This window comes from Camellia sinensis, chromosome 5 (assembly GCF_055761805.1).
Source record: "Camellia sinensis isolate YWXY chromosome 5, ASM5576180v1, whole genome shotgun sequence".
NCBI classification, from domain to species: domain Eukaryota; kingdom Viridiplantae; phylum Streptophyta; class Magnoliopsida; order Ericales; family Theaceae; genus Camellia; species Camellia sinensis.
Window position 1 is genome coordinate 178,442,400 of NC_138965.1, and position 144,179 is coordinate 178,586,578.

At 35.6% G+C, this 144,179-nt stretch overlaps 1 protein-coding gene, 3 long non-coding RNA genes, 1 other non-coding gene and 3 pseudogenes across 10 annotated transcripts; 7 read left to right on the top strand and 1 right to left on the bottom strand.

Annotated features, from left to right (window-relative positions):
* The first annotated feature begins 9,323 nt into the window (after positions 1-9,323).
* LOC145791012 (uncharacterized) lies at positions 9,324-9,888 on the top strand. Its single transcript, XR_014330591.1, has 2 exons — positions 9,324-9,476; positions 9,568-9,888. It is a non-coding gene; the product is annotated as an uncharacterized LOC145791012 (long non-coding RNA).
* Positions 9,889-12,027: 2,139 nt separating this feature from the next.
* Positions 12,028-15,031, top strand: LOC114322061 (uncharacterized). Its single transcript, XR_003650545.2, has 2 exons — positions 12,028-12,239; positions 14,592-15,031. It is a non-coding gene; the product is annotated as an uncharacterized LOC114322061 (transcript).
* Positions 15,032-27,972: 12,941 nt separating this feature from the next.
* Positions 27,973-28,669, top strand: LOC145791890 (7-acetyl-epi-neemfruitin B aldo-keto reductase pseudogene; annotated as a pseudogene).
* A 2,089-nt stretch (positions 28,670-30,758) lies between these two features.
* Positions 30,759-31,455, top strand: LOC114322032 (7-acetyl-epi-neemfruitin B aldo-keto reductase pseudogene; annotated as a pseudogene).
* A 2,167-nt stretch (positions 31,456-33,622) lies between these two features.
* LOC114322031 (7-acetyl-epi-neemfruitin B aldo-keto reductase-like) lies at positions 33,623-50,651 on the top strand (annotated as a pseudogene).
* Positions 50,652-77,995: 27,344 nt separating this feature from the next.
* LOC145791891 (uncharacterized) lies at positions 77,996-79,974 on the bottom strand. The gene is made up of 5 exons (XM_082872350.1): positions 79,627-79,974; positions 79,357-79,536; positions 79,052-79,113; positions 78,821-78,962; positions 77,996-78,151 (listed from the first exon to the last, which is right to left on the bottom strand). The coding sequence occupies exons 1-5, from the start codon at positions 79,972-79,974 to the stop codon at positions 77,996-77,998; spliced, it is 888 nt and encodes a 295-aa protein (XP_082728476.1).
* Positions 79,975-115,455: 35,481 nt separating this feature from the next.
* On the top strand, positions 115,456-117,035 carry LOC145791011 (uncharacterized). The gene is made up of 2 exons (XR_014330590.1): positions 115,456-115,589; positions 116,826-117,035. It is a non-coding gene; the product is annotated as an uncharacterized LOC145791011 (long non-coding RNA).
* Positions 117,036-122,055: 5,020 nt separating this feature from the next.
* LOC114296949 (uncharacterized) lies at positions 122,056-126,285 on the top strand. Of its 6 annotated transcripts, none has more exons than XR_014330585.1 (6): positions 122,177-122,689; positions 123,262-124,018; positions 124,890-125,038; positions 125,441-125,498; positions 125,719-125,974; positions 126,064-126,285. It is a non-coding gene; the product is annotated as an uncharacterized LOC114296949 (long non-coding RNA). The 6 variants fall into 6 exon arrangements; XR_014330586.1 differs by having other exon boundaries at positions 125,719-125,893; XR_014330584.1 differs by lacking the exon at positions 126,064-126,285 and having other exon boundaries at positions 122,056-122,689; positions 125,719-125,986.
* The last annotated feature ends 17,894 nt before the right edge of the window (positions 126,286-144,179 follow it).

Below are 144,179 nucleotides of genomic sequence, written 5' to 3' on the forward strand. Positions count from 1 at the left end.
TTTTATCTATTTGTATATCTGATTTTTATTTTTAGTTTTGGGGTTATGTAATAATATAATATATAAGATATAGATAGATTTCTACAATTCTCATGAAAAATATTATCTGATTTTTTGAATGAGAGAAAAGAAAGTCAAGTTTTAATATTTTCTTTTGGAAATCGATTAGAGAAATTTCAATGCAGAGATTATGGAATATTTTTGTTATCTTTCCATTTAAAATCCATAAATTAAGGGATAATTATTATTTTCAAAATAATTAAATAGGTGTGGGAGAAGTTGAAAATGGGTGATAATTATTATTTTCAAAATAGTTAAATAGGTACGGGAGAAGTTGAAAATGGTGTGTATGAGAGAAGTCAAAAAGACTTGGGAAAAGTCAATAAATGCTAAGTTTTTTTAAAAAAAAATCAAAAAATTAGGAAATTAAGATTGAGGTATTGGAGCTCTCACAAGGCTTATGAGTTAAAAATCTCATTTTCCTTATATAATACTAGTCTATCACCCGTGCCATACACAAGATAATTATAGATATTTATATTTGTTTTAATTTTTTTTAATATACGAATTCTTTTTTTTAGATTTTTTATAAAAATAATTTAACAATCTTATCACTAACCATAGTGTATGGGAGAAGTTGAAAAGGGTGCTACAATAACTATGCACGAGTTGTATCTATAATTATTTGTGTGAGGGAATTTTGACCAAAGCTCTTAAAAGACATGTGGATTGGAAAAAGTTAATAAATTCTGATCAGAAAATTTTAACCAAATCAATAATGCAGGTATGTGGAAAGGTATATGAATTGGAAAAAATTAATAAATGCTAATTAGGAGATTTTGACTAAATCAATAAATGTTGAGGTTTTTTTTTTTAAAATTAAAAATTTAGATAATTAAGATTGGGATATTAATGCTCCCACAAGACTTAGGGTTTAGAAACCCCCTTTTCCTTATATATAGATATAGATAGATCTAGATTATGTTATAACATAATATATAAGATATAGATAGATTTCTACAATTCTCGTGAAAAATATTATCTGATTTTTTGAGGGAGAGAAAAGAAAGTCAAGTTATAACATTTTATTTTGGAAATCGATGAGAGAAATTTCAAAACAGAGATTATGAAGTATTTTTGTTATCTTTCTATTTAAAATCCGTAAATTAAGGGATAGTTATTATTTCCAAAATAATTAAATAAGTATGGAAGAAGTTGAAAATGGTGTGTATGAGAGAAGTCAAAAAGACTTGGAAAAAATCAATAAATGCTAAGTTTTTTTATTTAAAATCAAAAAATTAGGAAATTAAGATTGAGGTATTAGAGTTCTCACAAAGCTTATGAGTTAAAAATTCCATTTTCCTTATATAATACTAGCCTATCACCCGTGCTATGCACGAGATAATTATAAATATTTATATTTGTCTTAGATTTTTTTTAAATATATAAATTATGTTTTTTTAAGATTTTTTATAGAAATAATTTAACAATCTTATCAGTAACCATAGTGTATGAGAGAAATTAAAAAGGGTACTGCAGTAACTTACACAGATTGTATCTATAATTATTTGTATGAGGGGATTTTAAATGCTAATTAGGAGATTTTGACCAAATCAATAAATGCAGGCATGTAGATTGAAAAAAGTTAATAAATGCTAATTAGAGGATTTTGACCAAATCAATAAATGCTGAGGTTTTTTTTTAATAAAAAATTTAGAAAATTCAGATTGATATATTGAAACTCCCACAGGCCTTGGGGTTAAAAACCCCCTTTTGCTTAAAAACCCCCTTGAGTGTTTATATTTATTTAACTTCAATTATATTAAAAAATCAAATTATAAACAAAAGGAGATAACTTTAATCATACAAATCACATTTTTTTTAATGCTATCTAACTACAATCACATTTTTCTGATAATAAAAAAAATAATTGAAAAACAATAACCATTAAAATAGTAAATAAAAAAGATTATTTAGAACCATTGAACAAACTACAATCACATTTTTCTTTTTATAAGTGTTTATGTTTATCTAACTTCAATCATATTAAAAAATAAAATTATAAACAAAAGGAAATAATTTCAATCATACAAATCACAATTTTTTTAATGCTATCTAATCATCATCAATAATTAAAAAAATCAATCACAAATTAAGTCAATTGATAATTAAAAAACACAATAATTTATTTTTCAAAAAACATAGTGAGTTAAAAAGATCAATTACAATTTTTTTTGGGTCAAAATACAATCTAATCATCATCAATAATTGGTACATTATGTGACCCTAATGAGTACAATCCATTTTGTTTTTCAAAAAACACAGTGAGTTAAAAAAATCAATTACAATTTTTTTTTTCAAAATACAATCTAATCATTATCAATAATTGGTAGTTTAAAAATCAAATCAGAAAAAAATCAAATCAAATCACAAATATTTTTATGCTATCTAACTATAATAATATTTTTTCATAAATAATTGTAAAGAAAAACCATTAAAACAGTAAATAAAAGATTTTACATTAAAAAAAAAGAACCATTGAACAAATTATAATCGCATCACATTTTTCTCATAATAAAAAAAAATAAATAAATGAAAAAAAGAACCATTAACTAACTCCAATCACATTAAAAAAAAAAAACCATTGAACTAATTACAATCACATTTTTTTCTTTGTGAGTGTTTATGTTTATCTAACTTCAATCATATAAAAATAAAATTAAAATAGTAAATAAAAAGATTAAATAACATTAAAAAAAAAAACCATTGAACTAACTACAACAATCATATTAAAAAAAAAAAGCCATTGAACAAACTACAAATCAAATCACATTTTTCCCATAATAAAATAAATAAATGAAAAAAAAGAACTATTAAACTAAGTACAATCACATTAAAAAAAAAGAATCATTCGACTAATTATAATCACATTTTTCTCTTTGTGAGAGTTTATATTTATCTAAATTCAATCATATTAAAAAATCAAATTATAATTTTTTATTCGCTAGACAAATCACAAATATTTGTATGCGCTATCTAATTACAATATTAAAACAGTAAACAAAAGGAATAGTTAAGAAGGAGAAAACAAAAAGAAGACTTACTGTTTGTATACGTGGTCACTGAAGTTGAAAGTGTAGAAGTGAGAAGTCAAGAAGGAGAAAATAAAAAAGAGACTCACTGTTTGCAATAGGAATGTAAAAAGTTAAATAGAGTGTGTGTATTGGAGAAGTTAAAAAGACTTAGAAGAATTTAATAAGTGCTAAGTCTTTTTTTTCAAAAAAAAAAAAGAAATTAAGGTTCAGATATTGGAACTCTCACAAAACTTGTGGGTTAGAGATAGATATAAATAAATAGATAGATATAGATATAAATATTTATATTTATATTTGTTTTAAATTTTTTTAATATACAAATTATTTGTTTTAAAAAAGGTACTACAATAATTATGAGAGAAGTCAAAAAGTCTTATGAGTTGAGAAAAGTTAATAAATGCTGAGGTGAATTTTTTTTTAAAAAAAAATAAAAAATTAGAAAATTAGGATTGACATATTGGAGCTCCCACATGCTTTGGGGGTTAGAAACCCCATTTTGCTTAATATATAGTATAGACTAGACTATCACCCGTGCTATGCACGAGATAATTATAGGTATTTATATTTGTTTTAGATTTTTTTTTAATATATAAATTATGTTTTTTTAAATTTTTTATAAAAATAATTTAACAATCTTATCACTAACCATAGTGTATGGGAGAAGTTGAAAAGGGTACTGCAGCAATTATGCACGGGTTATATCTATAATTATTTGTATGAGGGGATTTTAAATCTTGATCAGTAAATTTTAACCAAATCAATAAATGCAGCCATATGGAAAGACATGTGGATTGAAAAAAGTTAGTAAATGATGATCAGGGGATATTGACTAAATCAATAAATGTTGAGTTTTTTTTTTTTGAATAAAAAATTTAGAAAATTCAAATTGAGAGATTGGAGCTCCCATGCACAGATTGTGTTTACAATTATCTATATATGTGAATTGTGATTTAAATTTTTTTTAAATGTCTTCTTTTTGATAATATTTTGATAATAATCATATGTGTTGGACTTTTCAAAAAATTAAATGTCTTTTTTTTTTATTGTATTATATTAAAGTTTAATATTTTGATAATAATGATATGTCTTAGACTTTTCAAGAATTTTTTTTTATACTTGTTCTTAATACATTAAAATGTTATTATACGGGATAATAATCATATGTGTTGGGACTTTTCAATGAATTCGTATGTGTTGGATTTCAATTTTTTTTTTTTTTTTTTTTTTATGATTGTTCTTAATGCATTAAAGTATTATTATGAGGATAAGACTTGGGAGTTGAGAGAATTTAATAAATGCTAAGATTTTTTATATTTTGATAATAATCATATGTGTTAGACTTTTCAAAAAAAAAATTATGCTTGTTCTTAATACATTAAAGTGTTATTATAAGGGATAATAATCATATGTGTCAGGACTTTTCAATGAATTCATATGTGTTGGATTTCAAAGAATTTTTTTTTAATGATTGTTCTTAATGCATTGAAGTGCTATTATGAAGATAAGACTTAGAAGTTGAGAGAAGTTAATAAATGTTAAGATCTTTTTTTTTTAAATAAAAAAATCAGAAAATTTAGATTGGGAGATTGGAGCTTCCATAAGGCTTGGGGTTAAAAATCTCCTTTTACTTAATATATAGTACTAGCCTATCACCCGTGCTATGCACGGGATAATTTTAGATATTTGTATTTGTTTTAGATTTTTTTTAATATATAAATTATGTTTTTTAAGACTTTTTATAAAAATAATTTGACAATATTATCACTAACCATAGTGTATGGGAGAAATTGAAAAGGGTACTGCAGTAATTCTACACAGATTATATCTATAATTATTTGTATGAGGTAATTTTAAATGTTGATCAGGAATTTTTGACCAAATCAATAAATACAGACATGTGAAAAGACATGTGGATTGAAAAAAGTTAATAAATGCTGATCAGGGAATTTTGACCAAATTAATAAATGCTGAGTTTTTTTTAAAAATAAAAAAATTCAGATTGGGATATTGAAGCTCCCACGGGCCTTGAGGTTTAAAAACCCCATTTTGCTTAATATATAATACTAACATATCACCCGTGCTATGCACGGATTGTGTTTACAATTATCTATATATGTGAATTGCGATTTTTAAATATCTTTTTTTTTTATAAAAAAATGCCTCCTTTTTTTCGTTTTTTTTATTATATTAAAGTTTAATATTTTGATAATAATCATATGTGTTAGACTTTTTAAGAAATTAAATGTCCTTTCTTTTATTATATTATATTAAAGTTTAATATTTTGATAACAATCATATGTGTTGGATTTTTCAAAATTTTTTTTAATGCTTGTTCTTAATGCATTAAAGTGTTATTATGAGTGATAATAATCATATGTGTTGAGACCTTTCAAAAATTCATGTGTTGGATTTCAAAGAATTTTTTTTATGTTTGTTTTCAATACATTAAAGTGTTATTATGAGGGTGTTATTATGAGGGTAGGACTTGGGAGTTGGGATAAGTTAATAAATGCTAAGGTTTTTTTTTTTTTTTTAAATCAAAAAATCAGAAAAATTAGATTGGGAGATTGAAGCTCCCACAAGGCTTGGGGTTAAAAACCTCCTTTTGCTTAATATATAGTACTACCTTATCACCTGTGCTATGCACGGAATAATTATAGATATTTATATTTATTTTAATTTTTTTTAATATATAAATTATGTTTTATAAGATTTTTTATAAAAATAATTTAACAATTTTATTACTAACCATAGTGTACAGGAGAAATTAAAAAAAGTTACTGCAGTAACTATGCACAGGCTGTATCTATAATTATTTGTATGATGGGATTTTAAATGCTAATTAGGGATTTTGACCAAACCAGTAAATGCAGGCATATGGATTGAAAAAAGTTAATAAATACTGATAAGGAATTTTGACTAAATCAATAAATGCTGAGGGTTTTTTTTTTAAATAAAAAATTTTAAAAATTAAGATTGAGAGATTGGAGCTTCCACAAGGCTTGGGGTTTAGAAACTCCATTTTCCTTAATATATTTACAATTATCTATATATGTGAATTACGATTGTTAAATGTCTTTTTTTTTTTTAAATGTCTTCTTTTTTTCCTTTTTTATATTATGTTAAAGTTTAATATTTTGATAATAATCATATGTGTTGGACTTTTCAAGGAATTAAATGTCTTCTTTTTTTATTATATTATATTAAGTTTAATATTTTGATAATAATCATATGTGTTGGACTTTTCAAGGAATTAAATGTCTTCTTTTTTTTATTATATTATATTAAAGTTTAATATTTTGATAATAATCATATGTGTTGGACTTTCCAAGGAATTAAATATCTTCTTTTTTTATTATATTATATTAAAGTTTAATATTTTGATAATAATTATATATTATATTAAAATTTAATATTTTGACAATAATCATATGTGTTGGACTTTTCAAAGGAATTAAATGTCTTCTTTTTTTTATTATATTATATTAAAGTTTAATATTTTGATAATAATCATATGTGTTGGACTTTTCAAGAAATTTTTTTTATGCTTGTTCTCAATGCATGAAAGTGTTATTATGAAGGATAATAATCATATGTGTTAAGACTTTTCAAGGAATTCATGTGTTGGATTTTAAAGAATTTTTTTTATGCTTGTTCTTAATATATTAAAATGTTATTATGAGGATAAGACTTGGGGGTTGGGAGAAGTTAATAAATGGTAAGGTTTTTTTTTTTTAAATCAAAAAATTTAGAAATTTAAATTGAGAGATTGGAGCTCCCACAAGGCTTGGGGTTAAAAATCCCATTTTGCTTAAGGGCATGGCTTTTGTCCAGTCCTTAATCGGACTAGACTGTGTTGTTGGGCTCGTTGGGGCATACCACGGGTCCCGTTTTGATAATCTGAACCGTGCAATGTGTAGAACTCGTCGAGTACTATATATTTATAAAAAATCACGTTAATCGAATATCGATAGCTATGTGATCAAATCAGTTTTGTATAAAAAAAATGGACGGTGAATAAATTAATGGTTGACAAAAATCTGTTTTGATCACATAGCTATCGATATCAAATCAACGTGATTTTTTACAGGCATATAGTCCTCGATGAGTTCTACATATTGAACGGTTCAGATTATCAAAACGGGACCCGTGGTGGGCCTCCATGGGCCCAACAGCACGCTCCAGTCCGATTAAGGACTAGACAGAAGCCCTTCCCTTGCTTAATATATAGTATAGATGTCTTCTTTTTTTTTTATTATATTATATTAAAGTTTAATATTTTTATAATAATCATATATGTTGGACTTTTCAAGAAATTTTTTTTTATGTTTGTTCTCAATGTATTAAAGTGTTATTATGAGGGATAATAATCATATGTGTTAAGACTTTTCAAAGAATTCATGTGTTGGATTTTAAAGAATTCTTTTTTATGCTTGTTCTTAATACATTAAAGTGTTATTATGATGATAAGACTTGGGGATTGGGAGAAGTTAATAAATGCTAAGGTTTTTTTTTTTTAAATCAGAAAATTTGGAAATTTAGATTGAGATATGGGAGCTCCAACAAGGCTTGGGGTTAAAAACCTCATTTTGCTTAATATATAGTATAGATATAGATAGATAGATAGATAGATAGATAGATAGATAGATATATCTTTTTATTTTTATTTTTACTTTTGTGTGGTTTCTATTCGGGTATTTTTTTTTAATTTATTTAAGATGGAGTCGTGGGTATCTTTTTTTTTTTAATTTAATTTATCTGTGGTTTCCATTTGTTTTTAATTATAATTATTTAGGTAAGTTATGATGTGAGTTAGATATGTAATAGACATGTGAGTTTTATTAATTTAAAGTTTATTCTGATAAACTTTAAAGATTTTTTTTTTAATTTTATAGGGTTTTTTTTTTTTTGTTATGTTATAATATAATATATAAAATATAGGTAGATATCTACAACTTTAATAAAAAATATTATCTGATTTTTTGGGGAAGAGAAAATGAATGCAAGTTTTAATATTTTTTTTTAAAAATTTGTGAGAGAGATTAAGAGGGAGAGATTATGAAATATTTTTGTTATTAAATAAATAAATTAGTCAATAGTTTTTTAATCTATTTTGTAAATTAAAAATCAATAATTTTGAAAAATTGATTAATTTGTCTCATTAAGTGATTTAAAATTTTAATAGATATACATAAAAAAAATACATAATTATATTATTAAATCATAATTCAAATTTAGATGTTATATCTTTTTGAGATCTATAGCTAAATTCTTATATATATACTTTTTTTTTTTTGTAACCATAGTGTATGTGAGAAATTGAAAAGGGTGTTGCAATAATTATGAGAGAAGTCAAAAGAGATTGTGGGTTGGGAGAAGTCAATAAATGCTGAGATTTATTTTTTTTAAATCAAAAAATTAGAAAATTAGGATTAGGAGATTGGAATTCTCACATGTCTTGGGGTTAAAAACCCTATTTTGCTTAATATATACTATAGATAGATATATTTGTTTAAATAAACTCGAATTAAAGATGCTGATCTTAGTAAAATGGGTACCTACTATCTAATGGTTTACCATTAGCACAATGATTATGAATTAACCTTTAGATCGGCTATTATGGGTAATACTTGTAAAATTCAATATTACTTGTGCCACGTGGAGTCATAATTGGAATGCGATTTAGGTTAGTAGTCAACGCCCAATGACCTCTAGATATTGGTTATATGGTTGTTAAATCCTATCAGCCTCACACATAGGAAGATTGGGTGTGGTACCATGCCATCTCATTTTGTTTGCAAATATTTGTCAATGGTCATAAACACGAGTATGCATTTATTTATAAATTATTATGTTGTTTCAATAATTTATTTTTATTGAGTAGATACGATTCCTACATTATTATGTAAATTTCCTACTTGTGGAATCAGAACCTAAGGTTAAATTTTCTTACTGAGAGTGATCATTCTCATTATTGATTATGAGTATCATAAAATTTTTAGTTGTTTGTTGAGATTATGATGTAGGTTTTAATTGGCATGACCTTTACCTATTCGGATATACAATATTAAGGTTTGTGATACGTAGTAGAATTGTGATTATTATGATATGGTAATAGGAACAGAATTGTGATTATGGCCATATATGTTTTCTGTTGGCCACTGTAACTTTGCTCTAGACTGTGAATTATGCAATTTTTAAGTGCTTATTTTTTTGATGTATAAATAGGCAGCATAGGATGGAAATTCAAGCAAAACTTGACCTCCAAGCTCAAGCCCAGCCCAGTGTACCGGGTCAGGTGAATCCCTTTGTTGGGTTGCGAAAAGGTAGGGAAGGTCACTTGGTCGAAGTAGGCATAGTCGATCAGCTAAGCAATACCAGGTAAGGGTACATTGCGGGATTTACAGTGAATCTCATACCTATAATCATTTAACATTATTTAAGGAACGTGTGTCATGCCATTTGACTCTAGAGAACATGCATAGACGGAAGAAGCCACATAGCACTCTTCGATCGAGCAAAGTGTAAGAGGATTGCTCCACCAACCATATGGAGGGATTTTCAATACGACATGAATCACACGTGTATATATATATATATATATATATATATAAAAGAGGTACACCATGCAAGGTAACACATTTTGAAAATCCTAAGTTGCGTTTGGTAGAGTTTTGTAAATATAATTTGAGAGTATGAGTTGTATTTTGAGTTTGTGAGTTGTGGAATTACGATTTGAGTGTAAAAAAATTGTTTGGTTATGATTTTTGAATAAGTGTTGAATTGAGTTTTGAATTAAGTGTGGAATTGAGTTTTGAAAGTTTGATTTGACATGTGAAGTAAGAATATTTGTTTGGTTATGAGTTTTGGAAAGAATTTTCAAAACTTAATTTAAATTGTTATAACTTATAACAAAACACATTACTTTCACACTATTGAAAATTCTGATCAACACTCATAACAAAACTCTTTTTGAAATTCAATTAAAAAAATTTATTATTAACAAAAAATAACATTAATCAATTTTTTAATTGAAAATACTACAAAGGAAATAAATTTTTTTCAAAATAAATATTGAAAAAATTTAAATCATAAATATTTAAATAATTTAAATAATCTAAAAAATTTAATAAGTAAAAAATTAAAATAAATATTCAAAAAATTTAAATCGTAAAAATTTAAATAATTTAAATATTCAAAAAAATTAAATAATTTAAAATGTTAATATTTTAAATTTAAAAACAACTCTACACTCAAACCGTAACCAAACACATAAAACAAAACTCAATTAAGAAATTATTTTTAAAACTCATAACCAAACATATAACTCGAAACTACATACTACTTTCACAACTCTATACTCATATCGTAACTAAATACGTAACAAAAAAATTAAAATATTTAAAAATATTTTTATAAAATAGAGTTTGAATTTATTTTTATAAAATATTTTAAAATTTAAAAAATTAAAATCGTAATATTTTGAAATTAAAATATTTAAAAATATTCAAAAATTAAAAAATTAAATAAATCGTAACATACTTAAATATTAAAATATTTAAAATTTTAACAAAATTAAAATATTAAAATATTTAAAATATTTGAAAAAATTAAAATATTGATTTGAATTGAATTTTAAAAAGAGTTTTGAATTATGTGTTTGGTTATGAGTTTTGAAAAGTAATGATTATGTTTTGAATTAAATTTTGAGAAACGGGTATAGAACTATGATTTGAAAGCTCAAAACAAACAACACACTCAAATTAATGGATAGAACTATAATTTGAGTGGCTTATCAAACGAAAAACCCTAATCTCTCAATTTCTATTAACATCATCTAGCCCAAACCATAGGCTTTACCATTTACTGATATCATTAATTGGCATCTTCTGTGGGGGTACTTGACAAGCCACTGTTTGATCCAGTTGAGATTGCACTTTATGATCCAAATAAGATTAAAAAAATCAGGGTTGTAAACGAATGCCTTCTGCTCAAGTGGCTCAAGTGGTGGTGGAGATTTGGCACTGAAAATCTGCATTTTGGAGGAATATCATTTGCAGCAAAGTCCGGCACTGAGCCCAGATCTTGGCTTCCATTTGACACTGTTTCTCGGCACTCATCAAGAATTTGGAAGGATAAATGTTAAAGATAGATGCCCTGACTTGTTCTGCTTTTTTGTGTCCAACATTGAGCTTTCCATTGGTGATGGAAGATCAGCATCCTTCTAGAACGACTCGTGGCTTAAGTCATGTCCACTAAAGAAGGAATTTCCAAGACTTTTTTGCAACCTAATTGGGATTCCATCCTCGATCTTACAAAGATAAGAGTGGCATTTTGCATCAAGGCAAAAACAAATCTCATGAAGTATTTATTAATGACTTTGTCTACCATCTGCAGCAAATTAGATTGGGCTCTTCGTGATTCAGTTTTTGGCTTATTTGGATTTTGGTGTGGAATATGCTCTGTTTTTGGTGTCAGGTAGTGAAGTCTTCTGTTGCCTTTTGCCTTTTGCCTGCTGCTGCAAGTATGGACAATTAGGGATTAAGTTTGTTTACGGTTTGGTATCGGACTGTTAGAAATTGGTATTGGCTAACTTTTCTGAAGTCAAGTCAGAGAAGTTTCTAAAGGATTTATTGCTCATGTCAAAGGTATTGGCTTTCCTTTGTTAAATGGCAGTGGAAATTCTTAGGTTGCTTAGTTGTTGTTTTGGTGCTTTGGTGTTCTCTTTCTATCAGTTTTTGTTGATTTCTTAGCAACCTTAATCTGATTTTTTGGAGGTGCTTGCACATGATTCCCCGTCTCATCTTGTACCAACCTAGTTGGGATGATTCGGGATTGCTATGATGCAGTCTTCATGCACTTCCTTTTCTTCCTTTCCTTTTATTGATGTACTCATCATTGTTTACTCAATAAAATCTCCCATTTTTTGCAGATAAAAAAAAAAAAAAAAAGGCTTCATAAGCATATCAAAATAGGGAGCAACAGGAGACATCCATCTAGGCTCCCTAACCTCATGTCATTTTTTGGTCATTTCGTCAATTTTTGACGTTATAATATTCTTTCTACATTTACTATTATTGAATATGTCATTCAACCGAGGTGTTGAAAGCAAGGACTGGCTCAGCCAAACCCTTTGGGTTAAAGGTATGGACTTTGATCCTATCATATTAAATTCCGCAATCATGAACTAAAGCATTTTGGCAAAATAATCTTTTTTTATTCCTATTTGGCTTATTATCAATTAAAGACAACCTAAATTGCCCTTTGAAATTCAACTAAGGGAGTACGGAAAAGCTCAACGGCTTTTTTTTTTTTTAATTTATTTTATTTTAAAAGTGAGTGGTCAGTTAGTGAAAGAAAACTTTTATTTGAATAAAATCTTATAATTTGAATAAAATGTTACCTGAGCAACAGTCTTCCCTTTAGCCTCAGCAATCTCTTGAGTATCTCACAATCCATGACTGGGTTGGTTCCCCACCGTGTTCCTTTCGCACCTAAGGGTGAGTATGCTGTAACATTTTTCTCACAGAATTCCCTTAACTTCTTTTGCTGCCAAACTGGGTTCATCTCCACCTTCATTATTCAACCCACACATGCAATGCAATACAATACATAACATACTAAGTTTTTTGAGAAATGCCTTTACCCCAAAATATACCATTAATTTTAAATGAAAGTACAAATAAATAAATAAAATCAACCTACACAACCCCCCCCCCCCCCCAAAAAAAAAAAAGAAAGAAGAAGATAGTAACAAGTCAAAGAATCATTTCTGATGATTGCAAATAATTTGGAGAAAACATGAGAGTTTTGCACAACACTTGAGATATTAAAACTCTCATGTTTTGTCCAAATGATTCGCAATCATTCGGAATGATTCTTTGACTTGTTAGTATCTATTTTTTTGGGGCCTAAAATTCTTAGGTTGATTTTATTTATTTATTTGTACTTTCATTTCAAATTAATGGTATATTTTGGGGTAAATTAATATCATTTCTTGTAATTAAAAAAAGAGATAGAAAAAGAAGTCATTTCTCAAAAAACTTACTTAGTATAATAATGTAGTGCATTGGATTGTGGGTCGAATAATGAAGGTGGAGATGAGCCCACTTTGGCAGCAGAAGAAGTTAAGGGAATTCTGCGAGAAAAAGGGTATTTATTTTACAGCATACTCACCCTTAGGGGCTAGAGGAACACTGTGGGGAACCAACCAAGTCATGGATTGTGAGATACTAAAAGAGATTACTGAGGCTAAAGGGAAGACTGTTGCTCAGGTAACATTTTATTCAAATCAAAGTTATATATATATACGTGTGTAATTCATATCATATTGAAGATCCCTCCATATGATTGGTGGAGCAATCCTGTAACACTTTGCTTGATCAGAGAGTGCTATGTGGCTCCTTCCATCTATGCAGGTTCTCTAGAGCCATTTTCCTAAAATAAAGGTAAATGATTATAGTTATGAGATTCACTGTAAATCCCTCCATGTACACCCTTATCCTGTATTGCTTAGCTGATCGACTATGCCTACCTCGACCAAGTTTTGCTTGAATTGCCATACTGTGCTGCCTATTTATACATCAAAAAAATAAGCACTTAAAAATTGCATAATCCAAAAGTCTAGAACAAAGTTACAATGACCAACAGAAAACATATATGGCCACAATCACAATCCTGTTCCTATTGCCATATTCTTATCCTTCTAATTGCCTAATATCTTTATTTGAATTGTAAGTATAATTTAATAATTGTTTGTTCAAAATAATCACAATTCTACTACATAATATAAACCTCAATATTGTATATCCGAATACATATAGGTCATGCCAATTAAAATTTACATCATAATCTCAACAAACAACTAAAAATCTTATGATACTCGTAATCAATAATGAAAATAATCACTGTTACTAAGAACATTTATCCTTGGGCTTTGTTTCCACATGTAGGAAATAATATACGAATCATATCTACTCAATAACAATAAATTATTTTATTTATCCAAAAAAAATAAAATAACAATAACTTATTGAAACAACATAATAATTTAATTAATAGTGGCATACTCATGTTTATGACCATTGACAAATATTTGCAAACAAAATGAGATGGCTTGGTACCACACCCAATCTTCGAGACTGATAGGATTTAACAACCATATAACCAATATCTATAGGTGATTGGGTAGCGATTGGTAATGTGAATTCCATTCCAATTATGACTCCACATGGCACAAGTCACACATCAGAATCTTACAACTATTACCCGTAATAGCCGATCTAAAGGTTAAACCATAATCATTGTGCTAATAGTAAACCAGTAGATAGTAAGTACCAATTTTACTAAGGTCACCATCATTAATTCGAGTTCATTTAAACAAAACAAAATATGAGTCATAAAATCCAAAATTAAAACAATATATACCTAATTCTTTTGTCGAGTGTAATCTATAACTATAATCTTTACATTATCTTAATGTTGTTACATGAAAAGGTTTGCTTGAGGTGGGTTTATGAGCAAGGAGTGAGCGTACTTGTGAAGAGCTTTAACAAAGAGCGGATGGAAGAAAATCTTGACATATTTGATTGGACACTAAGCCCTGAAGAGTCTAAGAAGATTGATCAAATTCCCCAACAAAAAGGGTGTCCTGGACTCGAGTTCACATCCGACCAAGGCCCCTATAAATCTGTTGAGGAGCTTTGGGATGAAAAGATCTAATGTTATGTTAAGCAGTTCCATCTGGTAATGAATAAGTTGGAGAGACTGTTATGACTTTTTAAGGTTATAATTTGAAGGAAAAAATTGTTGCTTTTGGTTTATTGTGAAAGGACATTCTCAATACAAGAGATTTCTGTCACTGCAGATATAGTGATTATTAGATGTATGTTGACTTACTTCTACGTAAAAAGACTTTTATATTTTGTTTGTCTGTATTTTGATTTTTCAACTTAATTTTGTTCATTTTGCATTCATCAATTCTGCTTCCAGTGTATTGTGCCTTTTATTTATTTACTTTTTCCCCTAATGAAATGAAGTGTTTATGAACCTATGGCATTGTACCAGAGTGTTATGCTTTCTTACTCCCATAGTGGAGGTTGCGAGTTCAAACCTATGTGGGGCACTTGGGTGATCATCTTCCCATTCCCTGTAGATCTAGGCTAGAGTACGTCTTAACAAGTGACGAAGAAAATGATAATTTTATGAGAAAAAAAAAAAAAAAAAACTAGGGAGATATCAAAATGGATAATGCTTAAATCAATAAAAAGTTGACATGTTTGTCCACCTCATTAAGAGAAAATTTAGAAGTGATGTCTTAAGCGTTTCCCATATCAATACAATTTAAATTGTATGTAACCAAAGAATTATTTGAAAGTTTGCAAGGTTAGACAAATCAACATATGCGTTAGTAAAACTGAACATGAAGGACTTATGCATTGTTAACGAGGGATAAGCAAGACAAAGCAACTCAACATGGGAATTTTTGTCACGCCTTGAATTCAAAGACCTAGAACGGTAAATTGCAACTAAATTATGTTTTATGATAAAGAATATTAATTTGTGGAGTTAATTGAACATATAAGGGTAACAAAATCACTCAAAAGTCAAAATTATTGACCGAAGCATATGGAGCTCACTAGCCAGCCACGTGCAATCGCACATGCCCACACTATTACAAAAAAGAAAATGTTATGGTGTTAAATTTTTTACCAAATAAATGATCAAATGTCTTGGAAAATTATAGAATATTTTCGATATATCACATGTCCGTACTTTTTAACCAATCATCATTTAATATATCCCTTCATGTTCCCCAATCATTCAATATAATACCTTACATACTCACATTTTTCACCAATCATAATACTACGGAATACCACGTGTCTATACTCCGAAATTACTAAATAATTATTCAAGTTTTGTGAATTCCAGACTCAAGTGAAACATTTAGTAATTTATTTAGTAAAAAATTTGGTATCGCTAAAATTATCCTTACAAAAATTTGAGAACTATGATCTTTCATAAACAATCTCAGTTTTTTCCATCTTATGAAGCGTGATTTTTTTGGATGTGATTGTTTATTTATGGTCATAATCAATCACATTTTTTAACCGTAATTATTTTTACAAACCTGAGATCAATAATATAGTAAGGAGCTCACTTTTTGGAAAAAATCATGATCTTTTATGGTATTATTAATATCAGTTTTATATAATTAAAAAAAAAACTATGATCTTTATGGACTGATAATCACAGTAAAAAACTATGATATTTTATGCTCCTTTTAAAATAAAAAAATAAAATAAAATAAAAATGGTTTCTTTAACCAAACAGAATAAAAATAAACCCACAATACATATTATCCTTTCTCCTATACTAAATATATTATATCTCATACACTAAATGTATTCATAAAAATTATGAAATTTACAAAATCATATAAGTTTTTATGAACTTACATAAATTATTTCATAAAATATATAACTCAAACCACAAAATTATGTGCATGGCAGACACGGGGTGGCAGGCGGGGGCCACCGCCTCGCAAACTTTTAAAAAATTAAATTTTTATTATGCAATTTAAAATATTTATAAAGGAAGTTTACATTTTGATCCCTTCAAAATATATATAATTTTACTTCAATCCTTCCAAAATCTAAATAATTTTATTTTTGCTATATTAAATTTTGAAAATTTTCATTATTTTCATGCAATTTTTAGTAATTATAAAATAAATTAATATTTTAGTCATCTTAAACCTTTGAAAAATCTCATTACTTTCATGTCATTTTGAGTTTTTATAAAATAAATTAATATTTTAATTTCCAAAATCTAAACCAAACCAAACCAAACCAAGTCTTAAGTCCCATTAAATAGGGTCGGCTACATAAATCCTTCTTCTCCATGCGGCCCTATCAAAGGTCATTTCATTAGTCAAATTAAGTAGATCCATATCTCTATTTACAACGCTAGTCAACGTTAATCTAAGCTTACCACGTTCCCTAACACTTCCATCTACCGTTACAGTATCTCATCTCTTCACTACTGCCTCTATTAGTCTCCGTTGAATATGACCAAACTATCTCAATCGATTCTCTCTCAACTTATCTTCTATTGGTGCTACTCCTACCTATTCCCGAATACATTCATTCCTAATTCTGTCTTATCTAATCTTACCACACATCCACCCTAGCATCCTCATCTCAGCCACACTCATCTTATTTACATGTTGTTTCTTGGTTGCCTTACACTCCGTCCCATACAACATAACTGGTCTAATAGTCATTCTATAGAACTTACCTTTTAGTCTAGTGGGTATTCGTTTATCGCACAGTACCTCAGACGCACTTCTCCAGTTGCACCATCCCGCCTTAATCTTATGGACTACATCCGCATCAATCTCCCCTGCTGTTGTGATAATCCCTAAATAACAAAAATTTTCACTCTTAGTCAGTTCTTGATTCTCAATCTCACTTCTCCTCTACTTTTATTGTTATTGTTACTAAATTTACATTCTATGTACTCCGTCTTAGTTCTGCTTATTCGAAATCTTTTAGATTCAAGAGCTTTTCTCCAAATCTATAACTTTGTGTTAACTCATTTTCTAGTCTCATCCACTAGCATAATATCATCTGCACCATGACACGCCATCTTGAATATTTCTTGTCAATTCATCCATAATTAAAGCAAAAAGATAAGGACTTAAGCATACAACTTTGTACAATTTCTATGTCCGCCACTACACGTAAGAGTTTTCCTAATACTTATTATTTATTAGAGTTGGAGTCATTATCGTGCGGCTTGCACAATAATGACTGTTGTACAGCTCATGGAAATTATTTCAAATTTTATTTTCATCATCGAAACCGTTAAATTTTAAAAAAAAATCTAGTAGAACAAACTTGTAAAAAATCAAGTTGATCGGATATTGATAAACCCTTCATCAACTCATATTTGTATTCAATTTAATACTTATATATTTATTTTTTATATACACAGATTCGAGTTGATGAAGGGTTTATAAATATCTGATCAACTTGATTTTTTACAGGCATGTTCTATTCGACGTTCTTTAAAAATTGAACGGTTCGGATGATGAAAATAAAGTCCAAAATAATTCTCAAAAACTGCACAACTTCTTATATATTCTCCTCAGACAATATCAAATTCAAACAATCAGCCTAAGATCTCATGCCAAGGAACAACACCACCATCAAATTCAATAAAACCTCCTAGTGCCAGCCATAGCTATCCATTGAACCAAAAAGATTGACCTCTATCTATCAAAAGGTTTCAAATGGGGCACGTGGTCCCAAAAAAAACAAAAAGAAAAACGGTGGAAATAGAAACCCAAAATAGGGGCACCATATATGGTCCTTGGCCATTTTGCTTTGGTTTGAATTGTGAAAGAAAACCAACACCCATACCTCTAGTCTCTATGAATCCTTTTTATTGTTTAGTTTCTTTGGTTTTATCATTTTCTTTTTTTGGTGAAAATTAGTTTTAACATTTTCAAAAATGGGACTTGCAGTGTTGTTGTGTAGTGTGTGATATCTAATAAATTAATTAAAAACTTAGTACCAGAAAATTAAATATGTAAATAAATGGAAATGAAACTGTGACACCTGACCTGACTGCTCTGATAAAAGTGTGTGTGTGTGTGTGTGTGTGTGTGTGAGAGAGAGAGAGAGAGAGAGAGAAAGAGAGAGAGAGCAAATGTGGTATGTTCAAAAGTGGATTTCAGTCACTTTGAAATCTGGGCACTTTCGGAAAAAATTCGATTTTTCACCCCCCGGGCTCTGATACCAATTGTTGGGGATCGAGGGCACACCAGGAAACACAACCAAGCAATAACACAAGAGTTTTAACGTGGTTCGGCAAGTCGCCTACGTCCACGAGCAGCGGATTTACTATATGGAGAGAAATGAAAGAATTACAATGGAAACACACTCTGATAGTTGTTCACTCACTCTATCAACTCTCCCCTTAGCCTCTCTATTTATACACATTACAGATGGAGGTGGAGAGGCTGGCCTTGCACATGGCTAGCTATTCTATCACATGGCCAGATCATTTCTTCGCCTTTCGGTGGCCGTCCATGTTGGTTGGCAACATGCTGCAGTTCATGGAGAATCACCTTGTAGGTTGGCAAGCTAGCTCATGGAGAATCACCTTTGTAAGTTGGCAAGCTTGTGCACATCACTTGTAAAGGGAATCACCCCTCACATGGGGTGATATCCAACAAATCACCCCCTCAACCCATGCGAGTAGTTCGCGGTTGAATCTTTAGTCCAATCTTCAACAAATCTCCACCTTGGCGAGGATTCTCTTATCCAACATAGTGATCGATCAACACTGCCTTGCACCTAAAGGTGATCAGTTCTGAGAGATGTTGACCAAGTCCAAACAATGTTGGAACTTGATCCCATAAACCACTTTTGTGACCATATCGGCCGGATTATCTGCAGTACTAATCTTTTGAAGCAGAATATCCCCTTCATTCACAATTTCTCGGATGAAATCGAAACGGACATCAATGTGCTTGGTGCGGGAATGATGAACCTGGTTCTTTGCCAAACAAATGGCACTCTTACTGTCACAGTATACCTCAACGTGCTTCTGAACAATACCTAAGTCCTCAATCAACCCATGTAGCCAAATAGCTTCCTTAAAGGCTTCCGTCACTGCCATGTACTTTGCTTCTGTAGTAGACAAAGCCACCGTTGACTGAAGCGTTGACCTCCAACTCACCGGCCCTTTAGTAAGCGTAAATAAATACCTTGTTGTTGATTGGCGTTTGTCCAAGTCACCAGCATAATCTGAGTCCACATATCCAACCAAATTCTACCCAAGTCGGTTATCTCTCTCGAACTTTAATCCTAGATTAACCGTGCCATGTATGTACCTTAGGATCCATTTCACTGCCTGCCAGTGATCTTTTCCTGGATCATGCATATACCTGCTTACCATACTCACAACATGTGAGATGTCAGGCATTGTACAAACCATAACATACATTAATGCACCAACTGCATTTGCATATGGAACTTGTGCCATATGCTTCCGTTCTTCTTCTGTACGTGGAGACATCGAAGCACTGAGCTTGAAATAAAAGGCCAATGGTGTACTCACAGCTTTTGTTTTCCCATTTATGCCAAATCTATCTAACACCTTTTTCAAATATTGAGTTTGTGTCAGATGAACTGTGTCCTTCTTCTTGTCTCTCTTGATCTCCATGCCAATAATTTTCTTTGCTTCTCCCAAATCCTTCATTTCAAACTCTCTTGCTAATTGTGCCTTGAGTTTGTCAATCTCCTCATTTCTCTTTGATGCAATTAACATATCATCTACATATAAGAGCAAATAGATAAAGGACCCATCTAGAAGCTTACGGAAATATACACAATGATCAAATTGACTTCTTATGTATTCTTTCTCTGTCATGAACCGATCAAATCTTTTGTACCATTGTCTCGGGGATTGCTTCAATCCGTACAACGATTTGTTCAGCTTACAGGCCCAATTCTCTTTTCCAGCAACTTTGAAACTATCTGGCTGGGACATGTATATCTCCTCTTCAAGATCTCCATGTAAAAAGGTAGTTTTGACATCGAGTTGGGCGAGCTCGAGATCAAACTGTGCAACCAAAGCTAACAAGATACGAATAGACGTGTGCTTCACAATAGGTGAGAATACCTCATTGTAGTCTATTCCTTCCTTTTAGGCATAGCCTTTAGCTACCAATCTGGCTTTGTGTAATAACCCCGATCCGTAATTAGCTACTAAACCATAATTAATGATGCTAATGAGAGGATTAAAATAAATTATGTGTTTATTCTGTATTTTGCATGATATTTGGCTTTCTATCTGTTGCCTGTAGAAATATCTGTTTGGATTTTCCGCTTTAATATGTAAATTGAAAGTCTTATCGGCATCCGAAACCGAAATTGATTACATCAATATGTTATTTGGAATTTTTAGAACCTTGTGGCAAATTTTATTAAAAATTGATTCAGAACGATTAATTAGGCCATGTTTGGTTAGCCTAATGTCTCAATTAATGCATTATATCATCATAACTATATATGCATCACATTTTGCTCTTTTGAGCTCATTTCCTTTCATTTCCCTTGAGTGGAAAAATTTGAGATTTTTTCTTAGAGAGAGAGAGTGCAATTCTAGAGAGAGAGAATGAGACATTAAAAGAAGAAGTTGAAGATTTTACTTGAGTTCATCAATTTTATGCAAGAGCTAGACTATTCAAGACTATAGGTATGAATTTAACCCCTAATTTATGAATCTAAGTCATCAACAAGAAGATTATGAGTTTGAATGTGTATATTGAGCCTAGAATAGAGTTTGAGTTGCAATTCATGCATGCATGTCCATTTTCTTACAAATTGAGCATGATTTCCAAGAATTCTCTCTTGCATGTTTGAAATTCATCTTCATTTAGGGAAATCATCAAGTTTCAAGTTGTTTTATGGGGTTTGATCATGTTTTGAGGAGTTGGATACAGGAAAAATGCATGCATGTTGTGTTCATGAATATTCATCATGTTTTAAGTTGAAAATGTGAGCTTTTGACAAAACCTTGGGCCATGATTTTATGAAATGATCCTAAATTCTTCATGTTTTACAAGTTTACTATGTTATCTCAAGTTTTGGGGCCCAAGAGATGTGTTTTGAAGGTTGGAATTCGAGTTTTGAGCTTGAAGGTGCAATCTAGAAATTCCAGAATTTGCATCTACGCTCGAGCGTGGGAGTTTACGCTCAAGCGACCACTCTGAGTGCGTGCACTCCGTTCGAGCGACCAAAAGTCCGCTCGAGCGTGAATTGCAAGCTCCCAAAAGTTTCATGTCGTTTACAGATTGCTCAAGCGAAAGAATGTGCGCTCGAGCGACTATTCACATTTTGCATGTCCGCTAGAGCGTGGAAGTTGTAGCTCGAGCGTAGATTGAGACCAACCAGTACTTTCTCCGAGTTTGCAGATCACTCGAGCGAAGGAAGTCTCGCTCGAGCGACCCCTCTCATTTTGCATGTCCGCTCGAGCGAGGAAGTCTACGCTCGAGCGAGGACCTTATTTTGAGAAAATTTGCCTAAGTGTTCCAACTCATGTTTTGGCGTCCTCATTGCATCTTAGGCATTCCTAAGACCTAATTAAGCTTTGATAATGAGGTTATGGATTAGAAACACACTAAGAAAAGAATGTACCAAGTTCCGAGACTGCAAGTGTGTGTGTGTTTTAATCAATGTGCTAAGAATGAACAAGAACTAACGTAATGAAAGTTAAGCTGTGTTGGCCACGTGAATGTGTAATAATGAGATATGTTGTGTTATGTACTTTTGTGATTGTAGGTCAACGTCTGAAGATTGATAAACCGTTTGCGAGAACCACTGTGAGTAACGTTATCGTAAAGATACGTTTATATGAAATTATGTTCCAAATGAAATGTGATAAGCTATAATTTCTGAAATGATATCTGTTTATGTGAACGAACATCCCAAGTTTGAAATCTATTATGGCATCCATAGATAGTCCCAAGTCATGGGGGACGGCATGGAAATGCGGGTCCATGACATACAAGTAATTACGAGATCTTGTTAGCCACTTTATTGTGGTGATATGTGTTTAATCGGTATCCGGAACCGATTACTCTAGTCGGAAGACGTTCTGTGATGTGTTCTATGGGATGTACCATTATTATGTTCTGATATGGGGATGATTATGCTATGATATGTTTTCTGCTTATGATATATTCAGATTTCGTTCACTAACCCCTTTACCTTAATGTTATTCACTGGGCTTTAGCTCACTGTTTGTATATATATATATGTACAGGTGAGCATTCTGGAGTTCAATTCTGGAGACTTTTTGTCTGGATCTGTGTTCTGTTGTCAGCCAGCCATTGTGCCTCACGTGGAGGTTCCTGAAGTGTCTTGTGTTCAAGTTCTGTTGGTTCTGTGTATATATATGACTTGATGTAATTCTGTTGGCTGTACTTCAGACACTCTAATGTGTGTGGGTATAATGTATGATTGACTTTTGATTATGTATATAAAGTTTTAAATATTCTGTTTCACATAAGTCAGCACAACTCATTGGACAACTATATTTATGTATTTGCTTCCGCTAGCCCCTTATTATATGCTTATCTATTCTGAGGCCTTCGGTAATCCAAGGATTACTGGCCGGTTACGATGCTAAACTTATTGGGGCGGGTTTGGGTCGTGACACTTTGAATCTGATGTTGTCTTTGCCTGGGATGCCTTCCTTCTTGGTGTAAACCCACTTACACCCAATTGCTTTCTTTCCCTTTGGAAGTTGCACTAACTCCCAAGTATGGTTCTTGTGAAGTGACCCGATCTCTTCATCCATAGCCTCCTTCCAATTAACACTTTTTGCATTCTGCACGGCTTCTTTGCAAGTGCAAGGAACATTGTCTTCAATGATTGGAAGTGCATAGGCTACCGTATCGGTCATCCAACTAGGTTGCTTAGTAACCATTTTTCCTTTCCTGACTGAAATGGGTTCTGATTGTTGTGGGGCCTGTGGATCTTCATTTTCATTTGAACTCTCTTCAGAGCTATCCACTGAGACTTCTTCAAGATGGTTGATTGGCTTAATAGTCTTTGCTGGAGTCTCAAACTCCACCTACACTGACTTCTTCAATGCTTCATCATTTTCTTGAGGATTTGGTTGCTTCAGCATTGTAGACTCATCAAAGGTAACGTCTCTTCTAGTGACAACTTTCTTTGATTCAGGGCACCAGAGTCTGTATCCTTTGACACCGTCACCAAAGCCTAAGAAAGCAGCTTTCTTGGCTCTACGATCCAACTTAGATTCTGTAACATGAAAACAGGTTGGACATCCAAAGATACATAGCTGATCATAATCAATAGCTGGCACTCCTGACCATACCTCCATGGGAGTCTTGCTATCTAGTGCTGCAGTAGGTAGTCTGTTGACAAGATGACGAGCATAGTTCAATGCCTCGCCCAAAATGCCTTACCCAATCCAGAATGTGACAGCATACACCGGACTTTATCCACTAAAGTGCGGTTCATGCGTTCTGCAACTCCATTTTGCTGCGGTGTTCCAAGAACTGTGAAATGTCTCACTATCTCTTCATTCTGGCAAACCTCAAAGAAGGGATCTGATGTGTATTTCCGCCATTGTCAGATCTGAGCTTCGTAATCTTTCTGCTTGTCTGGGTCTCAATCATTTTCTTCCACATAAGAAATATTTCTAATACTTCATCTTTATGCTTCATTGTGTAAACCCAAACTCTTCTTGAGAAATCATTAATGAACGACACAAAATAGTGTTTACCTCCCAATGAAGCATTCTTGGAAGGACCCCATACATCGGTGTGAACGTAGTCTAGAATCCTTTTGGTACGATGAATAGCAGTACCAAACTTGATTCTTCTTTGCTTACCCAGTACACAATGCTCGCAGAACTCAAGCTTCCCTGTTTTGACGCCTTTCAACAGGCCTTGCTTTACCAACCCTTGTAAAGCCTTCTCACCGACATGCCCTAGTCGCATGTGCCAAAGTCTGGAAGTGTCTGATACATCATCTTCTGAGCTAGTGGAGACAGCCCTGTGACTGTAGAGCCGTCTAGGAAATATAAATTTCCCTGTCGAGTACCCTTCATTGCAACAAATACTCCTCGAACAACATTGACGACTCCACCTTCCATAGTTACTCTGTAACTTTTGGAGTCTAAAACTCCCACTGAGATGAGATTCTTTGTCAAATCTGGTACATACCGAACATCTTCAAGAATTCTGACTGTTCCATCATGTATCTTCAGTCGAATTGTTCCAATCCCCTTTGTTTGGCAAGCTTGGTTGTTGCCATCAATACAACTCCTCCATCGAACTCTCATAAGCTCGAAAACCACTGCTTGTTAAGACCGATGTGGTAGGAACATCCGGAATCTAGAATCCATTCATCAGACTGGCCATATGATGAAATTGTGAAGGCTAATCCTTCACCATTATCTCCATCTCGTGCAGCGTTCACATTTTCTTCTTTCTTGTCTTTATTAGGACAATCTTTTGCCCAATGACCCTTCTGGCGACAAGCAGCACACTCGTCTTTTGCAAGACGTCTTCTATTTGATGATTTCCCTCTTGATTTTGAGCGAGACTTTCCTTGCCTTGTGTATCTTCTGTTATTCGTCCTACCTCTGACTGTCAATGCCTCGGATGCTGAGTCCCTATTTGTAGATTTAGCATTTCTTTTGAACTCATTATTTACCAAGGCGTTTGAAACATCAATATACTTGATCTTTTCTTTATCGTACAGTAAAGTGGTGGTGAGATGATCATATGTGTCAGGCAAGGAATTCAACAGTAACAGTGATTTATCTTCATCATCAATGTGGTCATCCAAGTTTTTCAAATCGATAAGAATTTTGTTGAAATTGTTTAGGTGTTCGTTCATCGAAATACCTTTTTTATAGTCGAAACGAAACAACTTCTTCTTCAAGTAGAGCCGATTCTCAATGCTCTTTGTCATGAACTTGCTTTCCAGCGCCTTCCAAAGCTCCTTCGCAATATCATATTCTGCGAAGGCATACTTCTCATTTTTTGCAACGCAAAGTCGGATGGAACTGCAGGCCAGGAGATTCACTTTCTTCGATTCTATCCCGTCCAGGTCATCTGGTTTGTCTCCCAGAGTGAAGTGCAGGTTCATCTGGATAAGCATATCTTTAACTTCGCATCTCCACATGCTAAAGTTGCTGCTTCCATCAAACTTTTCTATCTCGAACTTAGCATGGGACACCGGGGTCCAATACCTAGAGTTGTTTGTAGCCGCGAGATTGCTTGTAGATTCGGCTAATCTCCTCTCTGTAGATTCTACCATTTAGACTATTTTTTTTTAGAAACTCCAATTCAAAAAACTGACCGTACAGATGTGTCTGGAATACTCCAAATAGTCAGAAAGTACTATTGGATCGTCAGAAACGGACTCCGAATGACTCAGATCAAGCCAAAACAGATTGGACGGTTCAGATACGCTACAACTTAGCTGCGAAGCAATGGATCCTTTCTCCTGAGGCTGCACCTTACCCGTGCAACACGGGATCAAACATTCACGTGCTGACGTGGCGGATGACGTGTTAGCTGACGTAGCAATCCGGTTGACGTGGCGGTGACCTAGCAGTGACCTGGCAGTGGCATGTTGATGATGTCACTATCACGCGCAGAATGACTCTCCTTCCTCCTTCAGCCGCGCGTCAGGCATGTGTGGGCGACTATACTGACGCGCCAACTATGTTAACGGCGCGTGACAAGAGTGGGCTTCACTCTCCGTCTTCAGAGGGCGCATGAGAGCGCGTGCGTGCTCTTCTAGGGCTGGGCTTTGCTGTTCTGAACTCCTCCTCTCAAGGGCTTCCTCTCGGTATGCTCAAAAGTGGATTTTAGTCACTTTGAAATCTGGGCACTTTCGGAAAAAATTCAATTTTTCACTACCCGGGCTCTGATACCAATTGTTGGGGATCGAGGGCACACCAGGAAACACAACCAAGCAATAACACAAGAGTTTTAACGTGGTTCGGCAAGTCGCCTACGTCCAGAGGCAGCGGATTTACTATATGGAGAGAAATAAAAGAATTACAATAGAAACACACTCTGATAATTGTTCGCTCTATCAACTCTCCCCTTAGCCTCTCTATTTATAAACATTATAGATGGAGGTAGAGAGGCTAGCCTTGCACATGGCCAGCTATTCCATCATATGGCCAGATCATTTCTTCTTCTTTTGGTGGTCGTCCATGTTGGTTGGCAACATGCTGCAGCTCATGGAGAATCACCTTTGTAGGTTGGCAAGCTAGCTCATGGAGAATCACCTTTGTAAGTTGGCAAGCTTGTGCACATCACTTGTAAAGGGAATCACCCCTCGCATGGGGTGATATCCAACAGTTATTGCTCCCAACTTCATACTGCATCAATATATGCAGTTATTGCTCCCATTTGCATCAAAATATGAAAAAGTTTATTCACCCAAAAAAGAATATGAAAACGAGATTGTGTATCAATTAAGTAATAATAATAATAAAATTTAATAAACCCAAGGTCCCATGCAATTCTCATTCCTCTAATCTATTTAAAAAAAAAATTAAAAATGAGACTTGACTTGAACACCAAATCTAATGCCTTCACTTAATAATAGTACTAGCGGGTGACACAGACGATATGTGTGTAATTCAAATAAGTAAGAATAAAAATAAATAATAAAATGGTAATATCACGTCATCATTAGCATGCGATATCACCAACTAATAGTAAATAAATACATAGAAAATGAACCTCACATGTCAAATGTAACTAACAATCCAATAAATTTCATATCTTTATAGTGAAATTACTTATATTTGCATGTTAATAAAAATGACCTCACCGTTACATTTAAATTTTTCATAGATAATATGGTTTATAGTAGTCTCTTCATTTTCAATCAAAACAACCATTTTTATTTTCATAATTTTTAAAATGTCATTGACATTTTACTCTAATAATATTTTTGTAATTCTTTTTATTTAAAATATTTTGTTAATATTTGTTAAAAAAAAAATCACAAAATCCAGGGGCACGTGACCCCGTGGTCCTTACGTGGCTCCGCCACTGGTCCCAAGTAAGTCCCAAGTAATTTACACCTGAAAATAGATTGCATCGAAAAGTTTCATAAAGTCAATAAAAAATTTAAATAACAAAAAAAAAAAAAAACTCTTATTGACATTTTCCTTGAGGCCTGATTGAGGTTTTCCCTCCCTGACAACTCCCATGCTGATAATGATTCTATATATTGGTCTATGAACAAGATTTCATTGTGTGATATTATTAATCAACCAAGAACAATAGAAAATGGGAAGCATTCCAGCGGTTCGACTTGGTTCAACTAATGCGACAATTCCAGTAGTAGGCTTCGGAACGGCTGCTTGGCCTTTTGGTGCATCAAAAACCATGAAATAATCTATTCTGAATGCACCAAAACTTGGGTATAGGCACTTTGATGCTGCTGCAGTTTACTAGTCAGAGCAGACCCTTGGTGAAGCCATAGCACAAGCTCTATTGCTCGGCCTCATTCAATCTCGCACTGAGCTTTTCATCACATCAAAGGTTTGGTGCTCCGATGCACACCCTGACCGTGTCCTCCCAGCACTGCAAAATACTTTGCAGCAAGATAGATAATTTTCATTCATATACTAATAATTAACAAAGTTATACATACTACTTGATTTTGATTCTGTTTTATTACATGTATTTTAGGAGACTTGGACTGGAGTATTTAGATCTATATCTCATTCACTTTCTAATCAGCTTGAAGTTCGGGGGCTACGAGGCGACTTTCAGTAATAAGGACCTTCTTCCCACAGAATTCAAGGTTGTTTGGGATGCTATGGAGGAGTGTCATAAACTCAGCCTCGCCAAGCATATAAGAGTTAGCAACTTCTCTTGCAAGAAGATTCAACAGTTACTTCTCACATCAAAGATCCTTCCAGTTGTCAATCAAGTGAGTGTTCTATTTTTGATAGATGAAGTCCATCAGATTATGATATAGATCCAACTTCTTATTTCATCTCTTTAAATATGCTACCAAAATTTTTGCTATGTTTTAGAAGTTTTATCTTTGCAGTCGTATTATTTATTTTTTGGATCGTCAAAAAGAAAGTAAAATTTTATTAAAAATAATTAAACATTACAAAGGAAGAGAGAGAGAGAGAGAGAGAGAGAGAGAGAGAGAGAGTAACAAAGATAACAAGAAATCCCAACAGAAAAGATAACGTTGCCAAGTTGGCAACACAACATTCACAGCCACACTTCTAACATCAATTATCTTTCAGATCAAGCCAAAACAATTTGGACGGTTTAGATACGCTGCTACACCTTAGCCGCGAAGCACTGGATCCTTTCTCCTGAGGTTGCACCTTAGCCGCGCAACACGGGATCAAACCTTCACGTGCTGACGTGGCGGTGACCTAGCAGTGACCTGGCAGTGGCATGTTGATGATGTCACTATCACGCGTAGAATGACTCTCCTTCATTCTTCAGCCGCGCGTCAGGCATGTGTGGGCGACTATACTGACGCGCCAACTATGTTAACGGCGCGTGACAAGAGTGGGCTTCACTCTCCGTCTTCAGAGGGCGCATGAAAGCGCGTGCGTGCTCTTCTAGGGCTGGGCTTTGCTGTTCTGGACTCCTCTTCTCAAGGGCTTCCTCTCGGTATGCTCAAAAGTGGATTTTAGTCACTTTGAAATCTTGGCACTTTCGGAAAAAATTCAATTTTTCACTACCCGGGCTCTGATACCAATTGTTGGGGATCGAGGGCACACCAGGAAACACAACCAAGCAATAACACAAGAGTTTTAACGTGGTTCCGCAAGTCGCCTACGTCTACAGGCAGCGGATTTACTATATGAAGAGAAATGGAAGAATTACAATAGAAACACACTCTGATAATTGTTCGCTCTATCAACTCTCCCCTTAGCCTCTCTATTTGTAAATATTATAGATGGAGGTGGAGAGGCTAGCCTTGCATATGGCCAGCTATTCCATCATATGGCCAGATCATTTCTTCTCCTTTTGGTGGTCGTCCATGTTGGTTGGCAACATGCTGCAGCTCATGGAGAATCACCTTTGTAAGTTGGCAAGCTTGTGCACATCACTTGTAAAGGGAATCACCCCTCGCATGGGGTGATATCCAACAGTTATTGCTCCCAACTTCATACAGCATCAATATATGTAGTTATTGCTCCCATTTGCATCAAAATATGAAAAAGTTTATTCACCCAAAAAAGAATACGAAAACGAGATTGTGTACCAGTTAAGTAATAATAATAATAAAATTTAATAAACCCAAGGTCCCATGCAATTCTCATTCCTCTCATCTATTTAAAAAAAAAAAATTAAAAATGAGACTTGACTTGAACACCAAATCTAATGCCTTCACTTAATAATAGTACTAGCGGGTGACACAGACGATATGTGTGTAATTCAAATAAGTAAGAATAAAAATAAATAATAAAATGGTAATATCACGTCATCATTAGCATGCGATATCTCCAACTAATAGTAAATAAATACATAGAAAGTGAACCTCACATGTCAAATGTAACTAACAATCCAATAAATTTCATATCTTTATAGTGAAATTACTTATACTTGCATGTTAATAAAAATGACCTCACCGTTACATTTAAATTTTTCATAGATAATATGGTTTATAGTAGTCTCTTCATTTTCAATCAAAACAACCATTTTTATTTTCATAATTTTTAAAATGTCATTGACATTTTACTCTAATAATATTTTTGTAATTCTTTTTATTTAAAATATTTTGTTTATATTTGTTAAAAAAAAATCACAAAATCCAGGGGCACGTGACCCCGTGGTCCTTACGTGGCTCCGCCACTGGTCCCAAGTAAGTCCCAAGTAATTTACACCTGAAAATAGATTGCATCGAAAAGTTTTATAAAGTCAATAAAAAATTTAAATAACAAAAAAAAAAAAAACTCTTATTGACATTTTCCTTGAGGCCTGATTGAGGTTTTCCCTCCCTGACAACTCCCATGCTGATAATGATTCTATATATTAGTCTATGAACAAGATTTCATTGTGTGATATTATTAATCAATCAAGAACAATAGAAAATGGGAAGCATTCCAGCGGTTCGACTTGGTTCAACTAATGCGACAATTCCAGTAGTAGGCTTCGGAACGGCTGCTTGGCCTTTTGGTGCATCAGAAACCATGAAATAATCTATTCTGAATGCACCAAAACTTGGGTATAGGCACTTTGATGCTGCTGCAGTTTACCAGTCAGAGCAGACCCTTGGTGAAGCCATAGCACAAGCTCTATTGCTCGGCCTCATTCAATCTCGCACTGAGCTTTTCATCACATCAAAGCATTGGTGCTCCGATGCACACCATGACCGTGTCCTCCCAGAACTGCAAAATACTTTGCAGCAAGATAGATAATTTTCATTCATATACTAATAATTAACAAAGTTATACATACTACTTGATTTTGATTCTGTTTTATTACATGTATTTTAGGAGACTTGGACTGGAGTATTTAGATCTATATCTCATTCACTTTCTAATCAGCTAGAAGTTCGGGGGCTACGAGGCGACTTTCAGTAATAAGGACCTTCTTCCCATAGAATTCAAGGTTGTTTGGGATGCTATGGAGGAGTGTCATAAAATCAGCCTCGCCAAGCATATAAGAGTTAGCAACTTCTCTTGCAAGAAGATTTAACAGTTACTTCTCACATCAAAGATCCTTCCAGTTGTCAATCAAGTGAGTGTTCTATTTTTGACAGATGAAGTCCATCAGATTATGATATAGATCCAACTTCTTAATTCATCTCTTTAAATATGCTACCAAAATTTTTGCTATGTTTTAGAAGTTTTATCTTTGCAGCCGTATTATTTATTTTTTGGATCGTCAAAAAGAAAGTAAAATTTTATTAAAAATAATTAAACATTACAAAGGAAGAGAGAGAGAGAGAGAGAGAGAGAGAGAGAGAGTAACAAAGATAACAAGAAATCCCAACAGAAAAGATAACGTTGCCAAGTTGGCAACACAACATTCACAGCCACACTTCTAACATCAATTATTTTTCAGATCAAGCCAAAACAGTTTGGACGGTTCAGATACGCTGCTACACCTTAGCCGCGAAGCACTGGATCCTTTCTCCTGAGGCTGCACCTTAGCCGCGCAACACGGGATCAAACCTTCATGTGCTGACGTGGCGGATGACGTGTTAGTTGACGTAGCAATCCGGTTGACGTGGCCGTGACCTAGCAGTGACCTGGCAGTGGCATGTTGATGATGTCACTATCACGCGCAGAATGACTCTCTTTCCTCCTTCAGCCGCGCGTCAGGCATGTGTGGGCGACTATACTGACGCGCCAACTATGTTAACGGCGCGTGACAAGAGTGGACTTCACTCTCCGTCTTCAGAGGGCGCATGAGAGCGCGTGCGTGCTCTTCTAGGGTTGGGCTTTGCTGTTCTGAACTCCTCTTCTCAAGGGCTTCCTCTCGGTATGCTCAAAAGTGGATTTTAGTCACTTTGAAATCTGGGCACTTTCGGAAAAAATTCAATTTTTCACTACCCGGGCTCTGATACCAATTGTTGGGGATCGAGGGCACACCAGGAAACACAACCAAGCAATAACACAAGAGTTTTAACGTGGTTCGGCAAGTCGCCTACGTCCACAGGTAGCGGATTTACTATATGGAGAGAAATGGAAGAATTACAATAGAAACACACTCTGATAATTGTTCGCTCTATCAACTCTCCCCTTAGCCTCTCTATTTATAAACATTATAGATGGAGGTGGAGAGGCTAGCCTTGCACATGGCCAGCTATTCCATCATATGGCCAGATCATTTCTTCTCCTTTTGGTGGTCGTCCATGTTGGTTGGCAACATGCTGCAGCTCATGGAGAATCACCCTTGTAGGTTGGCAAGCTAGCTCATGGAGAATCACCTTTGTAAGTTGGGAAGCTTGTGCACATCACTTGTAAAGGGAATCACCCCTCGCATGGGGTGATATCCAACAGTTATTGCTCCCAACTTCATACTGCATCAATATATGCAGTTATTGCTCCCATTTGCATCAAAATATGAAAAAGTTTATTCACCCAAAAAAGAATATGAAAACGAGATTGTGTATCAATTAAGTAATAATAATAATAAAATTTAATAAACCCAAGGTCCCATGCAATTCTCATTCCTCTCATCTATTTTTAAAAAAAAAAAATTAAAAATGGGACTTGACTTGAACACCAAATCTAATGCCTTCACTTAATAACAGTACTAGCAGGTGACACAGACGATATGTGTGTAATTCAAATAAGTAAGAATAAAAATAAATAATAAAATGGTAATATCACGTCATCATTAGCATGCAATATCACCAACTAATAGTAAATAAATACATAGAAAGTGAACCTCACATGTCAAATGTAACTAACAATCCAATAAATTTCATATCTTTATAGTGAAATTACTTATACTTGCATGTTAATAAAAATGACCTCACCGTTACATTTAAAATTTTCATAGATAATATGGTTTATAGTAGTCTCTTCATTTTCAATCAAAACAACCATTTTTATTTTCATAATTTTTAAAATGTCATTGACATTTTACTCTAATAATATTTTTGTAATTCTTTTTATTTAAAATATTTTGTTTATATTTGTTAAAAAAAAATCACAAAATCCAGGGGCACGTGACCCCGTGGTCCTTACGTGGCTCCCCTACTGGTCCCAAGTAAGTCCCAAGTAATTTACACCTGAAAATAGATTGCATCGAAAAGTTTCATAAAGTCAATAAAAAATTTAAATAACAAAAAAAAAAAAAAAAACTCTTATTGACATTTTCCTTGAGGCCTGATTGAGGTTTTCCCTCCCTGACAACTCCCATGCTGATAATGATTCTATATATTGGTCTATGAACAAGATTTCATTGTGTGATATTATTAATCAACCAAGAACAATAGAAAATGGGAAGCATTCCAGCGGTTCGACTTGGTTCAACTAATGCGACAATTCCAGTAGTAGGCTTCGGAACGGCTGCTTGGCCTTTTGGTGCATCAAAAACCATGAAATAATCTATTCTGAATGCACCAAAACTTGGGTATAGGCACTTTGATGCTGCTGCAGTTTACCAGTCAGAGCAGACCCTTGGTGAAGCCATAGCACAAGCTCTATTGCTCGGCCTCATTCAATCTCGCACTGAGCTTTTCATCACATCAAAGGTTTGGTGCTCCGATGCACACCCTGACTGTGTCCTCCCAGCACTGCAAAATACTTTGCAGCAAGATAGATAATTTTCATTCATATACTAATAATTAACAAAGTTATACATACTACTTGATTTTGATTCTGTTTTATTACATGTATTTTAGGAGACTTGGACTGGAGTATTTAGATCTATATCTCATTCACTTTCTAATCAGCTTGAAGTTCGGGGGCTACGAGGCGACTTTCAGTAATAAGGACCTTCTTCCCATAGAATTCAAGGTTGTTTGGGATGCTATGGAGGAGTGTCATAAACTCAGCCTCGCCAAGCATATAAGAGTTAGCAACTTCTCTTGCAAGAAGATTTAACAGTTACTTCTCACATCAAAGATCCTTCCAGTTGTCAATCAAGTGAGTGTTCTATTTTTGACAGATGAAGTCCATCAGATTATGATATAGATCCAACTTCTTAATTCATCTCTTTAAATATGCTACCAAAATTTTTGCTATGTTTTAGAAGTTTTATCTTTGCAGCCGTATTATTTATTTTTTGGATCGTCAAAAAGAAAGTAAAATTTTATCAAAAATAATTAAACATTACAAAGGAAGAGAGAGAGAGAGAGAGAGAGAGAGAGAGTAACAAAGATAACAAGAAATCCGAACAGAAAAGATAACGTTGCCAAGTTGGCAACACAACATTCACAGCCACACTTCTAACATCAATTATCTTTGCAGCTGCTGAATACAACATTAATAAAAAAGTTATTCTCTGGTTGTGAAGCAACATCTTTGATGTTTAATCACCTCTACTTTGGCTCTAAGAAACTAGCTTCTTTTTCTTTTCTTTTTTATCAGCAAAAAGAAATTTTATTGATGAAAATGTTAGAGTACAAAGAGAACAATGATGCACAACAATAAAGAGATGCGAGTGTAAAGAGCATCACAGCAAAACTTAAATAATCCCAACTAGGATGACACCAAGAAACAAGCCGAATCATCGGCAAGCACCACGCCAACAAGTTGGAGAGAGACCAACTGAAACTGGAAAAAAAAAAAAACAAACAAAAAGAAAAAACAGAGGAAACAAAAGTAACAAAGAACACAAGCATTAATTCACCCCCTTTATCCCCCACTACAAGTTCCCAACATCTACATAAGCTCCACTCGAGTTCCTGCGACATATACTTGTGCACTCCCAAGTCATCCAAGCCCTTATCATTTCTTTTCCCCAACAACAGCAGCCATAGGATTCCAAGCTTAGGAAACCAACCTGCTACAGACAACACCAGCTCAGTAAACTCCTTATCCGCACCAGATTTAGCAACTCCTTTATGTGCATAGCCTTATTTGATTCAGATTTGAAATGAAATCGTTAACTGAATAAAACACCCCTTCAGTGTTGAATTTTACCCAGAAAGCAATCCTTGTTTTCACAAGTTCACACAATTCCTCCATATCAGGATGGCAACCATTGAAAACACATTTATTCCTTACTTTCCTTATTGACCAAAAAAATACAAGTGGGATTGCTCTTCCATATCTTCCTTTCAAAATTTTGTTTTCCCATCTATGTCCAGACCACCAATGCAATATTCCTTTCACTGAGCTAGGCATAGCCCATTGGATGCCCTACCAATTTAAAATTGCTGACCATACTCGCCAAATAGGTTAGCACATCAGCATCATGTGGTTCAAATCTTCAGACTCAGTCTTACAGAAAACACACAAAGTGTTTGCATTTCCACCTAATACACCAATGTGATGCAGAAAAACATAAGTTTTCAATCTCCCTTTCCAAGCTAACCAATCCATAACTTAACTTTTGGAGGAGTTACATTTTTCCACAACAAATCAGTAATAATTTTAATTGGGCCATGAAGGGGCTAAATGTGAAACGGGTTGGATCAAAGCCTTGGACCGGGCCAATCCATTAGACTCAAGACCTGAGAAGCAAGATAAGCAAGTGGGCCAGTCAGTTCAGCCCAATTACATCATCAACAAGTCCTCAAGCACTTGGGTCCAACCTGTGGTGGAAAGGTCAGTCCAGCCACGATACTGGTCTGGGTCGAACCGCAGGACCTAACCTTTAGATAGAATCCAAAGATGGGCCGAGCCCACACAAAGATATCATACTGGGCAGGCCCATCGCTACAAGTAATCCCATAGAGGGCCAAGCTGAGACACAACAATGCCGAGCCAGAGGAACACACCAAAGAAACGTGGAAGCTGTGAGTATATGCATGTGCAAATGACCACCTCAGCTGGTCCCCTACATCTAGAATCACAGAAACAGTTAATCAAAAGAATGTGGTTTGTTATCAGCATGACTACTATGAATATAGGCACCCCATGACAACTATCAGATGGTTCCCGACCTAGGGCAATGCTAAAGGGAAACTTGGCAGCACCAAATCTCCATGAAACCATCTTGGGCAACAACCAAGGAGTTCAATATAAACTACACTGACTTCACATTAAAGGTAACTGATCTAAGCTAAACCCTACCCACTAAAACTTAACTGTCTACACTTAAGCCCCGTTTGTTTTCAGAGATAGAATGGAGGGGATTGCTAGTGAAGGGATTGTTAGTGAGGGGATTGATAGTGAGAGGATTAAGTAAAATTATGTTTGTTTTGATGATAGATGTTAGTGTAGGGATTGTTAAATTATTTTTATATAAAATAATAAAACACATAAAAAAAATACAAAAACATTAAACATTAATGTTTTTAAAAAAATGGCCAACATGTAAAAAATTTTAAAAAAATAAAAATAAAATAAAAATTTCAGAAAAAATAAATAAATAAAATAATGATTTTTACTTAACAAAAAATACAAAAAAAATTAAACATTAATGTTCAAAAAAAAATGTCCGACATGTAAAAAAAAATTAAAAATTAAAAAAAAAAAAATTTCTAGTCCGCCGAACTATTTTTCTAATACCAAGTCATAGAGGCCCATCTGAATCCCATCTGCAAAGCCTATCTTAAGCCCTTCGGTTTATTAGTTCCTTCCTCAACTCTGTAAACAAACAGCACATTAAATGGGGCCCATAGCTATTCTAATCCCAATCCTCCTCTCTTACCCCAAAACAAACGGGGCCTTAGAGAGCACTTTGCTTCTTCTCCGATTACTCATTCCCACGCCGAAGGGGTTATCCGACCAACCCGGGTTGGGCAGCTCTGACGGTGCTCCTTACTGCAGGGCCTCAATTCCTAGATAGTCTAATCAAGTGTGGAGCTCCGATCCAGTTTCATCTAGTACGGTATTTGGTACGCACAGGCCATGAGTAGAATCACACCAACTATATGCAGAGGAGACGTTGTATTCACACCTGATGGTGAAGCCTTCCAGCTTAAACTGTCAACTTGACCCAATCTAATCTGTGGTATAACAGTTAAAAAGTTATAGTGCCTGGTCACCTCCTTTTCTTCCCAAGCAAATAAACTCCTTCTGGAAGACAAACCCCAATCATAAGAATTCCCCCTTTTATCATGGAACCATTTAAGCTGTGTTTTGTTGAGGGATTTGGGAAATAATTTGAAAAGGAATTTGGAAAGGGAAAGGGCAAGGGAAAAGGTAAGTAAAATATGAATAAAATATACCTACATTTCACCTATTTTCACGCATATTTTCCCTTTCCCTTTCCAAATCCCTCAAACGAACACAACATTAAGAGATCCCTCATTCTCTGTTAACTAGCTATAGAGTCTTGGAAATTCATCTTTAAAAATTCGACTTCCACACCAATTGTCCAACCAAAAATAACTTCTTCTCTTCTAAGAAACTAGCTTGAATTCAATCACCCTACAGTTGGTCATGTCACTTTAGAAAAAGAATTATCATTTTGAGAATATTTCAAATTGCCTCCAGTATAAAAAAATTTCTCAAGTGTTTTGCAGAACTCTCATGTTTTCTCCAATTTATCTACTTTCATTTGAGATGATTCTTTGATTTGTTAGTGTCTATTTTTCATTTATTTATTTGTAATTCCATTTCAAATATCGATCCTATATTTTGGGGTTAATTAATGTCATTTCTTGTAATAAAAATAAATAAATAAAAACATGTGATTTTTTAAAATCATACTAGTATGTTAATATGTATTATTGCATTGCGAATTGAATAATGAAGGTGGAGGTGAACCCAGTTTGGCAGCAAAAGAAGTTAAGGGAATTCTGCGAGAAAAAGGGTATCCATGTTACAACATACTCACCTTTAGGTGCTAGAGGAACAAGGTGGGGAACCAACCAAGTCATAGATTGTGAGACACTCAAAGTGATTGCTGATGCTAAAGGCAAGACTGTTGCTCAGGTAACATTTTATGTTTAGGAGACTTACGTGTAGGTCTTAGTATGTAGATTTTTTGTCCAATAGGTTCTATGATAATTAATGACATTTTTCATCAAACACTATTAAAAAATGTCACTAATTATTAATTTTCATGTAACAGTTTAAAAATTTTGTCACAAGAAATGTCACTAATTATAAGTTTTAGCAACAGTTTAAAAAATCATCATAAAAAAGTCACTAATTTTTAACTTTCAAGGACAGTTTAATAAATTTGTCATAGAAAAAGTCACTAATTATAAGTTTTAATGACAATTTATAAAAATCGTGAGAAAAAAACTTACTAATTGTCAATATTTAGCGACATGTGCAAAAAATCGTCACAAAAAATTATTTTTAGCAATGATTTTATTAGGACTTATTTTCAATAGGACTTTATAAGAATTAAGTTCAACACTATTAAGAACTATTTGTAATTTATTTTTATTTTTAGTCAAATACCTTGGGCGCTAATACCACATGTAAGAAATTATTGCAATGACAATAGCAAACAAAACGAGAGGATATGTTTACCACTCTTTCCATGTGTGAAAGGTTACACAAGCTTATAACCAATATCTATAGGTGACCAGGTAATAACAATTGACTCGAATTTCAATCCAATTAGAACTCCACCTATCACAAGTCCTATTGGGCACACTCACTAAAATTCTAGGGGAAGTTACGGGAAGATCCTTTGGACCGGACTTAATTCCTATGAGGTACTGACTCAAAAAGATTTAGCACATCTTCCCATTTTACCCTTGACATTTAGTCTAAACAAAGAAATCAGTTAACCGTTCTACTCTCTCTCTCTCTCTGTCACAACTGTTCGAATCTCTCTCTCTTAACCGACCACCGAAGACCATTTCTGATTGTCGGCGACCATCATCGACCTTCGATGACTCCTGGCCTTCATCTTTGACTGCCGGCAGTCATTACTGACCTCCAAACTTTGACAATATTTTTTTGTGTGGCCATTTTCCATCTCCACCATGTCAGTACCGCCAGTACCTCCTCAAACAAGGTGGCAACAAGAGAAAAAAAGAAGAATAAGGATGAAGAAAATGAAGGAGAGAGATGAGGAATCCTTACCAGAAAATAATTCTTCACATTCGCAGATTAACATAAAGAATCAAAGACAAATCTAGTAAAAAAATTTATGATTGATACATTCAGTGATAAATTTAACCACTGTCTGCTTGTTAAAAATTACAAAATCTCATCATCATCGTCACAAATCAACACAAGATTCAAAGGCATATTTAGTGATAAATTTATCATTGACTGTTTGTTAAAAAATTACAAAAAAAAATCTCGTCATCATTGTCACAAATCAACACAACATTCAAATACATATTAATGTCAAATTTATCACTAATAAACATATTCACTGATAAATTTCTCACTGATTGTTTGTTAAAAAATTATAAAAAGAAAATCTCATCATCATCGTCACAAATCAACACAAAGATTCAAAGACATATTCAGTGATAAATTTATCACCGATAGACACATTTACATAAATTTCTCACTGACTGTTTATTAAAAAATTATAAAAAAAAATTCTCGTCATCATCGTCACAAATCAACACAAAGATTCGAAGACATATTCAATGATAAATTTATCATTGATAGACACATTCATTGATAAATTTCTCATTGACTGATTGTTAAAAAATTACAAAAAGAAAATCTCATCTTCATCGTAACAAATCAACACAAGATTGAAAGACATATATCAGTGATAAATTTATCACTGATATATTAAAACCTTGTTTGCAACAGATTTTGAGAGAAATAAAGAGAGAGAGAGGGAGGGAGGGAGAGAGAGGCGCGATTTGGAAAATCAATGTTACTTGTAGTCGTTTGAAGTTGATTTCACAGTATAAACAACTAGATCAATGTAGATATAGGATGGAGTATTTGGCGATGGCATAGTGTAAATCGACGATGGCGAAGGTGGTTAGTAAACAGTGAAGGTGAATCAGAGCTAGTGAAGTATAGATCGGCGACGGTGGATATGGTTGGTGAATGATGGTGGTGGTAGTGGCTAGCGAAGGTGGTGGTGGTTAGTGACGACGGTGGTGGTGGTGGTGGTGGGTGGATGGCCATGGTCATGGCAACAGTGGTGGTATTTTCTAGAAAGAGAGAGAGAAAGAGATATGGACTGAAAATCCAAACCCAAACTAACATCACTGTATTTTGATGGCAAAAAACAAACAGAAAATGTGGCAAAAATAGGGGAAACAAAACAGGGGTAAAACGGTACAAAGAATAGAGCTCCAGGACTTATTGGTGCATAATACTAAACCATGAGATCATAGGTGACAATTTTAGTGAGATCACCTTCATTGATTTGAGTTTTATTAAACAAAACAAAATATGAGTTATGAAGTCCAAATTAGAATAATCTACAACAAATTCTTCTGTCAAGTCTATTCTATTTAGAGTATGAGTCTTCATATTATCTAAATGTTGCTACATTGATAGGTTTGCTTGAGATGGGTTTATGAGCAAGGAGAGAGCGTATGTAACGCCCTCAAAATAATAACATTAAACCATCAATTAAGACATTCATTGACATACAAAATATCCACATTCTTCTATTAATCAGAGTTTCATTACAAAAGTATTACATGTTAACAACAAAAGCAAAGTGCCCTACGGGCTTACAGCTTTCCAAGTTAACACTTGGTTACAACAAAAGAATGCTAACTCATCTATACATTAAGCCCTTGGCTTGAATATACATGTAATACATCAAAAGAAACTAAACAGCAAAAATCTGCTCGCATCTAGCCTCCCAAGCTATGACCTTAGAGGTGGCATGCTACCTGCACCTGAAAATGATATTCCCATATCGGGTGAGCCACAGCCCAGTAGAAATACACTAAACCAACCATGAACAATGACTAAAAGATTAGCAATTGATAGATGGCCAATACTGATACATCCACATAAACCACACTTCAGTTAAACGACTTATGAGTCCAAGTTACTTTTCATTTTCTCTTTTTCAATAGATACGCATATTAGCTCTATCACCATCACAACAGATATGTATAAGAACTATATCCCACATTCACAGATAAGCATATAAGCTACATCCACATTTCACAAAGATAAGCATATTAGCCCTATCTTCACTTCTCTAAACAAGCATATGAGCTGTATCTACACTTCTCAAAGATAAGCATATGAGCTCTATCTTCATTTCTCTAGACAAGCATATGAGCTGTATCTACGGAGTTCATCCCCCATCTTCTCCCGACACTATCTGGTTTAGAGGTACATCCCCCATCTTCCCCTAAACCGCGGAGTACATCCCCCATCTCCTCCTCTACACATAACGTATACAAACACATTGGTTCTATATACCATCATTCAATACATACAGTTAATGTATTTTGTCAACCGTCAAATTCCATGACACATTCCATTGATTAGTTTTCGTTTACCTAATCATCATGCATTGTCTACAACCATCACGACTATCCTCCACCGATAGCCCAAAGCAGTTATTTCTAAACAGAAAATAAATGCACCAATGGATATTCAATCAACATTTCATTTCGGTGAGTGATAAATAATTCAACTACACCCTTTAACCCCATACATTCCCAATCTCAACATTCCTATTTCATAACCTCATTTCTCACGATTAATTAACCCAATTAATCAAACAATGTAATTAGGGCATTTTCCATAATTAACATTACAACCCTTAAGGTCCCATTTTCATCAATGATACAACATTTATTCCATTTCTCTATGCCAAACATGCATCTAGGTTTATTATAAATAAAACCCCAACTTTTATAAAATTACACAAAAGCCCCAAACTTTCACAAAATTACCAAACCAACCCCAACATCTCAAAATACTAAAATTTAAAGACAAAATCCATAGAGAGGAGTAGGATATCTCTACCTCAAATCCGGATCCCCAAGGGAGAAGATGACAAAACTCAACGTGCTCCAAAACTCGAAAAGTTCGGATCAAAATATAGCCCTCGACGATCAACAACTTTTTTGTAAAGGCCAAAGATGAGCAAATCACTCCTACTAGATCAAAACCTAGAGAGAAGGTAGAGTCCTAGAGTGAGAGGCTCAACAATGGTGTTTTTAGAAAAGTAGGAGAGAGAAGAGAAAGTGAAAAAGTGATTTGAAAAGTCAAAACTTAGAACTTAAACCCAGTCGCCCCGCTCGAGCGTCCAAACCCCCGCTCGAGCGGCACTCACAGACTCCCGCTCGAGCGGCCAAACTCCCGCTCGAGCGCCGGATGCACTCTCCCAGCATCTCGACACAATAGGTCCCCGCTCGAGCGCTCGAAGCCCCGCTTGAGCGTCACTCACAACCTCCCGCTCGAGCGGTCAATCCCCCGCTCGAGCGTCCAACTCTGCACAGGAAATACTGGATGGGTGTATTCCCCGCTCGAGCGTCAAAACCCCCGCTCGAGCGGACAGTCAAAATCTGAGCAACTAGTTTTGGTTTCTAAACTCAACCAACCTGTAACAAACCTGCCCAACACATCCTATAACTCAAATACAAAGTAAGAAAGGATGTAAACAAGATAATGATCAACTACCAACATCCACGGACACATGTCCGGATCACTATACAACAAGGGTAAAATCCTGGATTGCTATAACCTCCCCCCCTTAAAGAATTTCGTCCCCGAAATTAAGCACAAGTTTTCAAAAACAGGTTTTTCTCCATTTTTAACAATGCTACATTTTAACATTCAAAAACTCGACCCAATACCGGTCATCCCATCTCTTATCAAGAGGCATTTCACAATATGTAAACAACATATGTACTTTCAACATGCATCAACATTACGCATTTCCTTTCTAATTTCAACAATATATTTCAACATATATAATGTTACTTTCAACTTCCATATGAGGTAAGTTCCAAAACATACTTTCAATAAATCAAAACATTTTCAATGTTTCACAACTTAAGACATATACAAAAGCTCTTAAGTTTAACAATAGTCCAAAATGTAAATACAAGATTATACAACAACAAACAAGTCCGGATATTTCTCGCGGACCTCCAACTCACGTTCCCAAGTGGCCTCCTCCACTCCGTGATGTTTCCACAAAACCTTCACTAAAGGGATGGTCTTGCCACGCAGGACTTGATCCCGTCTATCCAAGACCCGAACTGGTCTCTCCTCATACGAGGCATCCTCATCTACCTCTAAGTCGGTCCAATCTAATACATGCGATGGATCCGGCTCATACTTCCGAAGCATACTAACATGAAAGACGTCATGCACCCCAGACAACTGCGGCGGTAAAGCCAAACGGTAAGCGACTTCCCCAATCCTCTCAAGGATCTCAAAAGGGCCAATAAACCGAGGGGATAACTTCCCACTCTTCCCGAACCTCATCAAACCTCGCCTAGGTAATATTTTCAAGAAAACATGATCACCTACCTCAAACGCCAAAGGCCTCCTCCTACGGTCAGCATAAGATTTCTGACGATTCTGGGCTGTAACAAGCCTCCTACGGATAAGTTCAACTTTCTCCGTCGTCTCCCTAACCAACTCTGGACCCAATAAAGGTGTATCAGCCACTTCGGCCCAACAAACTGGAGACCTACACGGTCGGCCATACAAGGCCTCAAACGGTGCCATACCGATACTAGACTGAAAGCTATTGTTGTAGGCAAACTCCACCAATGGTAAGTGCCTCTCTCACGTCCCACTAAAGTCAAGAACACAACCCCGAAGCATATCCTCAAGGATCTGAATAGTACGCTCGGACTGCCCGTCAGTCTGCGGATGATAAGCTGTACTAAAGGTCAACTTAGTGCCCAAGGCACTTTGCAAACTCTGCCACAACCTAGCAGTAAAACGAGGATCTCTATCTGAGACGATCGTCACTGGGACCCCGTGCAATCTCACTATGTCCCGAATATACAAGTCGGCAAGATGGTCTACCGAATCTCTCACGCGCATAGGAATGAAGTGCGCCGACTTAGTCAACCGGTCTACAACCACCCAAATGGCGTCACTACCCTCTGAGTCCTCGGAAGGCCTACAACGAAGTCCATAGTGACATGCTCCCACTTCCACTCGGCAATAGGCAAGGGTTGCAACAAACCTGTTGGCCTCTGATGCTCGGCCTTCACTTGCTAGCAAGTAAGGCACTTCGATACGAAAACGGCCACATCTCTCTTCATACCCCGCCACCAAAACTGGCGACCCAAATCCCGATACATCTTAGTGCCTCCCGGATGCACCGCAAGACGTGAATGGTGAAACTCTCGGAGTACTTCCTCTCGGCAAGACTCCGGCACAAACAAACGGTCTCGGTATCTCACACTCAGGTCGGGATACACCGTCAAACCCTTCTCAACCTTCCCACCTGAGATTTTCTCTCGGAGGGATTCTACCTCAAGGTCACCTCTCTGTGCCTCTAACACTCTAGTCACAAGTGTAGGCTACGCGACAACGGAAAACAAGGCCGCAGCCTCAACAGATTCGCCCAGTAGCAAATCAAACTCGCCAAGAGCTCCCAACATCTCCCATTCTCGGATGGCAATACAAGCTACATCACTAATGGATTTCCTACTAAGGGCATCGGCCACAACATTGGCCTTTCCCGGGTGATAATGCAACTCAAAGTCGTAGTCCTCAATGAACTCCATCCATCTCCTCTGCCTCAAATTCAAGTCTCTCTGTGTAAACAGATACTTCAAACTCTTGTGGTCCGAGAACACCTCGAACTTCTCACCATAAAGGTAGTGCCTCCAAATCTTCAAGGCAAAGATCACTGCTGCTAACTCTAGGTCGTGTGTGGGGTAATTCTTCTCGTGAATTTTTAACTGATGTGAGCCATAAGCTACCACTTTCCCTTCTTGCATTAACACACAACCCAAACCCTCTCGCGAGGCATCACAATAAACCGCATAACCCAACCCTCTCTCCAGAATAATCAAAACCGGAGCGGTGGTCAATCTACCCTTCAGCTCTTGGAACGACTTTTCACAAGTCTCACTCCACACAAACTTGATCCCTTTCTGCGTCAATCTAGTCAATGGTGAAACTAGCCTGGAGAAATCCTTCACAAACCGACGGTAATACCCAGCTAATCCCAGAAAACTGCGGATCTCAAACACACTCTTAGGCTGTGCCCAATCCTGCACTGCCTCTACCTTGGATGTATCAACAGACACTCCTTCCCCGGATACCACGTGGCCTAAGAATTTCACCTCTCCTAGCCAGAACTCACACTTCCCAAACTTGGCATACAGCCTATGGGCTCTAAGCAACTCAAGCACCACTCTCAAGTGTTCCTCGTGCTCCTCCTCTGAAGGCGAATAGATAAGAATGTCGTCCATGAAAACGACCACAAATCGATCTAAGAATTCCCGGAAGATCCGGTTCATCAAGTCCATAAAGACTGCCGGTGCATTGGTAAGCCCAAATGGCATCACCAGAAACTCATAATGGCCATACCGCGTTCGGAATGCCGTCTTAGGAATATCCTCCTCCCTGACCCTCAACTGGTGGTAACCCGATCTCAAGTCTATCTTAGAGAAACAACGGGAACCCTTCAACTGGTCAAACAAATCATCTATATGGGGCATAGGGTACTTATTCTTGACCGTAGCCCGATTCAACTTCTGGTAGTCTATACACAATCTCAAGGCACCATCTTTCTTTTTAGCAAAGAGAGCCGGTGCTCCCCACGGTGAAACACTAGGGCGAACAAAACCTTTATCTAGTAATTCCTGGAGCTGAACTTTCAACTCGACCAACTCTGCTGGAGCAAAACGGTAAGGTGCCATAGAAATCGGCGCTGTGCCGGGCACTAGATCAATGGAGAACTCTATCTCTTGGTGAGGTGGCAAACTAACAAGGTCTTCGGGAAAGACATCCGAATACTCACAAACCACCCTCGGCAATACAAGCTGGGTCTCACCACTCTCACCACTCTCAAAGCTAGCAAGTAGACCACTAAGCTCACTTCGCCCTCGCGAATCATACCCCGGTGGCAAAACGCTACCAACCCGGTCTCCCAAGAAATAGAACCACTCCCCGCTCAAGGTACATAATGTGACCCTCTGGCGGTAGCAATCGATAACAGCCCGGTATGACGATAGCCAGTCCATACCCAAAATAACATCAAAGCCCTTCATGGGCATGACAACAAATGGAAAAGGAAGCCTATGGTCGGCGACCTCTATATCACAACCTCTAACACCTTGTTTCAAGATCAGTTCACCCCCAAGAGGTGACACTACACAAATAGGAGATGCTAACTGTGCTAACTCCAATTCCAAAACAGATGCAAATGCAGCAGATACAAAAGAATGAGATGCACCCGTGTCAATCAACACACTAACAACCGAGTTGCAAAACAGAAAAGTACCTCTCACTACCAATGGAGCCGGTACTAAATCCTGCGCGGTAACAGCATACACGCGCCCTGTGGGCCCCTGATCCCCCTGCTCACCTCTAGGAGCATACGACTGCTGTACTGACTGGGACGACGAAGCCCCCGGGTTGGCCCTCGAGGCCTGCACAGACTGAGCTGGCTGAAAACTCTACGTCTGCCTGGAACCAGACGCTCCCGAAGTGGCACTCAACTGCGGGCAAAACCTCTTCAGGTGCCCAGGCTGACCACACTGATAACAAGACAAGGACTGGCCCCTGCCCTGACTCTGGCCCTGAGGTCTAGCTGAAGAAGAAGTAGCCCACTGACCCCCTCCCTTCTACGGGCAAACCGAAACCTTGTGACCCAGCTGGCCACACTTGTAACAGGTGAAATCCCCCTGACCACCTCTCCCGGAGCCTGCACTCGGCACTGGAAAGATCGATCTAGAAACTGCACCCTGAGGCTGCTGAGGGTTATAACCCCTCTGTCTCTTGCCATCACCCTGGCCATCCTGGCCCCTCTTGGAGCCCCTCTGCTCTTCCTCCTCTTCCTGCATCATAATTTCCATATGAGCAGCATCATCTACCAGGTGTCTATACTCTCGGATGTAAGACCCACCAACTCTCAACTTGAGGCCCCGCCTCAACTTCCGCTCAAACTCATAGCAACAGCGTTCCTCGGACGCCACCAGTTCAGGTGCAAACTTAGACAGACTGGTAAAAGTAGCCTCAAACTCGGCCACTGACAAGCCCTGCTGTTTAAGCCGGCTAAACTGATCCCTTAGCTTCTCCCTAGCTGCTGCAGACAAAAACCTCTCCTGAAAAGCATTTACAAACGCCTCCCATGTACCCCCAACACGAGCCTTCTCGTACTTCCACCATTGACCCGCATCTCCCTTCAGCTGGAAGGATGCCAAGGTCACTTTCAGTGCTCCGTCCTCGATGCCAAGCATCTCGAACGTCTTACTCATTTGCTCTAGCCACTCATCAGCCTTCAGCGGCTCCTTCGGATCACCAATAAACTCATCCGGGTTAGACCGGAAAAACTCCCTCTTCAAGAACGAAGGCCCTGCCTCAGCTGCCTGATTCCCAGCTCTAAGAATACCCAAAGCTCCTGCTATCTCTCTGGCTAAGGCACCCATGGCCTGCTGACCCGCTGGCTCGGCCACATTGGCCTGGCCAACTCCCTCCTGCACAGCCGGAATCTCATTCGATAAAGGTACTTCCTGCCTCGCAGGTCTACCACGCCTAGCACCTCTTCCTCGTCCTGACGTCCTAATAAAAGTAGCACTGAACGTTAGCACATTCATAAATGTGCCGAAACTAAACAGTCACGTCCTAATGCATGGACAACTGTAATTCACTCCACGTAAGCACATAAACACATAAGCATTTACGAATTTCGTTTCCGGATAATGATAGTCCCGAGGCGTTACTAGAGTTCCGGTCAGAAACGGCATTGATCAAGTGCCTTTCCAACGAGACTCCCAGAAACCCAAGGATCCAATTAACATCCTAGAAATTAAATCCCATACCCAAATAAACACATAAGCATGTTATCAATTAAACACATAGCATATGACACTACATCTAAGTCTCTACCAAGCGAGACAAACCCATTGTGATACTAATCACTTCCCACGTACCCAAAGTATTCGAACCCGGTACGCTCTGATACCAAGTTGTAACGCCCTCAAAATAATAACATTTAACCATCAATTAAGACATTCATTGACATACAAAATATCCACATTCTTCTATTAATCAGAGTTTCATTACAAAAGTATTACATGTTAACAACAAAAGCAAAGTGCCCTACGGGCTTACAGCTTTCCAAGTTAACACTTGGTTACAACAAAAGAGAGCTAACTCATCTATACATTAAGCCCTTGGCTTGAATATACATGTAATACATCAAAAGAAACTAAACAGCAAAAATCTGCTCGCATCTAGCCTCCCAAGCTATGACCATGGAGGTGGCATGCTACCTGCACCTGAAAATGATATTCCCATATAGGGTGAGCCACAGCCCAGTAGAAATACACTAAACCAACCATGAACAATGACTAAAAGATTAGCAATTGATAGATGGCCAATACTGATACATCCACATAAACCACACTTCAGTTAAACGACTTATGAGTCCAAGTTACTTTTCATTTTCTCTTTTTCAATAGATACGCATATTAGCTCTATCACCATCACAACAGATATGTATAAGAACTATATCCCACATTCACAGATAAGCATATAAGCTACATCCACATTTCACAAAGATAAGCATATTAGCCCTATCTTCACTTCTCTAAACAAGCATATGAGCTGTATCTACACTTCTCAAAGATAAGCATATGAGCTCTATCTTCATTTCTCTAGACAAGCATATGAGCTGTATCTACGGAGTTCATCCCCCATCTTCTCCCGACACTATCTGGTTTAGAGGTACATCCCCCATCTTCCCCTAAACCGCGGAGTACATCCCCCATCTCCTCCTCTACACATAACGTATACAAACACATTGGTTCTATATACCATCATTCAATACATACAGTTAATGTATTTTGTCAACCGTCAAATTCCATGACACATTCCATTGATTAGTTTTCGTTTACCTAATCATCATGCATTGTCTACAACCATCACGACTATCCTCCACCGATAGCCCAAAGCAGTTATTTCTAAACAGAAAATAAATGCACCAATGGATATTCAATCAACATTTGATTTCGGTGAGTGATAAATAATTCAACTACACCCTTTAACTCCATACATTCCCAATCTCAACATTCTTATTTCATAACCTCATTTCTCACGATTAATTAACCCAATTAATCAAACAATGTAATTAGGGCATTTTCCATAATTAACATTATAACCCTTAAGGTCCCATTTTCATCAATGATAACATTTATTCCATTTCTCTATGCCAAACATGCATCTAGGTTTATTATAAATAAAACCCTAACTTTTGTAAAATTACACAAAAGCCCCAAACTTTCACAAAATTACCAAACCAACCCCAACATCTCAAAATACTAAAATTTAAAGACAAAATCCATAGAGAGGAGTAGGATATCCCTACCTCAAATCCGGAGCCCCAAGGGAGAAGATGGCAAAACTCAACGTGCTCCAAAAATCGAAAAGTTCGGATCAAAATATAGTCCTCGACGATCAACAACTTTTTTGTAAAGGCCAAAGATGAGCAAATCACTCCTACTAGATCAAAACCTAGAGAGAAGGTAGAGTCCTAGAGTGAGAGGCTCAACAATGGTGTTTTTAGAAAAGTAGGAGAGAGAAGAGAAAGTGAAAAAGTGATTTGAAAAGTCAAAACTCGGAACTTAAACCCAGTCGCCCCGCTCGAGCGTCCAAACCCCCGTTCGAGCGGCACTCACAGACTCCCGCTCGAGCGGCCAAACTTCAGCTCGAGCGCCGGATGCACTCTCCCAGCATCTCGACACAATAGGTCCCCGCTCGAGCGCTCGAAGCCCCGCTCGAGCGTCACTCACAACCTCCCGCTCGAGCGGCCAATCCCCCGCTCGAGCGTCAAAACCCCCGCTCGAGCGGACAGTCAAAATCTGGGCAACTAGTTTTGGTTTCTAAACTCAACCAACCTGTAACAAACCTGCCCAACACATCCTATAACTCAAATACAAAGTAAGAAAGGATGTAAACAAGATAATGATCAACTACCAACATCCACGGACACATGTCCGGATCACTATACAACAAGGGTAAAATCCGGGATTGCAATAGCGTACTTGTGAAGAGCTTGAACAAAGAGCGGATCAAAGAAAATCTTGACATATTTGATTGGATGCTAAGTCCCGAAGAGTCTCAGAAGATCGACCAAATTCCACAACGAAGAAGGTATCTTGGACTCTAGTTCATATTCGACCAAGGCCCTTATAAGTCTGTTGAGGAGTTTTGGGATGAAGAGATTTAATGTTTTATTAAAAGCTTCCTTCTAGTAATGAACAAGTTGGAGAGCATGTTATAACTTGTTAAGGTTATAATTTGAATAACAAATTTGTTGTTTTTGGTTTATTGTAACAGGACATTCTCAGTGTTCATCGATTATGAGGGGGTTAGATATATGTCCTCTTATTCCTACGCAAAAGACTATTATATTATAAGTTCCTGTTTATGTTTCGAATGTAGTGTGCCTTTTATTTATTCATTTTCCCCCAAACAAAATGATACTTTTACGAGAAAAATTAATAAAGTAACAGAGATATCAAAAAGAATTATACCAAAACTATCATCGTCATGGGATTAAATTTTAATTGTTAAATTCTTAAAGAAGTAAAAAATTGACATGTGGGTGGGCAACATATTAACGCAACAGAGATATCAAAAAGAGTAATATAAAAAACATCATCATGATGGGATTAAATTTTAGTTGTTTTGTTCCATTGCTAAAGAAGTCAAAAATTGGCATGTGGGTGGCAACATATTAACGCAACAGAGATATCAAAAAGAGTAATATAAAAAACATCATCATCATGGGATTAAATTTTAGTTGTTCCATTGCTAAAGAAGTCAAAAATTGACATGTGGGTGGCAACATATTAACGCAACAGATATATCAAAAAAAAGTAATACAAAAAGCATCATCATCATGGGATTAATTTTAGTTGTTCAATTCCTAAAGAAATCAAAAATTGACCTGTGGGTGGCAACATATTATTAACTTCCTACTCGTTAAAATCACTGAAAATGATACAAATTTAGTTTGAAAACTATGCATCTTCCTAAACCATAAATTTTTGGTAGATGAAGAAATAGATATTCTTCCAGAATTTTTATATATGATATTCCATCATCATAGTGGTATGGATATTCTTTGAAATTGAAAAGGATCTTGTGAGATTTTTTTAATGACCAGTCCATCCAACCATATAATTGTGTATGAATGTTAAGCTATATATATATATATGATATTCCATCATAATAATAGTATGGATATTCTTTGAAATTGAAAAGTATCTTGTTAGATTTTTTTTTAATGACCAGTCCATCCAACCATATAATTGTACATGAATGTTAATCTATATATATATATATATGAAAAATGATTCATCTCCCAAATTTAACAACTCGAATATGATCTATATATATCTTTAAATAGGTCATAAATCCAATTTTAGAGTCGTATAAACTTAACTTTATGTTGAGTATGGCAAACACTTCTTTATTACTTATTTGTTACTTTTTTAATGTTCGAACTTTAAAATATGAAAACTTTAATTTTACTTGTCCGTTTTTTGAAATATTTATATATTTGCAATCTTTTTCTGAGATTTTTCGAATAAAATCAATATTAAATATGACATTGTAAAATTTAAAATCGAAATTTTACTCACACAATGAGATCTCACTGTACGTGTTGAACAACGAAATTTCACCTTTTTTTTTCTTTTTTATAACTTTAAACCAAACCAAATCAAATTAGACTTTAAATCTTATCAAATAGGGCCGGCTACATGAATTACATGAAATAAATATATCAATTTTAACCATGGCATCAATTATTTGATTCATTTTTCAAATAAACAAATTTTTAATCTAAAATTTTTAAGCAACACTAGTTTATGGAAAAGGTTTAAAATTTAAATGAATGCATTCGCTTCAAGGAGCGGTAAGTAGGCTTTTGATCAACTGCTTGTTTTAAATGAATAAACAAATATTTTTTAAGCAACGCTAATTTTCTATTTGATTCATTAGAATGAGAGAGAATGTAATGAAATAAAGATTCCTTTGACTTTCTTATAAAATGAATATTCTCTTTAAATGGTAGAAAATGATTCTATTTATAATACATTTATCATTATTAATTTAATCTAACCAAATATGAGTTTAATAAAATGATCATTTCATGCCATCTTATTCATGTGAATTAAACGCTACTTAAGAGGCTTTTTCTAATTTATTTTTATTGTTAAATGTTATCTTTAAATTAATAGTTAATAAATCTTATTAAAAGGAACTAGCATGTGAGTGGTGTGGTGTTAGAATGCTTTTTATTTGCATTCCCACAATCCCACATTGGTTGGACAAGTGAGTTTTGAGTCAACTTTAAATATATTATCCGACTTTTGTCAAAAAAAATATATATATCATCCGACTCATTTTCCTTTGTTTGGGGATAAATTACACCAACCTTTCGATTTTTTTCTATTACAGAATCCCCCTTGGTGGTGTTTGAGAAATTATACTCCACTCCCAAAGATTTCAAATCATATGCTTGGTTGCTCTTTTTTAAAAACACTTTTCAAAAAATTTTACTTTCTTGTTTTTCGTATTTTTTTTTATTTTTACTAAATTTTTTTAATATTTTAAGCAATTTTATTTTACTTTTTAGACATACATAATATAAATATACCTAAAAAGTAAAAAAAAAATTGTGAAAAAAAACTTTCTAAAAATTCATTAAACACCAAAAATACAAAAAAAAAAAAAAAAGAGAGAGAGAGAATTCAATACATTTTTTGTATTTTTATGTATTTATTAATTTTTTAAAATATTTTTCACAAATTTTTACTTTTTAGATACATCTAAGTAAGGTGCATCTAAAAAAGTAAAAAAAAAAATGTTTAAATTTAAAAATATTCACTAAAAACAAAAAAAAAATACGAAAACCAAAAAACTCAATTTTTAAAAAACTTAATCCAAAAAACTCAAATCAAACACACAACTCCGTTAAGTCTACGAATTTTATGATATCAATAATAAAAAAAGAGTTGTTATTAGCACCTACAAAATTTTTTTAGACCCTCCAATCCTTACTTTTTTCTTATTACAATTATATCTTGAAGTAAAATTGCATTAAAAAATAACCTTTAATGGAACACACATCCACCAAATGAAGACAATTAGAATAACACTCTACAATATTGTACACACATCTCCACCACTTAAACATATTTCTCACCAACCTAAACCCTAAACGTATTCGTCTTTATCACCATCCTAAACCCTAAACTTATTCCTCTTTATCACCATTTTTTTAACAAAGCAGTAATCACCATTTTTATGTCCAAATCGGTTAATATATCAAACAATCCTATTACATACTCCGAGTTTCTCTCCAATCAATTTTCATCTACATTTGTGGTTGTTTTCACCATTCGTTGATACTTATAGAGCAATTAAGGACGAGGACAACAACTCTGATGAGGTTGGTATTGCATTGGTAAGTTTGTCTATCATGCATTAGTGATTCTTGGTCATTTTCGATGGTAGTTGTTTTATTTGAGCTTGTTTGGTACTAATTTGTCAACTGTTAAGGCTTTGTTTAGTAATATAGTTCCGAATATAAACATTTAATTCAATAGATGGGTTCCAAACAGTAATATTTTGTTCAATATCGGTATGCCGAAAGGTTCAATTTTATAAAAAATTTCCCTTAGTTGTGTGTTTTTTTGTTGTTGAGGATTTTTCCTTCTAAAACCCCATGTATTGAGGGTTTTACCCCGAAATAAATCAAAAAAATAAAATGTAATAGGGAGTTAGAGGTTACTTAAGAGAAGGAGAAAGAGATCATCAAGAATATTTCCGACGAGATTTCCGACTGACAGAAGAAGGAAAAAAAGAGGGACCGTCGTTCACTGAGAGCAGGAGAACGAGATGGACCCTTATTCGCTGAGGGAAAGAGAAAGAGACAATTGATTCGTTGTTCTTCAACATGAGAGGGTGTGCAAAATTATGTGGGTGTACATTTGGGTGTAATAGTATTATGAATAGGGTAAAATTAATATGAAGTGAGGTTTCCAAAGAAATCTTATTAAAATTTAGAATTTAGGGTGGGAGATCAAACTAAAGGGGGGTCCAAAGAAATCAAGTGGGTACTAATAGCAGCCATACATTAAAATTTAAGATCTAAAGTGGAGGTTCAAAAAAATAGAGATATAAAAAAATTAGGTAAGTGCTAATAGCAACAAGGGGTGGACAAAGGATATTTCAATCCGCTCAAACCGACTGAACCGATCCGTCGCATTTTGAACGAATGCGTGATGATGAGTGGAGGGTTGAAGATTGATTTTTTTCAATTTAGCAGATTTGAGATTCCTTTGGCCGCAACTGAACCGCCAAACCACAACCACCCCTAGTAACTTTTAAGACTTTGTGTTTTCAATTTGTTCAGATATTCTATTTGTGTTTTCAATTGAAAAAAAAAATTTGATATTCTGTTGTGTTTTTAATTTGTTTTCAATTTAGAAATCTTTTTATCAAACGATAAGTGTTGATATTTTGTATTTTTGAGTGGAAAATATAAAGCTTAATTTTGTCATTTTTAAAAAAAAAAAATCATATTAAATAGTTTTTGAATAAAAAATAGTAATGAAATAGTTTTGATAATGCATACTTTTTCTTTTTTATATGTATTTATTATTGGTATTTAACAATTTACTTGATAATCTTTTAGTTATGTTAAGTTGAATTGTTATCCAAAAAAAAATATTAGCAAGTTGTATTATGTTCAAAATTTGTAAAAGTTTAAACCGCCAAACCGATTCGCATCAATCCGCTAATCTGGTGGATAGATGCGGATTGATTTTTTCCAATCTGCCAATCCGGTGGACGAATGGCAGATTGGAGGTTTTCCAGCCACAACGAAACCGCGAACACCCCTAATAGCAACTCTATAATAAAAATTGTCATAATATCTATTTGAAGGAAAATTATTTCCACACACCTACTTACCTCTGTCTATACACTTAATGAAATATTATTTTAATGACAATTATATCCTAAATCAAAATGACAATTTAACACTTACTAGTAAAGCTCTTTGGAGAGTTAAACTTGACGATTTCTTCTAAGAACTCTTGAATATTACCGAGAACCTTTGTCAACACAAGTTTATTCAAAAATTTATCCTGGGACTTCTTTTTAAGAACTGACTAGCTTTTGTATAAACTGTTAATCTCAGAAAACTACTTAAAAACATCATTTTCAGTATAGATAGATGCTAAAGAAGGAACTATATTACAAAGTGTACTTCCTTTTAACTTTCCTACTAAGAGTGCTTCATGCTTAGGATCCTCCAATGCTTCGTCTCTTGGTCTTGGCACATATATGGACTTGAAGCCCTCCACTGGGCTTTCTGCATTCATGTCTGTGACAGATTATGAATACAAACTGTTCAATCTGTACGTCACGGTTCATTATGTTCATACTAAACAATAAATAATCATTTCATTGTACACACACTATTTCTGGATTTTATTTTTAGTTTTTAGGTTTTGTTTTTCTCGAGCATAAGTTTGAATATCAGGTGTGTGGAAAGAGAGTTTGAATTGAAAATAGGTATAGGTGTATGGATGGAGGATTTATGTGGTGTGTGTATAAGGATACAAGCTAGTGTATAATTAGAATATAAAGTGTGTGTAATGAGAACAAGAATTTATAATTAAATTAATAAATATATATTGAAAAATAATGTGGATAAGTGTGGGGAGCCTCTATTTACACACCATAATTTATCTCAAGGCAAACCACTTCTAAAGGCACACCTTTAATAATTTGGTAAATAAATATTTTGCTCGTCACACACCACAAATTTGCATATTTACCCTTACTCACACACCCACCCACAACAATATACACACAAACTTCCATCTTTACCCTCACTCACTCACACACCCCACACCCACGATATTCATCTCCCCCTCCATTCTCTGTTCAAACCGGTGAACATCATAGCTCAAAACACAGTTTTTCTCATCAAAGATGTCATCGGTGATGGTGCTCAACACAGGTGGAACTTCACATTGGAGATTCAGTAGGTGAGTTATCATTTGGCTTTGATTTTAGGGTTTTATGTACTTATTTCCATTGCCATGAAATTTGTATTTGAATGAATCAGTTTCCTATTCGACACTGGATTTTCGAACCCTAAACATTTAACATTCGTTCGACACTTGATTTTCGGACAATATCATTTTGTATGCTTGGTGACTGTTAAACATGTTCAGATGTAGATTGCCGAACAATAATAATATGTTAGGACAGATACTATCAAACAGTTTTTTTTTTTTTTTTTTTTGAACATTAATGTAGGGAGACAATAATGTGAATGAACCTTATATTCTTCCTAGTCAATTTTATTCATCCAAATTGTGAATGACCTTTTATTCTTCCTGAACTTGGCTCTTTCTAGTTATCATAATGTCTGAAACAATAATCAAACCTATGGAAACAAAAACTAGAATTGCAGAGCCAATGTACACTCCATCTTTGACTATGTAGCACTCCCTATCTAACCAACCTTCCCCATAACGCTACCTTGTGTTCATACTTGTGGATGCACTGATTAATACAATTGCAATTCCAAAGCTAAACCTGCAATAATATTGTTTCCAAAACATGTTTGTATTATTGTTTGTCTCAGACCATGTTTCCCTTTGCAATTAATTGCTTTCCTAGTCCTAGGTGTTGCCAATCTAAGGGGTGATTAATTGCTTTCCTAGTCTTACATATATAATTTATTCTTAAGAAATTGCACATGGGATGCAATATCCCCATTCTTTTATGTTATTGTCCCATACGACATCTCTATAAAACTTATGTTACCCTCATCTCAATTACTGTTAGACAAATAATTAAACATATATGTGTATGGATTACTGTTAGACAAATAATTAAACATATAATTAAACATCTCTATAAAACTTATATTACCCTCATCTCAATTACTGTTTGGGCAATCAACTAACCCTTCAATCAAGCATATATTTGTATGATTACACCAATCTCAAAACATCAAGTACTGTTTATAATAGTGTTACTTCTGTTAACTTTATTGTTTTTTGTTTCATTTTCAGAAATGGATGACCCTTCACGTATTCCACTCATTTCCTCAGAGAGACGATGTTATGCATTAACTAATACTACTGTTTATAATAGTGTTACTTCTAGTAATGAACAAGTTGGAGAGCATGTTATAACTTGTTAAGGTTATAATTTGAAGAACAAATTTGTTATTTTTGGTTTATTGTAACAGGACATTCTCAGTGTTCATCGATTATGAGGGGGTTAGATATATGTCCTCTTATTCCTACGCAAAAGACTATTATATTATAAGTTCCTGTTTATGTTTCGAATGTAGTGTGCCTTTTATTTATTCATTTTCCCCCAAACAAAATGATACTTTTACGAGAAAAATTAATAAAGTAACAGAGATATCAAAAAGAATTATACCAAAACTATCATCGTCATGGGATTAAATTTTAATTGTTAAATTCTTAAAGAAGTAAAAAATTGACATGTGGGTGGGCAACATATTAACGCAACAGAGATATCAAAAAGAGTAATATAAAAAACATCATCATCATGGGATTAAATTTTAGTTGTTTTGTTCCATTGCTAAAGAAGTTAAAAATTGGCATGTGGGTGGCAACATATTAACGCAACAGAGATATCAAAAAGAGTAATATAAAAAACATCATCATCATGGGATTAAGTTTTAGTTGTCCCATTGCTAAAGAAGTCAAAAACTGACATGTGGGTGGCAACATATTAACGCAACAGAGATATCAAAAGAGTAATATAAAAAAACATCATCATCATGGGATTAAATTTTAGTTGTTCCATTGCTAAAGAAGTCAAAAATTGACATGTGGGTGGCAACATATTAACGCAACAGATATATCAAAAAAAAGTAATACAAAAAGCATCATCATCATGGGATTAATTTTAGTTGTTCAATTCCTAAAGAAATCAAAAATTGACCTGTGGGTGGCAACATATTATTAACTTCCCACTCGTTAAAATCACTGAAAATGATACAAATTTAGTTTGAAAACTATGCATCTTCCTAAACCATAAATTTTTGGTAGATGAAGAAATAGATATTCTTCCAGAATTTTTATATATGATATTCCATCATCATAGTGGTATGGATATTCTTTGAAATTGAAAAGAATCTTGTGAGATTTTTTTAATGACCAGTCCATCCAACCATATAATTGTGTATGAATGTTAAGCTATATATATATGATATTCCATCATAATAATAGTATGGATATTCTTTGAAATTGAAAAGTATCTTGTTAGATTTTTTTTTAATGACCAGTCCATCCAACCATATAATTGTACATGAATGTTAATCTATATATATATATATATATATAAATATATGAAAAATGATTCATCTCCCAAATTTAACAACTCGATATGATCTATATATATCTTTAAATAGGTCATAAATTCAATTTTAGAGTCGTATAAACTTAACTTCATGTTGAGTATGGCAAACACTTCTTTATTACTTATTTGTTACTTTTTTAATGTTCGAACTTTAAAATATGAAAACTTTAATTTTACTTGTCCGTTTTTTGAAATATTTATATATTTGCAATCTTTTTCTGAGATTTTTCGAATAAAATCAATTAAATATGACATTGTAAAATTTAAAATCGAAATTTTACTCACACAATGAGATCTCATTGTACGTGTTGAACAACGAAATTTCACCATTTTTTTCTTTTTTATAACTTTAAACCAAACCCAATCAAATCAAGCTTTAAATCCTATCAAATAGGGCCGGCTACATGAATTACATGAAATAAATATATCAATTTTAACCATGGCATCAATTATTTGATTCATTTTTCAAATAAACAAATTTTTAATCTAAAATTTTTAAGCAACACTAGTTTATGGAAAAGGTTTAAAATTTAAATGAATACATTCGCTTCAAGGAAAAGGTTTAAAATTTAAATGAATACATTCGCTTCATGGAAAAGTCGGCTTTTGATCAACTGCTTGTTTTAAATGAATAAACAAATATTTTTTAAGCAACACTAATTTTCTATTTGATTCATTAAAATGAGAGAGAATGTAAGAAAATAAAGATTCCTTTGACTTTTTTATAAAATGAACATTCTCTTTAAATGGTGGAAAATGATTCTATTTATAATATATTTATTATTATTATTTTAATCTAACCAAATATGAGTTTAATAAAATGATCATTTCATGCCATCTTATTCATGTGAATCAAACGCTACTTAAGAGGCTTTTTCTAATTTATTTTTATTGGTAAATGTTATCTTTAAATTAATAGTTAATAAATCTTATTAAAAGGAACTAGCATGTGAGTGGTGTGGTGTTAGAATGCTTTTTATTAAAAAATAGATAGTTTATTATTTGCATTCCCACAATCCCACATTGGCTGCTTAGACAAGTGAGTTTTGAGTCAACTTTAAATATATTATCCGACTTTTGTCCAAAAAAATATATTATCCGACTCATTTTCCTTTGTTTGGGGATAAATTACACCAACCTTCAGATTTTTTTCTATTACAGATTCCCCCTTGGTGGTGTTTGAGAAATTATACTTCACTCCCAGTGATTTCAAATCATATACTTGGTTGCTCTTTTTTAAAAACACTTTTCAGAAAATTTTACTTTCTTATTTTTCATATTTTTTTTTTGTTTTTACTAAATTTTTTTAATATTTTAAGCAATTTTATTTTACTTTTTAGACATACTTAATATAAATATACCTAAAAGGTAAAAAAAAATTGTGAAAAAAAACTTTCTAAAAATTTATTAAACACCAAAAATACAAACAAAAAAAATGAGAATTCAATACATTTTTTGTATTTTTTTATATTTATTAATTTTTTAAAACATTTTTTCACAAATTTTTACTTTTTAGATATATCTAAGTAAGGTGCATCTAAAAAAATAAAAAAAAAATGTTTAAATTTAAAAATATTCACTAAAAACAAAAAAAAAATACGAAAACCAAAAAACTCAAGTTTTAAAAAAACTTAATCCAAAAAACTCAAATCAAACACACAACTCCGTTAAGTCTACGAATTTTGATGATATCAATAATAAAAAGAGAGTTGTTACTAGCACCTACATAATTTTTTTGGACCCTCCAATCCTTACTTTTTTCTTGTTACAATTATATCTTGAAGTAAAATTGCATTAAAAAATAACTTTTAATGGAGCACACATCCACCAAATGAAGACAATTAGAATAACACTCTACAATATTGTACACACATCTCCACCACTTAAACATATTTCTCACCAACCTAAACCCTAAACGTATTCGTCTTTATCACCATCCTAAACCCTAAACTTATTCCTCTTTATCACCATTTTTTTAACAAAGCAGTAATCACCATTTTTATGTCCAAATCGGTTAATATTTCAAACAATCCTATTACATACTCCGAGTTTCTCTCGAATCAAATTTTCATCTACATTTGTGGTTATTTCCACCATTTGTTGATACTTATAGAGCAATTAAGGACGAGGACAACAACTCTGATGAAGTTGGTATTGCATTGGTAAGTTTGTCTATCATGCATTAGTGATTCTTAGTCATTTTCGATGGTAGTCGTTTTATTTGAGCTTGTTTGGTACTAATTTGTGTTGGAAATGGTAATAAAATTCTGGGTAAAATCAGAATTTTTTCTTAAGTTTGGTCCATTTTTTAGGTAGGCCCCGTGCGTCGATTTTCACGGGTCAAAGTGGTAACGCGTTCTATGCCGCGTTGTGATTCACGTGGTATATTTGGTTGCTCAAAACCATTACCGAGTGAATGGGAAATGAAGCCAAAGTGTGCTCCATGGAAATGGAGTTTTGGTGGAAATTCCTTAAGGTTGTAAAATGGCTTGTCCCACATTGATTTGGTAGAAGGTTTTGAATGGGTTTATAGGGCTTGGGTTTGGTACTTGGGGTGTGCCCCAAGGGGTACCCAAGTGTTTTAGAGGGAGAGGTTATGGGCAAAATGGGCTAGACCCATTGGACCCAAAAATCACCACGCGTGCCGCCGCCGGCCGGCTGGGCGGGCTGGGCCTGGGCGCGGGTGTGGGGTGTGAAGTTGGGCTTGTTCGGCCCAATACTAATTTTTTTGGGCCAAAAACATTTGAATTTAATTTTATTTTGTATAAAATTAAATCGGAAATAAACTAGTTTGGTTTTACTGTATATCCAAACAAGACCCTTCCCGAAATAAACTAGTCTGGTTTTTAACGTACATCCAAACAGGGCCCTTTCCGTTTTTGTATCTGTTTAAATTATGAACCCAACAGATTCAAATCTGTTTGAATTCAAAACCAACAGGTTTCATGCCTATTCAATTCAAAACCAATAGCCACCTTTACATCTATAAATAGACTAGCCTCCCATTTGGATTTGACTCCAATTTTTCGTACTCCATCCTCTGCTATAAATCTCTGCATTTTGCTGCATTTAATTTTTGAAAAAAAGAGTGTAAACGCTTAGTGTGTTCGTAAGGCAAACAATTTGTAGTGCTACTATTGTTTGTAGTAGATCATTTCATCCTGGGAGATAGACGTCCAATTTCTGAAAGCACCATGGAGAGGGCGAATCTGTCTTAAGGACACAGTGTCAAACACTGGACTTGATCAGATTATAATTCGAAGAAATTAAATCAAGTAAGTTATTTAATTTATTTTCAGTGTTATTATTATTTATTTAAATCAGATTTTAATTTTGTTTTTGTAACAAATAAAACCTGTTTTTTTATTTATTTATTTTTATTTCGAGTTTGATTTTTGTAATCAAACAAATTCTCTCCTTTCCTTTATTTCTTTTTATTTTGGTTGTTGTTTAGTACACAACAGAATTTAATTTATTTAAATACAGTGAAGATTGTCCAACAATTTGTCAACTATTAAGGTTTTGTTTAGTAATATAGTTCCAAACATAAACATTTAATTCAATAGATGGGTTCCAAACAGTAATATTTTGTTCAATACCGGTATGCCGAAAGGTTCAATTTTATAAAAAAATTTCCTTAGTTGTGTTTTTTTTTTTTTTTTTGAGGATTTTTCCTTCTAAAACCCCATGTATTGAGGGTTTTACCCCGAAATAAATCAAAAAAATAAAATGTAATAGGGAGTTAGAGGTTACTTAAGAGAAGGAGAAAGAGATCATCAAGAATATTTCCGACGAGATTTCCGACTGACAGGAGAAGGAGAAAAAGAGGGACCATCGTTCACTGAGAGTAGGAGAACGAGATGGACCCTTATTCACTGAGGGAAAGAGAAAGAGACAATTGATTCGTTATTCTTCAACATGAGAGGGTGTGCAAAATTATGTGGGTGTACATTTGGGTGTAATAGTATTATGAATAGGGTAAAATTAATATGAAGTGAGGTTTCCAAAGAAATCTTATTAGAATTTAGAATTTAGGGTGGGAGTTCAAACTAAAAGGGGGTCCAAAGAAATCAGGTGGGTACTAATAGCAGCCATACATTAAAATTTAAGATCTAAAATGGAGGTTCAAAAAAATAGAGATATAAAAAAATTAGGTAATTGCTAATAGCAACAAGGGGTGGACAATGGATATTTCAATCCGCTCAAACCGATCGAACCAATCCATCGCATTTTGAACGAATGCGTGATGATGAATGGATGGTTGCAGACTGATTTTTTTCAATTCGCCTAATTTTGGACGAATAGCAGATTTGAGATTCCTTTGGCCGCAACTGAACCACCAAACCACAACCACCCCTAGTAACTTTTAAGACTTTGTGTTTTCAATTTGTTCAGATATTCTATTTGTGTTTTCAATTGGAAAAAAAAATGATATTCTGTTGTGTTTTTAATTTGTTTTCAATTTAGAAATCCTTTTATCAAACGATAAGTGTTGATATTTTGTATTTTTGAGTGGAAAATATAAAGCTTAATTTTGTCATTTTTTAAAAAAAAAATCATATTAAATAGTTTTCGAATAAAAAATAGTAATGATGAAATAGTTTTGATAATGCATACTTGTTTTTTGTATGCATTTATTATTGGTATTTAACAATTTACTTGATAATCTTTTAGTTATGTCAAGTTGAATTGTTATCCAAAAAAAAAAATATTAGCAAGTTGTATTATGTTCAAAATTTGTAAAAGTTTAAACCGCCAAACCGATTCGCATCAATCCGCCAATCTGGTAGACAGATGCGGATTGATTTTTTCCAATCCACCAATCCAGTGGACGAATGGCAGATTGGAGGTTTTCCAGCCACAACGAAACCGTGAACACCCCTAATAGCAACTCTATAATAAAAATTGTCATAATACCTATTTGAAGGAAAATTATTTTCACACACCTACTTACCTCTGTCTACACACTTAATGAAATATTATTTTAATGAAAATTATATCCTAAATCAAAATGACCATTTAACACTTACTAGTAAAGCTCTTTGGAGAGTTAAACTTGACGATTTCTTCTAAGAACTCTTGAATATTACCGAGAACCTTTGTCAACACAAGTTTATTCAAAAATTTATCCTGGGACTTCTTTTTAAGAACTGGCTGGCTTTTGAATAAACTGTTAATCTCAGAAAACTCCTTAAAAACATCATTTTCAGTATAGATGGATGCTAAAGAAGGAACTATATTACAAAGTGTACTTCCTTTTAACTTTCCTACTAAGAGTGCTTCATGCTTAGGATCCTCCAATGCTTCATCTCTTGGTCTTGGCACATATATGGACTTGAAGCCCTCCACTGGGCTTTCTGCATTCATGTCTGTGACAGATTATGAATACAAACTGTTCAATCTGTACGTCACGGTTCATTATGATCATACTAAACAATAAATAATCATTTCATTGTACACACACTATTTCTGGATTTTATTTTTAGTTTTAGGGTTTGTTTTTCTTGAGCATAAGTTTGAATATCAGGTGTGTGGAAAGAGAGTTTGAATTGAAAATAGGTACAGGTGTATGGAAGGAGGATTTATGTGGTGTGTGTATAAGGATACAAGCTAGTGTATAATTAGAATATAAAGTGTGTGTAATGAGAACAATAATTTATAATTAAATTAATAAATATATATTGAAAAATAATGTGGATAAGTGTGGGGAGCCTCTATTTACACACCATAATTTATCTCAAGGCAAATCACTTCTAAAGGCACACCTTTAATAATTTGGTAAATAAATATTTTGCTCGTCACACACCACAAATTTGCATATTTACCCTTACTCACACACCCACCCACAACAATATACACACAAACTTCCATCTTTACCCTCACTCACTCACACACCCGACACCCACGATATTCATCTCCCCTTCCATTCTCTGTTCAAACCGGTGAACATCATAGTTCAAAACACTGTTTTTCTCATCAAAGACGTCATCGGTGGTGGTGCTCAACACAGGTGGAACTTCACACTGGAGATTCAGTAGGTGAGTTATCATTTGGCTTAGATTTTAGGGTTTTATGTACTTATTTCCATTGCCATGAAATTTGTATTTGAATGAATCAGTTTCCTGTTCGACACTGGATTTTCGAACCCTAAACATTTAACATTCGTTCGACACTTGATTTTCAGACAATAACATTTTGTATGCTTGGTGACTGTCAAACATGTTCAGATGTAGATTGCCGAACAGTAATAATATGTTTGGACAGATACTATCGAACAGTTTTTTTTTTTTTTTTTTTTGTGAACATTAATGTAAGGAGACAATAATGTGAATGAACCTTATATTCTTCCTAGTCAATTTTATTCATCCAAATTGTGAATGACCTTTTATTCTTCCTGAACTTGGCTCTTTCTAGTTATCATAATGTCTGAAACAAGAATCAAACCTATGGAAACAAAAACTAGAATTGCAGAGCCAATGTACACTCCATCTTTGACTATGTAGCACTCACTATCTAACCAACCTTCCCCATAACGCTGCCTTGTGTTCATACTTGTGGATGCACTGATTAATACAATTGCAATTCCAAAGCTAAACCTGTAATAATATTGTTTCCAAAACATGTTTGTATTATTGTTTGTCTCAAACCATGTTTCCCTTTGCAATTAATTGCTTTTCTAGTCCTAGCTGTTGCCAATCTAAGGGGTGATTAATTGCTTTCCTAGTCTTACATATATAATTTATTCTTAAGAAATTGCACATGGGATGCGATATCCCCATTTTTTTATGTTATTGTCCCATACGACATCTCTATAAAACTTATGTTACCCTCATCTCAATTACTGTTAGACAAATAATTAAACATATATGTGTATGGATTACTGTTAGACAAATAATTAAACATATAATTAAACATCTCTATAAAACTTATATTAGCCTCATCTCAATTACTGTTTGGGCAATCAACTAACCCTTTAATCAAGCATATATGTGTATGGATTTCAAAACATCAAGTACTGTTTATAATAGTGTTACTTCTGTTAACTTTATTGTTTTCTGTTTCATTTTCAGAAATGGATAACCCTTCACGTATTCCACCCATTGCCTCAGAGAGATGATGCCATGCATTAACTAATACTAGTCGTGGCCGAGGTCGAGATTGAGGTCGAGGTCGGGGTTGGGGTGATGATATTGTGTTGGAGGAAGCACCTCAAATCTTGGAAGAGGATGTGATCGATAATGGTTCAGGGGATGATGATGATGCTGCTGATGTAGATCAAGGTAAGGAGGTACTCACTGGTCCGTTTCCTGGGAGGCTATCAGATCCATCAGTACTGAAGAGCTTCAAGGCACATATTGCAACAACTATATGGGAGCAAAAGGTAGTATATTTTTTTTTCCATGTTTGTTTCATTTAATTATTTATTGAACAAAATTATTTATGTAAATTATTACTTACCTTGCAGGAGAGGAATCCCTTAAGGTGTTATAATCATGCGTCCAAGATTCTTGAGTGGCAGTGGTGGTTAAGAACTAACAATATAAGGTTTAGAGACATTGTGGAACAGTCAAGCCTAACTTCTTTGTTCCATTGCACATATCGGTTCGTGAATAGGATTGTCATATCTGCATTTGTTGAGCGATGGCAACCAGAGACAAATACTTTTCATTTGATAGTTGTTGAGATGACAATGACATTGGATGATGTGGGTACCATCTTGGGGATCCCTATCACAGGTAGATCAATTAGTGTTGTAACTTTGACAGATCAACATGCACATGCGCTTGTGGTAAATGTCTTGGGAGTTAATGATGCTGAAGTAACTGAGGAGCTATCATCTGCTAGGGGACAATCAGTGAAGCTAGAGTGGTTACGAAGCAAATTCAGTGGTTGCAAAGATTCAAACAACGAGGAATCCATAGCTTGTGCCGTCAGAGCGTATTTGCTATTTCTATTGGGATGTACACTGTTCAGTGACAAGAGTGGGACGAAAGTTCCTGTTGTGTACTTGTAGTTGTTGATGGATTTGTCTGATATTCATACATATGCTTAGGGTGCAGCTGCATTGGCATATTTATACCGACAGTTGTGATTTGCCACGAGATCAGCTGTTCAACAGATGGCTGGTTACATGACATTGTTGGAGACATGGATTTATGAGCATTTTCGGCCATTTAGACCTTACCAAAACATGGAATATACTGTACAATTGCCTTACATGTATCGATGGACTCCTCGTCGAGAAGCTGGCTCAGCCATATCATACCTACAGGCGTTATAGGAGGAGCTTGACAGATTGGCATTTGATAAGGTATACCAATTAATATTAGTTTAATTAAGTTTTCTCATTACATGTCACTCATCAAGATTTCATTTGTGTTTCTCTCTTAGGTTACGTGGGATCCATATCGACATTGCCATCAACATCACCAATGTCATGAGATCACATTCTATACTGGCTGTTTGAAGTGTTTGGATGTAGTTAAATCCTATCATCCTAAAAGGGTTCTTAGACAGTTTGGTAGGGTTCAGACCATCCCACCTGCACCACTCGACCCTGTTCGTGTTGTTAAAGGTGTCACAGCAGTCCGATATAGAGTGATGTATCAGTATCTTAATCAGATACAGGAGAGTTGGGATAATCATGTTTTATTTGCTCGAAAGAGGAGTACCCCAGTCAGACGTCCCGCTGATTGTGTTGATGGTTACATGCAGTGGTATACAACCATTACACACTTATATATCCAAAACCCCACACATCGGTCTGGTTTTGACCCACGTGCATAGGATAGTCGATTCGACGTGCAAGATGTTGAGGTATGACAATATTGCGCATACATTGTTTACATTTTTTTTGAAGATGACACGTGTTAATTACAATTGTATTTGTTCTTAATGCAGCATATTGATCACTCAGTACGGATTGCCCATCCTATCATTGAGGCAGGTCATGATGCTAGTGTTCGTGAGCAAGATAGATTATATGAGGCCATTGGGAGAATGACACATGTTCTTCAGGGTCAACAAATTGATGAGGCTGGACCTAGTTCTATTCTACTTCGAACATACAATAGTAAGAGATGAGTAGATGATAGGTAGTTGGTTATATGGTAATCTTGTTTTGTTATTTTGTAATGGAAAAGAAGTACTCTTTTGATGTTTTTGTTGGTTTGTAATGAACAAGAATTACTCTACCAATATTTTGTAAGGAACAAGTATTCATGGTTTGTATTTTTGATAATGAATTGGAAGTATTATGCCATTGCGTTTGATACACTGCAATGAACAAGTAATATCATGTGCATTAAATCAACTCAAAGTTTAATCCAACTCAACTATTTAATTGTTAATCATTAAAAAAATGTATCAGTAACTTTTTGAATTGCATAACTACAACTCAACTCAACTCACATACATCATTACTTATCAAGGTTAGTATAATCAAATATCTCTCTAGTAGCTACCCCTGAATGAACAACTTCTTTAAAATGCTCAATTCGGAAACTATATGCAGTATCCCATCCAGCCGCACAAGAATGATGAAACTTGCACCAATTGATAGCTATCTGTGATACCCCTGTTCTGTATTATGTTAATTTATTTTCTTTATGCATATGATTATGTGTTTGTTATGATTTTGAGTGTCATTTATATGAATATATGTGGTTTTGAATTTCTATCTGTTCACCGTAGGAATATCTGTTTGATTATCTACTTCGGAATTTAAATTGAAGGCCTTATCGGCCACCGAAACCAAAATTGATTGCGCCATTGTAATTGGAAAAAATTTTAGAGCCTACGGTGAAGTTTAATTGAAAAATTGATTCAGACCAGATTAAGTTGATTAGATTGGCGAATAAGTACCCAATTATCTCTTATTATTAAATTGTGACTAGTTGGAATTTATGTAAAAACGCTATACACTCAATTTTTCTCCTTTTATCTTCATTTGGGCTTATCAACTCTCTAGAAAAAGAGAAGGCCGACTGTTAGAGAGAGAAAGGGAGGGACTTGTGCAATTTTTGGCTCAAGCTTGGGGATTTGAAGATTAAACTCAAGAATTTGCTATAGATTGGAAGAATAAAGCCTCTAGGTAAGTGAATTCATGAATTGTAAGTTATCATCTTGTGAATTCAAGTTTGAATAAAGGTCAAGAACATGGATTGAATTGATTATGAGGAAATTGAGTTGATTTTGTTGTATTGAAGTCATTAGAGGCATGCATGTAGGAAATTGCTATAAATTTCCATGTTTAAGCATAAATTGTGTAATCCATGATGAATCTTGTTTGAAATCCATGTATTTGATCATCTCTTCACCAATTAAAAGTTGAGGATATTATGTATATTTCACATGCAAGTGCAAATCATGGGAGTTTGAGTCTTGCATGCTTGAATCTAGTGTGTTGGTGGTGAGTTTGAGTTAATTTGAGACATGCATGTGATTAAATTGTGAAATTGAGCTTCATTGTGTTGTAATTTGGTGGTTATACCACGTTAGAATATGAATATGTGAAGTTTGAGCCAAAATCATGCATTTGGAACCTTTGGACATCAAATTGAAGCTCAAGAACATGTTCTAGATTTTCCAGAATTTTGATGTCCGCTCGAGCGGGGAAACAGCCACTCGAGCGTGAATTTCGTGTTCCTAGTATTTTCTGCAGACCATGATGTCCGCTCGAGCGAGGAAGTCCACGCTCGAGCGGGGAGTTATGTAGGATGGACTTCCGCTCGAGCGTCCAAATTCCACGCTTGAGCGTAAAAATGGCATAACCAATACTTTTGCAGACCTCATGGGTCCGCTCGAGCGGGGACCCTGTTTCTGAAAATTTTGTGTGATCGTTCTGTGTTTCGTTTTCCGTTCTCTTTCACTTGCAAGCACTCTTAGGCATGCATTAAGCATTGTAATTGAGTTAAAGAGATAAGAATGAAGCCTAAAGAGGAATATGTGAATTAAAGAACGGATTGAATTGTTTGTGACCTATATGTGTTATATGATGTGTAGGGTCAAGCTCCAGGGCAAATCGACAAGCTGATCACTGTGAGTAATATCTTAACAAAGATTTCTGAATTATGTTGTTGTCCAAATTGCTTACTTCTATATAAGTCTTATAAGTTCATTGATTCGTTTGGTAGACAATGGTTGTTATACTTAATGAATGGGCCCGAGGCCGTTTTGATAAGAATAAATGAATGGGCCAGAGGCCATTTTGATAAGAATAAGTGAATGGGCCAGAGGCCGTTTTGATAAGAATAAGTGAATGGGCCAGAAGCCGTTTTGATAAGAATGAATGAATGGGCCGAAGGCCGTTTTGACATGAATAGATGGGCCGAAGGCCGTTTTGACATGAGTAGATGGGCCAAAGGCCGTTTTGACAAGAACAAATGATTGGGCCAAAGGCCGATTGACATAAATGGTTGGGCCAAAGGCCGTTTTGACACAAATGAAAGTTTAACGTGCATGAATGGGCCAGAGGCCAGTTTGACATGCATGAATGGGCCAGAGGCCAGTTTGAAATGAAAGTTTGAAAGGCCTAAAGGCTAGTTTGATATGAAAGTTTGAAAGACCTAAAGGCCAGTTTGATATGGAAGTTTGAAAAGGCCAAAGGCCAGTTTGACACGAATAATAGTTTGACACTAATGAACTGGGCCTGAGGCCGTATGATGTGTTTGGAACCGCAGTTACTTAACTTACTTATATCTATGTACGCATGTATTAGTAGAAATATAAATTGGGCCCAAGGCCGTTTGATGTATATTGTTCCAATGTATATTCTTTATTTGATATTATTCACTGGGCTTTCGCTCACGCTCATTCATGTGTTTGTAGGTGAGCCAAGAGAAGTCCAAACCCAGCCCCAGTGAAGTCTGTTTGGAACAACTAAGGTTTTGAGAGTCAGCCCTTACGTCTCACGCACGAGACACGTCTTCGCCCTTCTGCCATTCTATGTTATTTTGTCATGTTGGCGAGGACTTTGGTGTACGTCTGTATATGGCTTTGTTTTGGCTGACTTAGATTTGAATGATCTTGTCTGTATAGAACTTTATGTTACTATACTTTCTGTTGTGAGTTATTAACATATGTAAGTTTGGAATGTTATGATGTGCTCATAAGCACGACTCTATGGACAAAGTTTTAAATTTGCTTCCGTTTGGCCCCTTTACTCTGATGAGTTTTGCCTTATTTGGTTTGAGGCCATAGGTAATCTCGTGATTACTGGCCGATTATGGCCTTAACCCATAGGGGCGGGTTCGGGTCATGACAGAGTGGTATCAGAGCACGAGTTAATAACTCACACACTTGTCCAAAAGAGCAATAAGCGTTTAGAGAAAATCTAGGATGCATTCATATGATAAGTATGAATTTGGAAGCATCGAGAATATGCCTAACTATTTTGATATGAACGATTATGTGCTATAAGTTGCGAATTGCTTGCATTCCAAAATATTTGAATACGTATGCTCCTTTGTATATGCAAACCTATGAATCTTTTATATAAAGCATAACGCAAGTTTAATCAAATGTTGAAAACATGTGATTATATAAGATATGAATTGTTGCACTAATGTGTACAACGAGTTTGTTTTGCTATCATGCACATACATGAACATATGAATCATGAAAAGTTGCCTATGTGCATTCGATTCTGCAAATGGGCGTCTATGTGAAATATGAACATGATTTGAGTATATAACTACTTAGTAAATGTTCAGCATGCGATATCTGATAAGTGTGCAATCATCTGTTACGTATGTGATTAAATGTGCCTATGTGCGAATGTACGCATGTATATCCGTGTTTATTTTCGTATTGGGCATCCCAGTGTTTGGCAAGGTTTAATAAGAATTTGTGTAAAGTGTGGATAAAGTAAGGGCATACGAGTTGGCAGACTCTTTCGTAGCCCGACTTGATAGTCTGGAAGGAATAGTATAAGAAATGGCAGAGATCTTAAGACAACAACGTCAGTTGCCACTATGGCAAGAACCTTGCCACCACCAGTGTAAGAAACACCGAGAAGTTTGTTATCAAATCTCTGGGGCTCGTTATAGGTATGGTAAAGTGGACCGTATGGTAAGGAACTGTCCTCGAACTGAACAAAATGTGAATAAATCTTCTGTCTCAGCTAGATTCGTACCAAGGGTAGGAATTGCTATTCGAGATACTGTAATTGCACTCGTCTCAGAAAGTACTCAGAATGCTGCAACCGTTATTCCAAGTATCTATACTGTTTATAAACGAATGCCTATATGTGATTGATTCGGAATTAGTGCATGTGTACACTTTGCTTGGGGTATTGTTTGATTCGGATCAGCATGTCCCTTCATATTTGCTCCATGTGTATCTAGATTGATTAGACCCACAAGATCGAGACCGTATTCATTGAATGTATATGCTCCATTTGGGAAGTTTGTGAAATATGTGTTGGGATATCGAATAACTCTACACATGCACATGTACATCTAAACCTATACTCGGGGTGATTTGTTATATTACTACCTTTATTGACTAAACCACTGGAATTGTGACTCTGTGATTGTGTGATTGAGTTGAGCACCCCAAGTAATGAACTCTATAACTGTGAGACCATGTACTCTGATTGGTAGGAAATTGACTGGACTGGACTGGACTATGTGACTATATTAAGCTTGACTCGTCAACCTATGTTTTGTGACTAATTTGGAACCTCTGCTTAACAAATCCTATATTATGTGTAATCGAAGAACTTTGTTTAATGTGTTACTGTGTACCAAGTGCTTGCATCTAAGACTTATTTGAGAACTGCTATATTGATTATGATACATACCTCCTGATATGAACAACTGCATGCATATGCAACTACACCTGAACTTATGTGGACAATGCTATATTGTACATGACTTGAAATACTTTGATATGAACGGATGTGATGAATGACTCCGATATGACTTTAAGGACTGATGAACTTAGAACAGTTGTGAAACTATCAACCGTGTACCTAAGCAAACGAAGTATGCCTTATAGAACCAAATGTACTTTATTTGAGAAAATTGTTATCTGATTTGACCCGATAGAACTTTTGTTTGATTGGGCCTGTTAGAACCCTCATTTGATATAATTTGATGGGACCTTTGCTCGATTTGGTTTGGCAAGACCTTTGGTGGGATTATTTTGATGAGAGCCTCTATCTGATTTGACCTTGTTAAAAGGAAGTACGGATTACGTATGAGTAAATAGCCAGATTATTCTTGGCAGGAAAATTGATAAACCCAAAACTTGAATCCGTTTGGAGTACTTGACTCACTTCAAAGACCTTTGGTGGGCTATCAATAGATTGATTTAACCATGAACACCGTGAGAACCAACCTTCAACTATTGAGGACATATGTGTTAAAAACGAACTGGGTTGTGCGAATCCAGTGGTTGGGTGTCGTAAGAAACAATGCTTGTGTGCTATCATGTTCTTGCTCATTTGACGTTATGGAAACCGATGACAGCGGATTGATTTGATTGTAAATGGTACTGAACATTTGTCCTTGACTGATCAGAATATGTTTTGTATGGGAGATTAGCTGCTTCAGTGTTATCGGATTTTGGGAAATCAGGTTATAATGAGTGCCATTATGTTTGTTTTGATGACATTATTGGGGCGTCCTTTCGTGCTAGGGGACGTTAAGCCTATGTAGCACCTTTGTTGAGATATCTCTTTTGCCACCAACGGTTTTGTACGGGTGGGTTTGTTTAATCGATCTCGAGTCGGCCACCGACGGTCGTGAACGGGTGTGCTTTGATTCCGAGACGATTATTTCTTTGTTTTGCCCGGAATGTCATCCTTTGGTATTATGTGGATGTTATTAGCATCAAAGGAGCTTTTAAAAACCCTATTTGTCTGAAAGTATGTGAATTCAATACGCCTTGCGTAAATAACTGCTCAGTGCCATTATATTTTGTAATTAGGGCTCTGAGGATGTGTAAATTGTGTTTAACATGTGATTGACTATTTTGATATCATCTTTGACATCATGGGGATTAATAGACGAATTGCCTTCTGCTTTTGGCGACTATGAGATAGTGTGGAAAGACTCGAAAGCACAAGGAATTGAATATTGAATCGAATTGCAAACTGTAAACTGCTGAATGAATTGAGAACACGTGTATAGGGGTAGAAATCGACTGCTTCCATGTTAGTGTGCTTTACAATTGGTACTATGGGGATATATGAGTTACGTATGTCATGTGATTGATTGCTTCGTTGTCATCTTTGTTGACTCGGGAATCAGTGTCTAGATCCACTTTATGTTCCTGAAGACTTCTGATTGATCTTGAATAACCGTGATGAGCCACTAAACTAAGTACTGAATTGGATTGTGAATTGCGAAATTATCGATGAACGAATTAAACTTCTATGACAAGGATATGGACTGAACTTCTATGGGAAAGTTAGTGGGCGTTTGAAATAAATATGTTGGCGATCTGTTGTGAAAAAGAAAATTATTGAATTGTGTCTAAATGTTTTTAGTGCCAACAAGTCAAAGTTGAATATTAGATTTGGCAGAACTACTTCAATCTCTCTCTATTTCGGAATGAAAATAGGGATATGTGACTACGAAGTTCATTGTGGGGCTACCTTGAGCACCGAGGGTATAAGTCCCGTTTGGGTTGTTGTCTATAGGATTACTAAGTTTGCTAATTTCCTCCCTGTGAAGTCTTCGCGTGATGCTTATAGACTAGCAACTGTTTACATCGACAAGATTGCTCGTTGCATGGGACCCTAGTATCTATTGTTTTGGACAGGGATCCTAAAATGTGTTTGAAGTCTAGCAAGCCTTCTAGAGGCGATGAGAATTGGATTGTGAGTCAACGCTACCTCCCATCCGCTAATTGATGTATAATTAGAAAGAACTTTTGGGAGAAATACTCCAAATATATTTAGCAGATCTTTCAGGGAATTTGGAAAGTCTATTCGTTGTTGGCAGATTCTGCTTACAACAACAGCTTGCACTCTAGTTTCAGTATAGCACCATACAAGCCTTGTATGGAAGAAAAATGTAAGTCTCTGACTGATTGAGAACTGAGTGTTGCTTGATTTTAGGACAAAGTAAATGGCTATCAAAAAAGACTGGAACCGTTGAATGAAAAGTGTTCTGAATTGTGTTCGACTAAAGGTAAAATAGGTTTGGAGGACCAAACTTCCTAAAGGAAGGAAGACTGTGATACCCCTGTTCCGTATTATGTTAATTTATCCTCCTTATGCATATGATTATGTGTTTATTATGATTTTGGGTATTATTTATATGAATATCTGTGGTTTTGAATTTCTATCTGTTCACCATAGGAATATCTGTTTGATTATTTGCTTCGGAATTTAAATTGAAGGCCTTATCTGCCACCGAAATCAAAATTGATTGCGCCATTGTAATTGGCAAAATTTTTAGAGCCAACGGCAAAGTTTAATTGAAAAATTGATTCAGACCAGATTAAGTTGATTAGATTGACGAATAAGTACCTAATTATCTCTTATTATTAAATTGTAACTAGTGGGAATTTATGTAAAAAGGCTATACACTCAATTTTTCTCCTTTTATCTTCATTTGGGCTGATCAACTCTCTTGAAAGAGAGAAGGCCGACTGTTAGAGAGAGAAAGGGAGGGACTTGTGCAATTTTTGGCTCAAGCTTGGGGATTTGAAGATTAAACTTAACAATTTGCTATAGATTGGAAGAATTAAGCCTCTAGGTAAGTGAATTCATGAATTGTAAGTTATCATCTTGTGAATTCAAGTATGAATAAAGGTCAAGAACATGGATTGAATTGATTATGAGGAAATTGAGTTGATTTTGTTGTATTGAAGTCATTAGAGGCATGCATGTAGGAAATTGCTATAAATTTCCATGTTTAAGCATAAATTGTGTAATCCATGATGAATCTTGTTTGAAATCCACGTATTTGATCATCTCTTCACCAATTAAGTTGAGGATATTGTGTATATTTCACATGCAAGTGCAAATCATGGGAGTTTGAGTCTTGCATGCTTGAATCTAGTGTGTTGGTGGTGAGTTTGAGTTAATTTGAGACATGCATGTGATTAAATTGTGAAATTGAGCTTCATTGTGTTGTAATTTGGTGGTTATACCATGTTAGAATATGAATATGTGAAGTTTGAGCCAAAATCATGCATTTGGAACCTTTGGACATCAAATTGAAGCTCAAGAACATGTTCTGGATTTTCCAGAATTTTGATGTCCGCTCAAGCGGGGAAACAGCCGCTCGAGCGTGAATTTCGTGTTCCCAGTATTTTCTGCAGACCATGATGTCCGCTCGAGCGGGGAAGTCCACACTCGAGCGGGGAGTTATGTAGGATGGACTTCCGTTTGAGCGTCCAAGTTCCACGCTCGAGCGTAAAAATGGCATAACCAGTACTTTTGCAGACCTCATGGGTCCGTTCGAGCGGGGAAGTCCACGCTCGAGCGGGGACCCTGTTTCTGAAAATTTTGTGTGATCGTTCTGTGTTTCGTTTTCCGTTCTCTTTCACTTGCAAGCACTCTTAGGCATGCATTAAGCATTGTAATTGAGTTAAAGAGATAAGAATGAAGCCTAAAGAGGAATATGTGAATTAAAGAACGGATTGAATCGTTTGTGACCCATATGTGTTATATGATGTGTAGGGTCAAGCTCCAGGGCAAATCCACAAGCCGATCACTGTGAGTAATATCTTAACAAAGATATCTGAATTATGTTATTGTCCAAATTGCTTACTTCTATGTAAGTCTTATAAGTTCATTGATTCGTTTGGTAGACAATGGCTGTTATACTAAATGAATGGGCCACAGGCCGTTTTGATAAGAATAAGTGAATGGGCCAGAGGCCGTTTTGATAAGAATAAGTGAATGGGCCAGAGGCCGTTTTGACATGAATAGATGGGCCAAAGGCCGTTTTGACATGAATGAATGGGCCGAATGCCGTTTTGACAAGAATAAATGATTGGGCCGAAGGCCGATTGACATAAATGGTTGGACCAAAGGCCGTTTTGACACAAATGAAAGTTTGACGTGCATGAATGAGCCAGAGGCCAGTTTGACATGCATGAATGGGCCAGAGGCCTGTTTGAAATAAAAGTTTGAAAGGCCTAAAGGCCAATTTGATATGAAAGTTTGAAAGACCTAAAGGCCAGTTTGATATGGAAGCTTGAAAAGGCCAAAAGCCAGTTTGACACAAATAATAGTTTGACACTAATGAACTGGGCCCGAGGCCGTATGATGTGTTTGGAACTGCAGTTACTTAACTTACATATGTCTATGTACACATGTATTAGTAGAAATATAAATTGGGCCCAAGGCCATTTGATGTATATTGTTCCAATGTATATTCTTTATTTGATATTATTCACTGGGCTTTCGCTCACGCTCATTCATGTGTTTGTAGGTGTGCCAAGAGAAGTCCAAACCCAGCCCCAGTGAAGTCTGTTTGGAACAACTAAGGTTTTGAGAGTCAGCCCTTACGTCTCACGCACGAGACACGTCTTCGCCCTTCTGCCATTCTATGTTATTTTGTCATGTTGGCGAGAACTTTGGTGTACGTCTGTATATGGCTTTGTTTAGGCTGACTTAGATTTGAATGATCCTGTCTGTATAGAACTTTATGTTACTATGCTTTCTGTTGTGAGTTATTAACATATGTAAGTTTGGAATGTTATGATGTGCACATAAGCACGACTCTATGGACAAAGTTTTAAATTTGCTTCCGTTTGGCCCCTTTACTCTGATGAGTTTTGCCTTATTTGGTTTAAGGTCATAAGTAATCTCGTGATTACTGGTCGATTATGGCCTTAACCCATAGGGGCGGGTTCGGGTCATGACACTATCGGTGGAACTGGATGACCCAGTAACATGAACACTTACATTAACAAAGCTTTAAGTATGAGAGCGATGCAGTACAAAATGATAAATGTATTACACTAATCATAATGCTATACCTAGACAAAATGATTCCCATTAACAAATCCAATAGCAATCTCACGCCGTTGAACTTGTGATATTGGCACTGATCGCAGGGGGAGGAATATAAGGCATTATTGTGCATATAAGTGATACAATACCACATTATAACAAAATGCAATAAGATGACCCATGTCAGGCATAGTCATCTAACGGTGATACCTTGGATGGGCTCAAAGTATGATAAAATCTGAGTCAGTTCTTCAATTCTGTCACGTGAACCATATAGATAAGTGTAATGGTCTATGTGTGTGTGCAATTCTTGTAGGAGATCATGCCTGACTTGACCTTATTTAGCCTCTATAAACCCCATAAACCCAGCAATGGCCCTAAACCCACAATTGTCATCAGCATCTATATCCTTGATAAGACGCATGTACGGCTTCAATCCAACTGGGAGGGTGTCAACATATGAATAAATCGTATTTGTACGAGTCCGATATACCTATTCAACAGGGAAGGCATCAACACATGAACAATAAAACACGTAATTTATCATCAACAAAAATGTAAGTAAAAATGATTACATGCACCTTCTCTTTGGCAGGCCATTTTTATATACTTTGACAGAATCTTGTGTGGGGATCTGGGTGCCCATAGGTGAGTGGTTGTCATGTCCAAATTAAACTAGCTCAAATGCACATAGGTCTCAACGCGTAGATACATCTATCTTCTTATGTCCCTTACCTCGAGTGTTGGGCTTGACATCCAGCTCAATGAGAAGACTACTTTGCGGATCTGTAATTTCTCCTAACTTATGCAGAATTTCCAACTACATAGTGTAATTAGATACATTGAATCGCTTAAGTATGAGATCAAAATTTGGTTCACAACTCAATTCCACTTTATCATTCTTCAACTTTTGTACTACCCCAAGAGTCCTCCAGTGTGGGTTAATGCTATCAAGTGGTATTGGACGACCCTGTCGGATGTAATCCGCAATCTCATGGGCACAGGGTAACCCGTGTGTTCGTCGAACAACACATCCACATACTGAAGCATCAATGCCAACATCATTCGCTCGCTTACTCTCCGCTAAGACATGATCTAATGCAATAATAGAGATATTACCTCGGAGCTCTCTAAAATGGGATGGTTTGAACTGGTGTTATACAATGGTTAAACTCTTCTCAAACGATGCCTTAATATCAACATGTTGCAACTCAAGCAAACTATGGATCTTGGTCCAAGAACACTCAAAATTGACTTGGTTAGAACCAAGTTGCCGTTTCAGTTTTGCATGTGCACTTTCAACCCTGTGTACAATGGAAACAATTAACATAATTAAGTTTAAATAATCAAAATCATAATGACTAATAGTATAAGGTAGACAAATATATATTACCTGTTAGTTGTAACATTCCCGAAGTGCATACAACTATCTGTCCATACGGCAACAAACTTATCCTTATATGGAATTAACCAACTTTGTGACACATATTGCACTGCCTCAGGACATGTATCAAAATCCGCAAGTAGCCTAGCAAGGTGTTCATTGTATTCAAGCTCAGTTGAAGAGAGTACTAAGAAATTCCATAAAGAGATATACTTGTCCTATTCTTCCGTACTCTTAAACATTTTCTTGCATTTCACCAGTACATTTCTACTAATATGCCATCGGCATAATAAATGTCGAGATGTAGAAAATACCCTGTCAATAGCATTCATCAAAGCAAGCTTCCTGTCCGTGACAATCACCTCAAGAATAGCAATGTCATCCAAGAGACTACGCAATGTAGTTAACACCCAAACGTAGTTATCAATCCGCTCAAATTGGAGATATGCAAAGGCTACGGAGAATGACATATCAGTGAATGTCACACCAACTATCTCAAGAAGAAGAAGACGACATCAATTTGTCTTATATGTGCAGTCCATGATCAACACTATTGGAAATGAATGGAGCAAATCTAAACTGACAGGATGTGCCCAAAACAAGTCTGTGACAGTCATCGTGCTGTTGTCACTCCTATGCCGCTCAATGTAATTATGCTTTTCTAATTCACGTAACAAATGTTGCATTTGTGATCTCCCATATTTCTCAATAACATTATTCCTATGACGTACATTGTAAATGGTTTTCATAGTGGTTACATTCAAAGCATCCTTTCGTTTCAATGTAACCAAAATCTCTTTTGGTCTGACCATGTTTTTGGACATATCCACTAATAATGATGTTTCCTCCTCAGATAATCTCCCTACAAATGAATGTCCTTCAAAATGTTTAGCAGGAGCATGGTTATGCATTCCACATGCTACATCTACCATCCAATCATCATCAGCTATCAACTTACGAGCCCTCAACTCAAAGAGACACCCACATTTCTTTATACCCGTTATCTTCACAATTTTTTTGTTTGAATCATCTCCTTTTAATTTCTTATGAGCTCTGTATTGACCACTTCTCTCACAAGCAAGATATATCCTTGGTGTCGTATGACCACCACCATAGTCTGATGTCTTGATGACAATTACAAATCCATTTTTCCTTCCAACGTCCCGTACTCAACCGAGCAATTCTTCTTTGCTCTTGAAAACCTACAAGTCAAATTCAACAAAGTCATTAAACATGAAAAGAAAAAAAACACTAATTTTCAACATGAGACTGCCTCATTAGTAATAAATTGACTCGTGTAGTCAACAAGACCCCCAGATCCAACATCACTGCATTCCACGGATGTACAGTTCTGGAAAAAAAATATATATATATAACTGTTCAGCAGTACATAGTCGAATTAAATGAAATTGTTGGATTTTTTTAACCGAATATATGAATTATGTTTGACTCTTACCAACCGATTATTTTGATAATGTTCGACCCTAGTAATCCGAACAAATACAACTTGTTCGATTGTAGTTAGTCGAACAATGATACATTATCCACCCCTGGTTAACCGAACTATACCAACGATTTACCACTCATCAAGTAAACGAAAATGACAAAATAAATAAATAAATAAATAAATAACCTTTTCCTTGCTCCATTGTTCCGAATCAGAATTGTTAGATGCATCATTCATTGAATCCAATCAAAATCTTCAATAATACTATATTTTTGATTATTTGTTAAAGGGTTTTTGGTTTTGGTTTGAGGGTTTTTGGATTCTTGATAGAGAAGATACGTAAAGAACAAGTTTGAAATTGATGATTTATATTATATTCATTCTTGTCCTTTATGGTAAATATACAAATGGTGTGTGTCATAACTTGTCCTTTGTAGTCATTTCACTTAAGGTTAAAATTGTAACAAAAAATAAATTAATTAATGGTATGCCTTGAGAGAAAATGTGGTGTGTAAATAGAGCCCTATGTGTCCTATTCAAAACCTTTTTTTTTTTTTTTAAAGATTACCTATTTTAACCTTAATAATCCAAACCCAAAATAACAACCCATATCCATTGTAAACCCCAGAACATATCAGTAGGGATGGCAATTTGAACCCGGCCCGACGGGGACCCGACCCCGATTAGAACTGGTTTTCTCCGAAAATAATCCCCATAGGGCCGGGGATGGTATTGAAAATTAAATTCCCGTTAATTTTCGGGCCGGGGACGATGATAGATCCCTTAGCCCTGACCCCGGCCCGACCACGCCCCGAAATCCCCGAATAATGCCCCGTATATACATATATGTTTAGGAGTGTATTGGATATATGTTTAGGAGTTCACTGGACTATATTATATTATATTTACTATTATCTATATCTATACTATATATTAAGCAAAAAGGGGCTTTTAACCCCCAAGGCCTATGAGAGCATCAATATGCCAATTCTAATTTTCTAATTTTTTGTTTTTTAAAAAAAAAATTAACCTCAGCATTTATTAATTTCTCTCAACTCACAAGACTTTTTAACTTCTCTCATAATTACTGCAGTACCTTTTCCAAAACAAATAATTTGTATATTAAAAAAAATTTAAAACAAATATAAATATCTATATCTATATCTATCTCTAACCCACAAATTTTGTGGGAGTTCCAATATTTGAACCTTAATTTCTTGATTTTTTTGAAAAAAAAAAACTTAGCACTTGTTAAATTCTTCCAAATCTTTTTAACTTCTCCAATACACACTCTTTTTAATTTTTCACAAACTTATTGCAAACAGTGAATCTCCTTTTTGTTTTCTCCCCCTTGACTTCTCACTTCTACACTTTCAACTTCATTGACCACATATGCAAACAGTAAGTCTTCTTTTTGTTTTCTCATTCTCACAGGCCTTGGGGGTTAAAAACCCCATTTTGCTTAATATATAGTATAAATATTGTAGCTAGATAGCGCATAAAAATATTTGTGATTTGTCTAGCGAATAAAAAATTATAATTTGATTTTTTAATATGATTGAAGTTAGATAAATATAAACCCTTACAAAGAGAAAAATGTGATTATAATTAGTTGAATGATTCTTTTTTTTTAATGTAATTGCAGTTAGTTTAATAGTTTTTTTTTCATTTATTTATTTTATTATGGGAAAAATGTGATGTGATTGTAGTTTGTTCAATGGCTCTTTTTTTTAATATGATTGTTGTAGTTAGTTCAATGATTTTTTTTAATGTTATTTAATCTTTTTATTTACTATTTTAATTTTATTTTTGATTTTTTAATATGATTGAAGTTAGATAAATAACAAAGAGAAAAATATGATTATAATTAGTTGAATGATTCTTTTTTTTTAATGTGATTGTAGTTAGTTTAATAGTTCTTTTTTTTTATTTATTTATTTTATTATGGGAAAAATGTGATGTGATTGTATTTTGTTCAATGGCTATTTTTTTTAATATGATTGTTGTAGTTAGTTCAATGGTTTTTTTTAATGTTATTTAATATTTTTATTTACTATTTTAATTTTATTTTTAATATGATTGAAGTTAGATAAATATAAACACTCACAAAGAAAAAAATGTGATTGTAGTTATTTCAATGGTTCTTTTTTTTTAATGTGATTGTCGTTAGTCAATGTTTTTTTTTTCATTTATTTATTTTTTTATTATGGGAAAAATGTGATGTGATTGTAGTTTGTTCAATGGTTTCTTTTTTGAATGTGATTTAATCTTTTATTTACTCTTTTAATGGTTTTTCTTTACAATTATTTATGAAAAAATATGATTGTAGTTAGATATCATAAAAATATTTGTGTTTTGATTTGATTTTTTTCTGATTTGATTTTTAAAGTACCAATTATTTATAATGATTAGATTGTATTTTGAAAAAAAAAATTGTAATTGATTTTTTTAACTCACTGTGTTTTTTGAAAAAAATTTATTGTGTTTTTTTAACTATCAATTCACTTAATTTGTGATTTGATTTTTAACTCACTATGTTTTTTGAAAAACAAAATGGATTGCACTCATTATGGTCACATAATGTACTAATTATTGATGATGATTAGATTGTATTTTGACCCAAAAAAAATTGTAATTGATCTTTTAACTCACTATGTTTTTTTGAAAAATAAATTATTGTGTTTTTTAATTATCAATTGACTTAATTTGTGATTGAATTTTTTAATTATTGATGATGATTAGATAGCATTAAAAAAATTGTGATTTGTATGATTGAAGTTATCTCCTTTTGTTTATAATTTTATTTTTTAATATGATTGAAGTTAGATAAACATAAACACTCACAAAAAGAAAAATGTGATTGCAGTTTGTTCAATGGTTCTAAATAATCTTTTTTGTTTACTATTTTAATTGTAACGCCCTCAAAATTAACCCATTATATATCATTGACATTCATTATTTAAAGAAGACATTCTATTAATTCATTCATCAGAGTATTACAAAATAAAGTATTACATGTATCATTGAATAAAATTCCCTACAGGCTTACATCTTTCCAAGCCAACACTTGGATACAAAAATATGAGTTCTATCCCAATACAAGAAAAGCCCTAGGCTTGAGTGTTTACATGTACTAATAATTTAAGACAATTAACTAAAAGTAGTCTTCTTCAATCCAGAAGCCAAACCCTCCCAAGCTAATTCCTTGGAGGTAGCTTATCACCTGAACCTGAAAATGATGTTCCCATAAAGGGTGAGCCACAGCCCAGTAGAAATATACTAAACCACATATAAGCAATGAATAAAGCAATGGCATTCAACAGATGGTTAACTAAGATAGTCCATTATTTCATTTTACAGTCTTATAACACTATTGTCTAAAACTCATTTTACCTTCCAATTTATCAACATGGCTCAGAACCTGACCAAACTTACAACAGTGAATTACATATATCATATTCACATCCTTCCATTATCAACAAACAAATGAGACTCAAGCTCAAATCAAAACACTTCATACTTCCAGATTGATACACATTTTAGTGCTGTATCAATAAAACACTTCTATAAATAAGCACACATAAAAGTGATGCTAATGGAGTCCATCCCCTATCTCCTCCCAAACAAAATCCGGTTTAGAGGTCCATCCCCTATCTTCCCCTAAACCGTGGAGTACATCCCCTATCTCCTCCCACACACAAACAATGTATGCAAATGCAATGCTCAATCAATACACGTATTTTCTGTATCAATGCCACAGTCAAAATTAATGACTTAACCAATGTGATTAGTTCCAGTTATTCCTAATCCACATGCAATGTCTACAACAATCACAACTATCCTCCACCGATAGCCCAAAACAGTTATTTCTAAACTGAAAATAACTATGTCCACAATTCAATAGACAATGATTCAAATTATCCAATTATGCTATTTAATCAATGAATTCCCCAATTCCATGAATTACTCATACAAATCAATTCAATAATTCAACTTGGGTTTTTCCCAAAATTTACCAAAGTATTCCCAACATATTAAAATACCAAAACTTAGAACATAACCTATAAAATGGAGTAGGAAATCCCTACCTCAAAGAAAACAACCCAAAAGGTGAAGAAAGAGAAGAGTGCCCAAATACCAAAGTGCTCCAAATCGCCAAATGCTCAGTTTAAATGGTAGCCCTTGCCTCACTCTATCTTTTATATGAAGGATCTAGGGTAGAAACACACCCTAAGTGGATCAAATCTAAGAAAGAAGGTGAGTAGGGAGAAAGAAAAGTCGGACCAAGGGTTTGGAATCAAAAGAAAATGAAAAAAAGACTGATCAAATCCCGCTGCTGTGTATATAAACTGGACAGGCTCGCTCGAGCGAAGATTTGGTCGCTCGAGCGACCAGACACAGAGAAACTACGCTCGAGCCAAGGAAGCCTTGCTCGAGCCAACAACTCAAATGCTCGCTCGAGCGAAAGAAAGCTCGGTCGAGCGAAGAACTCAAACCCTCAGGTCTGAACCCAGACACACGCTCGAGCGAAGGAACTATAGCTCGAGCGAAGGATGAACTAACTCGCTCGAGCGAAGAAAAGCTCGCTCGAGCCAACAATGCACAGCTACAGGTCCAAATCAAACACTACCTATCGCTCGAGCGAACAACTCCTCGCTCGAGCGAAGAACCAAAAACCTGGACAGCAACACTTGGTTTCTAAACCCAACCAACCTGAAACAAACCTGCCCAACACATCCTATAATTCCAAAAGAGAAAATAAGGAATAACAACAACAACCATTATACAATGACAGAATCTACGGAACAGTCCGGATACAATAATTAAATGGGAAAAGACCAGGGTCGCTATAACCTCCCCCCCTTCAAAGAATTTCGTCCCCGAAATTAGGCACAAACTTGAAAACAGGTTTTTTTTTTAATACCCAAAGATAGTATATAACAATAATAAACAACTTGACCCAATACTGGTCACTTCATCTTTTTATCAAGAGGTATCCCATAATATATATAAAACAACATATATTTCAACCTGCACCACTATTACGCATTATTCCCTTCAATGTTAACAATTTCCATATCATATTCAATTGCATGATATATATAACACATCCAACAATGTAACCAACATATACAATGTTACACTAATCTTCTATAATGAAACAAGTTTCAAGATACAACCAATTACCAAAACATACTCAATGTTTTACAACTTAAGACATATGTAAAGCTCTTAAGTTCAACAATATAACAGAATCTAGTTATAAGATTACAAATCAACAAACATGTCCGGATATTTTCCGCGGACTTCCAATTCACGTTCCCAAGTGGCTTCCTCCACTCCGTGGTGTTTCCACAAAACTTTGACCAAAGGGATGGTCTTGCCTCGCAAGACTTGATCCCGCCTATCCAATACCCGAACCGGTCTCTCCTCATACGAAACATCCACATCAACCACTAAATCGGTCCAATCCAACACATGTGATGGATCCGGCTCATACTTCCGAAGCATACTCACATGGAACACGTCATGTACTCCAGACAACTGCGGCGGCAAAGCTAAACGATAAGCAGCCTCGCCAATCCTCTCAAGGATCTCAAACGGACCAATGAATCGAGGGGACAACTTCCCACTCTTCCCAAACCTCATCAAACCTCGTCTAGGTGATATCTTCAGAAAGACATGATCACCCACCTCAAACACCAAAGGTCTCCTCCTACGGTCGGCATACGATTTCTGACGACTCTGTGCTGTAACAAGCCTCTTACGGATAAGCTCAACTTTCTCCGTAGTTTCCCTCACCAACTCTGGACCCAACAGAGGTGCATCACCCACCTCGGCCCAACACACAGGAGATCTACACGGTCGGCCATACAAGGCCTCAAATGGTGCCATACCGATACTAGACTGGAAACTGTTGTTGTAGGCAAACTCCACCAACGGCAAGTGCCTCTCCCACGACCCACTAAAGTCTAGAACACAACCCCGAAGCATATCCTCAAGTATCTGAATAGTACGCTCGGACTGTCCGTCAGTCTGAGGATGATAAGCCGTGCTAAAGGTCAACTTAGTGCCTAAGGCACTCTGCAAACTCTGCCACAACCTAGCAGTAAAACGAGGATCTCTATCTGAGACGATCGTCACTGGGACCCCGTGCAATCTCACTATGTTCCGAATATACAAGTCGGCAAGATGATCTACCGAATCTCTCATGCGCATAGAAATAAAGTGCGCCGACTTAGTCAACCGGTCTACAACCACCCAAATAGCATCACTACCCCGCTGAGTCCTCGGAAGACCTACAACGAAGTCCATAGTGACATGCTCCCACTTCCACTCGGCAATAGGCAAGGGTTGCAACAAACCCGCTGGCCTCTGATGTTCGGCCTTCACTTGCTGACAAGTAAGACACTTAGATACAAAAGCTGCCACATCTCTCTTCATACCCCGCCACCAAAACTGACGACCCAAATCCCGATACATCTTAGTGCTTCCCGGATGCACCGCAAGGCGTGAATGATGAAACTCTCGGAGTACCTCCTCTCGGCAAGACTCCGGCACAAACGGACGGTCTCGGTATCTCACACTCAGGTCGGAATACACCGTCAAACCCTTCTCAACCTTCCCACCAGAAATCTTCTCACGGAGAGATTCTACCTCAAGGTCACCTCTCTGAGCCTCTAACACTCGAGTCACAAGTGTAGGCTATGCAACAACAGAAAATAAGGATGCAGCCTCAACGGACTCGCCCAAAAGTAAATCAAACTCCCCAAGTGCACTCAACATCTCCCATTCTCGGATGGCTATACTGGCTATGACACCAACAGGTTTTCTGCTAAGGGCATCGGCCACCACATTGGCCTTTCCCGGATGATAATGCAACTCAAAGTCATAATCCTCTATGAATTCCATCCACCTCCTCTGCCTCAAGTTCAAATCTTTCTGTGTAAACAAATATTTCAGACTCTTATGATCCGAGAACACCTCGAATTTCTCACCATAAAGATAATGCCTCCAAATCTTCAAGGCAAATATCACAGCTGCTAACTCTAGATCATGTGTAGGGTAATTCTGCTCGTGAATTTTCAACTGACGAGAGCCATAGGCAACTACTTTCCCTTCTTGCATTAACACACAACCCAGACCCTCTCGTGAGGCGTCACAATAGACTGCATAACCCAACCCTCTCTCTGGAATAATCAATACTGGAGCGGTAGTCAGTCTAACTTTCAATTCCTGAAACGACTTTTCACAAGTCTCACTCCATACAAATTTGACTCCCTTCCGAGTCAGTTTAGTCAACGGTGATGCTAACCTGGAGAAATCTTTCACAAACCGACGGTAATACCCAGCTAACCCCAGAAAACTGCGGATCTCAAATGCACTCTTAGGCTGTGCCCAATCCTGCACTGCCTCTACCTTGGATGTATCAACAGACACACCTTCACCGGATACCACATGGCCTAAGAATTTGACTTCTCTCAGCCAGAACTCACACTTCCCAAACTTGGCATACAGCCTATGGGCTCTAAGTAACTCAAGCACCACCCTCAAGTGTGCCTCGTGCTCCTCCTCAGAAGGCGAATAGATAAGAATGTCGTCCACAAAAACGACTACAAACCGATCCAAGAATTCCCGGAAAATCCGGTTCATCAAGTCCATAAAGACTGCCGGTGCATTGGTGAGTCCGAATGGCATCACCAGAAACTCATAATGGCCATACCGCGTACGGAATGCCGTCTTCGAAATATCCTCTTCCCTGACCCTCAACTGGTGGTAACCCGATCTCAAGTCTATCTTAGAGAAACAACGGGAACCCTTCAACTGGTCAAACAGGTCATCTATACGGGGCATAGGGTACTTATTCTTGACCGTAGCCCGATTCAACTTTCGGTAATCTATACAAAGTCTCAAAGCACCACCTTTCTTTTTAACAAAGAGGGCCGGTGCTCCCCACGGCGAAACACTAGGACGTATAAAACCCTTGTCTAATAACTCCTGGAGCTGGATCTTCAACTCAACTAACTCGGCTGGGGCAAAACGATAAGGTGCCATAGAAATCGGTGCTGTGCCTGGCACTAGGTCAATGGAGAACTCAATCTCCCGATGCGGTGGCAAACCAACAAGATCCTCAGGAAAGACGTCCGAGTACTCACAAACCACCCTTGGCAACACAATCTGTGTCTCCTCATCCTCACTAATCGAAAGGTTAGCAAGTAAACTACTAAGCTCACTCCGTCCTCGTGGAACATACCCCGGTGGCAACACATCACCAACCCGGTCCCCCAGAAAATGAAAATACTCTCCGCTCACAGTACAACAAGTGACCCTCTGGCGGTAGCAATCAATAACTGCCCGGTATGACGATAACCAGTCCATACCCAAAATAACATCAAAACCCCTCATAGGCATAACTACAAAGGAAAATGGGATTCTATGATAATCAACCTCTATATCACAACCCCTAATCCCTTGTTTCAAAATCAATTCACCCCCAAGAGGTGATACTACACATATAGGAGATGCTAACTGTGCTAATTCCAACTCCAAAACAGATGCAAATGCAGCAGACACAAAGGAATGAGATGCACCCGTATCAATCAAAACATTAGCAACCGAGTTGCAAAACAAGAAGGTACCTCTCACAACTGATGGTGCTGGCACAAGATCCTGTGCGGTAACAGCATACACGCGCCCAGACGACCTCTGATCAACCTGCTCAACCCTAGGAGCATAAGATTGCTGCACCGACTGAGACGATGAAGCCCCCTGATTGGCCTTTGAGGCCTGACCCGACTGAGCTGGCTGCTGACCCTGAATCGGCCTCAAACCAGATGCACCAGATGTGCCACCCAACTGCGGGCAATAACTCTTCATATGCCCTGGCTGACCACACTGATAACACGAGAGTGGCTGACCTCTACCCTGACTCTGGCTCTGAGATCGAGCCGAAGAAGATGCTGCTCTCTGAACTCCTCCCCTCTGAGGACAAACTGGAGACTTGTGGCCCAGCTGGCCACACTTGAAACAGGTAATGTCTCCCTGGCTGCCTTTCCCCGAACTAACACTCGGTACAGGAAAAGTCGATCGAGAAAAGCTACCCTGAGACTGCTGGGGATTAAAACCCTTCTGTCTCCTACCATCATTCTGACCATCCTGACTCCTCTTGGAGCCCTTTTGCCCTTCCTCCTCCTCCTGCATCATGATCTCCATATGGGCTGCAGCATCAACCATACGCCCATAATCCCGAATCATAGTTCCCCCAACTCTCAGCTTGAGGCCACGCCTCAACTTCTTCTCAAACTCAATACAACGGCGTTCCTCAGACGCCACCAACTCAGGTGCAAACCTGGACAAACTAGTAAATGCAGCCTCAAACTCGGCCACTGAAGAACTCGCCTGCTTAAGCTGACAAAACTGGTCTCGCAGCTTCTCCCTGACTGCCGGAGATAAAAACTTCTCCTGGAAAGCATTCACAAAAGCCTCCCACGTACCTCCTATACGCCCCTTAGTAAACTTCCACCACTGACCCGCATCCCCCTTCAGCTGGAAAGATGCTAAGGTCACTTTCAACCCCTCGTCTTCGATGCCAAGCATCTCAAACGTCTTCGTTGTTTGTTCGAGCCATTCATCTGCCTTAAGTGGCTCTTTAGGATCACCCACAAATTCATCCGGATTAGACCGGAAGAACTCCCTCTTCAGAAAGGAAGGTCCTGCATCCGCAATAACAGCCTGAGCTTGATTTTCAGCTCTGAGAATGCCTACTGACTCCCTGAATGCCCCTGCTATCTCTCGGGCTAGAGCGCTCATAGCCTGCTGGCCTACTGGCTCGGCCACATTGGCCTGGCCAATACCCTCTTCAACTGCCGGAATCTCCTCTGGCACAGGCACTTCCTGCCTACCCGGCCTACCACGCCTACCGCGTCCGCGTCCTCGTCCTCGTCCTGACATCCTAATAAAGGAAACAGAGACATTAGCACATTAATAAATGTGCCGAAGCTAAACACTCGCGTCCTAATGCAATGGACAACAATAATTCATTCCACGTAAGCACATAATCACATAAGCACCTACGAATTTCATTCCCGGATAATGATAGTCCCAATGCGTTACTATAGTTCCAGTTGGAAGCAGCAGTGATCAAGTGCCTTTCCAACAAGACTACTAGAAACTCAAGGGTCCAATCAACATCCTAGAAACTACATTCCATACCCACATAATCACATAAACATGTTATCACATAAGCATATAACATTACACTAAGTCTCTATCAAACGAGACGAACCCAATGTGATACTAATCACTTCCCACGTACCCAAAGTATTCAAACCCGGTACGCTCTGATACCAAGTTGTAACGCCCTCAAAATTAACCCATTATATATCATTGACATTCATTATTTAAAGAAGACATTCTATTACTTCATTCATCAGAGTATTACAAAATAAAGTATTACATGTATCATTGAATAAAATTCCCTACAGGCTTACATCTTTCCAAGCCAACACTTGGATACAAAAATATGAGTTCTATCCCAATACAAGAAAAGCCCTAGGCTTGAGTGTTTACATGTACTAATAATTTAAGACAATTAACTAAAAGTAGTCTTCTTCAATCCAGAAGCCAAACCCTCCCAAGCTAATTCCTTGGAGGTAGCTTATCACCTGAACCTGAAAATGATGTTCCCATAAAGGGTGAGCCACAGCCCAGTAGAAATATACTAAACCACATATAAGCAATGAATAAAGCAATGGCATTCAACAGATGGTTAACTAAGATAGTCCATTATTTCATTTTACAGTCTTATAACACTATTGTCTAAAACTCATTTTACCTTCCAATTTATCAACATGGCTCAGAACCTGACCAAACTTACAACAGTGAATTACATATATCATATTCACATCCTTCCATTATCAACAAACAAATGAGACTCAAGCTCAAATCAAAACACTTCATACTTCCAGATTGATACACATTTTAGTGCTGTATCAATAAAACACTTCTATAAATAAGCACACATAAAAGTGATGCTAATGGAGTCCATCCCCTATCTCCTCCCAAACAAAATCCGGTTTAGAGGTCCATCCCCTATCTTCCCCTAAACCGTGGAGTACATCCCCTATCTCCTCCCACACACAAACAATGTATGCAAATGCAATGCTCAATCAATACACGTATTTTCTGTATCAATGCCACAGTCAAAATTAATGACTTAACCAATGTGATTAGTTCCAGTTATTCCTAATCCACATGCAATGTCTACAACAATCACAACTATCCTCCACCGATAGCCCAAAACAGTTATTTCTAAACTGAAAATAACTATGTCCACAATTCAATAGACAATGATTCAAATTATCCAATTATGCTATTTAATCAATGAATTCCCCAATTCCATGAATTACTCATACAAATCAATTCAATAATTCAACTTGGGTTTTTCCCAAAATTTACCAAAGTATTCCCAACATATTAAAATACCAAAACTTAGAACATAACCTATAAAATGGAGTAGGAAATCCCTACCTCAAAGAAAACAACCCAAAAGGTGAAGAAAGAGAAGAGTGCCCAAATACCAAAGTGCTCCAAATTGCCAAATGCTCAGTTTAAATGGTAGCCCTTGCCTCACTCTATCTTTTATATGAAGGATCTAGGGTAGAAACACACCCTAAGTGGATCAAATCTAAGAAAGAAGGTGAGTAGGGAGAAAGAAAAGTCGGACCAAGGGTTTGGAATCAAAAGAAAATGAAAAAAAGACTGATCAAATCCCGCTGCTGTGTATATAAACTGGACAGGCTCGCTCGAGCGAAGATTTGGTCGCTCGAGCGACCAGACACAGAGAAACTACGCTCGAGCCAAGGAAGCCTTGCTCGAGCCAACAACTCAAATGCTCGCTCGAGCGAAAGAAAGCTCGGTCGAGCGAAGAACTCAAACCCTCAGGTCTGAACCCAGACACACGCTCGAGCGAAGGAACTATAGCTCGAGCGAAGGATGAACTAACTCGCTCGAGCGAAGAAAAGCTCGCTCGAGCCAACAATGCACAGCTACAGGTCCAAATCAAACACTACCTATCGCTCGAGCGAACAACTCCTCGCTCGAGCGAAGAACCAAAAACCTGGACAGCAACACTTGGTTTCTAAACCCAACCAACCTGAAACAAACCTGCCCAACACATCCTATAATTCCAAAAGAGAAAATAAGGAATAACAACAACAACCATTATACAATGACAGAATCTACGGAACAGTCCGGATACAATAATTAAATGGGAAAAGACCAGGGTCGCTATATTAATGGTTATTTTTTTCAATTATTTTTTTTATTATGAGAAAAATGTCATCGTAGTTAGATAGCATTAAAAAAATTGTGATTTGTATGATTGAAGTTATCTCCTTTTGTTTATAATTTGATTTTTTAATATGATTGAAGTTAACTCACAAAAAAAAATGTGATTGTAACTTGTTCAACGGCTCTAAATAATATTTTTATTTACTATTTTAATAGTTCTTTTTTTCAATTATTTTTTTTTATTATGAGAAAAATATGATTGTAGTTAGATAGCATTAAAAAAATTGTGATTTGTATGATTGAACTTATCTCCTTTTGTTTATAATTTGATTTTTTTTAATATGATTGAAGTTAGATAAATATAAACACTCACAAAAAGAAAAATGTGATTGCAGTTTGTTCAATGCTTCTAAATAATCTTTTTATTTACTATTTTAATGGTTCTTTTTTTCAATTATTTTTTTTTATTATGAGAAAAATGTGACTGTAGTTAGACAGTATCAAAAAAATGTGATTTGTATGATTGAAGTTATCTTCTTTTGTTTATAATTAGATTTTTTAATATGATTGAAGTTAGATAAACATAAACACTCACAAAAAGAAATATGTGATTGTAGTTTGTTCAATACTTCTAATTAATTTTTTTATTTACTATTTTAATGGTTCTTTTTTTCAATTATTTTTTTTATTATGAGAAAAATATGATTTTAGTTAGATAGCATTAAAAAATTGTGATTTGTATGATTGAAGTTATCTCTTTTTGTTTATAATTTGATTTTTTTAATATGATTGAAGTAAGATAAACACAAACACTCACCAAAAAAAAAAATGTGATTGTAGTTTATTCAATGCTTCTAAATAATCTTTTTATTTACTATTTTAATGGTTCTTTTTTAAAATTTATTTTTTTTATTATGAGAAAAATATGATTGTAATTAGATAGTACTAGCCTATAACTCGTGCTATGCACGAGATAATTATAGATATTTATATTTATTTTATATTTTTTTTAATATATAAATTACGTTTTTTAAGATTTTTTATAAAAATAAGGGTATCTATAATTATTTGTATGAGGGAATTTTAAATGTTGATCAGGGGATTTTGACCAAATCAAAAAATGCAGGCATGTAGAAAGACATGTGAATTGGAAAAAGTTAATAAATACTGATCAGGGGATTTTGACCAAATTAATAAATGTTCAGTTTTTTTTATTTCTTAAATAAAAAATTTAGAAAATTCGAGTTAGGATATTGAAGCTCTCACAGGCCTTGAGGGTTAAAAACCCCCTTTTGCTTAATATATAGTATAGATTAAAAAAATTGTGATTTGTATGATTGAAATTATCTCCTTTTTATAAAATCTTAAAAAACATAATTTATATATTAAAAAAAATCTAAAACAAATATAAATATTTATAATTATTTCGTGCATAGCACGAGTGATAGGCTAGTCTATACTATATATTAAGCAAAAGGGAGATTTTAACCCCAAGCCTTGTGGGAGATCCAATCTCCCAATCTAAATTTCCTGATTTTTTTATTTAAAAAAAAAATCTTAGCATTTATTAACTTCTCTCAACTTCCAAGTCTTATCCTCATAATAACACTTTAATGCATTATGAACAACTATAAAAAAAAATTCTTTGAAATCCAACACATATGAATTTATCGAAAAGTCTCAACACATATGATTATTATCCCTTATAATAACACTTTAACGTATTAAGAACAAGCATAAATTTTTTTTTTGAAAAGTCTAACACAAATGATTATTATCAAAATATAAAAAATCTTAGCATTTATTAAATTCTCTCAACTCCCAAGTCTTATCCTCATAATAACACTTTAATGCATTAAGAACAACCATAATTTTTTTTTTTTTTTAAATTCAACGCATGAATTCATTGAAAAGTCCCAACACATATGATTATTATCCCTTATAATAACATTTTAATGTATTAAGAACAAGCATAAAAAAAAATTCTTGAAAAGTCTAACACATATGATTATTATCAAAATATTAAACTTCAATATAATATAATAAAAAAAAAGACATTTAATTTTTTGAAAAGTCCAACACATATGATTATTATCAAAATATTATAAAAAAGAAGACATTTAAAAAAAAAAATTAAAAATCACAATTCACACATATAGATAATTGTAAACACAATCCGTACATGAGAGCTTCAATCTCTCAATCTGAATTTTCTAAAGGAAAATGAGTGAGAGGACTAATTAGTGCTACCACTAATGATGTGGCAGTGGGCCCCACCATGAATGATTTGATGTTTTGGCTTTGGTGTTGTATTTTTTTCTTTTTCTATTGAGTGTCATATCATTAGTGATCTTTTTAGAGCTCTAAAATTAGTGGTATCTATCATTGTTGTTTTCTAAATTTTTTATTCAAAAAAAAAACTCAGCATTTATTGATTTAGTCAAAATCCCCAGATCATCATTTATTAACTTTTTCCAATCCACATGTCTTTCCACATGGCTGCATTTATTGATTTGGTCAAAATTTACTGATCAGGATTTAAAATCCCCTCATACAAATAATTATAGATAGAACCCGTGCATAATTACTGCAGTACCCTTTTCAACTTCTCCCATACACTATGGTTAATGATAAGATTGTTAAATTATTTTTATAAAAAATCTTAAAAAACATAATTTATATATTAAAAAAATCTAAAACAAATATAAATATCTATAATTATCCCGTGCATAGCACGGGTGATAGTCTAGTATTATATTATATAAGGAAAATGGGATTTTTAACTCACAAGCTTTGTGAGAACTCCAATACCTCAATCTTAATTTCCTAATTTTTTGATTTAAAAAAAAAAAAAACTTAGCGTTTATTGATTTTTCCCAAGTCTTTTTGACTTCTCTCATACACACCCTTTTCAACTTCTTCCATACTTATTTAATTATTTTGGAAATAATAATTATCACTCATTTTCAACTTCTCCCATACCTATTTAATTATTTTGGAAATAATAATTATCCCCCCTTTTTAACTTCTCCCACACCTATTTAATTATTTTGAACATAATAATTATCCCTTAATTTATGGATTTTAAATGAAAAGATAACAAAAATACTTCATAATCTCTATTTTGAAATTTCTCTCATCGATTTCCAAAAGAAAATATTATAACTTGACTTTCTTTTCTCTCCCTCAAAAAATCAGATAATATTTTTTACGAGAATTGTAGAAATCTATCTATATCTTATATATTATATTATAACATAATCTATATCTATCTATATCTATATATAAGGAAAAGGGGGTTTCTAACCCCTAAGTCTTGTGGGAGTATTAATATCCCAATCTTAATAATCTAAATTTTTAATTTAAAAAAAAAAAAAACTCAACATTTATTGATTTGGTCAAAATCCCCTAATTAGCATTTATTAATTTTTCCCAATTCATATACCTTTCCACGTACCTGCATTATTGATTTGGTTAAAATTTTCTAATCAGCATTTATTAATTTTTTCCAATCCACATGTCTTTTGAGAGCTTTGGTCAAAATCCTCTCATACAAATAATTATAGATACACCTCGTGCATAGTTATTGTAGCACCCTTTTCAACTTCTCTCATACACTATGGTTAGTGATAAGATTGTTAAATTATTTTTATAAAAAATCTAAAAAAAAGAATTTGTATATTAAAAAAAATTAAAACAAATATAAATATCTATAATTATCTTGTGCATAGCACGGGTGATAGACTAATCTATACTATATATTAAGCAAAAGGGGGGTTTTTAATTCTAAGCCTTGTGGGAGCTCCAATCTCGCAATCTAAATTTTTTGATTTTTTGATATTTTTTTTTTAAAATCTTAGCATTTATTAACACTCTTAACTCCTAAGTCTTACTCTCATAATAACACTTTAATACATTAAGAACAAGCATAAAAAAAATTATTTGAAATCCAACACATATGAATTCCTTGAAAAGTCCCAACACATATGATTATTATCTCTCATAATAACACTTTAATGCATTAAGAATAAGCATAAAAAAAAATTTCTTGAAAGTCCAACACATATGATTATTATCAAAATATTAAACTTTAATATAATATAAAAAAGGAAAAAAAGAAGACATTTAATATATATATATATATATATATATATATATATATTTAAAAATCACAATTCACATATATAGATAACTAGCATATCACCCGTGCTATGCACGGGTTGTGTTTTACCACTTTGTCTTCTTATTTTTTTTAAATATTTTTTTTATATTATATTAAAATTTAATGTTTTGATAATAATCATATGTGTTGGATTTTTCAAGGAATTTATATGTGTTGGATTTTCAATGAATTTTTTTTATACTTATTCTTCATGCATTAAAATGTTATTATGAGGGATAATAATCATATGTGTTGGATTTTTCAAGAAATTCATATATACTTTACAATTATCTATACTATATATTAAGTAAAAAGGGGTTTTTAACCCTCAAGGCCTGTGAGAGCTTCAATATTCCAATCTGAATTTTCTAAATTTTTTATTTTTTATTTAAAAAAAAAACTCAACATTTATTGATTTTGTCAAAATCTTCTGATCAACATTTATTAACTTTTTTCAATCCACATGTCTTTCTACATGTCTGCATTTATTGATTTGGTCAAAATCTCATGATCAGCATTTAAAATCCCCTCATACAAATCTATGCTATATATTAAGCAAAAGGGGGTTTTTAGTCCTAAGCCTTGTGGGAGCTCCAATCTCCCAATCTAAATTTCCTAATTTTTTGATTTAAAAAAAAAAACTTTGCATTTATTAATTTCTCCTAACTCCCAAGTCGTACCCTCATAATAACACTTTAATGTATTAAGAACAAGTATAAAAAGAATTCTTTGAAATCCAACACATATGAATTCTTTGAAAAGTCTCAACACATATGATTATTATCGTTCATAATAACACTTTAATACATTAAGAATAAGCATAAATTTTTTTTTTGAAAAGTTCAACACATATGATTATTATTAAAATATTAAATTTTAATATAATATAATAAAAAAAAGACATTTAATTCTTTGAAAAGTCCAACACATATAATTATTATCAAAATATTAAACTTTAATATAATATAAAAAAGGAAAAAAAGAAGACATTTAAAAAAAAATTAAAAATCACAATTCACATATATAGATAATTGTAAATACAATCCGTGCATAGCACGGGTGATATGCTAGTTTCTAAATATGTGAATTGTGATTTTTAAATGTTTTTTTTTTTTATAAATATCTTCTTCTTTTTTTCCTTTTTTATATTATATTAAAGTGTAATATTTTGATAATAATCATATGTGTTGGACTTTTCAAGGAATTTTTTTTATGATTGTTCTTAATGTATTAAAGTGTTATTATGAGAGATAATAATTATATGTGTTGGGACTTTTCAAGAAATTCATATGTGTTGGACTTTTCAAGGAATTTTTTTATGCTTGTTCTTAATGCATTAAAGTGTTATTATGAGGGTAAGGCTTGGGGTTGGGAGAAGTTAATAAATGTTAAGGGTTTTAAAAAAAAAATCAAAGAATCAAGAAATTTAGATTGGGATAATGGAAAAAATTTAGAAAATTTAGATTGGGATATTGGAGCTCCCAGAAGACATTTAAAAAAAAATTAAAAAATTACAATTCACATATATAGATAATTGTAAACACAATCCGTGCATAGCACGAGTGATATGCTAGTATTGTATAAGGAAAATGAGATTTTTAACTCATAAGCCTCGTGAGAGCTCCAATACCTTAATCTTAATTTCCTAATTTTTTGATTTTTTTTTTAAAAAAACTTAGCATTTATTGACTTTTCCCAAGTCTTTTTGACTTTTCTCATACACATTCTTTTCAACTTCTCTCATACCTATTTAATTATTTTGAAAATAATAATTACCACCCATTTTCAACTTCTCCCACACCTATTTTATTATTTTGAAAATAATAATTATCCCTTAATTTATGGATTTTAAATAGAAAGATAACAAAAATATTTCATAATCTCTGCATTGAAATTTCTCTCATCGATTTCCAAAAGAAAATATTAAAACTTGACTTTCTTTTCTCTCCTTCAAAAAATCAGATAATATTTTTCATGAGAATTGTAGAAATCTATCTATATCTTATATATTATATTATTACATAACCCTAAAACTAAAAATAAAAATCAGATATACAAATAGATAAAATTAATAAATATGATTTTTATTTATTCAGTAGAAATCTTTCTTTTGCCTCTCAATATCCTATTTTAAATTTTAAAAATATTTAAAATCTATCTAGACAAATCTAATTTGAAAATATCTCACACTATCATACTTTAAATGAATAAAACTCACATCATAACTTACCTAAATAATTAAAATTAAAAATAAATAGAAACTATAGATAAATTAAATTAAAAAAATAGAAATCCACAACTTCATCTTAAATAAATTGAAAAAAAAATAGAAACCACACAAAAATAAATAAGATAAGAATTTAGATAAAGATCTCAAAAAGATATGACAATATCAAAAATTGAATTATAATTTAATAATATAATTATCTATTTTTTTTTATGTATATATATCAAAATTCTAAATCACTTCATGAGACAAATTAATCAATTTTTAAGTCTTATTTGAAGAATAATTTAATTAGTCATCCCAACTCCTAGACTTCGCATGCACTGACGGAGGAGCTGACGGATTAGGTGGGGTGAAGACTAAGTTGTAGAGGGGAATATTATATCACTCCATAAATATTTTTATTCTGTAATTTTACTTTTTTTCCCTGTGTGATTCTTTTTCTCTGTTGTTGGTTTGGTTTTGATTTCAGTTTCGATTTTAGTGAGATTTATGAGAAGAGAATTAATCAAATTATACATTTCAACTAACTACATACTCAAACTTTCACTATTTTAAAATGTTATTTCACTATAATTCTAATTAAGAGAATCTTCAACCATTAATATTTTTTTTATTGAATTGTAATTTGATAAAAATTTAAAAAGATGAAGCGTTATTTTATTCATCAAAATTGATGAAAAAAAAAATTTGGGATAAGAATGAAAGTTCTTTTAAAAATTGATAATAATTTAATGAAAAAGTTAAAGTAATTCATAACAAATCAATTTTTTTTTCAAATTTAAAATCAAATTAGATTAAAAAAAATTAAAAGAAAATGATGAAAGGTTGGAAATATTCTAATTTTTTTTATTTTTAAAGACTAGAAATTCGTGTGTTATATTCATATTGTATTTTTAGTTATGAAATTAAAATAAAAAGAAATGTAACTTAAATTATTGGATTAATAACAGAAACATCATATCAATTATTGTTAAATATCACTTCACTTCATATTTAATAGTAAAATTGTATATTTGTCTTTATTATAATTTTTAAATTTATCTATTTTCATAACAAGAAGAGGTATATCATAACACATATAACCTCATTTAATTAGGCTTAACTTTTTTTTTTTTTAATTACAAATTATCAAAATTGCACTAAATAGATTTACAACAATGATTGAGACCCCATTTTTTGGGGACCCCCATAAGCCCATTTGGATCTCAACCATTGATGGTGTGGACCTTACACATATATAAGTGGGTCCTACACATACATGAGTGGGTGAAATCCAAAGGAGTTGTGGGGGTCCGAAGCATTTTTGATAGACATATATATATTTTTAATTTTTTTAAAGTACTAATTAAAAAAGTTATAGACAAAAATTAACTTATAAATTTCATATATTCCGCAAGATAAAATATTAAATTACTTCAACATATTCATAATGATTTGTTTTTTAAATTATAAAGTTCCGTGCATAGCACGAGTTACCACTAGTCTATACTATATATTAAGTAAAATGAGGTTTTTAACCCTAAACCTTGTGGGAGCTCGAATCTCTCAATCTAAATTTTCTGATTTTTTGATTTAAAAAAAAAAAACGTTAACATTTATTAACTTCTCCCAACCCCCAAGTCTTACCCTCATAATAACACTTTAATGCATTAAGAACAAGCATAAAAAAATCTTTAAAATCCAACACATGAATTCCTTAAAAAGTCCCAACACATATAATTATTATCCCTCATAATAACACTTTAATGCATTAAGAACAAGCATAAAAAAAAATTCTTGAAAAATCCAACACATATGATTATTATCAAAATATTAAATTTAATATAATATAATAAAAAAAAACATTTAATTCTTTGAAAAGTCTAACACATATGATTATTATTAAAATATTAAACTTTAATATAATATAAAAAAGGCAAAAAAAAAAAAAAGAAATTTAAAAACCACAATTCACATATATAGATAATTGTAAACACAATTATCTAAAGAAAATGAGATTTTTAACCTACAAGCCTTGTGGGAGCTCTAATATCCTAATCCTAATTTTCTAATTTTTTGATTTAAAAAAAAAAAACTCAGCATTTGTTAATTTCTTCCAATCCCCATGCCTTTTGAGAGATTTGGTCAAAAACCCCCTCATAATTAAACTTTAATGCATTAAAGACCAGCATAAACAAAATTCCTTGAAAATTTCGACACATCTATCTATCTCTATTATATTATCTATATCTATATCTACATCTACATCTATCTATCTATATCTATATCTATACTATATGTTAAGCAAAATGAGGTTTTTAACCCCACGACTTATGGGAGTTTCAATATCCCAATCTGAATTTTTTAAATTTTTTATTAAAAAAAAAAACTCAACATTTATTAATTTGGTCAAAATTTTCTGATCAGCATTTATTAACTTTTTTCAATCCACATGTCTTTTCACATGCCTGCATTTATTGATTTGGTCAAAATTCCCTGATCAGCATTTAATCCCCTCATATAAATAATTATAGATACAATCTGTGTATAGTTACTGCAATACCCTTTTCAACTTCTCTCATACACTATGGTTAGTGATAAAATTGTTAAATTATTTTTATAAAAAATCTTTAAAAGCATAATTTATATATTAAAAAAAATCTAAAACAAATATAAATATCTATAATTATCCCGTGCATACACGGGTGATAGGCTAGTTATATATTAGGCAAAAGGGGGTTTTTAATCCCAAGCCTTGTGGGAGCTCCAATCTCCCAATCTAAATTTCCTGATTTTTTGATTTTAAAAAAAAATCTTAGTATTTATTAACTTCTCCCAACTCCCAAGTCTTACCATCATAATAGCACTTTAATGCATTAGAACAAGCATAAAAAAAATTCTTTGAAATCCAACACATATGAATTCCTTGAAAAGTCCCAACACATATGATTATTATCCCTCATAATAACACTTTAATGCATTAAGAACAAGTATAAAAAAAAATTTCTTGAAAAGTCCAACACATATGATTATTATCAAAATATTAAACTTTAATATAATATAATAATAATAAAAAAAGACATTTAATTCCTCGAAAAGTCCAACACATATGATTATTATCAAAATATTAAACTTTAATATAATATAAAAAAGGAAAAAAAGAAAACATTTAAAAAAAATATTTAAAAATCACAATTCACATATATAGATAATTATAAACACAATCCGTGCATAACACGGGTGATATGCTAGTATTATTCTAACTAACAAGTCTTGTGGGAATTCCGATATCCCAATTTTAATTTCTAATTTTTTGATTTAAAAATAATAATAATTTCAGCATTTATTGACTTCTCCCAATCCACAAGCTTTTTTAACTTCTCTCACTATTATTGCAACACCCTATTCAACTTTTCCCATACACTATAGTTAGTGATGAGATTATTAAATTATTTTTATAAAAAATCTAAAAATAATATTTTGTATATTAAAAAAATATCTAAAACAAATATAAATATCTATATCTATCTATATATTATATAAAGGAAAGGCTTGTGAGAGTTCCAAACTCTCATGCTACAATTATTAATTTTTGTGATTTTAAAAATATTTAAAAATAATTCTATTGGCTAACAAAGTAATTATAGATTTAAAAAAAAAACAAAAAACAAAAAATCACCTAAAATTTTGAAGTATAAGTTCCTAAAATCTTCCCCAATATTTCTCTCTTTCCTAAATCCCATCTCTTAATAAAGTAACTATACATTAAAAAAAAAAAAAAAATCTCATCTCATAACAAAGTAATTATATATTTTAAAACAAAACATTATGGATTAAAAAGAATGTGAAACCACAATTGCTAATTTTTGTAATTTTAGAAATAGTACTATTGTTTAACAAAATAACTACAGATTAAAAAAAAACTAAAATTGCTAATTTTTGTAATTTTAAAAATAATACTATTTGCTAACAAAGTAACTATAGATTGGAAGAAAAAAAAAAATTCAATTACAAGTTTTTAAAATCTCTCCCCTAATATTTATCCCTTTTCTAAATCTCATAATCTATCTATGCTATATATTATACCAAAGTAGGTTTTCATCTTAGAGACCCTAAATGTTTCAAAACCTTAAATCTAATTTTTTAAAAAGAATATAAATCCCATCCAATCTTTCTCTAGCGATCCCGGGTTTACCCTTGTTGTACAGTGATCCGGACATGTGTCCGTGGATGTTGGTAGTTGGTTATTATCGTGTTTACATTCCTTTTTCTTCATATTTGAGTTATAGGATGTGTTAGGCAGGTTTATTATAGGTTCGTTGTGTTCGGGAGCCTAGTGTTGCTGCCCAGAATTTTGGACCTTCGCTCGAGCGAGGAGTTGGTCGCTTGAGCGAGAGTGGGGTTCGTGTTTGGTGGGTCGAGCCAGAGTGGCTCGCTCGAGCGAGCGGTTGCACCTGGTTCTGGACCTGAGAGTTGCCTTTCTTGGCTCAAGCGAGCTTCCTTCGCTCGAGCGGTCTGGGTTTTTCTTCGCTCGATCGAGAACTTCTTGGCTCGAACGAGAGTTTTCTGTGTCTGGTCACTCGAGCGACCAAGTCTTCGCTCGAGCGAGCGTGTTTTATATCAGCGGACAGTAGCGATTTTAAACATCACTTTTTCACTTTTTTTTTGATCCAAAACCTAAATCCGAGACTCTCTCTCTCTACACTTATATTCTCTCTAAGATTTGATCTCCCTAGAGTGTGAATCTAGCCTAGGGCCTTTGTTAAAAAGATAGAGGGTGTTGAGAGCTTCGATTTAATCTGAAAAAGTTTGGATTTGGAGCACGTTAATCTTCGAGTCTTCATCTCCTTTTTGGCTAAAACTTCAAGGTAGGGATATCCTACTCCTCTCTATGGATTTTGTCTTTAAATTTTGGTATTTTGAGATGTTGGGGTTGGTTTGGTAATTTTGTGAAAGTTTGGGGCTTTTGTGTAATTTTACAAAAGTTGGGGTTTTTATTCATAATAAACCTAGATGCATGTTTGGCATAGAGAAATGGAATGATTGTTGAATCATTGATGAAAATGGGACCTAAGGGTTGAAATGTTAATTATGGGAATTGACCTAATTACATTGTTTAATTAATTGGGATAATTAATTGAGAAGAATGAAGAAATGAAATGTTGATTGAATATCCATTGTGCATTTATTTTCTGTTTAGAAATAACTGCTTTGGGCTATCGGTGGAGGATAGTCGTGATTGTTGTAGACAATGCATGATGATTAGGCAAACTGAAACTAATCAATGAAGTGTGTCATGGAACTTGACGGTTGATAGAATACATTAATTGTATGTATTGGGTGATTGTATATAGAACCAATGTGTTTGTATACGTTATGTGTAGAGGAGGAGATAGGGGATGTACTCCGCGGTTTAGGGGAAGATAGGGGATGTACCTCTAAACCGGATAGTGTTGGGAGAAGATAGGGGATGAACTCTGTAGATACAGCTCATATGCTTGTCTAGAAGTGAAGATAGAGCTTATATGCTTATCTTTGTGATGTGTGGATATAGCTTATTTGCTTATCTGAGAATGTGGATATTCTTGTTATACATATCTGTTGAGAATGTGGTTAGTGCCTATATGCCTATCCGTTGAAAAAAGGAAAAAAAATGAAAAGTAACTTGGACTCTTAAGTCGTATGACATAAAATGTGATTTATGTGAATGTATCAGTGTTAGCCATCTATCAATTGCTAATGTTTTAGTCATTGTCCATGGTTGGTTTAGTGTATTTCTACTGGGCTGTGGCTCACCCTATATGAGAATATCATTTTCAGGTACAGGTAGCATGCCACCTCCAAGGACATAGCTCGGGAGGCTAGAGGCGGACATGTTTTGTCGTTTTACTTTTGATGTATTACATGTAACTTCAAGCCAAGGGCTTAATGTGTAAACGAGTTAGTACTCTTTTGTTGTAACCAAGTGTTAACTTGGAAAGCTGTAAGCCCGTAGGGCATTTTGTTTTGATGTTAACATGTAATACTTATGTAATGAGACTCTAATGAATAAAAGAATGTGGCTAGTTCATATGTCAATGCATGTCTTACTTGATGGGTTTAATGTTATTATTTTGAGGGCGTTACAACTTGGTATCAGAGCGTACCGGGTTCGAATACTTTGGGTACGTGGGAAGTGATTAGTATCACAATGGGTTTGTCTCGCTTGATAGAGACTTAGATGTAGTATCATATGCTATGTGCTTAATTGATAACATGCTTATGTGACTATGTGGGTATGGGATTTAGTTTCTAGGATGTTGATTGGATCCTTGAGTTTCTGGGAGTCTTGTTGGAAAAGCACTTGATCAATGCTGTTTCTAACCGGAACTCTGGTAACGTCTCGGGACTATCATTATCCGGAAATGAAATTCGTAAGTGCTTATGTGTTTATGTGCTTATGTGGAGTGAATTACAGTTGTCCATGCATTAGGACGTGAGTGTTTAGTTTCGGCACATTTATGAATGTGCTAACGTTCTGTGTTGCCTTTATTAGGATGTCAGGACGAGGAAGAGGAGCTAGGCGTGGTAGACCTGCGAGGCAGGAAGTACCGTTACCGGGTGAGATTCCGGCAGTGTAGGAGGGAGTTGGGCAGGCCAATGTGGCCGAGCCAGTAGGTCAGCAGGCTATGGGTGCCTTGGCCAGAGAGATAGCAGGAGCTTTGGGTATTCTTAGAGCTGGGAATCAGGCAGCTGAGACAGGGCCTTCTTTCTTGAAGAGGGAGTTTTTCCGGTCTAATCCGGATGAGTTTGTCGGGGATCCGAAGGAGCCACTGAAGGCTGATGAGTGGTTAGAACAAATGAGTAAGACGTTCGAGATGCTTGGCATCGAGGACGGAGCACTGAAAGTGACCTTGGCATCTTTCCAGCTGAAGGGAGATGCGGGTCAATGGTGGAAGTACGAGAAGGCTCGTGTTGGTGGTACTTGGGAGGCGTTTATAAATGCTTTTCAGGAGAGGTTTTTGTCTGTAGCAGCTAGGGAGAAGCTGAGGGATCAGTTTAGCCGGCTTAAATAGCAGGGCTTGTCAGTGGCCGAGTTTGAGGCTACTTTTACCAGTCTGTCCAGGTTTGCACCGGAACTGGTGGCGTCTGAGGAACGCCGTTGCTATGAGTTTGAGCGGAAGTTGAGGCGGGGCCACAAGTTGAGAGTTGGTGGGTCTTACATCCGAGAGTATAGACACCTAGTTGATGCTGCTGCTCATATGGAGATAATGATGCAGGAGGAGGAGGAAGAACAGAGGGGCTCCAAGAGGAGCCAGGATAGTCAGAGTGATGGCAGGAGACAGAAGGGTTATAACCCTCAGCAGTCTCAGGGTGCAGTCTCTAGATCGACCTTTCCAGTGTCGAGTGTAGGCTCGGGGAGAGGCAGTCAGGGGGATTTCACCTGTTACAAGTGTGGCCAGCTGGGTCACAAGGTTTCAGTTTGCCCGCAGAAGGGTGGGGGTCAGAAAGCTGCTTCTTCTTCAGCTAGACCGCAGAGTCAGAGTTTGGGCAGGGGGCAGCCCTTGACTTGTTATCAGTGTGGACAGCCTGGGCACCTGAAGAGGTTTTGCCCACAGTTGAGTGCCACTTCGGGAGCGTCTGGTTCTAGGCAGACGCAGGGTTTTCAGCCAGCTCAGTCTGTGCAGGCCTCGAGGGCCAATCCGGGAGTTTCGTCATTCCAGTCTGTGCAGCAGTCTTTTGCTCCGAGAGGTGAGCAGGTAGACCAGGGGCCTACGGGGCGCGTGTATGCTGTTACCGCGCAGGATTTAGTACCAGCTCCATCAGTAGTGAGAGGTACTTTTCTGTTTTGCAACTCAGTTGCTAATGTGTTGATAGACACGGGTGCATCTCATTCTTTTGTATCTGCTGCATTTGCATCTGTTTTGGAATTGGAGTTAGCACGATTAGCATCTCCTATTTGTGTGGTATCGCCTTTGGGTGGTGAGTTGATTCTGAAACAGGGTGTTAGAGGATGTGATATAGAGGTCGCCGACTATAGGCTTCCTTTTTCGTTTGTTGTCATGCCCATGAAGGGCTTTGATGTTATTTTGGGTATGGACTGGCTATCGTCATACCGGGCTGTTATTGATTGCTACCGCCAGAGGGTCACGTTATGTACCTTGAGCGGGGAGTGGTTCCATTTCTTGGGAGACCGGGTTGGTAGTGTTTTGCCACCGGGGTATGATTCGCGAGGGCGAAGTGAGCTTAGTAGTCTACTTGCCAGCTTTGAGAGTGGTGAGAGTGGTGAGACCCAGCTTGTGTTGTCGAGGGTGGTTTGTGAGTATTCGGATGTCTTTCCCGAAGATCTTGTTAGTTTACCACCTCACCGAGAGATAGAGTTCTCTATTGATTTAGTGCCCGACACGGCGCCGATTTCTATGGTACCTTACCGTTTTGCTCCAGCAGAGTTGGTTGAGTTGAAAGTTCAGCTTCAGGAATTGCTAGATAAGGGTTTTGTTCGCCCTAGTGTTTCACCGTGGGGAGCACCCGCCCTCTTTGTTAAAAAGAAAGATGGTGCCTTGAGATTGTGTATTGACTACCGGAAGTTGAATCGGGCTACGGTTAAAAATAAGTATCCTATGCCCCATATAGATAATTTGTTTGACCAGTTGAAGGGTTCCCGTTATTTCTCTAAGATAGACTTGAGATCGGGTTACCACCAGTTGAGGGTCAGGGAAGAGGATATTCCTAAGACGGCATTTCGTACGCGGTATGGCCATTACGAGTTTCTGGTGATGCCATTCGGGCTTACCAATGCACCGGCAGTCTTTATGGACTTGATGAACCGGATTTTCCGGGAGTTCTTAGACCGATTTGTGGTTGTCTTCGTGGACGACATCCTTATCTATTCGTCTTCTGAGGAGGAGCACGAGGCACACTTGAGAGTGGTGCTTGAGTTACTTAGAGCCCATAGGCTGTATGCCAAGTTTGGGAAGTGTGAGTTCTGGCTGAGGGAAGTCATATTCTTAGGCCACGTGGTATCCGGGGAAGGGGTGTCTGTTGATACATCCAAGGTTGAGGCAGTGCAAGATTGGGCACAGCCTAAGAGTGTGTTTGAGATCCGCAGTTTTCTGGGATTAGCTGGGTATTACCGTCGGTTTGTCAAAGATTTCTCCAGGTTAGCGTCACTGTTGACTAGACTGACTCGGAAGGGAGTCAAGTTTGTGTGGAGTGAGACTTGTGAAAAGTCGTTCCAAGAGTTGAAAGTCAGATTGACCACCGCTCCGGTGTTGATTATTCCGGAGAGAGGGTTGGGTTATGCGGTTTGTTGTGATGCCTCACGGGAGGGTTTGGGTTGTGTGTTGATGCAAGAGGGAAAAGTGGTAGCTTATGGCTCACGTCAGTTGAAAATACACGAGAAGAATTACCCCACACATGACCTAGAGTTAGCGGCTGTGATCTTTGCCTTGAAAATCTGGAGGCACTACCTTTATGGTGAGAAGTTCGAGGTGTTCTCGGACCACAAGCGTTTGAAGTATCTGTTTACACAGAGAGACTTGAATCTGAGGCAGAGGAGATGGATGGAGTTCATTGAGGATTATGATTTTGAGTTTCATTATCATCCGGGAAAGGCCAATGTTGTGGCCGATGCCCTTAGTAGGAAATCCATTAGTGATGTAGCTTGTATAGCCATCCGGGAATGGGAGATGTTGGGAACACTTGGCGAGTTTGATTTGCTACTGGGCGAATCTGTTGAGGCTGCGGCCTTGTTTTCTGTTGTTGCGCAACCTACACTTGTGATTAGAGTGTTAGAGGCACAGAGAGGTGACCTTGAGGTAGAATCCCTCCGAGAGAAGATCTCCAGTGGGAAGGTTGAGAAGGGTTTGACGGTGTATCCCGACCTGAGTGTGAGATACCGAGACCGTTTGTTTGTACCGGAGTCTTGCCGAGAGGAAGTACTCCGAGAGTTTCACCATTCGCGCCTTGCGGTGCATCCGGGAGGTACTAAGATGTATTAGGATTTGGGTCACCAATTTTGGTGGCGGGGTATGAAGAGAGATGTGGCTGTTTTCGTATCGAAGTGCCTTACTTGCCAGCAAGTGAAGGCCGAGCATCAGAGGCTAGCAGGTTTGTTGCAACCCTTGCCTATTGCCGAGTGGAAGTGGGAGCATGTCACTATGGACTTCGTTGTAGGTCTTCCGAGGACTCAGCGGGGTAGTGATGCTATTTGGGTGGTTGTAGACCGGTTGACTAAGTCGGCGCACTTTATTCCTATGCGCGTGAGAGATTCGGTAGATCATCTTGCCGATGTGTATATTCGGGACGTAGTGAGATTGCACGGGGTCCCAGTGACGATCGTCTCAGATAGAGATCCTCGTTTTACTGCTAGGTTGTGGCAGAGTTTGCAGAGTGCCTTGGGCACTAAGTTGACCTTTAGTACGGCCTATCATCCTCAGACTGACGGGCAGTCTGAGCGTACTATTCAGATCCTCGAGGATATGCTTCGGGGTTGTGTCCTGGACTTCAGTGGGACGTGGGAGAGGCACTTGCCATTGGCAGAGTTTGCCTACAACAACAGTTTTCAGTCTAGCATCGGTATGGCACCGTTTGAGGCCTTGTATGGCCGACCGTGTAGGTCTCCAGTTTGTTGGGCCGAGGTGGGTGATACACCTTTGTTGGGTCCGGAGTTGGTTAGGGAGACGACGGAGAAAGTTGAGCTTATCTATAGGAGGCTTGTTACAGCCCAGAGTCGACAAAAGAGTTATGCCGACCGTAGGAGGAGGCCTTTGGCGTTTGAGGTAGATGATCATGTCTTTCTGAAGATATCACCTAGGCGAGGTCTGATGAGGTTTGGGAAGAGTGGGAAGTTATCCCCTCGGTTTATTGGTCCTTTTGAGATCCTTGAGAAGATTGGTGAGGTTGCTTATCGGTTAGCCTTACCGCCGCAGTTGTCCGGAGTGCATGACGTGTTTCATGTGAGTATGCTTCGGAAGTATGAGCCAGATCCATCACATGTGTTGGATTGGACCGATTTAGAGGTAGATGAGGATGCCTCGTATGAGGAAAGACCAGTTCGGGTCTTGGATAGGCGGGATCAGGTCCTGCGTGGCAAGACCATTCCTTTGGTGAAAGTCTTGTGGAAACATCACGGAGTGGAGGAAGCCACTTGGGAACGTGAGTTGGGAGTCCGTGAGAAATATCCGGACTTGCTTGTTGATATGTGATCTAGTATTTACATTTTGCATTTTGTTGAACTTAAGAGCTTTTATATATGTCTTAAGTTGTGAAACATTGAAAATGTTTGGTTTATTGGAAGTATGTTTTGGGAACTTGCCTCATATGGAAGTTGAATGTAACATTGTATATGTTGAATATATTGTTGAAATTAGAAAGATAGTGCATAATGTTGATGCATGTTGAAAATACATATGTTGTTTACATATTGTGATATGTCTCTTGTTAAAGGGATGGGATGACCGGTAATGGGTCGAATTGTTGAATGTTCAAGTGTAACATTGTTTAAAATGGAGGAAAACCTGTTTTTGAAAACTTGTGCTTAATTTCGGGGGCGAAATTCTTTAAGGGGGGGAGGTTATAGCGATCCCGGGTTTACCCTTGTTGTACAGTGATCCGGACATGTGTCCGTGGATGTTGGTAGTTGGTTATTATCGTGTTTACATTCCTTTTTCTTCATATTTGAGTTATAGGATGTGTTAGGCAGGTTTATTACAGGTTGGTTGTGTTCGGGAGCCTAGTGTTGCTGCCCAGAATTTTGGACCTTCGCTCGAGCGAGGAGTTGGTCGCTCGAGCGAGAGTGGGGTTCGTGTTTGGTGGGTCGAGCCAGAGTGGCTCGCTCGAGCGAGCGGTTGCACCTGGTTCTGGACCTGAGAGTTGCCTTTCTTGGCTCAAGCGAGCTTCCTTCGCTCGAGCGGTCTGGGTTTTTCTTCGCTCGATCGAGAACTTCTTGGCTCGAGCGAGAGTTTTTTGTGTCTGGTCGCTCGAATGACCAAGTCTTCGCTCGAGCGAGCGTGTTTTATATCAGCGGACAGTAGCGATTTTAAACATCACTTTTTCACTTTTTTTTTGATCCAAAACCTAAATCCGAGACTCTCTCTCTCTACACTTATATTCTCTCTAAGATTTGATCTCCCTAGAGTGTGAATCTAGCCTAGGGCCTTTGTTAAAAAGATAGAGGGTGTTGAGAGTTTCGATTTAATCTGAAAAAGTTTGGATTTGGAGCACGTTGATCTTCGAGTCTTCATCTCCTTTTTGGCTAAAACTTCAAGGTAGGGATATCCTACTCCTCTCTATGGATTTTGTCTTTAAATTTTGGTATTTTGAGATGTTGGGGTTGGTTTGGTAATTTTGTGAAAGTTTGGGGCTTTTGTGTAATTTTACAAAAGTTGGGGTTTTTATTCATAATAAACCTAGATGCATGTTTGGCATAGAGAAATGGAATGATTGTTGAATCATTGATGAAAATGGGACCTAAGGGTTGAAATGTTAATTATGGGAATTGACCTAATTACATTGTTTAATTAATTGGGATAATTAATTGAGAAGAATGAAGAAATGAAATGTTGATTGAATATCCATTGTGCATTTATTTTCTGTTTAGAAATAACTGCTTTGGGCTATCGGTGGAGGATAGTCGTGATTGTTGTAGACAATGCATGATGATTAGGCAAACTGAAACTAATCAATGAAGTGTGTCATGGAACTTGACGGTTGATAGAATACATTAATTGTATGTATTGGGTGATTGTATATAGAACCAATGTGTTTGTATACGTTATGTGTAGAGGAGGAGATAGGGGATGTACTCCGCGGTTTAGGGGAAGATAGGGGATGTACCTCTAAACCGGATAGTGTTGGGAGAAGATAGGGGATGAACTCCGTAGATACAGCTCATATGCTTGTCTAGAAGTGAAGATAGAGCTTATATGCTTATCTTTGTGATGTGTAGATATAGCTTATTTTCTTATCTGAGAATGTGGATATTCTTGTTATACATATCTGTTGAGAATGTGGTTAGTGCCTATATGCCTATCCGTTGAAAAAAGGAAAAAAAATGAAAAGTAACTTGGACTCTTAAGTCGTATGACATAAAATGTGATTTATGTGAATGTATCAGTGTTAGCCATCTATCAATTGCTAATGTTTTAGTCATTGTCCATGGTTGGTTTAGTGTATTTCTACTGGGCTGTGGCTCACCCTATATGGGAATATCATTTTCAGGTACAGGTAGCATGCCACCTCCAAGGACATAGCTCGGGAGGCTAGAGGCGGACATGTTTTGTCGTTTTACTTTTGATGTATTACATGTAACTTCAAGCCAAGGGCTTAATGTGTAAACGAGTTAGTACTCTTTTGTTGTAACCAAGTGTTAACTTGGAAAGCTGTAAGCCCGTAGGGCATTTTGTTTTGATGTTAACATGTAATACTTATGTAATGAGACTCTAATGAATAAAAGAATGTGGCTAGTTCATATGTCAATGCATGTCTTACTCGATGGGTTTAATGTTATTATTTTGAGGGCGTTACACTTTCTCTCTTAAAATAAATATAATGAAAAGAAAACTCTCTCACCTCCCATAAAATGTATACTATTAAAATATTTCACAACTGGTCTAATCTATACAAACTTAAAATTAAGCCTAATATAAAATAAAAATTAAACCTTATATCTAGATTCTCTCTCTAATCCATAATTAAACCCAATTTTATTTCCAAATAAATTTAAGCATATCTATACTATATATAATTTTTTAGAAAAATCTCATAATTTATTATTTTTTATAATGATTCCATGATTTATAATTTAGAAAAGAAAAGATGAAAAAAATTATTCTTGTGCACTCTATCTCTAACCAATTCTTTCTTCTATGAAAAAAAATTTAGCCATCATACATTATAATTTTTCTAAGCCATTCATGTCTTGCTCGCCCTATAAATATTATATTCATAGAACAATGAAACTCATTGCTTTTCAACTTTATTTTTATGAGACAAATTGGAAGTTAGTTTATGTTTAATCTGTTCTATTCTTTAAATAGACTCTTTTATCTTTTAGGTACACCATTTCTTCTTCTTTTTCTTCTTCTTTTTAATCTATGACCATTTTTTTTTTATATTTCATATTTTGTGTGTTATTTCTCCCTCTTCTCTACCAACCATTATCTATTTTTTTTTTATAACTACTTTTTGTTCGTTAATATTGTTTTCCTAGAATTTTTATGCTAAAATGGTTTGATAGAGTCATTTGTATAATAAAAAAAACATGTCACTCACTGTAAAGTGATAGATAAAAATCCAAACAAAATATTTATTAATAAGTTTTTGTATTGATTTTATGTTTGTATATCATTACTTTTTTAAAAAAAAATTTACTTTTAATATTTTTTTGATATCATGGTATGTGTTAATTGACAGTTGGTGCAGAGCATTATTTCAAAGGCATATAATAGTTTTTCAAAGTTACAAATAGAAAATTTTCATTTTAATCAATTTTTTCAAAATTATTAAAGGTGTTGGTCAATTATTTAATTATTTATCTTTAATATGTGCAGCTCCTCTATTCTTTTATAGTACTTATCTCTCTACTCCACTGTGAGTTCATATGTTTTTTTTTTTTTTTAAAAAATCATATGTAATTTAAAATTTTGAATCTTTTTATATAGTAAGCTAAAAAATAAATTTTAGAATTTAAAATATAGCTATACAAGACCATATCTTTTTAAATATAGCTATATTTATAATTAATTTTAATCTATCTATTACCTATCCTTATTTATATTATTATATAAATAAAAATGTTGTACAATAATTGAAATTCAAAGTACTAATCTATTTTTTTTTCAAAATTTAAAATTGTTAAAATGCATATGTTGCAATATCATTAATTTCTTTTTATTATAAATTTTATTTTATAAATCTTATAAGATTTGTTCAACAACTAATATTCAATTTTTGTAAAAAAATTCCAATATATTCCTTCCAAAAGTTAATATAGCAAGTCTACAAAATCATATTTTAAAACTCAAAATAATTAATATTTTTATTTTTATTTTATTTATTTTTGTTTTCAATAAGCATGTGAAAATATAAATAATATCCAAATCAAATTATACGTATTAATAAATATGATATTAGTTTTAATTGTAATAGCATCTTTTTAAAGTCTATTCATTTAAAAAAAAATTAATATCTTAAATTACATGCTATGATGATTTTTTTTTATTCATTATGTTTTTAAAATTTCTTTAATTATTTTCCTTTCAAAAATCAATATAACAATTTTTCAAAATTCATATATTTTTATTCTACAATAGTGAAGTATTAGAACTATGTCGTTTTTTTTTTATAACAAAGCATAATTTTAATTGTTAATTGTCAATATAACAATTTTAATCTATGTTTATGAGTAAATATTATAGTAAAGAAACATTTGAAACAAAACTCTTAAACTTATGTATAAAATTTAATTTACGAAAGAAAAAATATAAAAAATTAAATATAATTATCATAATTTTAATAAATAATATATTATCCCGTGCTATCTAATAATATCTACCTCTCAACTAAGGCTGAGCAAGAAATTCGTAAAATTCGTAATCCGATCCGGTCCAGTTCAATCCGATAGGTTTGGATTGGTTTTTTGAATCCGTGGTTCAGTTCCAGATTGAAAAATTCAAAATCCGTAGGCCACGGATCGGTTCCGGATTGAACCTCACGGTTCCGGATTGGAACCGATCCGGACCATCTAAAAATAATCTATATTTTTATACTATATACCTTCCCACACCATATAATTTCTTATATGATATAAAAACTACGGCCGTGATTGAGGCCTCGAAAATGAGGCTCGAAATTGCCTCGAATGCATTTTTTTTTTCTGGGCTAATACATTGCAGAAAAAAATAAATAAAAATAATAATAATAATAATAACAAGCAAAGCATCAATCCAGCAAAAAAAAAAAAAAATTCGAGGCAAATTTGAGCCAAAAAAATTTGAGGCCTCAATCATTAATCTAAAAACTAAAATGTAAACCTAATCCAGCAGCCTCCCCTTCACGCCTCTCAGTCTCATCTCGTCTCAGGTCTCTATTCTATATCGATGGTGTCTCTCTCTCTCTTTCCCATCTCAGACTGAGTTCTCTCTCTCACTCTCATCCATCTCAGATCATATCGGTGTGCTGCTGCTATCTCTCCGTTGGTGAGCTCTCTCTCTCTCTCTGTTCTCATCTCTCATCTCTCTCTCGGATCGGTGACTATTTTTGTTTATTTATTCCCAGATCTCCATCTTAGATTAGATCGATCTATAGTTGTTGTCTTCCTCTTTCGGTGAGCTCCTCTCTCTCTCTCTCTCTAACACTTTGAAATAGGTTTAATCTGTAACACTCTGAAATAGGTTCCCAGATCATCCATCGCAGATTAGATCGATTGTTCATGTCATCTACAATGGATTCAGTGAATGTAAGTAGGAGGTTTTTTTTTTCTGTTTTTATTTTTATTTTTATTTTTATTGTGTTTTATGTTTACATTATGTTTTTATTATGTTTTTTAGATCGATTGTTTTTTTTTCTGTTTGTATTTCTATTTTCTGTTTTTATTTTTTATTTTTTATTTCTGATTTCATCTCTGTTTTGTATTTCTATTTTCTGTTGTTGTTTGTAACCATTGATGCACAGATCAGTGTTTATGGAAATTAAACTAGTTAGAAACATTGATTGGTTCTACTTCAAAGCACAAAAGTGTCGAAGATGTCTAGGATTTAAAGCCTGAAAGAGCTTGAGTTGATGTCCAGGATTTCTGACCTCTCGGAGCTTATTTTTTATTTCTGCTTTTTAATGTGTTTTTTGTTGATGGGTTTTCATTTTTAACGCTATTCAATCCAGTTTCAAGACTCAATTTTTTTTTTTGTCTGATACTTTCATCGAATACCTGGGCTGCATAATTTGTTGATGTTTGAAATTTTTTCTCTCCTGCATTGTGTGAGCGTCTTTGCCATAAAATTTAATGGTTTCAGAGTGTGTTTCTGTGTTAATTGGAAGATCCAGTTGCATATTGAATGTTTTTATTGATGGGTTTTCCTTCATGTTGTAATTTTATTTGATCCAGTTTGAAAGCTTTTAGTTTTTTTATTTTTATTTTTTGTTCTTGCATCAAATACTTGGACTGTGTTGAGCTTTGAAAATGTTTCTGTAGAGCATTGTGTGAGTCTCTTTGTCATAGACTTGAAAGAGTTTCAGAGTTTGTTGATGTGTTAATTAGAAGATCAAGTTTCATATAGTTACTTTTGGTTCTAATCAACTTGATCTTTGAGTTTTGTTGTGGTGTTTGTTCATTTGTTTACATTGTATATAATTTATTGAGGTTCTTTGTTTGGTTCTTAAGTTATGAATATTGAAATGGTAAGTATATCAATTCGAACCAAAAGAGAGATTGCATAAATAGTAATTTTTTTTTAGAAAGTAGGAACTAGGAATTGCTTGCATGTTGAATTTCTGTTTTACAATGCTCTTTACCTTTTTCTTTTTATTCCCTCTTCTTTACCTTTTTCTTGTTGGAATTGATTCAGCACTATTGTTGATGTGTGCTTGCTTGGAATGGATAATGTTTGCTTAGAATGGAGGATGTTTGCTCCAGTTTATAATGGAATGGATGTTGTTTACTTGGAATGGGTGTTGTTTTTACTTATATTGTTTACAGGTTTACAGGAATGGAGTTGCTATTGGAATGGAAATGCTAGTGGCATAGGATGTTTACAGGTTTTCAGTTTATGGAAATGCTAGTGGAATAGAATGGAAATGCTAGTGAAATGAAAGTTTAATTTGGAATGGTTTACAGTTTATAATATTGTTTACAGGTTTTCAAATAGGATGTTTACTTATATAATATTGTTTGCAAGTTTACCACTCAGATTATATTGTTTACAGGCTGCTATTGGAATGGATGTTTAATTATATTGTAGACAGGTTTTCAGCAGCTATGTTGCTATTGGAATGAAAATGTAATGTCTATATTTTTTTTGTTATTTAATTATTTAAATCCGTGGTCCTAAACCGATCCAATCCGTGTTTCAACGGATTGGTTCGGATTGGTTCCACAATTTAAACGGATTGCATGGGTTCTAATTTTCCAGGAACCGTAGATAACGGATTGATCTTGGTTTTCTCCCAATCCAGACCAATCCGATCCATGCTTCCGTCCGAAAACTCTCTCTCACTGACTTCTATTATCTCTCTATCCCTCACTCACCGACTCAAATCTCTGCGTCTTTCCGGTCTCTCATCTCTCTCTCTCTCTCCCCCTCACTGACTTCTCTCCTCTCTCTCGATCCCTCACTCACTGTCACTGACTCAGATCTCTCTCTTTGAGTCTCACCGTTTCTCTCATCTCTCTCCCTCCCTCCCTCCCTCCCTCACTCAGCAATCATCTAGATCCATCATCACCGATCTGAACAGATCCTGAACCGTGGCCCATCCGTGAAGCTTCCGTTGCCACCGATCTGAGCAAGACCAGGACCGTGACTGTGAAGCCCCCCTTCTCTTTCTCTCTCTCTCTCTCTCTCTCTCTCTCTTTATATATATATATATATGTTGTTGATGTTTTAATTTTTTTTTAAGTTGTATATATATATTAGTTGTTGCCACCGATCTGTTGTCTGCTGTTGTTGATGATTGTTGTTGATCTGAATAGTTGGTCTGTGTGTGTTGTGAACAGATAAGTCGGGATATTTCGGGGTCGGGGAAACCCGATCCCCATTAGGGAACGGGGGTGGGGGAGGTAAGGGCCTTGGATCGGAGGCGAGGACGGGGATGTTTTTACTTTTGGGGATCGGGGACGGGGACAGGGAGTGGCATCCCTGACCTCGCCCGGCCCGTTGCCATTCCTACGTATCAGTCTCAAAAAGGGATGAACAGAGATATGGAGGTGGATGAAGGTAGGAAGGGGTGGGTCACTGCCACTGGTGGAGAAAGTGTGGAGGAGTGGGGTTGCCGAGGAAGGGTGGTCCAGAAGCACATCATTATTGGTAATAGTCTTAACCGATACAATTTCCTTTGGTTTTTGTCTTCAGTCTTCAAATCTGGCAGTGGAGCAGCGAGTGAGGTTCTGGGTTGTGCAATTATGGTCATCACCGCTGGTGCTAGAGGCATCAGTGAACCCAATATCACTCTCCTAGTGGGTTGCTCAACTTGCTTTACTGAATAATGATTCACAACTTCCTCTGTTTCCTCAACATCTGTCCTTTACTGATAGTGTGTCGGTCACTTGTCTTTGTGCATGCCTACCAATTGTTTGTTGATATGCCCAAGTGTGGTGGGCCAAATATGATTGCTTTTCTTCTGCATTTTAGATTAGTGGCCCAAGCTGAAGAAGTCCTATTTTCAACTTGGTACCTTTATTTATTTGGTTTGGAGTTATTACTTGCCCTCAAATTGTTTGAATGCTTTTTACTTGGTTATAGTTTCAATTTTTTTTGGTGGTAATGCTTGATTTTGTGAGTTTTTTCAGATGGGTGGGTTTGTGGGTATGATAGTGCCAGTTGTGGAAAACAGTGATGGTGGATGTGAGAGGATGGAAGGTGGTGGGGTAAGTTTGGGTGGTGGAATCTGGTTGTGTTAATTAGACTTATAGAAGAAAAGGAACACGATAAGGAAAAGTGAGAAGATAGTAGTGAAGTAAATTTTTATTTTTAGTTGAAGGGATTAAGGTCATTCTAGTTTTTCTGTTTCCTCCACTTAGAGATAAATACTGAACCTCTCATTGACATTTTGCTTGAGTGGGGCTGGGTCATCCCTGGCAACCCCCACACCGATTCTGATTCTATATGCTGGTTTGTGGACGAGATTTCATTGTGTAATATTGTTAAGCAATCAACAACAATAGAAAATGGGATGCATTCTAGAGGTATGATTGGGTTCAACAAATGTGACCATTCAATTGCGCTAGGCTTCAGAACAGCTGCTTGGCCTTTTGGTGCATTAGAAGAAATCATGAAAGAATCCATTCTGAATGCTCTAAAACTCGGGTATAGGCACTTTGATGCGGCTGCAGTTTACTAGTCAGAGTAGATTCTTGGTGAAGCTATAGCACAAGCTCTACAGCTCAGCCTCATTCAATTTCGCACTGAGGTTTTCATCATATCCAAACTTTGGTGCTCTGATGCACATCCTGACCGTGTCCTCCCAGCACTACAAAATACTTTGCAGTAAGACAAGACAATTTTCATTTATACTAATAATTAACAAACTCATACATAGTATTTTATTTTGGTTCTGTTTTATTACATGTATTTTTAAGAGACTTGGGTTGGAGTATTTAGATCTATATCTCATTCACTTTCCAATCAGCCTGAAATTAGGGGGCTACGAGGTGCCTTTCAGTAATAAGGACCTTCTTCCCATGGATTTCAAGTTTGTGTGGGAAGTTATAGAGGAGTGTCATAAACTCGGCCTCTCCAAGCATATCGGAGTTAGCAACTTCTCTTGCAAGAAGCTTCAACAGTTACTTCTCACATCAAAGATCCCTCCTACTGTCAATCAAGTGAGTGTTCTATTTTCAACAAATAAGTCTATTATGTTGGTTTCAATAAAGAGATTTGAGAATAAGGAGATGGAAAAACAATGAAAGAAGGTAAGTTGAGATAGAAGATATTTAATAGGATTTTTGTAGCTAGAAAGAAAATTCTTAGCATGATTATTGTTGCTAGAAAGAATATGTTTAGTATAATTTCAAATAATTATTTTTATATTGTTTTTCAATTTTATCATGTTAAGACTATTTAACTCAATCTTAAAATTGATAGATAAACTATCATATCAAGTTAATGTGCTTGAATGATTAAGGTCAAATCCCTTCATTTCAAATTCAGATCCACAATTAGTCCAAAGTCACTTCCCTCTAGAACAAATATCATATCAATCGTTATTTATTTTTTTATTTTTTTTGAAGAATTTTGCAAATGGCCTTGAGTATTTAAAAAAAAAAATACTAAATTATTATTTTTTTTAGTACTCGAGGTCATTTGCAAAATTATTTTTTAAAAAAAATTAATGATTGATATGATATTTGTTGTTCTAGAGGGAAGTGACTTGAGACTAATTGTGGATGTAAATTTGGAATCAAGGGATTTTTATTTTTTTTCACCAGTAAAAAAGAAAAATTTATTAATGCAATTTGCAAAGATTACATCAATAAAAACTCCAAGCTGCAAAATGGCATCATGGCAAAAATATTCAACACATCAACTAAGCAGACCAACCCAAAAAACAAAAACACAGCCACAGCAGCAAAGCTTCCCAATTGCAGAAATTGATGAACAAACCTGCTAGTACCAGGATCATCTATGCCCATCCAATCAACCACTATACATTAACCCACTTCCACAAACATTCTTCTAAAGAAATCAAAGGATTTGACCATAATCATTCAAGCACATTAACTTGAAGTTTGATATGAGAGTTTACCTATGAATTTCAAGATTGAGTTAAATAGTTTTATCATGATAAAATTGAAATAATTATATAAAAATAATTATTTGAAATTATGCTAAGCATTTTCTTTCTAGCTACTAGAATCATGCTAAGAATTTTCTTTCTAGCCACAAAAATCTTATTAAACATCTTCCGTCTCAACTTACCATCTTGCCTTGTTTTTCTATCTCCTTATTCTTAAATCTCTTTATTTGAAACCAACATAATAAACTTATTTGTCGAAAATAGAACACTCACTTGATTGACAATTGGAGGGATCTTTGATGTGAGAAGTAACTGTTGAAGCTTCTTGCAAGAGAAGTTGCTAACTCTGATATGCTTGGAGAGGCCGAGTTTATGACACTCCTCCATAGCTTCCCACACAAACTTGAAATCCATGGGAAGAAGGTCCTTATTACTGAAAGGCACCTCGTAGCTCTCGGATTTCAAGCTGATTGGAAAGTGAATGAGATATAAATCTAAATACTCTAACCCAAGTCTCTTAAAAATACATGTAATAAAACAGAACCAAAAAGAAGTACTATGTATGAGTTTGTTAATTATTAGTATAAATGAAAATTGTCTTGTCTTACTGCAAAGTATTTTGTAGTGCTGGGAGGACACGGTCAGGGTGTGCATCGGAGCACCAAATTTTGGATGTGATGCAAAAGCTCAATGCGAGATTGAATGAGGCCGAGCTGTAGAGCTTGTGTTATGGCTTCACCAAGGGTTTGCTCTGACTGGTAAACTGTAGCCGCGTCAAAGTGCCTATCACTACAACAAAACTAACTATTTACGGCTTTAAGTTTATGGCATACATCAAATGTATGTTGTAATTAGTACATTTTACAGCTTTTTTCTTTTGCAAGTCGTTAATGCTTTTTCAATAACGACATACATATTATGTAAGTCGTTAATTCATATGTTTATGACATACAAAAGTATGCCGTAAAAAAATATGTATTTTCACGACTTACAAAAAAATGTCGTAAATATTTGCATTTAAGACGATATGCATTTCATGTTGTAAAATATTATAACTTTACACGGCATGCATGAACATGTCGTGAAAAATTCAAAAAAATAAAAATAAAAATTCAATCTAATTTTTTATGGCATGCAAAAGAATGCCATAAAAATGTATATTTTCATGACATATAAAAATATGTCATAAAATATTTGCACTTAAAACGACATACATTTCATGTCGTAAAATGTTATAACTTTACACAAACAAGCCAACTGTAACTACTTTAAAATTTACTAAAACATAAATAAATATAATATGAATAAAATACAATTAAATTTCAATCACATTCTCTTTTTGTATTTTTTAATTTTTATCCAAATTTATAATTCAAACAAAATTTTAAGATTTTTATACAAACATAAAAATAAAATATAAAATTCACTATAAGAAATTGGTGATTTAAAGACTATTATTTAGAAACCAATTGAATTTAGTCTCTAAAAATCATCATTTACAGACAAAAATAAATTTTAAGAGAACATTATACAAATACTATATTCCTTTATGATGGGTCAAAAAAAATTATTTAAAGACTTTTAGGGATCCAAAAAAAAAAAAGTTAAAACTTATGCTGATTTGGGCACTTGACCCCATCTGTGAGGTAGGCAATGGAGACTAATTAATTTGGTTGCTAAAGGTTGTCAAATCCGCGCTGAACTCAATTGATCCCTCCTCCTTTCGATCCCTCCTTCAGTTGTCAAATACGTGCATTCTTAAGCTGGATTCCTTCATTTACTATAATCGATCTCAGCCAGGGCTCAATCGACCTCAGCTATTTGTCTAGGACTCAATTGATCTTCAGCTTCGATCGATCTTTGTGCTCAAAATAGTTAGGACTCAATCAATCTTCAGCTTCGATCGATCTTAGCTAGGACTCAATCGATCTTCAGCTTCAATCCGAATCGATCTGTGTGCCGCCTCATATCAGAATTGATCTCTAGCTTTCATTTTTCAGAATCGATTGATCATATCTGAATTCATCTTTCAGAATTGATCTTCAGCTTTCATCTTTCAGAATCAAGCTTCAGCTCCAACGTAGACCTGAGTTCTTTGGCTTCAATCTGAAGGTAAATCGATTTGATTTTTTTGCAGATATATATAAGTTTGAGTAAATCGATTTGGTTTCTAACCAAGATCGTAGTAATTTGGATTCAATAGCGATTTGGTATGTTTTCAATCTCTTTCTCTCTTTGCATAGCACAGCATGTATACATGTACATATCTATATATATACTCCTCTGTATTCATTCAAATTGCTTGAATTCAAAATTCTCTACCACTATTGCTTGAGTTTTTCTTGGTAATTATTCGTGAGATTAGGATAGGGATATATGTTGCTTTGAAATTTAAATCTCATAAGATTACAGATAGTATATTGAGTTGTTCAGGTTTATTTTGAATGTAGATCTTACTATAATTGAATTTAATATCAGTCATTTAATAAATTTTTTGTAAATCATTTTATGATTGATTCTTTATTCTTAACATTGTTGTTATTTTTTAGGGCATTATTATTCAAATCTAAAAATTAAAACCAATTTTTGTAAAGTTAGATATATAAAATTAGATTAAGGATCATCTCTTGTCAAATTTTTGTCACAGCTGAATTTGTTCATAGCAGTGACGGATTTTCTTGCAGGAAATAAGCTCTCTGGCATATTTGCGGCAACTATTTCTTGCTGGAAATAAGCTCTCTGACAAAGTCATGTGTTTTTGCTTCTTTAGCACTAGTATATTTATGATATGGTAATGCATTCCATGGGAAACACTGAGTATTGAAGGCTTTGTTTAGTTAAGTCCACCACTGCTCCTTCTAACCTATGTTTGCTATGTTTGAGCATGGATCTTAAAGTTACTAACACAATACGCCGGAAAAAGTGACTTATTATATTTTCTCATGGTATTTGAACCATTTGTTTTGTGTTTTCTTAAAATTGCTTTCTTGGGAGAAAATGGAAGTGGGATCTGTTGAGGGTAGTTTCCTGTTTAATTATCACATGCCACACACTACAAGACTCTGTTTGGTCTGTGGTGCATGTCTGATGTGGATCACCAATGATTTCTAGTAAGACCAATGTGACAATGATTGCTCATATTGGTATATGTAAATTTTCTTTCTATTATTCTCCTAAAGTGAGGGTTTAGTTTAGTAGAAGCGGTTGATCACACCACTAATGATTTTATTGGCTTTCAAGTTTTAGAAAGCAGAAAATAATTAACAAAAATGCTGTCATAGCGGATAAAGAAAGCCATCACTGACAACCTAAAGAAACTCGCCAACTTGATTGACCTTGTAAATCTTCCTTCAACGCTTTGAGAATTTGTGGGTTAATCTCAGATCTCGTTTGGGCTGTTTCATGCGTGTCTGGTCATACATCAAGGCCAACAATTTCCAGGTCCTCCATGTCTCCCTTATGTTTATATATTCAATTATGTAGTTGAAAGTTTTAGAAAGTACATATATTTTTTCTTAAGTAACTATAACTTGTATGATTGATTAACAATCCATGATGCACATACTACTGATTGTGTCTTTATCTTACGTGGATCCTAATGCATTAGGTTTTGTGGTTTCATTTGGGAAGTGTGAGAATAATTTTTTAATGATTTAACAAATGTAATGATCTCTCATTTCCATATATTCCATCATTTTTCTCATTACTACATTAGTTACTCACTTCAAAAAGTTGTGTCACTTTACTTGTGTGTGGTAAAAGAAAGTTTCCTTTGACTTATCAAAAATAAAAAATAAATTTCCCTAGATTTGTACTTTGCATTTTCAGGAATTTGATAGTGGAAAATTTTTATGCTATGACAGGTTCATTTTCTCATACTTTAAACATTTGTCTAATTTTCTGCATTATTTTGGAAGGTCCATGTTGTGTTTATTGGTACAATAAATTTACAATGCTTATTGTTAAAAGAATTACAGATAACAATAAATTCACAATGCTTATTGATGGTTTTTTTTCTTTCTTCTTCTAGGTTGTTAAAACCTTCATCCCTAATTTTAGTTGTGACAATCATTACTGAGTCCTTTTTTTTTTAGGTACCCAGCAACAGAAATCTTGCAGCCTCTGTTGCCCTGTGATTTCAAGAAGTAACTGTGAAATTATGTATTAGCATTGCCTTTACATTTTGATCCTGAAGTGATAATATATGGGGTTTCTTTTGCACATTTGGACGAGTCTGGATGGATCCATTACTCTCTCTCTCTCTCTTTTTTTTTTTTTTATATCCTGACTGAGTTTTTTCTTTCTTGCTTAGGATCCAAATAACAGGAACGTGGTCAATTGTGATGAAAAGTTGAGGAGTATTTTGTTGGGTAAACCTCAAGTTGAGCTTGCTGAACTTCCTACACTGATCAAGCTGCATTTCCCAAAATAGGCAAAATGATTTTAACTATTTGAATTAAGGTGCTTATCTTCTTTAAATTCTCCTTATATACATTACCAAACACTCTTGCTGCTTCACGTTGTGATAAATTAATTGGTGAGATATTTTTATGTTCCATTTTGTTACTAGCTAAATGGATTCAGTTTTTGATTTCCATTATATCATTTTTTAGCCAGTTTCTTATTTGAGTTTTTTATTTGGACTTACTGTTTTTTCCTTATAATATCTCAACTCTACGCCCATATACCATGGCTGATAAGTACTTAAACATCCTTGAGTTGACCTTATTCTTGGCTGATTTTGTGGAATTACCTTCATAACATCTCAACTGCCAATTGTTACAAATGCACACATATCTCTCTACAACAGTAGGAACTGAACCCAGGTACACCTGTTGTGCTCTCATATTATTCTTGTTTCAGGCCTCCTTAACTACAATGCTGGGATGGCATTGCACATCTGAAGTTTGAAGATACAGAGGTTGGTTTTCTGAACTGCAACTGTATTGCATAATTGTGAGAACTACACAATTTTGGGAACAAAATCTTAATTTATGAATCTAGACTAATTAATTCATATGAATACTGAGAGCAGCACTGATGATTACATATGTTACAATATACATAAGGAAATTATAGGAATACACCTAGGGAATTCTTAATGGTGTAATCAGCGGCAATACCATTTGTCTTCTTTGTAGGATGGAAGGAATCCCAGAATACATATTTATTGGCATCTGTACAAGTGAAAGGGTTGAATTTGTCACATATGTAACCCATCTCAAGCAAGCCAGTTGCACAACATACTATTGTTGCTTTGTCAAATCCTGTCACAAGGAATACTAACATATTAATTTCAGCACAGAAAAGCCGGATGTGAGTAATAATTTTGAATTTGTATGGAACACAAATGAATAATGACAATTAAGGATTAATTCCTTCCTAATATAAGCCAAGGTATTTGAATTATGTATCCTGAAAATAATATATGCTCAAAAGAATTGATTATCATTATGCAGGTTGTTGAGTTTGTCCTGGCTTTGCAGGAAGCTCGATGCTTTTCTGTTGTTCTGGAATGTTGTGCTTGCACCTGTTATTGCTTCTGCAACATCTACTCTTTGAATCCCTACAATTGGTATTGGGACAGGACCTTTCTGTATTGGCCAAGTTAATTCCTTGCCCATAAACCCATCTCAAGCAAACCTTCAATGCAGCAACATTTAAATTATATGAAGTCTCATACTCTAAATAGAAAAGACTCGATGGAAGAATTAGTTGTAGATTATTCTAATTTGGACTTCATAACTCATATTTTGCTTCATTTAACAAAACTCAAATCAATGATGGGGATCTTACTAAAATCGTCACCTATGATCTAATGGTTTAGTATTTGCATAGTGACTATGATTTGACCTTTAGACCAGGTATTATGGGTAATAGTTGTAGAAGTCTAGAGAGTTTGCCGAATAGGGCTTGTGATAGGTGTAGTCCTAATTGGATTGGAATTTGGGTTAGCAGTTATTATCCAGTCACCAATAGCTATTGGTTATAAGCTTGTGAGATCCTATCACACATAGAAAGACTGGATATGGTTTTTTTTTTTTTTAATTGATCAGCGAAAGTTAGTAGTTAGATTAGCACCTAAGGGGAATTGAACTCCCACCCTCATCTTGCAAGCACTTGTAAGTCTTGCCCTATTTCACTCCTAAGAATGGAACTAAAGCCCTCCTCATAGGAGAGACTTGATGGCCAAATGATAATCCCTTGGTTAAACTGGATATGGTACCATATTGTCTCGTTTTGTTTGCTGATATTCGTCAACGATCATTAATGCAAGTATGCAATCTTTTAACAAACTAGTATGTTATTGCAATAATTTATTGCTATTGGGTTATGATCCCTACATTATAATATGCTTAGCAATAATGATTATTATATCATTATTGATTACAAGCATCACAAGATTTTCAGTTGTTAGTGGAGATCATGATGTAGACCTTAAATGGCATAAATTTATGTATTTGGATATACCATGTTGAGAATGAACAGTTATCGTAGTTAGAATAAACATATTAGAAAATTAGAAGGATATAAGAATATGGCAGTAGGAACGTGATTGCGATTGTTGGCCATATATGTGTTTTGGTGGCCACTGTAATTTTGGTTTAGACTTTGAATTATGCAATTTTAAGTGCTTATTTTTGTGCATGTATATATATAAATAGGCAGAGCATCTACAACAGATGCCTTACATTTGTTTTTTAACTAAATTAAGGAGTTAATTATTCAAAATCATCTCCCAACAGATTTTCTACTCCAGCTCCCGAGCTGCTACATTTGATTTCATTAGGGGAAAAAGTAAATAAATGTAAGGCACAATACATTGGAAGCACAATTGAAGAATGCAAAATGAACAAAATTAAGTTAAAAAACTAAGATACAAACAAACAAAATATGAAAGTATTTTACATAGAAGGAAGAGAACATACATCTAACCATTCTTATAGAAATCTCGTGCATAGAGAATATCCTTTCACAATAAATCAAAATCAACAATTTTTTTCTTCAAATTATAACCTTAACAAGTCATAACACCGTCTCCAACTTATTCATTATTTCCAGATCGAACTGCTTAATATAACATTAGATACTTTCATCCCAAAGCTCCTCAACAGATTTATATGGGGCCTTGGTCGGATATGAACTCAATTGCAAGACACCCTTTTTTCCGTGGAATTTGATCAATCTTCTTAAGACTCTTTGGGGCTTAGCATCCAATCAAATATGTCAAAATTTTCTTTGATCCGCTCTTTGTTAAAGCTCTTCACAAGTATGCTCACTCCTTGCTCATAAACCCACTTCAAGCAAAACCTTTCCATGTAGCAACGTTAAGATAATGTAAAGATTATACTCTAAATAGAATACACTTGACAAAAGAATTAGGTATATATTGTTTTAATTTTGGATTTTATAACTTACATATATATATATACTAGCATATCACCCGTGTTATGCACGGATAGTATTTATAATTATCTATATATGCGAATTGTGATTTTTAAATTTTTTTTTAAATGTTTTTTTTTTCTTTTTTTATATTATATCAAAATTTAATATTTTGATAATAATCATATGCGTTAGACTTTTCAAGAAATTAAATGTCTTTTTTTTATTATTTTTATATTATATTAAAATTTAATATTTTGATAATAATCATATGTGTTGGACTTTTCAATAAAATTTTTTTTATACTTGTTCTTAATACATTAAAGTGTTATTATGAGAGATAATAATCATATGTGTTGGGATTTTTCAAAGAATTCATATGTGTTGGATTTCAAAGAATTTTTTTTATGCTTGTTCTAATGTATTAAAGTGTTATTATGATGGTAAGACTCGGGAGTTGGGAGAAGTTAATAAATGCTAAGATTTTTTTTTTAAATAAAAAAATCAAGAAATTTAGATTGGGAGATGGGAGCTCCCACAAGACTTGGGGTTAAAAACCCTCTTTTGCTTAATATATAAACTAGTCTATCATCCGTGCTATGCACGGAATAATTATAGATATTTATATTTATTTTAATTTATTTTAATATATAAATTATGTTTTTAAAGATTTTTTATAAAAATAATTTAACAATTTTATCACTAATCATAGTGTAAAGGAGAAATTAAAAAAGCTACTATAGCAACTATGTGGGCTGTATCTATAATTATTTGTATGAGAGGATTTTAAATGCTAATCAGGGATTTTGACCAAATCAATAAATGCAAGAATGTGGATTGAAAAAAGTTAATAAATGCTGATCAGGGGATTTTGACCAAATCAATAAATGCTGAGGTTTTTTTTTTTTAAAATCAAAAATTTAGAAAATTAAGATTGAGAGATTGAAACTCCCACAAGACTTGGTATAGCGACCCCGGTCTTTTCCCATTTGATTATTGTATCCGGACTTAGGTTCCGTAGCTCCTGCCATTGTATTATGATTGTTACCGTCCTTTAATTTCCTATTTCTGAGTTGGGGGATGCAATGGGCAGGTTTGTAGCAGGTTGGTTGAACTTGGGAGCAAAGGGTTGCTGCCCAGAATTTTGACCCTTCGCTCGAGCGAGCAGTTATTCGCTCGAGCGAGCTCTTTGTTTTGGTCCGTCGCTCGAGCCAGGGTTTCTTCGATTGAGCGAGGATTGCGTTTTGTAGTAGACCTGAGAGCAGAGGTTTTTGGCTCGAGCGAGCTTTTCTTCGCTCGAGCGAGTTAGTTCGTTCTTCGCTCGAGCGATAGTTCCTTCGCTCGAGCGTGTGTCTAGTTACAGACCTGAGGGTTTGAGTTCTTCGCTCGATCGAGTTTTCTTTCGCTCGAGCGAGCTTTTGGGTTGTTGGCTCGAGCAAGGCTTCCTTGGCTCGAGCGTAGCTTTTCTGTGTTTGGTAGCTCGAGCGACCAAGTCTTCGCTCGAGCGAGCCTGTCAGGTTTAAATAGGCAGCAGCGTATTTCAGATTAGTTTTTCATCTACTTTCAGATTTCAAAACCCTAGGTACGAGTTCTCTCTCCCTCTACACACCTTCTCTCTTAGGATTGATCTACTTAGAGTGAGTTTCTACCTTAGATCCTTTATTAAAAAGATAGAGTGGGTCGAGGGCTTCCATTTAATCTGAATTGTTGGTAGTTTGGAGCACTTTGGAATTTGGGTCTTCATCTCCATCTTCTCTTTTGGGGCTATTTCTTCGAGGTAGGGATTTCCTACTCCATTCTATAAGTTTTGTTCTAAGTTTTGGTATTTTGATATGTTGGGGATACTTTGGTAATTTTGGGAAAAACCCTAGTTGTATTAATAAATTAATTTGTATAATTAATTCATGGAATTGGGGAATTCATTGATTAAATGGCGCAGTTGGTTAATTTAAATCACACGTCTATTGAATTGTTGGTATATTTATTTCCAAGTCTAGAAATAACTGTTTTGGGCTATCGGTGGAGGATAGTCGTGCTTGTTGTAGACACTGCATGTGGATTAGGAATAACTGAAACTAATCATTGATTAAGTCATCAATTTTGACTGCTGAATTAATACAGACATTATGTGTATTGATTGTGTGTTGTATATGTTATGTGTTTTCATACATTGTTTTGTGTGGGAGGAGATAGGGGATGTACTCCACGGTTTAGGGGAAGATAGGGGATGGACCTCTAAACCGGATTTTGTTTGGGAGGAGATAGGGGATGGACTCCATTAGCATCACTTTTATGTGTGCTTATTTATATAGAAGTGTTTTTATTGATACAGCACTAAAATGTGCATCAATCTGGAAGTATGAAGTGTTTTGATTTGAGCTTGAGTCTCATTTGTTTGTTGACATTGGAAGAATGTGAATATGATATATATATATAATTCACTGTTGTAAGTTTGGCCAGGTTCTGAGCCATATTGATAAAGTTGGAAAGTAAAACGTGTCTTAGACAATAGTGTAACAACCCTCATACTGTTTACTGATTAGGGACTGATTGATTACCGATAATCACCGATTACTGCTAAACGGAACTGATAATGACTGATAACTGACTGATAATTGAACTGATTAAAGTACTGAACTGACTGACTGAAATTGGAAACCGAATTGATTGAGTATATGTTAGTTAAATTGCATCCTATCTGTTGACAGTATGATTATCTGTTCATGCTTATATGTTTAAACTGCTAATTGAAGGCCTTATCGGCGGCCGAATTAGGAATTGATCGGTGTTTTATGATCAACATAATTTATGTAATTTTATGGAATATTTATCTGAAAACTGATTAGGTATGATTAAATTAGATTAAAATGAGTTAATCGCATGAATTGGACTTATTTACCCAACTAGCCTTGTAGTGGGCCACTACCTCAAACCTTTTGAGGCTTATTACACTTAATGCATCTGATTAAAAATCAACATTTCATCAGCTCTTGTGTTGCCTCTAACCGACCTAGAAGAGAGTTAGAGAGAGAGAGAATTGTTCTTGTTGTTTTAGCTTGAGAATCTTGAAGAATTGAAGGAGTTTTTGTACATTTGAGCTTCCCTATCCTAAATACAAGACTAAAGGTAGCTCCATTGTCTCCTTGTTCATGTTTTGAGTTGATTCTTGCATGGTTCATGTTAATTTGTAGAGCTAAGTCATGATTTGGTTCATTAATGGTGGATTGAAGCTCAATCTTTGCATGCATGTTAGTATTGTTGGATTTTGAGTTGAGTTCATAGCAAAATGTTACATGCATGTTCATGTCTTGAGTGTAGTCCATGATTTCATCATGTTTTGAAAAGAATTGGCTCTTTAGAGCATCAAATCGAAGCTTTGAAATGGTTTGAATTCATGCATGTTTGCATGTTCATCTTGTGCTTGGAAAAAATGGTTTAAATTGAGTTTGAATTAAACACCTTGGGCTTTGATTTCTTAAAATTGAGCTTTGAAACATGATATTCTATGCGTTTATAAATGTTTTCCAGAAAATGGGCCCAAGAGGATTGGTTTTGATGCTTTTGAGCTTGGTTTTGAACCTGGAGCTCGAATCTGGGATTTCCAGATTTCAATCGTCCGCTCGAGCGGGGGAAGTGCCGCTCGAGCGGGAAAATCGAGCTTCCAGCATCTTGCACTGTTTTACAGTCCGCTCGAGCGGAGGATTGGGCGCTCGAGCGGAGTCATGTCTCAAGCTCGAGCGGGCGTCGAGCGGGGATTTCACCCATCCAGTACTTTTACAGTACGCTCGAGCGGGAAAGTTTACGCTCGAGCGTGTACCTTTGTTTGCCTGTACGCTCGAGCGGGGAAACCTGCGCTCGAGCAGGACTCTATTTCTCTGAAAATCCTGAAAATGCTTTTAAATGTGCATTTTTGCATCCTCATCCCATCCTAGGCATTTTTAGGCCTAGTTTAAGACATTTAGATGAGGATATCGTTGTAGAACACACCAAGGCAAATTAGGGATTACGTTATGATATTTCCCAACTGTGTAGCTTAGTGTGTTCAACCTGTGAACTGTGTAGGGTTGGCAACTGGGGAGACACGCTCTAGCACACCGTAGCCCAGAACTCAGTGAGTAACGATTGTGTAAAGATATGTTCACAAATGATTATTTTCTGAACAACGGAACTGTACTGTTTTCTGAACTGATTACTGGTATTACTGAATGAATGTATGTCCTTTATTTCTGAACTGTACTGTGGCATCCTTAGTACCTACTGTTACTGTTACTGTTACTGCGACAGAATTCTTTGTCGGTTCCCTCGTGGAACCACTACTGTTTACTGACTGATGGCCATCATTACTGTTCGGTCTTTCAAGACCTACTGTTACTGTTATGCTAATGGATGTACCACATATGACTGTTTACTGCACTGAACAACTGAAATGCTGATTGAACTGAACTGTTTTCATTACTGTAAGGACATTCATTCTAAACCCTTTACGCTTTATGTTATTCACTGGGCTTTAGCTCACTGCTCATATATATATATGTAGGTGTACAGGCACCAGACCGCAGCTAGAGGCGTAAGGGTAACTCCAGTTTTGTCAAGCCAGCCTTTGTGCCTCACTGCGAGGTTCCGAGCCTATCTGTTAAGGCTTAGGGGTCTTTTACAATTCCCCCTTCTGTACTGTTTTACCGTTCTGTATAGACCGAGTGTTACTGTACTGTTATATAGGGTTGAGTCCCTAGTCTGAATGATTGTAAATATTGTGTATACTGTTCTGCACTGTTTATGTATAAATGTGTGAAAAGTCCTTTTGCATACAGAATGTCACAGCTCAATGGACACTATTTATTTACTGTATTGGCTTCCGCCAGGCCCTGTACTCTGTCTTACTGTATTACTGTTCTGCAGGCCTTCGGTAATCTCGGATTACTGGCCGGTTACGGTGCTAAACCCATAGGGCCGGGTTTGGGTCGTGACAGAGTGGTATCAGAGCGATACTTACCACGAGTTATACCGCACACACGTGTCCAAATGAGCTATAGGGTGTCCTAGAAAAGTGATTAGGGCATCTCATGAGCATGATAAGTGTGTGGTTATGTTATGACTGAATATCTGCTAAGGTGTTAAACTGTTAAACGAATGACTGCTTATGTTTAAAACTATTATAACTACTTATAGTGAAATGGACAATGCAAATGAACCTGAATCCTCGTCTACCGAGGCAAGAATGGAAAGAATGGAAAGAATGATAGAACTGATAACTGCTAGACTGGAACAACAACAGAACCAACAGCCCCCACCTCCTCCTCCTCCCCCTCCGGTACAGCCGGGGCCTAATGTGAATGTGAATGATGGGGATATTATTGCTCTCACCCATAAATTCAGCAAGATGAAACCGCCATCCTTTCAGGGAGGATTGGAACCGCTAAAAGCTGAAGCTTGGATTCTGGAAACAGAGAAATTATTCGAAGTGTTTCCGTGCTCAGAAGCGAACAAAGTACTGTTAGCTACCTTCACCTTACAAGAAGAAGCTAGAAGGTGGTGGATGTTGATCCGTGATACAAGCACTGTTATGACTTGGGCTCAGTTCAAGGAGTCCTTCTTTGAAAAGTACTTCCCTCAGTGTGTCAGGGATAGAAAAGTGACTGAATTTGAACAGCTGAAGCAGGGCACAATGTCCGTTGCAGAGTACGAAACAAAATTTACTGAACTTGCCCGTTATGCACCGCACATGGTGGATACTGAATATAAGAAGGCCAGAAAATTTGAAGGTGGCCTTAATGTGGCAATACTTGACCGGATAAATGTTTTGAAATTACCGACTTTTGTGGGTGTTCTCGACCGGGCATTGATGGCCGAGTCGAACATTGCAGCGGTGAAACAATCTGAAACACCAACAACTGAATGGCATGGAAAAAGGCAGGGTTTCAAATTCAAGAAAGGCAAGCACAACCCAGCCAATAAGAAACAGAACACGGGATCAATGACTAGCCCCAGCCAAGGGAGTGGGTTCATTCCACCCTGCTCTGTATGTGGCAACAGGCACAAAGGGGTTTGTTACAAATTATCTGGAGCCTGTTACAGGTGTGGCAAGGTGGGCCACATGGTTAAAGATTGCCCTTCGGCTCCTCAAGGCAATAGCAAAGCTGCAGCCAGCGGCGCAGCATCAAATGCTCCACCAAAGCCTAACCCTAAAGCTACCGGGAAAGAGCCTGTGAGGCAAGGCCGAGTGTTCGCACTAGTACCGGGAGATGTGCAGAATACCGAGACCGTTGTGTCAGGTATTCTCTCTATCTGTACTCAAAATGCATATGTACTGATTGATTCGGGGTCTACACATTCTTATGTATCGCATGCTTTCTCACGGAAATTGAATAGACCCTTAGAACCCATGAACTATCTGCTAGCCGTATCATCACCCATAGGGGGATCTATGACATGTGCTTATATGTACCCCGCATGTGAAATCATTGTTGGGGATATGCATCTGTTTATTGATTTACTGCCATTGAACATTGATCATTTTGACGTAATATTGGGGATGGATTGGTTACAAAAATATCATGCCACTATTGATTGTGTGACCAAGCAAGTTGTTTTCCGTCCACCTGGTTTGCCAGAATTTGTGTTTAATGGGAGTGGAGTAGTACCTCCTCCGTATTTGATTTCGTCAGTGAAAGCTGTTAAATTAATTAGAAAGGGGTGTAAAGGATATCTGTGTTCTGTACTGACTGTGTCTACTGATGATAGTGTTAAAACTGATGTGAATTGTATTCCTATAGTCAGAGAATTTCCAGATGTTTTTCCAAATAATCTTCCAGGAGATTTGACTGACAGGGAGATTGAATTTACTATTGATGTGATTCCCGGAACACAACCAGTTTCTAAAGCCCCTTACCGAATGGCCCCAACTGAACTGAAAGAACTGAAAGTGCAACTGCAAGAATTGTTAGACAAAAAGTTCATCAGACCCAGTACCTCACCATGGGGTGCACCAGTTTTGTTTGTAAAGAAGAAAGATGGCTCGTTGAGGTTGTGTATAGACTACCGTGAACTGAACAAGGTAACTGTGAAAAATAAATACCCTTTGCCACGTATTGATGACTTATTTGATCAGTTACAGGGTGCACAAGTGTTTTCCAAGATTGATCTCAGATCAGGATACCATCAACTGAAGGTTAAACCGGAAGACGTTGATAAAACTGCTTTTAGAACGAGGTATGGACATTACGAATTTTTAGTTATGCCTTTTGGAGTCACGAATGCCCCTGCTGCTTTTATGGACCTCATGAACAGAATTTTTAAACCATACCTTGATGACTTTATTGTTGTATTTATTGATGACATATTGATTTACTCCAAGGGTATAGAAGAACATGAACATCATCTGAGACTTGCCCTGCAAACCTTAAGAGAACAGAAACTGTATGCTAAACTGTCTAAATGTGAATTTTGGCTTGACCATGTTATGTTTTTGGGGCATGTTGTTAGCAAAAATGGAATTTCTGTTGATCCGCAGAAAATTGAAGCTGTAGTGAACTGGCCTAGACCGACCAATGTGACTGAAGTCCGAAGCTTTTTGGGACTGGCTGGATATTATAGAAGATTCGTCAAAGATTTCTCCAAAATTGCTCTACCATTGACTCAGTTAACTCAGAAGGGGACATCATTTGACTGGACTGACCAAAGAGAATCTGCGTTCCAGGAGTTGAAAACTCGACTTGTGACTGCACCAGTTTTGACCCTACCTTCAGGTACGGATGGTTATACTGTATTTAGTGATGCTTCTCATAAGGGTCTGGGGTGTGTGTTAATGCAGAATGGGAGAGTTATTGCTTATGCTTCCCGACAACTGAGACCACATGAAAAGAACTACCCGACCCATGACCTGGAACTTGCTGCAGTGGTGTTTGCACTGAAAATTTGGCGTCACTATCTGTATGGGGTGACATGTGAAGTATACACCGATCACAAGAGTTTAAAGTATTTCTTCACACAAAAAGAACTGAATATGAGACAGCGGAGATGGCTGGAACTGATTAAAGACTATGACCTACAGATATTGTACCATCCGGGAAAAGCCAATACCGTTGCCGATGCATTGAGCCGGAAATCGATTGGAAACTTAGCCTGTTTGCTTACAGGACAGAAAGAGTTGCTTTGTGACCTTGAAAAATCTGAAATTGAAATTGTTTTGAGAGAACAAGGTGGAATCTTAGCTGCTATTTCTGCTCAACCGGCACTGATTGAAGAGGTTAAAGAAAAACAGCAACTGGATGATTTCTTGAAGAAGATCATCGAGGAAAGAGAATCCAAACAGAGACCGGGATTCAAATTTGAGAATAATGTACTGAAATTTTAAGAAAGACTGTGTGTACCAAATGACACTGAACTGAAAAGAAGAGTTCTGCAAGAAGGCCACAATTCGAAATTGTCTATCCATCCGGGGAATACGAAAATGTACCAAGATCTGAAACAGAATTTCTGGTGGCCGGGAATGAAGAAGGAAATTGCCGATTTTGTATCCAAATGTCTTCATTGCCAACAGGTCAAAGCTGAACATCAACGACCTGCCGGACTATTGCAACCCCTACCCATACCAGAGTGGAAATGGGAGCATATCACCATGGATTTTATTGTGGGATTACCTCGCTCCAGAAAAGGTATGGATTCAATTTGGGTTATTGTTGATAGACTAACCAAATCTGCTCACTTCTTACCTGTCAAGACAATCTATAATGCGGACAAATTGGCTGTTATCTATATTGATGAAATTGTAAGACTGCATGGAGTGCCTGTGTCTATTGTTTCTGACAGGGATTCGAAGTTTACATCGAGGTTTTGGCAAAGCCTACAAACTGCACTGGGTACTGAACTGAGACTGAGTAGTGCCTATCATCCTCAGACAGATGGCCAATCAGAAAGGACCATCCAAACTCTGGAGGATTTACTGAGAATGTGTGTCCTTGATTTTCAGGGAGACTGGGAAAGTCATCTGCCATTAGTTGAATTCGCCTACAACAACAGCTACCATTCGAGTATTGGAATGGCGCCTTTTGAGGCATTGTATGGCAGAAAATGTAGATCTCCAATCTGCTGGGCAGAAGTTGGAGATGGGCCGTTGCTTGGGCCCGAGATTGTGTATGAAACAACTGAAAAAGTGAAACTGATACAGCAAAGATTGAAAACTGCACAGAGTAGACAGAAAAGTTATGCAGATGTCAGAAGACGGGACAGAGAGTATGAAGTGGGTGATCACGTTTTTGTGAAAGTGACACCAATGAAAGGCCAGACTCGTTTTGGAGTCAAAGGCAAGTTAGCACCGAGATACGTCGGACCATATGAGATCATTGAGAAACTCAATCCGGTGGCGTATCAAGTTGCACTTCCTCCTGAAATGGAGCATATGCATAACGTCTTCCACATTTCTATGTTAAGAGATTACCTCCGGGATCCCTTCCATGTGATTGAGCCTACTCGGATAGTGTTGAGTGATGACTACACTTACGAGGAACGGCCCATACAGATTGTAAACCGACGAATCAAGAAACTGAGGAACAAGGAGATCCCGTTAGTGAAAGTTGACTGGCAAAACCATGGTGGCGTGTATGCCACTTGGGAAAGGGAAGATGACATGGCCAAAAGATATCCTGAACTGTTTCCACTGAATCCTGTTTTCTTCCAGAATGAAGGTAACTCGAGTTTAGAGGACTAAACTCTTTATAAGGAGGGGAGACTGTAACAACCCTCATACTGTTTACTGATTAGGGACTGATTGATTACCGATAATCACCGATTACTGCTAAACGGAACTGATAATGACTGATAACTGACTGATAATTGAACTGATTAAAGTACTGAACTGACTGACTGAAATTGGAAACCGAATTGATTGAGTATATGTTAGTTAAATTGCATCCTATCTGTTGACAGTATGATTATCTGTTCATGCTTATATGTTTAAACTGCTAATTGAAGGCCTTATCGGCGGCCGAATTAGGAATTGATCGGTGTTTTATGATCAACATAATTTATGTAATTTTATGGAATATTTATCTGAAAACTGATTAGGTATGATTAAATTAGATTAAAATGAGTTAATCGCATGAATTGGACTTATTTACCCAACTAGCCTTGTAGTGGGCCACTACCTCAAACCTTTTGAGGCTTATTACACTTAATGCATCTGATTAAAAATCAACATTTCATCAGCTCTTGTGTTGCCTCTAACCGACCTAGAAGAGAGTTAGAGAGAGAGAGAATTGTTCTTGTTGTTTTAGCTTGAGAATCTTGAAGAATTGAAGGAGTTTTTGTACATTTGAGCTTCCCTATCCTAAATACAAGACTAAAGGTAGCTCCATTGTCTCCTTGTTCATGTTTTGAGTTGATTCTTGCATGGTTCATGTTAATTTGTAGAGCTAAGTCATGATTTGGTTCATTAATGGTGGATTGAAGCTCAATCTTTGCATGCATGTTAGTATTGTTGGATTTTGAGTTGAGTTCATAGCAAAATGTTACATGCATGTTCATGTCTTGAGTGTAGTCCATGATTTCATCATGTTTTGAAAAGAATTGGCTCTTTAGAGCATCAAATCGAAGCTTTGAAATGGTTTGAATTCATGCATGTTTGCATGTTCATCTTGTGCTTGGAAAAAATGGTTTAAATTGAGTTTGAATTAAACACCTTGGGCTTTGATTTCTTAAAATTGAGCTTTGAAACATGATATTCTATGCGTTTATAAATGTTTTCCAGAAAATGGGCCCAAGAGGATTGGTTTTGATGCTTTTGAGCTTGGTTTTGAACCTGGAGCTCGAATCTGGGATTTCCAGATTTCAATCGTCCGCTCGAGCGGGGGAAGTGCCGCTCGAGCGGGAAAATCGAGCTTCCAGCATCTTGCACTGTTTTACAGTCCGCTCGAGCGGAGGATTGGGCGCTCGAGCGGAGTCATGTCTCAAGCTCGAGCGGGCGTCGAGCGGGGATTTCACCCATCCAGTACTTTTACAGTACGCTCGAGCGGGAAAGTTTACGCTCGAGCGTGTACCTTTGTTTGCCTGTACGCTCGAGCGGGGAAACCTGCGCTCGAGCAGGACTCTATTTCTCTGAAAATCCTGAAAATGCTTTTAAATGTGCATTTTTGCATCCTCATCCCATCCTAGGCATTTTTAGGCCTAGTTTAAGACATTTAGATGAGGATATCGTTGTAGAACACACCAAGGCAAATTAGGGATTACGTTATGATATTTCCCAACTGTGTAGCTTAGTGTGTTCAACCTGTGAACTGTGTAGGGTTGGCAACTGGGGAGACACGCTCTAGCACACCGTAGCCCAGAACTCAGTGAGTAACGATTGTGTAAAGATATGTTCACAAATGATTATTTTCTGAACAACGGAACTGTACTGTTTTCTGAACTGATTACTGGTATTACTGAATGAATGTATGTCCTTTATTTCTGAACTGTACTGTGGCATCCTTAGTACCTACTGTTACTGTTACTGTTACTGCGACAGAATTCTTTGTCGGTTCCCTCGTGGAACCACTACTGTTTACTGACTGATGGCCATCATTACTGTTCGGTCTTTCAAGACCTACTGTTACTGTTATGCTAATGGATGTACCACATATGACTGTTTACTGCACTGAACAACTGAAATGCTGATTGAACTGAACTGTTTTCATTACTGTAAGGACATTCATTCTAAACCCTTTACGCTTTATGTTATTCACTGGGCTTTAGCTCACTGCTCATATATATATATGTAGGTGTACAGGCACCAGACCGCAGCTAGAGGCGTAAGGGTAACTCCAGTTTTGTCAAGCCAGCCTTTGTGCCTCACTGCGAGGTTCCGAGCCTATCTGTTAAGGCTTAGGGGTCTTTTACAATTCCCCCTTCTGTACTGTTTTACCGTTCTGTATAGACCGAGTGTTACTGTACTGTTATATAGGGTTGAGTCCCTAGTCTGAATGATTGTAAATATTGTGTATACTGTTCTGCACTGTTTATGTATAAATGTGTGAAAAGTCCTTTTGCATACAGAATGTCACAGCTCAATGGACACTATTTATTTACTGTATTGGCTTCCGCCAGGCCCTGTACTCTGTCTTACTGTATTACTGTTCTGCAGGCCTTCGGTAATCTCGGATTACTGGCCGGTTACGGTGCTAAACCCATAGGGCCGGGTTTGGGTCGTGACAGAGTGGTATCAGAGCGATACTTACCACGAGTTATACCGCACACACGTGTCCAAATGAGCTATAGGGTGTCCTAGAAAAGTGATTAGGGCATCTCATGAGCATGATAAGTGTGTGGTTATGTTATGACTGAATATCTGCTAAGGTGTTAAACTGTTAAACGAATGACTGCTTATGTTTAAAACTATTATAACTACTTATAGTGAAATGGACAATGCAAATGAACCTGAATCCTCGTCTACCGAGGCAAGAATGGAAAGAATGGAAAGAATGATAGAACTGATAACTGCTAGACTGGAACAACAACAGAACCAACAGCCCCCACCTCCTCCTCCTCCCCCTCCGGTACAGCCGGGGCCTAATGTGAATGTGAATGATGGGGATATTATTGCTCTCACCCATAAATTCAGCAAGATGAAACCGCCATCCTTTCAGGGAGGATTGGAACCGCTAAAAGCTGAAGCTTGGATTCTGGAAACAGAGAAATTATTCGAAGTGTTTCCGTGCTCAGAAGCGAACAAAGTACTGTTAGCTACCTTCACCTTACAAGAAGAAGCTAGAAGGTGGTGGATGTTGATCCGTGATACAAGCACTGTTATGACTTGGGCTCAGTTCAAGGAGTCCTTCTTTGAAAAGTACTTCCCTCAGTGTGTCAGGGATAGAAAAGTGACTGAATTTGAACAGCTGAAGCAGGGCACAATGTCCGTTGCAGAGTACGAAACAAAATTTACTGAACTTGCCCGTTATGCACCGCACATGGTGGATACTGAATATAAGAAGGCCAGAAAATTTGAAGGTGGCCTTAATGTGGCAATACTTGACCGGATAAATGTTTTGAAATTACCGACTTTTGTGGGTGTTCTCGACCGGGCATTGATGGCCGAGTCGAACATTGCAGCGGTGAAACAATCTGAAACACCAACAACTGAATGGCATGGAAAAAGGCAGGGTTTCAAATTCAAGAAAGGCAAGCACAACCCAGCCAATAAGAAACAGAACACGGGATCAATGACTAGCCCCAGCCAAGGGAGTGGGTTCATTCCACCCTGCTCTGTATGTGGCAACAGGCACAAAGGGGTTTGTTACAAATTATCTGGAGCCTGTTACAGGTGTGGCAAGGTGGGCCACATGGTTAAAGATTGCCCTTCGGCTCCTCAAGGCAATAGCAAAGCTGCAGCCAGCGGCGCAGCATCAAATGCTCCACCAAAGCCTAACCCTAAAGCTACCGGGAAAGAGCCTGTGAGGCAAGGCCGAGTGTTCGCACTAGTACCGGGAGATGTGCAGAATACCGAGACCGTTGTGTCAGGTATTCTCTCTATCTGTACTCAAAATGCATATGTACTGATTGATTCGGGGTCTACACATTCTTATGTATCGCATGCTTTCTCACGGAAATTGAATAGACCCTTAGAACCCATGAACTATCTGCTAGCCGTATCATCACCCATAGGGGGATCTATGACATGTGCTTATATGTACCCCGCATGTGAAATCATTGTTGGGGATATGCATCTGTTTATTGATTTACTGCCATTGAACATTGATCATTTTGACGTAATATTGGGGATGGATTGGTTACAAAAATATCATGCCACTATTGATTGTGTGACCAAGCAAGTTGTTTTCCGTCCACCTGGTTTGCCAGAATTTGTGTTTAATGGGAGTGGAGTAGTACCTCCTCCGTATTTGATTTCGTCAGTGAAAGCTGTTAAATTAATTAGAAAGGGGTGTAAAGGATATCTGTGTTCTGTACTGACTGTGTCTACTGATGATAGTGTTAAAACTGATGTGAATTGTATTCCTATAGTCAGAGAATTTCCAGATGTTTTTCCAAATAATCTTCCAGGAGATTTGACTGACAGGGAGATTGAATTTACTATTGATGTGATTCCCGGAACACAACCAGTTTCTAAAGCCCCTTACCGAATGGCCCCAACTGAACTGAAAGAACTGAAAGTGCAACTGCAAGAATTGTTAGACAAAAAGTTCATCAGACCCAGTACCTCACCATGGGGTGCACCAGTTTTGTTTGTAAAGAAGAAAGATGGCTCGTTGAGGTTGTGTATAGACTACCGTGAACTGAACAAGGTAACTGTGAAAAATAAATACCCTTTGCCACGTATTGATGACTTATTTGATCAGTTACAGGGTGCACAAGTGTTTTCCAAGATTGATCTCAGATCAGGATACCATCAACTGAAGGTTAAACCGGAAGACGTTGATAAAACTGCTTTTAGAACGAGGTATGGACATTACGAATTTTTAGTTATGCCTTTTGGAGTCACGAATGCCCCTGCTGCTTTTATGGACCTCATGAACAGAATTTTTAAACCATACCTTGATGACTTTATTGTTGTATTTATTGATGACATATTGATTTACTCCAAGGGTATAGAAGAACATGAACATCATCTGAGACTTGCCCTGCAAACCTTAAGAGAACAGAAACTGTATGCTAAACTGTCTAAATGTGAATTTTGGCTTGACCATGTTATGTTTTTGGGGCATGTTGTTAGCAAAAATGGAATTTCTGTTGATCCGCAGAAAATTGAAGCTGTAGTGAACTGGCCTAGACCGACCAATGTGACTGAAGTCCGAAGCTTTTTGGGACTGGCTGGATATTATAGAAGATTCGTCAAAGATTTCTCCAAAATTGCTCTACCATTGACTCAGTTAACTCAGAAGGGGACATCATTTGACTGGACTGACCAAAGAGAATCTGCGTTCCAGGAGTTGAAAACTCGACTTGTGACTGCACCAGTTTTGACCCTACCTTCAGGTACGGATGGTTATACTGTATTTAGTGATGCTTCTCATAAGGGTCTGGGGTGTGTGTTAATGCAGAATGGGAGAGTTATTGCTTATGCTTCCCGACAACTGAGACCACATGAAAAGAACTACCCGACCCATGACCTGGAACTTGCTGCAGTGGTGTTTGCACTGAAAATTTGGCGTCACTATCTGTATGGGGTGACATGTGAAGTATACACCGATCACAAGAGTTTAAAGTATTTCTTCACACAAAAAGAACTGAATATGAGACAGCGGAGATGGCTGGAACTGATTAAAGACTATGACCTACAGATATTGTACCATCCGGGAAAAGCCAATACCGTTGCCGATGCATTGAGCCGGAAATCGATTGGAAACTTAGCCTGTTTGCTTACAGGACAGAAAGAGTTGCTTTGTGACCTTGAAAAATCTGAAATTGAAATTGTTTTGAGAGAACAAGGTGGAATCTTAGCTGCTATTTCTGCTCAACCGGCACTGATTGAAGAGGTTAAAGAAAAACAGCAACTGGATGATTTCTTGAAGAAGATCATCGAGGAAAGAGAATCCAAACAGAGACCGGGATTCAAATTTGAGAATAATGTACTGAAATTTTAAGAAAGACTGTGTGTACCAAATGACACTGAACTGAAAAGAAGAGTTCTGCAAGAAGGCCACAATTCGAAATTGTCTATCCATCCGGGGAATACGAAAATGTACCAAGATCTGAAACAGAATTTCTGGTGGCCGGGAATGAAGAAGGAAATTGCCGATTTTGTATCCAAATGTCTTCATTGCCAACAGGTCAAAGCTGAACATCAACGACCTGCCGGACTATTGCAACCCCTACCCATACCAGAGTGGAAATGGGAGCATATCACCATGGATTTTATTGTGGGATTACCTCGCTCCAGAAAAGGTATGGATTCAATTTGGGTTATTGTTGATAGACTAACCAAATCTGCTCACTTCTTACCTGTCAAGACAATCTATAATGCGGACAAATTGGCTGTTATCTATATTGATGAAATTGTAAGACTGCATGGAGTGCCTGTGTCTATTGTTTCTGACAGGGATTCGAAGTTTACATCGAGGTTTTGGCAAAGCCTACAAACTGCACTGGGTACTGAACTGAGACTGAGTAGTGCCTATCATCCTCAGACAGATGGCCAATCAGAAAGGACCATCCAAACTCTGGAGGATTTACTGAGAATGTGTGTCCTTGATTTTCAGGGAGACTGGGAAAGTCATCTGCCATTAGTTGA

What these genes read in the sequence shown, in the direction of transcription:
- LOC145791891 (XM_082872350.1), bottom strand. Translation starts at nt 79,974, where the DNA reads ATGGTAGATGTAGCATGTGGAATGCATAACCATGCTCCTGCTAAACAT. An exon ending in ACTTGTTTTGGGCACATCCT is followed by an intron (nt 79,537 to 79,626) that starts GTCAGTTTAGAT and finishes CTTCTTCTTGAG; the next exon opens with ATAGTTGGTGTGACATTCAC. An exon ending in TTGAGAAGAGTTTAACCATT is followed by an intron (nt 78,152 to 78,820) that starts GTATAACACCAG and finishes CCTGTTGAATAG; the next exon opens with GTATATCGGACTCGTACAAA.